This window comes from Calonectris borealis, chromosome 7 (assembly GCF_964195595.1).
Source record: "Calonectris borealis chromosome 7, bCalBor7.hap1.2, whole genome shotgun sequence".
NCBI lineage: Eukaryota > Metazoa > Chordata > Aves > Procellariiformes > Procellariidae > Calonectris > Calonectris borealis.
This window is the reverse complement of record NC_134318.1, coordinates 24,630,122-24,771,919: the sequence shown is the minus strand read 5'-3', so window position 1 is coordinate 24,771,919 and position 141,798 is coordinate 24,630,122. Positions and strand designations below refer to the sequence as shown.

The 141,798-nt window shown below is 42.8% G+C and overlaps 6 protein-coding genes across 13 annotated transcripts in view; 2 read left to right on the top strand and 4 right to left on the bottom strand.

The window, feature by feature from the left end:
* Window positions 1-33,390: 33,390 nt before the first annotated feature.
* FAS (Fas cell surface death receptor) lies at window positions 33,391-49,952 on the bottom strand. 6 transcript variants are annotated; one of them, XM_075154649.1, is made up of 10 exons: window positions 49,678-49,802; window positions 42,255-42,432; window positions 41,544-41,678; window positions 39,431-39,542; window positions 38,876-38,940; window positions 38,438-38,515; window positions 38,228-38,301; window positions 37,710-37,734; window positions 34,273-36,897; window positions 33,391-33,603 (listed from the first exon to the last, which is right to left on the bottom strand). In XM_075154649.1, the coding sequence occupies exons 1-9, from the start codon at window positions 49,705-49,707 to the stop codon at window positions 36,482-36,484; spliced, it is 1,113 nt and encodes a 370-aa protein (XP_075010750.1). In that variant the 5' UTR covers window positions 49,708-49,802; the 3' UTR covers window positions 33,391-33,603; window positions 34,273-36,481. The 6 variants fall into 6 exon arrangements, with proteins under 6 accessions (XP_075010750.1, XP_075010752.1, XP_075010754.1 ...); XM_075154651.1 differs by lacking the exon at window positions 33,391-33,603 and adding an exon at window positions 47,336-47,490 and having other exon boundaries at window positions 35,503-36,897; window positions 49,678-49,750; XM_075154653.1 differs by lacking the exons at window positions 33,391-33,603; window positions 49,678-49,802 and adding exons at window positions 47,336-47,490; window positions 49,482-49,496 and having other exon boundaries at window positions 35,503-36,897.
* Window positions 48,946-75,976, top strand: ACTA2 (actin alpha 2, smooth muscle). 2 transcript variants are annotated; one of them, XM_075154658.1, is made up of 9 exons: window positions 48,946-49,079; window positions 67,935-68,106; window positions 69,766-69,894; window positions 71,251-71,361; window positions 71,842-71,926; window positions 72,011-72,172; window positions 72,444-72,635; window positions 73,597-73,778; window positions 74,568-75,976. In XM_075154658.1, exons 2-9 carry the CDS (start codon window positions 67,978-67,980, stop codon window positions 74,709-74,711), a joined length of 1,134 nt encoding a protein of 377 aa, XP_075010759.1. In that variant the 5' UTR covers window positions 48,946-49,079; window positions 67,935-67,977; the 3' UTR covers window positions 74,712-75,976. The 2 variants fall into 2 exon arrangements, with proteins under 2 accessions (XP_075010759.1, XP_075010758.1); XM_075154657.1 differs by lacking the exon at window positions 48,946-49,079 and adding an exon at window positions 65,289-65,348.
* A 348-nt stretch (window positions 75,977-76,324) lies between these two features.
* STAMBPL1 (STAM binding protein like 1) lies at window positions 76,325-100,991 on the bottom strand. Of its 2 annotated transcripts, none has more exons than XM_075154647.1 (11): window positions 100,847-100,991; window positions 89,774-89,968; window positions 87,637-87,854; window positions 86,188-86,263; window positions 84,675-84,770; window positions 82,996-83,350; window positions 81,835-81,959; window positions 80,802-80,939; window positions 80,047-80,159; window positions 78,392-78,491; window positions 76,325-76,731 (listed from the first exon to the last, which is right to left on the bottom strand). In XM_075154647.1, exons 2-11 carry the CDS (start codon window positions 89,855-89,857, stop codon window positions 76,675-76,677), a joined length of 1,362 nt encoding a protein of 453 aa, XP_075010748.1. In that variant the 5' UTR covers window positions 89,858-89,968; window positions 100,847-100,991; the 3' UTR covers window positions 76,325-76,674. The 2 variants fall into 2 exon arrangements, with proteins under 2 accessions (XP_075010748.1, XP_075010749.1); XM_075154648.1 differs by lacking the exon at window positions 100,847-100,991 and adding an exon at window positions 100,462-100,514 and having other exon boundaries at window positions 76,441-76,731.
* Window positions 100,992-104,435: 3,444 nt separating this feature from the next.
* LOC142084603 (lysosomal acid lipase/cholesteryl ester hydrolase-like) lies at window positions 104,436-113,543 on the bottom strand. The gene is made up of 9 exons (XM_075155450.1): window positions 113,412-113,543; window positions 111,963-112,077; window positions 111,517-111,715; window positions 110,614-110,723; window positions 109,751-109,887; window positions 108,666-108,806; window positions 107,612-107,683; window positions 106,195-106,263; window positions 104,436-104,669 (listed from the first exon to the last, which is right to left on the bottom strand). Exons 1-9 carry the CDS (start codon window positions 113,541-113,543, stop codon window positions 104,436-104,438), a joined length of 1,209 nt encoding a protein of 402 aa, XP_075011551.1.
* A 10,736-nt stretch (window positions 113,544-124,279) lies between these two features.
* Window positions 124,280-132,448, bottom strand: LOC142084246 (lysosomal acid lipase/cholesteryl ester hydrolase-like). Its single transcript, XM_075154642.1, has 9 exons — window positions 132,317-132,448; window positions 130,866-130,980; window positions 130,424-130,622; window positions 129,521-129,630; window positions 128,658-128,794; window positions 127,572-127,712; window positions 126,916-126,987; window positions 125,505-125,573; window positions 124,280-124,513 (listed from the first exon to the last, which is right to left on the bottom strand). Exons 1-9 carry the CDS (start codon window positions 132,446-132,448, stop codon window positions 124,280-124,282), a joined length of 1,209 nt encoding a protein of 402 aa, XP_075010743.1.
* A 5,327-nt stretch (window positions 132,449-137,775) lies between these two features.
* ANKRD22 (ankyrin repeat domain 22) overlaps window positions 137,776-141,798 on the top strand; it is an 11,808-nt gene continuing 7,785 nt past the window's right edge. Inside the window, exon 1 of the mRNA XM_075154644.1 lies at window positions 137,776-138,090. Within this exon, the coding sequence (XP_075010745.1) occupies window positions 138,070-138,090 (21 nt within the window). The 5' untranslated portion in view covers window positions 137,776-138,069. The remainder of the gene's footprint in view (window positions 138,091-141,798) is intronic.

Below are 141,798 nucleotides of genomic sequence, written 5' to 3'. Positions count from 1 at the left end.
GGAGCTGGCGAAGGAGCTTGCCAAGCCACTCTCCATCATTTATCAGCAGTCCTGGTTAACAGGGGAGGTCCTGGATGACTGGAGGCTCGCCAATGTGACGCCCATCTACATCAGGAGGATCTGGGGAATTACAGGCCTGTGAGCCTGACCTCGGTGCCGGGGAAGATTATGGAGTGGTTCGTCTTGAGGGCGCTCACAAGCCATGTCCGGGACAACCAGGGGATCAGGCCCAGCCAGCACGGGTTCATGGAAGGCAGGTGCTGCTTGACCAACCTGATCTCCTTCTATGACCAGGTGACCTGCCTAGTGGATGAGGGCAAGGCAGTGGATGTGGCCTACCTGGACTTCAGTAAAGCCTTTGACACTATCTCTCACGGCATTCTCCTAGAGAAGCTGGCAGCTCATGGCTTAGACAGGTGCACTCTTCACTGGGTAAAAAACTGGCTGGACGGCCGAGCCCAGAGAGTTGTGGTGCATGGAGTGAAATCCAGTTGGCGGCCGGTCACGTGCGGTGTTCCCCAGGGCTCAGTTTTGGGGACGATCTTGTTCAATATCTTTATCAATGACCTGGATGAGGGGATCAAGTGCTCCCTCAGTAAGTTTGCAGATGACACCAAGTTGGGTGGGAGTGTTGATCTGCTGGAGGGTAGGAAGGCTCTGCAGAGGGACCTGGACAGGCTGGATCGATGGGCCGAGGCCAACTGCATGAGGTTCAACAAGGCCAAGTGCCGGGTCCTGCACTTCGGCCACAACAACCCCGGGCAACGCTACAGGCTTGGGGAAGAGTGGCTGGAAAGCTGCCCAGAGGGAAAGGACCTGGGGGTGCTGATTGACAGCTGGCTGAACATGAGCCGGCAGTGTGCCCAGGTGGCCAAGGCGGCCAATGGCATCCTGACCTGTATCAGAAATAGTGTGGCCAGCAGGAGCAGGGAGGTGATCGTGCCCCTGTACTCGGCACTGGTGAGGCCGCACCTCGAATCCTGTGTTCAGTTTTGGGCCCCTCACTACAAGAAGGACATTGAGGTGCTGGAGTGTGTCCAGTGAAGGGTCTGGAGAACAAGTCTTATGAGGAGCAGCTGAGGGAACTGGGACTGTTTAGCCTGGAGAAGAGGAGGCTGAGGGGAGACCTCATCGCGCTCTACAACTACCTGAAAGAAGGTTGTAGTGAGGTGGGTGTTGGTCTCTTCTCCCAAGTAACAAGTGATAGGACGAGAGGAAACGGCCTCAAGCTGCGCCAAGGGAGGTTTAGGCTGGACATTAGGAGAAATTTCTTTACTGAAAGAGTGGTCAGGCCTTGGAACAGGCTGCCCAGGGAAGTGGTGGAGTCACCATCCCTGGAAGTATTTAAAAGACGTGTAGATGAGGGCTTAGGGACATGGTGTAGTGGGCATGGTGTGTTGGGTTGATGGCTGGACTTGATGATCTTAGAGTTTTTTTCCCACCTTAATGATTCTATGATTCTATGATCCATCTGAGTCATTCTCTAACTGTTTAGAAGGCTAGTAAACTGAAGAGGAACAAGTTTCTTCCGATCTATTAGAGACTAAATATGTGCCTTTGGAAGAAGTAAAGCGAGCTTTACTGTACGCTGCCTGAAACTCGACCTGTTCATGTCTTCAGCAGAGGTCTGTACAACTTATGCCTGAGCATGTCCTTGCTAGGAAGGTGACCGTCTAACTACGGATCTGTTTTCCAGAAAGAGTTGGAAATTATTTCATTTGTTGTGTCAAAACTTGTGCCACTGGTAATAGGTGAATACTTCTTTCACGGAAGACTATTTCTTGAGCTAAATAGATTTTTGTGGAAAGCTCTACTTCCAAGGAATCCATGAATAGTGAGCAGGGTACATATCTTGGAAACGTTTCAGTTGCCTGCAAGGACAACTCAGGGCTTTCTTCAGAAAATACACAAGCATTCAGCCTCTAAAGTCCTTCTGAGGGTGAAACGAGTGAATTAGGTTGCCTGCTCTTGTAGAAGGACCGCAGCTAGCCCAAGCAAACAATTTCAAGCATTTCTTGAGACTTCTGAAATTTAGTTAATCATTAGATATGCCACACAAATGGCCCTCAAAATAGTGTTGAGAAGGCCGCTTCCAAAAAGCTCTTTGGGCAATGCTCCGTTCCAGCTGAAGTCACGTGATAAAATGCTCATTGACTTTAATGGGAACTCCTTTTTGCAGCCTCATCTCTCTGTAGAATACATAGCAACTATTCCACAGAAAATAATGGGGTAAGTCAAGTGTTGGGACTTTTTTTGTTTTGTTTGTTTTTGTTTTTTTTTTTTAAGCATTAGGGAGACCCGTCAGGCCAGAGCTTCTGAGCTGCTTTGTGGATCATTCAAGCAGTTAATCTTTCTGGTCCATCTCTTGGCGTCTCCTTTGGCCTCATGCTTCCATTCTGGAAGCCCACTGGGAGCAACATGTGAGAGGACAGGCACTAGTTCAGGGTATTTTAAGCCCCTTCCAACATGGGCAATGGAATCTACGGCAATTAACATCCAGTACAGTGATCTGACTGTTTAAGTGCTCTTCTCTGTTCCCACACAGGAGCAAGCACATCAGTTCAAGCCAGGCATGGATTAAGTTTCCTAGTGTCACTTATCCCTAAGATAATGGAGAAGCACTTTTGCAGTTGGATGCCAGTTTTAACTTGGTCTCTTGGTGGACGTGGTGTTTGTTGCCTTTCAGCTGGGACTCACAGGCTGACTCCTTCCTCAGTTGGACATAACAGTAATGGACCAAACAGCTTTGAGACGTCACCCTGTCCTTCGGCTTGTGCCAAACATGCAGTGGAAACCGGGTGGGTTGGAATGTGAGAGGTACTTCTGCTTCTCGGGGGGAAAAGCATGAGTTCAGTGACATGGTAGATCTTTCTCTTTTTCATGAATATGTTAAAGTAACCCATATGAGCTCGATTTAGAGGTATATTAGGCTGGGGATAACAGACAGGACAATACTATTGATTTATACTATGACTACATTTGGCACTATGTCATACAGATTGGTTCCTGCATTTTTAATGTTTTTATTCCTGGCTTTGAGAGAAGTGTAACAGATGTTCTCAACACCCTACTGCCATTAAAGTTTTCTACTTTGGGAGCTATTCAAAAGGCTATCCAAATCGTGTGTTTTTATGAAATAAAGGGTGAACAATGTTTTGTTAATATGTTCCTTTGAAAGGAAAGGCAAGGTGTAGTGAGGGCAGCGAGCTTTCTCCCCTCTTGTTTCTGGAGTAGCAATTTACTTCAAAATAATCGTCTGTGCAGAGAATAGTTTGTTAGGAAATCATCCTGGATGGTGAACTGTTCCTTAGTTTTGTGATTTCCTAGTGATGAATGTGTCACTACTATTGCTATCACTATTTTATTAGCAACCGCTTCCTGAAGACATTGTATTCATATGCTTAATCTCAGTTAAAATATTATTCATGTGTATTTGCTTCCTATAGAATCCCCTCTACCCTTAAACAAAGTTACCTCATGGACATAAGGACTCTGCAGATTGCATCGGTGGCCATCAGAATGGGCAAGAGTAAGTCTTGAGGAAAACTAAAAGCATAAGTACTGACAGCACATATTTATTCTTAAATTTTTAGCATGTCCCATTTTGTCCTACTTAGCAACGTCTAAAGCTTTTGGCATTGATAGTATTCAATTTAAGAGTCTCACAGTTGCAGATGACACGGCTGATGTCTTTATTTGACTTCCAGGTGACATTCTAGATATGATCACAAAAGCATGCTTTGTCAGAGTTCTACCTCGCTGTTCTGTTTCTTAAGGAAATTCCAGGGCTGCTGACACTTAGGATATATACAAGACTTATAGTTTTGGATCCAGGCTCATGGTCTCAAGTGTGTTTTAGTAGCATCCTTTCTTCTATTTGTTCTCCTCTGACAAAACATTGATGCAGCATGCCACTTTTTCTCAGAAATGTGTAGTGCCAGTCTATAATGTTGTCTGATTAACAAAGTCACATACAATGTTACTTAATTTTATTTGATGATGCAAAATCTTGTATTCATTTTCTTGTGGTCCTTGCAGACCCATTTTGGAAGCTTATTTTCTTTATGTTGACTCCCTGGTGATAGTGTTGTTGTAAGAACGATGAGCGTATGCAAGACTAATACATGATTTTTAAGTAGAAGATTTATGCTATTAATGGTTTCAGGCAAGCCAATAACAACAATAAGTCTCAGTGGACAGACTGTTATATAAATACAGGAAAAGCTAAACTTTATTTCGTTTTCCTATAACGCCAGTGTTTACTGACAAATTGGATGTTTTTATTTAAATTATAAAGTATATGGATTGTAAATGAACATAGTATTTTTGAGCAAGTCCTGCATGAAATAGTGACCTATGTTGTGACTAAACATTTTAACTTATTAAATACCATATAAGTTCCTCTTTCTATGATGAAGCTTTCCTCAAAGCACGGCAAGTGCTTGGGGAAGTTGTAGCCAACTCCACATATGAACTCCAGCTGTGTATTTCAAAGCTGCTTTTTCAGAAATGTTGTTCTTTTATTATACAGTACAATAACCCATAGTTTCCAACTCATTAGAACAGTTGCTTCATTTCCAGACTCATTTGAATATATGCCTCTCCACTGTATACAGTAGAAATGACCGGTTTCAAGTGGTCTTTTGAGTGGTTATGGTCCCTCTCAAAGCAAGTTGGGTAAAGGTCAGGAGTGAGAAGGGAGATCTAGGGAGGTATTTTAAGACAATAATTGTTTTACACTGGTATCAGCTTGCAGGGGCATCTGAGAATCGTCAGGCGTTCATTATGGTGTGCTGAAAATCCATGGTGCCATTCATTGAGCAAGTTGAGAGTAAGAATAAGGGTTTTTTTCTATTGTGATACTCATTGATATGACCAGAAAGGTAGTGCGTGTGCTCTCCTGATGTGCCAACCAGTTCCACTCTGACAGCAGTGGACATCTCCTGGTGCTCCGTGTCAGCAGGGACAACCAAAATCTTAAGATTCTTTTGTGAGAAATAGCAAAATAAGTGGGATCTAATCACAGAAAATACTTGCAGAGTGGTCAGCCTAGTATAAGCAACATTTGGGGACAGCTGTAGGTCAGTCCTGAATTAATTTCATTTGAGAAGTGAATACTATGAAGTCAGAGAAATTTGTGTGCATTTGCTTCATTTGTAGTCTTCAAAGATTCAGCATGCTCCCACCTGTTTCTTCCACCACTTATTAAATGTTACCAAGTCTGAGCTGAGACAGAGCAATTTGGCAATTAAGTCTTGAGATTTAGAAAATTAGATTAATTTGGTTTCGATTTTCACTATACAAACCCCAACACTCTTTGTTTTTAAGATTAAGTAATTCTGATAATGAAGAACAATAAAGAAGTTTCCCTGGCATATGTTTATCTCTGACGGATTCTCCATATCACTCACATATTGTAATATGTGTATTTATTTTCTTCACCAAATACAACTAAGCCAATACTTCTTGGGAAAATTAGTCTTCCACTAAGAAGACTTTTGTCTACTTACGGGAAGATGCTAGGCTTGGAAGATTATGTTTTTCAGAACCAAACAAGGTAAAAAGCCCTTGATCTGTCCAGATGTTTCCTCTAGGGACATGCCCTTCTCTTTGGGATCTCAACATGTTTGGTGAGTCATCAAGTTGTCTCTTTCAGTGTTCATGCCTTTGTTAAACTATTAAAGGTTTCCTTTTTGGTGAGAACTGAGTGACTGGAATGTACAAAGGAGAGTTATCTTTTGTAGTCAGGGTAAGTGTTTATTCTCATAAGGTTATTAATGAGATGTTTCCTCATGTGAAGTATTAGCAATCTAGCATTTCCTTAGTTGAAGTGTTCGCTATCTGCGCATCTGACACCTACTTTCAGGAGCTCAAACCACTTCTCAGGTGTCAGATTTTGTGTCTAGCATTAAGCCTTTAGGTCTTTCTCTATTCCTCTTCTCCCAATTTCTACAGCTAAAATGCATATAATCCTTACAAGTTTTATCCAGGAAACTAATACTATCGTTGTTTTTTTTTCCCCCTTAATCTGCTTTAACTGCTCTTCTATCCTTCCCTTCAGAGCAGTTTCCCAGAGAAACAGGATTTCTCCATTCCTTAGGTGGTCCCTATGGGCATCTTCCTTCAGTTGGGTAGGTCCAAATGGTCAAAGACTTTCTGCCCATGTCTGTGTTCTACCTGAGCTGGCCAGGCCCAGAGCAGCCAAAAAGTTTGGGTGATCTTGAGACTGATGCTTCATTTCCATATTGCTCCTTTAGGTAGTTTGCACTAAGCCCATTAGTCATGTTGCAAAACATGTATCTGTATGGCAGGCAATGCTGGGGCATTTTGAAGAAATTTGTAGGAATGATCCCGAACTCTCTTCTTTGGTAAGAAGAGTCACATATGTCAGTCACATAACATCACTTTAATAGTAGATAGATAAATGGGGGCCAAACAAGACCACTTGATGTAATTATATAAAATCTTTTCAGAAAAATTGAATTGCCCCAGAGCTAGCCTCAAGTCATATAACAGGAGTATAACTGTCACCTTGAGCTGGGCTTTGTTAGTTTTTGTATCTGTGGGTGATTGTCTGCAGCATTCACTGTGAACCAGTGCTGGCAAAAAATATGGAGTTCATTATGGGATAATTTTGGGGGTGGAGCGTCTACCTGCCATCTGAAATAACACTTTGATATTACAGAAAATGCCAGGGTTGCTGTTTCAGGAAGGGAATCTTTCTTTGGTACGTGATGGCAGTGAAATCATGGCACCAGGACAGTACCACTCTCCCACTGAACTTTAATAAATGGTAATCCCTTCTAAATGGAAAGCAATCCTCTCATATTCTCCCCCATGCTCTATGGTATGGAGGGAGCCATAAGGCTGAAAGCCTCTGTAGAGTCTGTCTTTCTGCAAATACAAACTGAGGAGTAACATGATTGCAACACTGGTAAGGATTATGCTATGAATGTGGAAAGAAGGGATATTTTGTCAGCCAGTAAGCACTGGCAAAGAGGGCGAGAGCTCAGTTCAAGGGTTCCAGTGCGCATCCATCTGACTGGGCTCCTGGGAACAGCGAGAGCAAAAGGCAGACACGGATGGCTGGAAGCAGGATTGGCCGGTTCATTTTACTCTTTAGAGGAAGCTGGGCCAAGGTAAGCCTAGCTGGGTGCTTCATTGCACTGCATAGATATATTTTTGGTTTCAGTAATGGCAGGGATGTTCAGTGGTGAGAAGATATCGATTTTTGGATATAAAAAGAAAAATTAACATGGCGGCAAGTAGGGATTGGACTAGCTGAAGCAGGCTGTAACTCTTCTTTTTCTCCCAGGAAACACTTCCACCAGATTATTTACTTTGTAGTAGATCACATGTTTTATTTTCAGGGTGTTTTTAAACTTGCGAAGTGGTAACAGAATCAAACAGGGATGAAATATATTAAGAATTGTTTCTCAAAGAATAGGATTGTTTCTCAAAGGAGTCTAAATTAAAATAATGGTTTTTGAATGTTGAAATCAGTTCTGCCATTTTCTTTCTATTTTATTTTATTTTATTTTAAGTGTTTCTTTTTTGCTATGAATCTGTAGTGGATAAAACAAGTTGGCTGAAAATAGTGGTAAGATTAGATGAAGTATGTTTCAATTAATAATTTTTTTTTTAAGAAACATGTACATAAAAGCTGTAAGTTTTCCTCACATGTCAGGTTCTCCCTCCAGCACAGGGATCAACAGAGAAGAGATAATTTAAACAAATTAAATCCAAGAGCTCTAAGCTTTATGCCAACCTGCATGCCCTAACACATAGGAAAGAATGTAGGAGCATTTATCTCAATTTACAAGGGATTCCCATATCCTGAAGCTGAATAGGTGAATGGAAATTTTGTTAATGAGAATAATCATCTACCCACACTTCCCTCCAGCAGTGCCACGGCCGGAAGACCTGCCTGTATTAGACTTGTTTCTACTAGCTGACGTCAGGTGGTTGAAACTGAAGTAGGCCTGTGGACTTTCACTAAGTGAAATATAGTTGTTTTGCACTCCTATGTGTACTTTTGTCAGCATTTGGAGGCATTCATACTTTCCATTCCACCAGTGAGATGCTCCAGAACTTATCCGTGCCCCCCGGGGACACCTTGAGTAGCTCTGTGCAGCATGGTTATTCAGCAGACAAATTCTCCTTTCTCATTATGAAAAATCGCAAAGCTTTTCACATAGCTTGCTGATGTCAAATCCTGCCTTCCTTGTTCTATATTAGTCCCCAAAAGGTTTCTTTCTTCAGTAAATAGTACCATAAATGTGTGTGGAATATGTAGTTCTAATACCGTTTGGAAGGTTTTTATAGGTGACTCCGTAAGATATTACGGAAGAAGAAACTCCTCAAATTAGTTGGTTGCTACTTAACCATTTCAGTTCATGTCATATATGCTGGCAGGACTTCTTTTAGGAGTGCCTATTTGAATAAAATATAAAAAGTACATGGTAAATAGAGTGCTGATGCTGCAGTCATTGACTTTGGCTGCATCTAGTGTGAGAGCACAAGGCTATATCACATGCAGTATGCATGGTAAAGCCAACTGACATGGCAAGCTGCAACAGCATTCCTCAAGAAAGGCTTTCGTGGTGGATAACTACTGGAATAATAACAATCCAGAGATTTTCAGAACTTGACCGGACAAGGCCCTGAGCAACTTGATTTGACTTCCAAGCTGTCTCTGCCCTGAGCAGGGAGTTGGAGTAGATGACCTCCAGAGGTCCTCTCCAACTTCACTGATTCTATCCCTACGTTAACTTATCTTTTAAGTGATTAACTTCTTCAATGATTTCATGAGATCTAATGGGTGAAAATGGAACTACTCCATTGTCATAATAGTAGGAAGCTACAGAAGGGTTGTGTGTGTGGAAAAAAACCCCTGTCATCAGCATACTTAAGTGTAATGACTGAAGCACTTTTATAGATATTTGAAAGAGATCCTATTCAGCCCATTAAAATCACTTTTCAAAACAGGCGTAATTAGCCAATAATTTTCTTGTTTAAGAAAGGCACTTGCTCCTTTTTCTTCTCAGAGTATCCACTCAGAATTTTCAGGCTATTTGAATTAAAAACAAGTTTGGAAATACGATTTTATTTTTTCTTGCCAGGAATATGTAAACAAGATAAAGTAGGCTTTTCTCTTTTCCTGGAAATGACAGGATGTCCTCCAATTGTTAAACTCACTTCTAGACTACAGTTTAGAAACATTTTTCACATTGTCCTAACAATTTTCATGCACTTTTGATGACGCTTTCTACCATTTCCTTTTGAACACTAGCTATTTACTGCTTACCTGTGAAGTCTCTGACCTTCCAGTAGATCCTGTGTTGCTGCAGTAAACTGATCATAGTGTTACATTTAATTATAGAATCATTTTTTTCCTAGTATCTCCTTGTATACTGCTGACTTCAGTGACTTCATCTGCAGAATTCTTTTCAGCTGAGCTGAGCTCAATAGACACTTGTATCCACTGCCCAGACCCTCCTTTTGTATTTTCTCCACATCAGTGGGAAGGAAAGTAGGAAAGAAGAACTGAAGACTAAGACTCATCAGCTTAAATTCAAGTCATAATAAACTATGAAACTATTTCTAAGCAAATCAGTCTATTTCCCTTCTAAGACTTTGTGTAACTGGCCTTGTAAGCATGGAGGAAGGAGTAGGTTTCAGATGTTTGTGATTTTACTGAGGCTTTTGATGCTGTTCAGATAAGCAAATCAGGGAAACATGATGTAGATTAATCTAATATAGGATGGATAAAGTAGAAGAATCAGGTGCTTCATGAGCATGTCTTGTGTCCGATAACATTTTCAGTAAATTGAAGGACAGTAGAATTCAAAATGATCTTGGCAAATTGAAGAAATGGTCTGACAAAAATAGGATGTGATTTTAAAACAAATCAAGCAGTCTGTCATAGGTTTTGGTGGGGAACAAGTAGTTAAGTGGCAGAAAAAGGATTGAGTGGGTGAAAACGTGAAAATGCATCAGCAGTGTTGCTACTCTGCAAATGACAAATCGTGGGTCATATAAACAAAGAGCTTAGCTTGCAGGATATACATCAAGGTTTTCCACTTGACATTAGCAAAACGTTAGCTACAGCACTATGTCTAGTTGGAGCAGTATGGCTTTAGAAGGATGTAGACAAATTGGAGATAATTCAGAGAAGAGGAACAGCAATAAGGAGTCTTTTAGGATACATGACCTATGAGGAAAGATGGAAAAAATTGGTGCTCTGGAGTTGCTTAATCAAAAAGGAAGACTAAGGGGGAGCATACTGGTCTTCAAATGCATAAAGAGCTTGTCCTGGTTTCTGCTGGGATGGAGTTGATTTTCTTTCTATTAACTGGTATAATGCTGTGTTTTGGACGTAGTATGAGAATAATGTTGATAACACACTGATGTTTTAGTTGTTCTAAGTAATGTTTACGCTAGTCAAGGACTTTTCATTTTTCCCGTGCCCTGCCAGGTGCGCGGGGGGCTGGGAGGGAGCATGGCCGGGACGGCTGGCCCAGCTGGCCAATGGACTGTTCCATACCATATGATGTCATGCTCAGTATATAAGGCTGGGCAGAGAAGAAGGAGGGGGAAAGTTCAGAGTGATGGCGTTTGTCTTCCCCAGTAACTGCTACGGGTGATGGAGTCCTGCTGTCCTGGCGATGGCTGAACACCTGCCTGCCGATGGGAAGGAGTGAATGAATTCCTTGTTTTGCTTTGCTTGTGCGCGCGGCTTTTGCTTTCCCTATTAAACTGTCTTTATCTCAACCCATGAGTTTTCTCACTTTTACCCTTCCGATTCTCTCCCCCATCCCACTGGGGGGGAGTGAGCGAGCGGCTATGGGGAGCTCAGTTGCCAGCTGGGGTTAAACCACGACGGAGCTGCTTCAAAGATAGAAGCAATAGCTTTTTTTTTTCCTCTATACCTACTGCAAGTAGGGTAGAAATAGTGAGTTTAAACTGCAATAAAGGAAGATTCAGTTAGACATTAGGGAAATGTAATAGGGAAATGTATGAGGGTAAGGATCATGAAAGGCTGGAAGTTGATTCTCAGGAGGGTTTTCAATCATCATCATCAGAAAGAGCAGTTCAGAGACATCCATTAGGATCCATAAGGATTCGTGATTCTGCCCTAAAACAGGGAGCGTTAACAGATATACGATAACAGGGTTCTCCTCTTGCTCAATTCTGTACAGTGCTGGGGAAAAACAGAAGCTCATGGCTGGTTGGGGCCAGCGGCACAGATCTGTTGTATGTTGTGTGGAGCATCTTTCTGCCCTGTCAGCAGCTCACTGCTAACCTCCACTGTGCTTGAACTCCCACTCCCTACTGTGTCCATATGTTTACCCCCTTCCTTTTATCCTCTGGGCACTTTCAGTTCAGTTCCTACTGAACTGCTCATTCTATGCCTCTATGTAAAAGGAAAACACGTGTAAACTATAAAAATTACTAGTAAACCAGGAGATTTACTAGTTCCATTTCAGATAAAGAAAGCCCGAGTGGGCTGGAACTGCAGTAAACTGATCATAGTGTTATGTTTAATTATAGAATAATTTTTTTCCTGGTATCTCCTTGTATACTGCTGACTTTAGTGACTTCATCTGCAAAATTCTTTTGAGCTGAGCTGAATAGACACTTGTATCCACTGCTTAGACCCTCCTTTTGTATTTTCTCCACATCAGTGGGAAGGAAAGTAGGAAAGAACTGAAGACCTACTTCAGTCTAGTAGGTGATCTAGGCAAATAGATTTGATATAACGTGGAAAGATTGAAACAATGGTCTCTTGTGAATTTAAGTTACTTTCTCTACTGGCTGGATTTTGCAGGTTTCTTGTGCTATTTCTCTGTATTTATAATCTCTTACTCAGTTGCTAGAAATGCGCTGCTGGCTAATGATATATATTATAACTGTCTCCCTTCTGTTAGGTAATGTGTATTTGCTTTTACATATGAACAAGGACATAGATAGACAATGAGTCCTAAAATCTTGGGCAATTCCCTGTTCTCTTTTGTGACTGTTTCTGAAACCTCATTTTCTTACCAATGTAATAAAGAAACGGGAATCTTTCAGCTGCTTTTTTTAAGTGACCTTTTTTCTTTTTTTTTTTTTTAAAACATCTGTCAGTTCCCAGCAGTGTCAAGTGTAGTCTGTCTGACCTTCCTCTTATTTAAATACTGTAAACTGTCTCAGCTGAAAGCTGGAAATGTCTTCAGATTTCTTTTGAGAAAATTATTAGGGGTTCTACACTTTGATGTCAAAAAGGACTGTGTAGTTGACCATTTACTGTCATAGTTGCTGTGTGAGATGAAGCTTTTACAGCTTGCCCTGAGGCCGAACTTCAACAGTTCATCTCTGCAGACCACACACCAAAAGCAATTATACTTCAGCAAGAATATATACATAGAATATACACATATCTGTGCAAACATGCATGACATACTATTAACTAAGGACAGGAAGAGCCTGGTCAGAAATGACATCCAAAATCCTGTACACTTTGCACACAGCTCTACATGGGATACACGATCTCTTGCCAAACTATGCAACACTGCAAAATGGACAGCTTTGCTTTTGGTATAAACCTTAAAAAGTAAAAATCCTGAGTCCTCATGAAAGTCATTGCACAAAATCTGCTCCAAATACTTTAATGTCAATCGTTCCTTAAGATTAGGAGGATAAAACTAAGAATAGTTAAAGACAGTGGATTAAGTCCTATAATAGACAAATAAAAGGGATAAGTTTACATTAGGGATTGAGAATGAGTTTGTTTGCAATGCTAAAACTATTCTGATGATATCTTCTTTCAGCTGATCTCTTGCCCAGGTCCTCAAATATCAGTAGGGGGTGACCTTTGAATCTGTAACAAGCATGTTGCTTTTCTAATGAAAAATGTCCCACATTTGGGCCACTGACAAGTAGCTCAGCACCGGCTTCTTAAACTAGAAGATCAAAATTTTGTGAAAGTTCTCATGGCCGAGCATGCTCGGTCCTTTCTGACTCATAAGGGCAAGGGACTGCGAGCCGGCTCCCCGCGCTTGATTTGAAAGAGTCAAGAGCCAGACCAGATGGTGAGGAGGGAAAAGAGACAGGAGTGAGATGCAGAGAGCTTACGGCTGTGGTCGGTGGGAAGAAGAGAAAACATGCCTTTCTTTTTCACTCTTTTTAACCCTCTCTGTCTCTGAAACGTGTCTCAGTGCGTCTGAGAGAGCCGGGGTGTTTTCCACTGGTCTGTGAAAAGTATGGTGTGGAGCTTATGTCATGAAACACACTCAGGGTGTGGTACAGCATGTTTTAAAGATTGTGGGGAACAGTCACACCAAACTAATGATCATCCTGAACTGGTTGGTCGCATCTGGTCTCAGTCAAGAGCAATGTACTTTAATCCCATCTAAAAAACAAATCACGCGGATATCAGAACAAGAATTTTCTGATTCCCTCAGTAATTTCTGTAAAATCTACAGATTTCTGTCTATCTTGGATGTGACGAACAAATGGTCTTTTATCTGCATTTTATCTTTAGTCTGACCTGAATTCAGTGTTGGTTTAATGTGACTCGGAGTTTAAGTGAGGGTATTTTGGATATTTTATGCTGATTCAACCTGCACTAACAGGCAGGAATTCCAAATTTCATTTTGTATTTTGTATTTTGTTTTTTATCCAACAGTGAGGCTTTTCTCATCCATCTATTTAGGGAATGATGGTGACCTGGGACACGGCCTTGTCACAATAACTACCTGCTTTCTCTAGTGCATTCTCCAGCCTACCCAAAGGGTAAGTGGTGCACCCTTGTTAGCCTTGTGGATAACTGGTGGCCTGGGATATCCTGGAAACTCCCCAGCATGCAACTCCGTGCTGGTGTGCGTGCTTGAACAGCAAGGATTGCAGAGCCCTTCCCACTGCCCACATGCAGATGGGCCAGACCGACAATTTCTGAAGTTTTAAGTTCTTGACTTAACAATCCCAATATTTCTTTTAGATCTATGTGTCACGTTCCAAGTCATCTTTCTTTGCTTGCATAAGAATACTTAGATATAAATTTTACCCTCTTTCTGCTCTCATTGCGTTTCCGTCTTGTTCTCCCCCATCACATAATTTTGTAGCCTTATTCTTCTACTTTTTGGTAAAATAGTAAGTTTGGTCTGTCTCAAAAAGCTTAACTGAGACACACAGAGGAACTTAGGCATCTAGACCTTCACTGAAATCACTTAGGTGTTTGGTAGCTAAATAGTAATTTGGTGTTTATTTAAGTATCTCTGTGGACTTGGCTCTTGAATGCCAAAGTGAAGCATAATAGGTGGAATACATATTCACTATCTCTGCTCACTATCTAGATTCTCTCATTGCCCCAAAATTATATAAAAATATAAAAGATTAATTTTGGGGCAACTACCACAAGTCACCATTCTCTGCATCGCAAAATGGGATTATGGCAGAAATCAGGTGAAGAGGCTGTGGTAATGCTCCAGTAACAAACCTAGGAGATATACTGACCAATTTATTAATTAAATACCATGGGTTCGGTCATCAATCTGCTTTGTTGTGTTGTATTAGAGAACTGAAACAACACAAATACCTTTCCAAAACTGGCTGAGGTAGAAGAACAAGCCCTTCTATTTGACCAAGAGAGGACATCAACCAGGAACATCCTGCTTGTGAAGCTCCATGGCTTCGAGAGGAACGTGTTGAAGGGCAGAATTGTCACAGTAGAAGTACAGTGACTGTTCTGATACCTATGGCAGCATTCCTGGCAAACCCAGGCATTCCCTTTTGGAATTCCTGCCTGTTAATGCCGGTTGAATCAGCATAAAATACCCAAGATCTGATCTGCAACTCAATTCCTGGAGGGATAAACAGAACAGTCACTGAATGGTTGATTGGCTTGCTGAAGTTGAAAAACGGTAGCTGGAAGAAGATGTGGCAGGATCTGCATACCATGTGGAAGTCCAGAGATCAGTGAGGATGTGCTCTTACAAGCGCTTACAACGTGTGCATGGCAGATCTGCCAGCTGAAAAGTTTTGAGACAGTTTAAGGTGTGGTTGTAGTTGGATCTGAGTCCCTTTGGCCCAGTAACTAAGATCATATGACAATGATGATTTTGTGCTGGCATGAGTTAGGGATATCTTGTATCATAGATTTCCTGGTGTACAGTCTGTTCCCTTGTGCGGATTTTGGGGCAGTTTTCTTGGTGGTTCAGCCATCTGTTTCTCAGATCAGTTACTGTCTCAGGAATTATTTGCATCTTCTGATGCATTCTGAAGTAGTGTCCTCTTTAGCCTCTTGCCAAGAACTGCCAAGGAATGCTGCAGCAACCCTTGCAGCATGGATCTTGGCTTGGCTAAGGTTCTGCCAGCCTCTCTGCACAGAGTGAAATATGTTGCTGGCCATTGGCTTCCTTTAGTGTTAGGCTGTATGCGATATGGAGAGATTGCAGAGCCACAGTGCTGGATTAAATCACAGATGGAGTCTCGCAGCCTGCTGTTGGTCCACCAGATCATGGATCCTGTTACGTTAGAGTGTGTGCTGGAGGGGTTGGGTCCATGGAGCAGAGATAAGTACAGGTCTTAAAGAGGTGAAGAGATGACTGCTCCAGGGGTCTTATTATCACTGCACTACATCTCACGCAGCCTTCAACATTGTCTTGCCCCGTGCTGCTCCCGTTCAATGCTTGTGTGCAAGACCTCAGGGTACTTGTCATATTGTTCTGATTCATGGCAGCCACAGAATGATTCAATCCACATCATGGTCCAAGAAGGTGGCTTCCAGTCAATTTTCTGTGCCTGGGCTCTGTGGCTGTAGATTAGCCACTAGTGGTCATCCAGCTTTGGCTGAGGATGTCAGTACTCCTGAAGTGAGAAAATAAACCCTGTCATTTACTCCCCATTATCTCTTCATTCTACTGATTTGCTCAAAGTGCTGCAGTTCTCTGCTTGGGCCATCTTTTGAGGTGGTCGGCACTTACTGAAGAGTCCTGAGCAGTGCTGACTCTGTGCAGAGTATGTCTGGGGGAAAGTAAATGCTGTTTTTCTGGAACATGCATGGTTTCATTGTGATCCTTGGCCTGGACCTCTTGTGTGAGAAGGATGGACTCATAAAATGGGATCCAAGGAGTAGGGGAGTCAGATGCAATGGAGAAAGAAGGTTTCACAAGTATCTTTTTGCAGGCTTGCTTAATACAGCACCCATCCATGTCAGGACCTGCCCAAGACAAGAGCAGATGAGTCCAGGCCACGTGAACAGGGAAAAGTGTCCCCAGAGGGTTAGTGAGGATGCCTGCTGTCCTGGTATATACTGGACCCTTGTCATAAACTACTACTCAGTGAGCTATTGCTGGGGCTGTGCCGGTGTTGTGTCTGCATCTCTTCTCAAAATAGGTAATCCAGCTGGCAGTGGAAGCCAGTAGCATGCAACTGGAGCAGTATGTGTGGCAGGGAAGAAGGTGGGAAGGCATGGTGAGAGGTATGGCTCTGGGACCTGATCCGAGGTGGGGCAGAAATGAAATCTGGGATCAGAGGGTGTTGCGAGGTCAGGCTGGGAGTTGTCGTGGAGGATGTGGCGCTGCTCCGGAGGCTGAGCAGGCACAGAGGCAAAGAGGCTCAGGCCAGAGCAGGCTACGAGAGGGGAGCAGCAGCACTCTCTGTGTGAGCTGTTTCTAGCTGTAAAGCTAGAAAGTAATGAGAAACATAAATAGGTGAGAAGGACAAGCTTTTTACCAGCCAGGCAGCAGCTTACACTGCCCTTCAGTTATCTCCTGGAGTTACTGGGGAACTGAGGTTATTCTGACTCCCAAAAGCCCTGTCTTTATCTATGAGGGATTTCTCCTTCCCTCCCTCCCAGTTCTTCCCCATAAATACTTCCCCCTCCTCCTAGGTAGACAAACTATCTCTTAGTGCAGGAAAGCCTTAGGATTCTCCCGTGAAGTCCTTGGGGCCTCTTCAGGACGAACAGTCCCACTCAGGATGTGGATAAGCTCCCAGCAGTATGGGCAAGACGCCTTCCCCTACCTGCAGCCATCCCTGGCATCCCATGCTGTTCTGAACCCTGACCCCACCTTGGGCTCTGCTCTCTGCCAGCCCCCTTTGGAGCACACGCTGAGCCACCTGTGTGACACTACATCTCGCTGAGGCCCCCAGCCACCCAGAGGTGTCCTGCCACAGTGCTAACAGGTCTGTTGGCTCCACTGGGTTCCCGTGCGCAGCTCGTGGTGTGGGATGAGATCCAGCAGAAGGATAAGCCTCTGCAGTGCAGAGGGAGAGATTCTGGCTTGGTGCCGATATTATGCTGTCACATGGCATGCTGGACACAAAACCAGGGACTGGAGACGGACTAAGGCAAGTAACTCATAAAGTCACAGTTGAAGAAGACATCTGAGGTCAAGATCTGGGTGTAAATGACTAGAAATTGGATGAAAATTTGAAATGGAAAACACAGTGCATAAACCTGTGTTTAAAGAAGAGCAGAAAGCACCAGAGGGAAAGAATGGGTTGATGGAAATACATGCAGGGTAGCCCCTGGTCACACGGGCAGCACTTGCTACCATAAATCCTGGGGGCTCAGCTGCAAACAGGCAAAACTTTTTGGAGATGTTGGGATGTTTCTAGAAAGGATCAACAGTTTGTTTGATCTGCCCGTGGTGTGCCCGATCTGGCAACAGAAGGCCACAGCTGGCTTTTGCATATAGTCGAGCCGGAGCCCGAGACTGTGGTTTTACAGCAGGAAGTCCCGAATGTCGTATCAGCAAAGATGTTCTTGCTCCAGCTCCAGACCCCAGGCACCTGTGGCGTGTTGTTGCTCTTTCAGGAGCACTGGTCCAAATGTTTGCCCAGCCATCCTGCGAGCCGCCTCAGGAAGTTGATCTGCCCTGGAAAAACAACTCTGGGGAAAAAAGAAAAAGGGTCATTTTTTTTAAAGTGAAATCTGTTCCTTGATATGGTCTGGCATGGTGGCAGGGGCCAGTGTGCCAGGAGTAAGTGGCTGACAGGCCTGAGCAGGACTCCTTAAGGCACTATGGCTACAAAAGCCTTGTGTTACAAAACCATAATATGAGTTTTCCTACAGATGCCAGAATGACCATGATGTGGTGGTGGATAACTACACTGCTTCTCTGTTTTTACTAAGCTGTTATAATAACCTTTCTCCTTCACATAGGCTTCCTTACAGGCACAAAAGAGCTGATTATATGTTTGATTAGTTACTGAATGGCAAAGCAGAAAACGCAGAGGAAGTCAGGAGCCTGACAAACAGAAAGAATTTTTCTACAGAGTGCAATCCAAGATTTTTCATACAATGTATGACTTCTCCCTAACGCTGTTTAAAACAGAGAACTCTTGAATAATCTTCTGCTTGCATAAGAAACTTGTACTGCCCTGAAAATTTCATGATCTTCATTATATTCAGGTTCTGAGAAAGCTCTGTGTTTACAGAAGCTGCTTCATAAGTAAACACTTTATAGAAGTAGTTTTACTTTTTACCAATTACTTTTGTTATATTTTGGTAATCTTTGTCTAAACAGAATTATGTTAGTGACTAACACAGTTGTCTGCTATCTACTCGCTCCCTTTTCCCAACAGTTTCCTGCCCAGCCTTTGGCCTCTTTCAAGCAAATCTGATGGTGGCATAATAATCTTAAAGAAGCAAGTTTCTCCAGGTGTGAAAACACCGTGCAGTTAATAACTGATTTTGACTTCCTGTACTGATGACGTACCCACTTTCCCCAGATAAATAATCAAAGCACTGAATGCTCCTGCGGGCATGACTGTCAAAGTGTTGCACAAGCAGCAGAGTTAATGGCATGCTGGTCTTGCGGAGTCATGGCTTGTGCCTGGATTCCGCAATGTCTAATCTAAGTGGCATCCACACTGTAGCCCCTTCTTCATTATAAAATCTCCCTTCTCGTTGTCTGCTTTTCTGTAACCCGGAGAATGTCTTTTCTTTGGCTGGTATCCTATTATCAGATTTGCTTGAAATTAGTCAGAGAGTGCAAAGCCATTGGGAAAAGGAGGCAACAGCATGAAAGACACACAAACTGCCATACACCGGCAGAGTGATCACATAAACCTTTGTGTTGAACGTGACAGTTTTACTGCCCTGTGATGGGAGGAAAGGGAGGCAGAGTGGAGCAGAGGAAGTGATGCAGGGGAATCCTCTAGTCCGTGCAAAGCCTGCTTTGGATAGCTTTCTCCACCGAAGTAGTCAGCGGCATTTGTGAGCTGCCTACCTGTGGCAATGGCTAAGTAGTCCTTGCCATAAACCTCTTGGGTAGGTCTCAGCTATGGGCTGCAGTGCAGCTGCCCCGGCTGTGCAAGTGGCACAGGGTATTCTGCCTTTCTGCTTCTGGGGAGGCCTCCCAGTACTGAGGAGCTCTCATCTGCAGAAGAGCAGGAACCCTTAGATATTTGTTGCTATAAAGAGGAGGGAACGTTGGTGTCAGAAGAGTCTGCTGACTTTTCCCTTTATCCCTTTCCAGGAATCAAGAAGCTAAAGGTCACTCCACAGAATTTCTCCATCCCCAGAAGCCCTTGCCCTGGGAATGCAGCCGCAGGATCGACCCCTTCGTGAGCAGTGTAAGCACGGTCATTCTGAACGTCTGTTCTCTCTTATCTCTTGATGTTTTCCTTTGAGATTAAAGAGCCTATTACTGGTATTTGGCTGGATTTAATTTGGGTAAAGTGGAAGAACCCAGACTTTTATATAACTCTAGCTTAGCCCTGTGGACAACTCTGAATCCATAGGGATTCTGCTGGCTTCTCTTCATAACTGGTTCCAATCCTCTGTGTTGCTTATTGTGCATGTGTGAGATTAGTAAAAATGAAACACTGATTAAAAGTATTCTGATGGTGGTAACTGAAAAGGCAATGTGATATGTAGAAATTATTTCCTATTCCACAATTTTTTTTCAGTAGTTTTTCTTAGTACCTGTTTGCTTCTCTGCCATATGATCTATAGCTCCTTGTCTTATAAATGTCCATTTATATGCACAGCAGATCCATGGAGATCTCCATGGACCAGGAACAGCACACAGAGCACCTGCCAAAACCACAGGCACACTCCCTTTGGAAACGCTGAATAGCAACTGAGGAGAAGTTTCACCATTTGGTGTCAGAACAATAGCTAATGCCTAATGAATTTGCAAATAGGCAGCTGTATCATCCTTACATAACATTACTGATGTTGTTGTCAGCTAAGTTAGACAGCATTAAGGGCATCTTTGAAGAAAAATACTTGCGGCTCTTTTTATAATTTGAATGGTATGTCCAGAGAGACTTGCTGAGACAAAATTTTGAAAAGTAAAGTATGCAAGATTAAAAATTAAGGAGCCTGCCAACTATGGGCACCCTGTTACCTGCACTAGCATTTGCAGACTCTTAAATGATCCTGGCTGCACAATAGCTTCAGGAAGGTCTAAAGGTAAAGTTCTGGGCTGTGCCTCTCAGGTATGCAATACAAAACTTCAGGCTCAGTGAGCTGTGGGCTGTGTAAGCCCCATTCATGTTCTTCTGGGAGCTGAAGGGGACTTGGGTGTAATTGAGTAGAATTGGGTGTTTATGTAAGTGGTGAATGATTTATGGTTCAGAATGAAACTTCATTGTATTGTCTGCTGTGCAAATGGACTTCCCTACCCCATGGCTATGCTCCAAGAAGCCAGCGCTGAGGGAATCCTCACCAATGCAAAACTGGGAATATTTTTTGCTTTTTGGCAAGGTAGGGGACATGAAAATTTCTCTTCCACAGGCTTTTGAATGTTTTGTGAAAATTGGAAAAATTTAAGGCATTCTATTAAAACAACGATTCTTCACTAAAAGGGTTTCATTTTTGTTTATAATTAGACAGGGTAGATTTGATCTATTTCTACTTCCTACTGGAATTATTCCCATTGAATTCAGTGTATACAAGATCAGACTCGCCTGGCTGTTTGTTTCAGTGTAGAATACTTTTTTTTCTGATGAGACTTCCTGGTCAGGTGATTTTATTTGAGATAGAAAACATATTTTCCAGTCACATTTCCATTTGGATCTATTAATTTGCTATGGCAAAGTTCCTAAGTAGCCACTGCTGCTTCCTGGCCTTTGACCAAATGTTCTAATAGTTTCCCTATTAACAGTAAGCAGACGCAGAATTTTAGATGGTACTAACTTTGCAACAAGGATTATGTTTGTTTTTTTTGTTGTTTGGTTGGTTTATTTTTTTCCCCCTCAGGGACTGTTCTTTCTTTATATGAATTTCATATGAGAGAAAAAAATAGCACAGGAGATGAATTGCTACATTAATCAACAAAGAAAAATCTTGATGTTAATGTGCCACCAAAAATTGTTCTTAAGAGAGTCTCTGAGATAGGAAAACATCTCTACAACGTGAAGACCCGAGCCCCCGTGACCGCTTATTGTAGCTTTTGTAGGGATCACTGGGTTTGATCTGTTTATCGTGGTGTTAAGAACTAGAATGTTCTCAGCAGTGGCTGGACAGAAATTTTACGTTTAGATTCTGATGATTTATATAGGTGCCAGCCCACAGGTTTAAGCAATATGGGCAGCAAGTTTTCTCGTGGAGCAGTGTGGATGTATTGAATTCAGCAGAGCTTCTCCCATTTAACCAGCTGGGAATTCAGATTCTTCGGAATTTTGAAATTGGTTTTGGGCTTAATTCTGCTCTTGATTGCTGGGAAAGTCTTAGTGATTTCACTGTGAGGTCAAACTACAAATAAGAGTAAAATTTGCATGTAATTAATTACTTTTGTAATTGCTAAGTATGATTTTTTTTTTTTTTCCAGTGATGTCTACATAGTTTTGTTCTTCCACATTCTATATGTACAGATATAGGTCCACTGCCCCACTGGCAGCCGCAGTGAGGGGAAAAGCTGTGCTTTGAGGCACACAGAGACTGTCTGTGATCCTCGGGGAGGTGTTGGAATCCCAGTTTCTGGTGGGAGGACAACTCCAGCCTGAACTGCAAGGAAAGCTAGAGGGACTTGGTGGAAATGGCGTCTGTGGTGCAGGGTTTTGTTGGCAGCTCCTTGCTGAGCCACTGAACCAGAGCTGTGTGGGTGCGGCAGTGCCAGGCTGGTGCCTGGCACCTTCACGATGAGCAGCCTTGTGCAGGGCTTGCCATGCCAAGGGCTCCGGCAGCACCTCTGGGTGCACGGCATCCAGGGGCAGGGAGCTGGCAAGCCCTGCAAGAAGATGAAAGCTTAGCATGTGGTGGGAGGAAATAAAGCAACTATTCCCTGATTTTGAATGGCCTTATGGAAGGTCAGTTTAAAACAAAACAAAACAAAACTTCCTGTAACGTTGAGATGACACTCTGCTGCAGTGTGTTAATGTTCGTATTTGCACCTGGCTTTAAGAGAGCTCAAACTAGGGAGGAAAGGGATGCAGTCTGTGCATGGTTTTATAGTGGTCAGAAATAGATCTGCACTGCAATAAAACTTTTGCTTAGGATGAGAATTTAGAGTGAAGAAAACAGACAAACAGCAAGCAAATGACAAGCAAGCAGACAGACAAAACCAAACCACTTCCATGTAAACACTCCTGGAAACTGTGGCCAGTACATCATGCCAAGTTCGGAGGAAGAGGCAGCACATGAGATCTTCACACGCTGATTCCATGCACGATGTCTTACTTCTCTTTCCTTTTCGGCCACATCAAGTAGAATATCTGGGGGCAGAAGAGCCTATACCACAAGGTCTGCGGAACATGGAGACAATTATAAAACCCTGCTCCGGAGGGGAAGTGCAAAGTGGTGGAGTGGGAAGATGGAAGGACTTATCTAGCACTGGTTAGAGTGACCAGATGTTTGGTTTTTAAGGGGCAGAGGGGGAAGATCCTTCTTGCATCTTTTTAAGGAAGAGGAAGATGTGCTGCTGGGTCAGATGAGCAGTGGAGGAGCTTGGGCTGAGATCCATATAATCCCCCACATATAATCCATCACAAAATAATGATGGAAGCAGGATAAACATGCCTGGCGCTACTGCTTATTGGGGAGGTTTAGACTGGACATTAGGAGAAAGTTCTTTACTGAAAGAGTGGTCAGGCCTTGGAACAGGCTGCCCAGGGAAGTGATGGAGTCACCATCCCTGGAAGTATTTAAAAGACGTGTAGATGAGGCCCTTAAGGACATGGTGTAGTGGGCATGGTGTGTTGGGTTGATGGTTGGACACGATGATCTTAGAGGTCTTTTCCAACCTTAATGATTCTATGATTCTATGCAGCATCCCAGAGCTTTTTGTCAGGACAGGAGAGCAGTCTACATACTCTAGAATTGCCCTAGTCAAGGGGTATAGCTGATCCTCCTTTTTGCAGTGGCCTATCCATTTCTACAGCATCTCTGTTAGCTACTGCCACAGAAACGTGACACAATCAGTCATCATCTTTTGCTGTTTACTCAACTCATTTTCTCCCAATCTCTGTTTCCAGCATGCTTGCTCTGTCCCTGTTTCACCTGATGCCATCAACTTCAGCTGCTCCACACACATGTCCTGTCTTTTATTTCATCTCACTGGTGTTAGCCTTGTTGCTCCCACTTAGTGCAGACCTCTTAAGACCGCTTAACTGAGAAGGCAGGAAACAAGATAGTTATGACACTGTGGAAACAGCCTATTGTTTCTTCTCCAGCAAACTCCCTCTGGACAACAGTGCTGGGAATCAGTTCTTTTTGTGGAGTGTTTTTTGGAAGATGCATTGGTGGTGTATGTCATGGTAAATTTGCCAGGCACAGAGAGTCTCTGTCTTTCCCTGGGAGGAGAGAGTAAAGAGGCACCCTAGGCTGTCCCAGCGGAAAAACAAACATCTAGAAATGTTCCACAAAGGTGCTCGAAATCTGGGCTTTTTCCCTTGGTAAGGGTGAATGCTATGGGAGGAACCAAGCGCTGGAAGCAATGTGTCCTGAAAGGAAGGACTTCTGATCCCTTCTGCTACCTAGGACTAGAAAATATACTTCTACCAAGCCCACAGCTTTTCCGTCCTAGTTACTGTCCTAGAATATACCTGTGACAGAGGCGAGAAAATGAAGAACCTCAAGGAAAGGCTGATAAAATTCCTCTTCTTCTAGGGGCAGTCTTGCAGGATCAGTGGAAAGTTTCTGTGCAGAACACGATCCTTGGCAACTGGACATGGTGGTTTCCAGGATAGAAAAAGATGGGCATATATTGGATAGGAGGGGCTGAGGAGCTCAAGGTGGCCTGGTTCAAGCTATTTCTGTTGCCAGAACAATTCTTTGGCTCAGTCCCTGTGTGCTCTCAGGTTACTCCTGAGGAAGAAGGTGGCTGGCAGTAGCTTGCACCAATTATTCTGGCAGTGGCAGCCTGTTCCTTGCTGGTGTCCTCCCCAAGCACGCACGTGCTTCACTGGGTGGCTGCACCATGCCTGAACAGTAGCTCTAGAGCTTTCAAGGAGCATCACGTTGACCTTGTGTGCACTGCACAGCCAGGCTGTGTGTGTGTGTGCAACAAATCCAGTCTTTTGCAACAGCAGCAGACCCGCTGTTTTTGCAGAAATAGGCTGTGCTGTTCCAAGTGCAGCCAACGTGTGACAAAGGAGAGCTGCATACGTGGCTTACCGGTGGGGGCTAAGGGCTATGCAGTGATGTACTGGGCCATCGATCCTGCTCCCCCAAGAGAGGTGTTGCAAAGAAACTGAGGACTAGACAGCTGCATCTTAGGGAAAAGGCACAAGGACAAGCATAGGACTTTGTGGGCTTTAAGGTACAACTGAATTGATGACCCCTAACTAACATCGACCAAAAGAGCTTAGATGTTCTGGTGTATTTCTGTCCTCAACACTGGGGATGATACAGGCCATGACAGAAATTTAAGTATAACCCAAGAAAAGAGAGAGCTTGAGGTTTAAGAATAGGTGGGTGAAGGATAGGGACAAAGATATGTGGCCATATATGCCGTTTGGCTATTATTTTTGACACCTTCATTTAACAGTGAAGGAGGAAAACCAAATTTTTGCAGCTGTAGCTTACGTGGAGCCACTGTCACATTGTTGTCATGCAAAAGTTTTATCTTCCACTTGAAGTGGTACGGCTGCAGCTGTTTAAACAGTCTAGCTTTCTGAAAGACAGTAAAGTCTTTATGCTGTTTCTTTTTTTTTTTTATAAACTTAAAAAATGGGAAAACTGAATAGTGGCATTTATCCAATTAATAAAAGCAAAACCCAACTACACCTTTCTATTTAAATTTAGGTCCTGGAATTATTTCGGGTCAACATCTCATTAAGTATCAAACTTGTATGTATTATATTTCTTTTTCATTTCTCCTTCTATATTAGGTAATAGGAAGTTCTCTTCCTGTGATTTACCATGGTGCAACACACTGTAGCCCTTGGTTTGGGCTTTTTCCTACACATCTCAAAACCAGAGTCTTCTTCAGTTCTCTATTTTTATTCTTTCCACATATGGATGGAACTGAAAGTTTCTGCAGCCATTGCATAATGTCGCGGGCAGCCATTAGGTGCTACCAGCTGCCTGGAAGATCTCGTTTGAGTCCTGTGTAAGGAGACATCATCCTATCACAATTCCACTCTAACTTACACTGGTAGAAATTAAAAGTAATTCTACTGAAATGAATGAGTTATACCAGCCACCTGAATGTGAGGAAAATTCAGTCTATTAATTTCCAAGGGCCTCTTCTTTCTAATAAGCTTTGGCTTGATTTAGTGCCTATTGTAAACAAAGAAGTACTTTCTTTGACTATAGCTAGATATCCAAAATTAGCTGCGTTTAGCTGCATTACCTACAGCAATGGCATGTGAAACACCTTATACTGACATTGGTTAGGCCAAGGCAGAAAAAATGTCAAACCATATGGTCTTATGGCAGCCATAAGACCTTTATCATACATACAGGATGCATATATGTATATGCATAGACAACTATCTAATTTAGATTAAGATTTTATTTTAGCAATAAGGTATTTTAAAAAGAGTTTTCCTCTGGCACTGAGCAGTATTCTCACTGGAGTTCCTATCTACACACATCCTGAAACCTGCTTTGAACGGCAGTGCCTGAATTTGTTTAGGGAAGGGGTTCTTTCCTAGGAGGCTGACCATTTGTTACTGATCTTCAAGAGAAAACTTTAATTTTGAATCTAAAGATATTTCTATTTATTTCATTTGTTCTTCTGTCTCATTTATTATTATTGTCTATAACTACTGTCGCTGTGCTGTTGCCAGCAAAGTAATAATACATGGTGGAGCATGGTGTGTTGGCTACCCTGTGGGGACAGCAGCTGAGGTAGGGCACACCAGGAGTTATGTCTTAAAAGAACAAGTCAGCACCTTTGTTGACTGTCTCTAATGTCCCAGCAGCGGAGAAGGAGTTGATTTATTATAATCGTTCAGAAAGTCATTACAATGATTCAGAAAGAGCTGCAATCACAAAAAGCGTAAAAGTTATGTTGAAATTAAATTTTAAAGACTAATTCCAGGAAAGGACGGATTTTAGACAAGTCACAATTACATTATTTTTTCTGGTAATGGTCTGGCTGTATCTTGTAACTAAATACTGAGAAAATGGGTAAAGCTGCAAAGCTGTGATGGCAAGGGGCAGGGGTTAAAGGATCCTGGTTAGCACAAAATGTTAATATGTCTTGTTCTTGTAATTTTGAAGACATAACTCCTAACATTTCCAGTGATTTAATGATTTCATAAAAGTTAAGAAATGCACTTAGGACCTGACACATAAAAGAAAAAAGCATCCATTTAAAGAAATAAACTGCATATTTGTGGCCTTGTTACAATAAGGATGAGGCAGGAAAGACAGGATTCCTCAGCAGACTCTTAGCATGACAGCAAAATAAAGGAAACAGATGCACAGAGCTCTTTTAGATCATATATCTAAACTAGGTGAATACAGACTTCATCCTGATGAAAGCAATGTTTCCCCTGGAAATGAAATCCAAAGCCTTGTAATACCCAATGATTTTGTACAGAGCTCAACTCCATGGGGCTTCTCACAGAGCAGTATTTAGAGGATATGTAAAAAAGAGCCAGAATAGGCTAAGGTCTGGTTGTGACAGCAAACTTGGGCATGTGTAAAATACCTTCACTTGCAAAAGGTGTCTGGTTAGGGGCCAAGGATATTCATTTCAGCCATTATATTTTTGCCACCTATTTGTGGAACTAAAGCACTAACTGCATAAATTCTGCTTCCTTTGCTGAGGTGGTAATGAAGACAGGAGATTTAGCAGAATTAGACTGAAATTTTTTGAGCATAAGATTTTCAAAAAGAATCCTGGATTAGACATTATATACCCCTAAGCATACACACTGCCACGTGAGGAAGAGTCAGAAGTCCCTATTTGTTTAATTCTGGATTGCAATGTACACAGAAATGTATGCAACTAAAAATACACTCCTACTTTGGGGACTAACTAGCAAGTTTAAAAGATAGATAACCAAGGGGAAATTCAAGGGTAACTGAATTAGCATGCTTAATCATGCTAATGCGATCATGCAGAAAAGCAGAAAAAAATGTTCTTTTAATTTTTGTCATTGTGCAGAAGATGTGCCCTTCAATGAAAGGCTGAACAAACTGGTGCTGTGTAGCCTAAAGGAGCAAAAAAGATGAGGCGGAAAGCATGATAATGACGTTCAAAAATGTAAAAGGCTGTTGTAAAAAGGAAGGGAACGATCTCTTCTCCATGTCATAGTGGGTATGGCAAGATGTAGAGGACTGAAAATATGCCAAGGGATCATTTTGATATTAAGACAAACTTTTTAAGAGTAGAGATTGTGAAACTTCAGTATGAATTACCTAGAGAGTTTTGGAGTCTCCATCTCTGAGATAGGACAAAAACATTTCAGTTAATCCTGCCTCAGGGCAAAGGACTGGAGTAAATGACCTTTCAAAGTCTCTTCTAGTCTTTTGAGTCTCAGAAAGTAACCGGTAGCTTTCAAAGCAGAAAGACTGTGTGCATCTATTTTAAGGTGTCTGGAATTTCCAGCTCTTTCTTTTTAAAGAGGAACTCTCGCTGGAGTCCGTTGTTCAACAGGAAAAATTCTTGGGTTTCACCTTAGCTAAGACTTAATTTCCTGTTTGATATCATAAACAGTACTGTATTCTCAAAGAAGAAAGTCCCAGATACCTTATTAGGAAAAAAGGACAAAACAAAACAAAAAATCCCAAAAGACAGTGTAGTGTGACAAAGTAAAAAACTTTATAGTGTAACACTGCCTTCACAGCATGTTATTTGCTCTTGCTGTCTCCTGCAATCTAACCCAAATTAGTCCCACAGAAGGACTTGGGTACCTAATACCTCAGTAGATGCCAGTGTCTACAAGTGAGGTCTCAGTGCTGAGCTCCTGAGCCCCTGTGCATTAGTTGGGTTCACAAACTGGACAATTCCTCGGCTGCCTTTCCTGTGGCATGCGGTCCACCAGATAACTAATGTGAATAACCTAATAGTTTAGGCATCCCGTGGAAGAGAGAATCAATTTCAAACTTACACAGCGATGAATATTTAATTACACACAGTGGAACAGCTTCCACAAGAGTAATCAGGAAAGAGATGTCCTCAAATCGTGCTTCTAGGAGGTGGGATACTTGCATGCAATTTTCTGCTCCAGAGCAGAGAAGGGGTTTCCAGCCAGGTTATGCCACATCTCATGTGAATGTTAACATCTACTACGCCAATTAGGATGGGGTTAGAGTGGAAGAAGGAGGAAGAACATCTGACTTGCATTTCTGTGTTTGATAGTGTGGCAAGATACCAAAGAAATAGGCATCATCCCATTTTAAGTCATGCCTTTAGCTCCAAGAAGGCTGTTCTAGTATTTTTAGATTTAAAAAGACTGCTTTGCTTTTTGGCTCTGTCATGGACTCCCCTATAGACTTATCTATACTAAGGTTGTAAGTCTGTCCAGATTTGTTAAGTAGTGAGTATAAGCTGATGACTGATTAGATCCTGAGGTGGAATGCTGCCTAGAAAACAAAAATTCTTCTTGCTTTCTAGTGACAATAGTTTGCCTCTTTGATCCCAATTGCTAACTTGAATCCAAGTAGAGCAGGATTTCACTTGAATTGAACTACTTACAGCTTCTAACGCTTTCTTTTCTTTGCTGAAATTTTCTGGACCTGGTTGCTGTCCAAACATAATGTATTGATTTAATTTGACCAACAACCTTTTCAGTCACATTTGAAAGAACCATTTCCTCCATTTAAGTAAAAAAATGAATACATGACTATCTTTCTTTGGAATAGGTCCACGGCTGAGAGAAGAAAGTAGGAAAATGGTATTTCTTTCTGAGAAATGCTTTTGCATGTTCTATTGGTAGTTGGTTTGGACTTGGATGAGTTAGGGGATGTTGAAAACTGCATTTCCTGGAGGATCTGTGCATTTTCATTGTGATGTATGCAGGAATGCCTTTGGATAAGGGATGAGGAAGCTGGTCTCTGAAAGACTGTTTGACTCCAACCCTCACACAGAACAGAGCTTTTATCTTGTGTCCAGCCCCCAAATTCCAGCTCATGAATTTACTCATCTGTTTTCATTTACAAATAAAAAGAGAGCCTAAAAAGTTGCACTGACAGCAGGTTAATAGAGTCTTACAGTTGTAAAGGCAAGCAATGATGAGAGGACAAATAAACCCACAAATTCTCTATGCATCTCCTTGGCTCTCCTCTACAGTGTATATTCCCTGGGTCACCAGGTAAATGTAACTCTGTCCTGCAGTCCATAGGCATTGAGCCCCAAGTGCCTTGCAGTAAGGCCACAGCTCAGGAATCCTTGGAAGCGCCAGTTAGTGTAACTGTTCAACAAACCATTTAAGCCAGGCTCCCTAAAGGGTGCCTAAGAGTACCTGCCCATGTAACCTATTATTATTTAAGTTGCACTGAGTAACATTGCTAATTACTTTCCTTATAGCATCTTTATGGGCTGCTCTTTGGAAATTCCTTACAGTGGCGTGCCTGACGTCAGGGAAAGACTATTGAGTACTGTAGGGAGAGCTGAATAAAGCTCCTACAATAAGACATTTTTTCAGGAAAGGTATCTCAGTAAAGGAGTTGTGTACCTTGCACAGCTACTTGCTGATCTGCTGTTTGCTAAAGATACATAAATAGAGCTTACAAAAAGCATAATACATGGAGTACTTTGCAAGCTCTGATGTCTCATGATACAGGCTTATATATTTTCAAGCACTTACAGTCATTCCAGTTTTTCTGATGGAAGCAACAGCCATAGATTTTGGAAGATTAAAAAAAATCTTGGCAGCAAGCTTCCTGAGGTGGTTATTCCCAACATTTCTATAGCTAGAACAGAAGTCAAAACTGCATTTAATGTGTAGTTATTTAAAATGATAGGCTAACTTACAAGCCTGGAAGAGAAAGAAGACAAGACCCTTTACAATAGCATGTTGTAGCAATTAAGGGTATTATCCATAAGCCAGTTCCTCCAGAAAGCCTCTAAGCTGTCACCACCCACCCCTTCTCTTCCCCCATCTTCACCAATTGCTTTTTCACTTGATTATGGTGACACAAACACTATCCTTCAGAAGGCCAAATTTCAGGACAGCCATCCTGCCTTTCCTAGGCTTTCTCAGCCTTTGCTAATGCCTAGCTTTGATTGGTATCTTGGCAGTTGCATAAGTAACGATCGAGTGAATGTCTAACTCTCAACTGTTTTGTCTTATATGTGAACGTTTATTAAGGCTTTACTGCAATGCACATTCATGTTGGCACAGGTAACGTTGCACGTATTCAGTAACAGTGCCAAGTCCAGATTTCAGAGTGCTCAGTTTGCAGCCCAAATGCTTTGTTATGACACAGTTTTTTCCATGTGGTATTCAACTTAAAACTGGCGATGCCAAGTCATGGGCGGTGCGGCAGCAGAGTTTGGCCTTGCAGTGTGGGACTTTCTTGAGCCACCTAATCCTGTGCTCATCCTCAAATCTGAGGAGCGTTACAAAAGCTGTCACACAACATTTTATGACACTGTAGGTGTGTAACATGACTTGAGGGATCGCATGTAAAATTGGAGTTGTAACTGGCTCAGCCTGATGGCAGGCTCAGCTCTACCAGAGCAAGGCTTCCTGCCCTTGTCATAGCCAGCCCGCTGCTTGCTTCATGTGCGAGCTCATTTATATAATGTCCTTTTCCCGTGAGAATAATTCATCCCCCAGAGAGCGAGCCAGCCGGGGAGCCTGGGAAGGAGCAGGGGGAGGCGGCGGCGGGGAGGGAGTTCTGGCAGGCTCTCCGTCCTTGCCAAGCCAGCCCGGGGGTGTGCACGGGGACCGGGAGGAGGGGACACGCGTGGGACTGCGTGGACACAGGCTGCCACCTGCTGAGCAGGGGCAGGGAAAGACAGTCTGCAGCGTTTGGTGCGTGCTTTCTGTGAACAGTGAGGCAGGCTCTGGCTGTTACCCCCCTTCTCCCTCCAAAACAACCACCACCACCCCCCAGGGTGGTTGTTTAAAGTTTAAAAAAGTTTAAAGGAATTTAAATCTGAAGAGATTTGATTAAGAGGTTCAAAAATACTGAATTATTTAGTGACCGCTATCCATTCTTGGATAAATGAGGGGGCACTGTCTGGTATAAACTTAGTTGCCCACCTGTCCCCCGAAGTACAGGAATAAGCCTTGTCCTCATGTCTTAGAGACAGACCTTGAACCTCAAGACCCTTTGAGATCAGCGCGGATCATGGCCATCCTTCCCCATGAACTGCAGTGACAACTGCGGTCCCCACCCAGAGGAGCGGAGGTGCCAGGGCACAACCAGCCCCAGCAGGGACGGAGGCCGGCTTGCCAGAGGCCTGACTATGCATCAGAGCAATTTGAGGAGTGTCGCAGAATGTTCCCTCCAGCTTCAGCTATCCCAGAGATATGTCTGGAGAGGGATCTTCATATAGTATGAAGGAAGGACCCGGAAAAGACCAAGAAAGAGAACATAAATCTTCAGATATTGATAATCTGGAAAATGTATTAATCCCTCTTGTGACTGTAGGATAACTATGTGGGAAGTGAAACTGGGTACTTCTGCCCTCATCATTTCTTGTTCATATCCCAACGGCACACATACAGGTACATTTACCCTCTCCTGTGGACAGCCAGTCGTGTGGACGCCACTGCCGGAAGAGGTATGGGAGGCAGGGTCAGCGACCTCCGTGTGCTGCATGCCCCCGGGGCGCGGGAGGCTGCGTGCTGTCCCTCCGAGGGCTGCACCTTTGGCTCTCTCCTGCCATTGCTTCCCGTCACTGACTCCTCCCCTGTGTTTGTTCAGGACCCTCTTTTCAGCATCCCTGCTATCAGAGACATTTTTTGCTGATTCCCCGCCTGCTATGAAAATAGCACGTTGTCCCAGTTGTTGGTTTATTGGGGGAGGGAGAGGCCTCTGTGTAAAGCTATGGGAAAGGGCCCTCTAGCACTGTCTGCCTTAAAAGTCTTGCTTTCAGTTTGGGAAGGAACTTGAACTAAAACCACCGAAAAGCTATCCAGAAAACACTGACTGTACATTAAGTTTTGTGCTTGTTCCCACATCCCTTGTAATTCTCAACCGCAGCTCCGTACTAGAGGCTAGATACACATGGTGGGCATTTTTCCTCTTGCTAGCAGTGGGATAGCAGGAATGCGAGCTTCCCTTTCAAGTCCAAAATCAAAGTATTGACAAACAGTAAGAGAGGAATGTGAGTTTTGAGGTTCTATCTTCCCTCAAAACAAGAAAACTGTCTAACTCCAAGGCTTTTCCCAGTACAGTTTTATTCTTCTCACGAATTTGTTTGTATTGTTTTCCTTTCTTCTCCTCCATGCAGGAAATAAGCCTACGGCTCTCTCATACTTTAATATGTTTGTCATGCTATCTGTGCAGAAACATTTCAGTCTGTACTCAGCACTTCATTTCTCAGATACGTCTTTTCAAGAACTGGCAGCCTGCAGGATAATTTTAAAAATAATTTATTTCATATTGCAGTAATCCTGTGTACTGGAGCAGTCTTGAACCTCTCCTGCTTTCTTCTGGTACCACACTGTCGTAGTGATCCTGTTTCTGTCTTCTCGCAGGTGTTTGGTTTGTTTGCAGGGCAGCAGGAACTGTTTGTTGTTTGGAGCGTGGGTGCCCCTGGAACTTGTGAACAGAGCCCTCGCTCATCTGCTTGCTTTCTATTTGCAGGAGACTGAAGTAAGATCATCCTTCTGGCCTTTTATTTCTATGTTCCTCTTCTTCTGTTGTTATTTTTAAATAACAATTGTTCTGGTTTTACTATTTAAATAACAAATGCAAGTGTTTTGCAAAGTTTTGGCTTCCTGAAGAGGGAGCTTCCCCTTTGTAATCTGCTTTTCAAAATGTGCCAAGTCATTCCCTGGGCAAGTTTCTGTTTCAGTTTCCGCTTGCTTTTCTGATGCTGGGTTTCCATAGAACAGGAGAGTTTCGTTTTTCAAAGTTATTTCTGTTGCTTTCAGTTTTTCCTTTTTATTTTTTTCCCCTAAAACTGAGAAGAGTTATTTCACACTGCTCATGGCAGAGCCTTGTCATTTGGGAGGAAGAGGCTGGTCATGGCAAGTGTGCAAAGTGCAGAGCATGGAGTGAAGATACCAGAACTATATTTCAGCAAGCAGCTAGGGCGGTGGCAGTCGTCTTGCTTATCAGTATGAGACTCTGCACGGACTTTCCTTCTGAGAATGAAAGGGGAGAGCGAAAGGTGAAACTGTGCTAACATAACCTGCTTGCTATGATTTTCCTGTGCAGCCCTAGTTTGAAAATGAGGCCAGAAGCAGGAGGCAATGGAAAGCTGGGTGTGTTACCGTGGGTCAGCAGAACTAAATCACTTTCGGTCCCCCGTCCAGGTACTTTAAGCTTGACCAGATAGCTCTACGCTGCACTGCTGACTACATAGACACATACGCACTCCTTTGGAAAAGCAACTGCACAGTATAATCAATTCTCTTATTTGATGCACAGCGTTCCAGTTAAGAAAAAAAATTATGATATATGCTAACCACTACAGTTAATGGCAGTCTGGCTTCAGCCTTGCAGACCTCTCCTAAGGAGAATATGACTCATTGCTCAGGGACTTTATTTTTTAAACCATCCTCATTATACTGAGGTTGGGGAATTCTGGTGTGATGAAAGAAAAATTTCTCATTTTATTTCACTGCCACAAATTTATGAGGTTTGGTGCCTGCATTTTAAGATCTGACTAGTTCAGATCAGTTATACTAACTGACCCACTGAAAACCTGAGTGGGGGACAACCTTAGTTTCTGGTGGCCAGATGCCTTACTCTGAGAGATAAAGCCAGAAGCCAAAAAAACCAAAGTTCAAGTCAAGCACCTGCCAACATACCTTTAAGCTACATTTATGCCTTCCTGGGTGGGACCTGGTGCAGGGAGCAGCCTGTCTACCAGGGCTTGTGAGAGCATGGAGCTTTTCTTCCTTCCTGTCTTCCTTCCTGTCTTGGCTGTGCTTCTACATAACTCCAACCTAGGAAAGACGGCACAGCCTACACCACTGCCATGCTGCTTTTCTGAAAGGCAGACATTTTATTCTTCTATATATGTTGAGCCTGGCCAAAACATGGCAATGAGCAACACACTGTTGCAGCATGTCAGATCTGTACACAGATAGCACAGACACAAGTCATTTATATAATGCTATGCCTTAATCAGTCCATAGGTGCACAAGTCTGGTGCAAGGCTATTAAACCATCCAGCTACAGCAGCCTGAAGGTTTTCCTTTGAAAAGCAGCACGGTGTGGGGATTTTGGCAGCATAGTAGTGGCAAGCTGATTGATTAGACACTTAGAAAATGCAAAAAGGTTAGAGGCAAGAGGCTCCAAAGTGGGGTGGAAGGTTTTCCCAAGCGCTTAGCATCTATGTGGTGCTTGAGACCTGGGGAAGAGCTGTACAACCTAAACTGGGTCTGGGCTTGGCAACAAAACATATTCTGTGTCCTCCATACCTTCGACAGGTCAAGTCTATGAAAGGCTTAAAGTTTTTGAAGCTAATCTAAGTCCTGCCTTTCCTTTCAGGCTCTTGCTTAATGCCATACGCAGGTTTCTAGCTGTTTTCAAGGCCCACGCACTGCCCTCCCAGGCACCTTGCTTCTAGCAACGTGTCCTTTTGGAGCAGCCCCACGCAGCTGTGGGCGGCCGGCGTTGCCCGGGGGTTGCCAGCACCTGGCACCCTGCTGCCAGACCCACCCTGCCCTTTCCGCACCCCTGGGGCAGGTGGCAGCAATTGGACCCTACCCCACGCACCGGCACACCCTGGCTGCCAGGTGGGAGCACACCCAGGCAGGTCTCCTCATGTTTTGGCTGAGTCTTAACACTGGCTGAAGATTCTCTCTATGGAACTGATGGCAGAGCCAAAGAAGAAAGTCATCCTGCTTACCGTGTGACCTGGAAAAATCAAACCTTTCCACCGAGGTCTCCTCTTCTGTTGAAGGATTTTGTGAGACTTTGCATGAACGGGTGTGTGAGTGGGAAAGGCCTCGCTGCAAAGCAGCCATCACTACTGGCCCTTTGAATTTAGGAGCCCAGCCCTCTGTGCTCTGTGATGGAAGAAAGGTAAGGTGTTTTTTTTCAGGAGTGATCTCCCTTTTTTACTAACCTGAGTAAAAGAAAACCTAAAAATGACGTCTATAGGTTGCACAAGAAGAAGGGAAGATGGAAGTCATGCACTATGTGGATTTTTTTTTTTTTTAATAACAATGATATTTTCATTGTATCATTTCCTGCATTAGAAAAGCTAGTGTTGCACACTTGCTTATGGAGACTTCATAGCTTCTGCAGGTTGCCTTCCAAAAATCATGGTTCTACTGTGCTGCTTCAGCTCCTGCTTCTTTGAAGGTTTTTAACATTAGAAAAGGCTTACAATTATTGCAGAGAACAAGGGGAATAATAATTATTACTTAGCACTGGGAGCTTTTGCATAGAAAACTTGCACGTATATACACACACAGAAATACACACTCATGTATACAAAACTCTGTATACACAGACACACACACAGGTGCTTTTATACAAGGGAGAAATCCCGTTTGCAACAAAGTAGAATTTAATTACACAGCAACACCTATATTGAAAATTAATCAGGTGTATATTATTTGGCTTTGTTCAAATATTCTTCCTGGTGCACTTCATAGACTCTTAACATCAGAGTTTTCACTTTGAAAAATGGAACATCCCACAATTTTAAGGTAAGCAAAACATTACATCAATTAGTCTTAATGTATGGTCCTACATTACTTAAACCTTTTCTTCAAATAATGACTACTCCTTTCTTCTTGTAGTGAATTCTATAGCTGGACTCTTATATTCTACCTTTTAGTAAACAAGCCATAAAACTTCTCTTCCCAGTTCTTAACAACAAAAAAAAAGCTAAAACTTTCTTTAAAGGAAAGATACTGTTACAAAAATCATAATTATTCCTTGTTCATATTATAACTTTGAATCAATCAGAACTGCCAATGAAAATGGCATTTAAAAGCTTTGTTATTTGTATTATTAGAAAAATACTAATTCAGTCAGGAATAATTTTCAAATGACTCTGTGCTATGTCTCTTCCAAACTACCAGAATAGGTTTTACTTAGCTCAGCACTATCACTGTAAGAGTTTCTACCTTCCTGAGTGTAGGTTTTACTTTGCTCAGTGTCACCATTATAACACTGTCCCCCTTCCTGACAGCTGGAAACAGCTGCCTTCAGTTTTTCCTCAATTTTATCAGCTGCAGCACACATTTTAAACTCTCTCAGGCTGCTTATCAGGGTTCCATAGGCTCCTTTTATCCCATGTCTTTGATACCAGTCTTGAAACAGCTTAATCTTCTGTTCAGATGTATCGCTAAAATTATCCCGAACAGTTTGATCTATGACAGGTTCTGGTACTTTGTGATTACGAACAAATGTCTTCACTTGTTGGAGTGTCATCTCCTCCACAATACCAGCAATGTGGCCGCTCAGGTCAACATCTATAAGCATAAAAGGAAATTAATGCTCTTGGCACTTATATCTTACTGTTTTTTATCACCTGCGCTCAAGAGTTGATACTTCTATCCAAAACAAATTAAGTTTCAGGTATCCATGACTCAGTATGTTTTATATGTGATTTTTTTACAATATATAGCAGGTCTGCTTTTACATGTTTCTACCAAATGCTAGATAATTCAAATATTTAGGGTTGCATCCATATTGCTTTCTACCACTTGAAATAGAATCTCAGTTCCCTCTGTAACCTATTCTGTCCTTCTCCATCGTTAAAGTCTGGTCATCCCTCATGTACCTGTTTAGCTCAAAATAGTGTTGGGAAAGGTCCTGGAACAGGTCTTTTGTTATGATACAGCCTTGGAGCTTATGTTCTTTTCCTATTGTGTGTTATTACTGTGGACTTGCCCTTGAACATAAGGTAGGTTTGTGTTTCTGCGATCCCACTGCTGGGTGTGGGACTACTCCATTATAATTATCTGTGATTCTAGAAATCCAGCTTGCTGCCTCCTAGTGTCTGTACCACATGCAGAACAGAAATTCACCTGTTGTCAATTAGTAATTGCTTCCTATACAACAGAAACTCCTCCTGAGGCAAAACTTTCATGATACCACTAAATGCCTTAATAAGCACAATATGAACCGGCATTTCTTTAGTAAGTGTTCACTATTGTGCTAGAATGAGAGCCCTAGGCAGTTGCAAAGTCTACACAAAAATACCCTTTTTTTTTAGTGTAAGATTTACATTTCTGTTTTTTTTTTTCTTCTATGGAATTTTGAGAAATTACTTGTCTTTTACCTGTGTATATGAGAGGTACATTCTCCTGAAAAGAGAAGCAAGAGAGAAATGAGTAGAAACAAGTTTTGTAAACACCAACCTTGTATAAGGCGATAAACACATTTCATGACACTTGACTTCTGTAATTTTCTTTTAGTTTTCTCCGTGATTCCCCTGTTTTATGAGTGAGGGAATCAGATCAGACAGACAGACCTCTCTTGACTTGGTTAAGCTTGGGGAATCGCCTCACAATTGCTGTTGCCTAAAAGTACGCATGGGGACAGGTACCCTGGGTCAGTGGAGGCCTGATGATTTATGAAGTTTTGATCTTGGTCACGTAACTTAGTAAGCATGTCAACAAATCCTGAAGAAATAATACAGGGTTTCTCTTACTTCTCCCAAAAGAGTCCTCATGGTGAAATTTACTTCATTAATATCATAGAAGAGAGGCATGCTTGGGGAGTCTCAGTGTAATTCAAATGGAACAAAGTTCCTTGCATGAACCTGAGGTTTTTTGTGATCTAAGCAACAATACTTACATAAGAAGCCTCTGGTTTGGGGACTACTTCACCTAGGTTCTCCTTGCTAGTGAGACCCTTCTGTTTTCTCTTGTCTGAAACAAAAAAGCATTTTTAAAATCCAGGACAGAGTATATCTCTCCTCTGGACTCCAAGAATATAAAATTACGTCTAAGTAGCTGAATATCTTATTCAGAGTATGATAGGAATAAGGAATAGGGAATCACTTACACAAGTATGTTCCTCCAGCTGCTAGTAGTAGAATCGCTAGTAATGCGATTCCCAAAGCAATGGCCCACCATGGCGTTCCTGTTGGAAACATTACCTGAAAGTTAAGTCAAGAAATGCAATACAGCAACACACTCTAAATTTTAAACAAGATTGTACCAGATTATAAAAGCCTTTCTGTTGTCTCCTAATGGCAGAAGTTACCTCTTTGTTAAAGTCTTACCTATCATGGGTTGCCCCTAAAAAAGGGCAATAGCTCCTACATCTGCACAGTGATCAAGGGAAAAAAGCAATCGTGCTTCGCAGGTCAGTACAGGGCCCAGTAGATATGATGCCCTTGGCTGTCAGGAATCACTATGGGCCATTGTGTAGAACAGTACAATTGCAATAGCCTCTCAAAATACAGCAGATGCTAGACCATGCTAGGTTTTAAAATGGTACCTTTCCTTCCGCACACAGTGTCTGAAGTTGAAGTACATTGATATTCAATTACGCCACTTTCACATCTGCAGAAAACATGAACAAAAATTATTATGAGATTTGTTTCTCTCTTTATAAACTCTGTAGGCAGAGCAAATTAAAATCTTCTAACACTTTTTATCAGCTAAATATTTCATATATCAAGATGCTGGAGTTTGGAATTTAATAGGTATGAAAATGGTATGGAAAGATATGGGAGTGGAAAAAGGTGTGGAAATTATTTTCTAGATGTAACAGTAGATCACACAAAGACAAAAGCTCAGATACTTCATTACATTTTTTTGAAAAGTATATACAGACTTGGTGGATGTATACAAGTTTTTCTGCGTGTCTTTGGAAAGCCTGCATGGATGCAAGATAAGTTGACTGAGCTAAGTCAGCTCAACAAGCTAAGTGCAAAGGAAAACTAGTATGTTCTCCTTGGGTTATACATTACGTTAGCCTCTGTCTTGAAGCTGGCTGGAAAAAAGTGTGATATTAACAATTTCATACTTAACAATGAAGGCATAAACTTACATGGTACATGGACCACAGTGGCTACATGGTACAGAAGAACTGCAAAAATGGTTCTTTGCACAGGTGCATTCTGTGTTCTGTGCTGGGGTACAGTTCTTTGCAACCTCCAAACCTAAAATAAATTTCTTAAAGTTTGTTAGTTTGAAAAAGTAGGCCTTAAAAGCAGGCCTCTGCTCACAAGCTCTCGTCCTCAGACTTAGGTGCTTTTAGCTCTACCACTGCTGGCACTGGTGAGGCTTAATTGTAAGAACAACATAGCTTTTATAAGGAGCCCTGCTGCTGGAATACTGGAAATATGGAGATGGCAAAGAGACCTCTGCTGGCCAAGAGCTCAAAAAACGGATCACATGATAAAGTACTTGCTCAAAAAGGACACATTTGGCACTGCCAAATGTTGTCAGCTTCTCTTCCCCATTCAGAAGTGTAAAGCCGGAAGAAAACTCAGAAGATCACGTAACCCATCTCCCTGCTTGATGTCAGAGACAAGTTCTTTACTCTCCTTGACAGACAAGTTTATCTCTTCTTGAGGACCTCCAATTCCTCCTTCTTGAGGAATTCCACTCTCTTTTAGCTAACGTATTCCCTGCTTAAGTATCAAAACAAGTGAATTAATTTTCTCCTATCTTCAGTGTATATGATGAAGCTATCTCCATCTATGAAAAATTATTTCTGCATTAAGAATTACTTTAAGTATCTACCTACTATGAAAGCTATTTTCATAGGCATATGGGAATAGAAGCGAATTTTTGAGTTATCACATTCAGTGCCCTGCTGTAATGGGAAAACATGTTATCCTTCAAAATTTGAGGAAGCTTTACTGTGAAACCAGTGCTGAAGCCATTCATGAAAATATCAAACGTGAATGATCCTAAGAATGGTTCTCATGGGACTTCAGTGGTAACTTTCCTCCTGCCTAATGTTTTCTACTGACTTCTCTTCAACTACATTATTGTCCATGGGATAATGCGACTAGTCATCCCATTACCCTTTCTTTCCCCTTCAGTTTAACTAATAGTTTCCTTTGTGGCACTGTACAAAATGCTGAATTGTTTTGTTGCATTCAACTTCATTACCCATCCAAAAGTGCTTATTATAGTACCTAATGAGAGGAAAATTTTCTACGCATAAGGAGGTATTGCAGGAAGGGGAAAGCACTAAAGATTGATATTCCAGCAGGTGATCCGAGTACAACCATATCGGAGTTAAGAGCTGTCTCTCCGCTCACCAAACTCGACTTTGGATATGAGGAATGCAGAACTATCATTCCCTAAATCCAGGTATACTAGAACTACAGGACACCTGGTGGAACTGGTAGGAGATCAGTTTAATGGATTTAAAAAAAAAAAAACCTATGATGAGTATTTATGCAACAGGTAGTAAATTTCTGGAACCTGGTGTCCTCCAGCAGGTTTGTGCACAAAGGGCTCATAAATGGATACTAAAATGACTAGGTAGGGATGGACCTTCTAACAGCCTTTCCTACAACTGTAATGTTGGTAGACTTTGCAGGGAACAGACCACAGAAAGTAGACACGTTGGTTTGTGTTTTCTCTAAATAACATCTCCTGCCTCCACTGCTGAACACACAATACTGGGGTAGGTGGACCACTGGTGTGACCCACTAGGGCATGCCTCATCGTCTCATAATTTGATCCTGTAACTCACACAGCATCTTGAATGTATAAAAGACATCACTCTATCAGCTCCAGCAATTTTAAGTGCATGAAAGACTATGAAATTAACCATTGGGAATTCTCCCATCCCTGCTTCTTGCAACACCCCTCTTCTTTCAGAGGGCGAAGAACAGAGTGAGCTTTTCTTCCTTGACTCTAACTAGTTTGTATAGGCTCTGTTTTGCAAGGACTGCTTTGGCTGAGCAAAGGCAGTATAAGGAAAATAATGGACCAACATAGCTTGTTCTTCTTCCCACTTTGTGCCTGACAAAAGGGAACTGGGGGATAAACTTACGACTTTGTCATAAATTCCTTCGTGTACTACTACTAAAACATTTTAATCTGCATGCTACACACTATTCAGGGATTGTGGAGACTTTTCAGTCAAATCCTGTATCAAAAAAGAGTCATGGCTGGAGTTGCTATTTCCATAGATGTACCGAATACGCTGTCACATGAAGAGCATCTCAAACACTTGTCCAAAGAATTGACATGATCTACGTATTCCTTTCCATTTTCACATGGAACACAGTGTTTGCCAGTATCTGTTGGGCAGTTAATGTTTTTAACAAAACCTGCAGAGACAGAAAAACAAGAATTAAGATTTGCAATACCTTTGGACAGAAGCCATCAGCTCTAAGACCTATGTAAGATTTTTTTTTAATGCCTAATACTTTTTGATTTACAAATATGGACAGAATCTATATTCTTTACGCATATATATATGCTCTTCAGGAACGTAGTATACATGAAATCTGATTATCCCCCCTCTTTCTCCAATTTAGGACTGAAGGAGAACACATCAAACAAAACTGTACATGCAAAATTGGAAAACCCATTAATATATGCAGTCTTGTAGGCAAAAGACTTTTTTAACCTCTCTCAAAGATGTGTATGTAATTCTTGGCTTTTTTGTGACAAGCACGTTATGTGAGAACTACTAGCTGTAGTGAAAAGTTATTGGTGCACTGAGCTCAATAAATACTTTTGAAGCATCTGATGTCCTGTAATAGAGAAAGATACAGCTAGAATGAAGCATTGCATCCAGAAAACCACAGCATGCCACTTAGCTATCCCAGCAGAAAGCAATTGTGCATGTCGTGGTTTCCACTCTTAATGACTTTTCAACACAGCCTTACAATGATACTCACCACGTTCACATTTCTTGCAACACTGACCATCTGAACTCATCTGATCTCTGTATTCATCCAGGTTACACTTAATTTCCCTCTTAGCAATGATCCTCCTTGTAATTAATTTATTGTACGCTATGTGTATTAGAGCTTCAGTATAATTTTTGCACTGTGTTTCAGTAATTAAGACAACCACCTAGGAGAGAAGAACAGCCAGTTACACAAAAAAACTGCCAAGGACTGTAGGTGTGTTTTACTACTAGCACAGAATTATATCAGCACCGTTACTCTATTGCTAAATGTATTGATATTCACCCCCTTATTAAAGTTGTTCATTAATTTAGAAGAGTTAATGGACAATGAGGACACATATTAGATTTAATGCTGTCCACCCTACCACTACAGGTACCGATCGTTTGAACATTAATGCTTGAGAACAGCCTCATACATCTGAGTTGTAACAGATGACCCTCATATGCTTAATTATAGTGCAAAGCAAAGGAACTCCCATTATTTTCTTGAAGAGCTTTCTCTTCCTCAGATCACTGTGCCTAAATCTGCCCTTTCTTAGCCAGTAATAATAATCTTCCATACAGAACATTCTTAATTCAAATGATATCTTTCTTAATTTCTTGCCATGCTACTGTTGCTTGCAAACTGAACAGTGTTAATGCATCTTTGAAGAAAAAAAAAATGGAATGTTTTAATCTTGGCTAAAAATACCTGATTTCTAAAATGATCTTGTTCTCACTTTGTTTTCCAATTTGATTATTTTTCTCCTTAATAGACAATGCCTATATATTCCTGAAAGAAGTATTACTCTCCTTTCAAATTAATTTATACCCTGATCCATTTCTTTGAATGCATTGTCAAGTTAAATTGCATAGTGCTTGATTTTTTTTTTTTTTTTTCTGTTACTAGTCAGTAACTTTACTAGCCGTCACTGTCCCGCCTCTTTTCATGATAATAAGAAAGCACTGTGAACCAGAGGCCAAACCATTCTTTTTTTCTATTTTGGGAGTAAGGCGGGAAAATGAGAAGGATAGATCTACTGTAGTTTGCCTTCCTTCTGGCAATGGTTTGTGAGGAATTCTGTATATACTTTGCATGCACTAAGTATGAGATGTCTATATAATGGAGCTATGTAATGCTTGTTGGCTGGAGAACTGGATTCCCTCCTAGAAATATTATTATGCAGGACAGCCTGAGGACAGCCTGCCTTTACTTAACCCAGTTTCTGCTGATAGTTTGGAGTGATTTGAACATTTTCACCATTTATTTTACTTGTGTGTTACTAACTATCTGTGTGGAGCTGTAACATAAAAAATTAAGACAGTCCTTGTCTTGAAGAGTTTGAAGTCTTAACATCTAAGCTGAGCTCTACATTCACTGTTCTTGCTCCTCTAATTAAAAAAATATTGTTTTGTATTTTACAAAAGACTTGGATATACACTGTGAGGGATACTGAGGAAGGGGGAAAAAATGATGTCTGGAAAGAAGTGGAGCAATTATCTTAAATATTAACTTAATGAAAAATGGGTTTGCATTTCAAACTGGGCTTTCAAGCGAAGGAAGCGTTATCTGTGGCTAATTAATTGAGGTATGACCACTGTCTGCTGACTTCTACAAGTAGCCACTTCTTTTGATCCTCTAGTCTATTCAGAGATGGGAAGGTGAAAAGCACTTTCTTTCCTTAGCAGCCATCTGTTTTAAAATTTATATAATATTAGTTACTAGACTGAAATTGAGAAGGCCTTTCTTTGCATCTGGAGGAGAAGCTTCAGCTGCTAAAAAAGCAGTTTGGCACTTGAGAAACTGTATGGACGCTCAGCCCGTCACTGCCCGTGTTCAGGGCTCTGACGCTCTTCCTTTGCTGCCAAAGCTTCGAGGGTGCTCTTCTCCGAATCCCCGCGTAATGATGTTAAAAGGTTAATGTAAGGCCTTAACAGAAGCTGTCAAATGGACATGTCAAGTGAGCGTGATTTGTTTTCCTTTTGCCTGGGAGAACCATCTTACTAAAAACTGGGATAGAAAGTCCGATTAAAAAATAATTACTAAAATCTAGTCAGTATGTCCAGTCTGGTTTGGCCTTCCCTGAAGCAGGGTGAAGCCCTGCGCCTCCATCGCTCCTCTGCCACGTGTCGGACTGGGCCGAGGCAGGGGACGGTCACAGGATAACACCGGGGGGACACGCGTTGCCCCGGCTCTCGGAGCTGGAGGTTCGTGACACCCTGACTGGCCTGCCTGCCATGAGGCCTCGGCCAGCAGAAGGGTCCAGAAGTGAGGCGGTTGCCGGGGCGGGGAAGCCCTGAGGCAGCGCGATGGCTCCTTGGCTGCCCCAGGAAAGCCGATGGCGCCAGAAGGCTTCCAGCCCTGGAGGCAGGCGGTGCAGCTGGGGCGCGTGGCGGGCCAACGCGAACGCCGCTCGGGCATGAGGAAGTTGGTGGGGAAATGACTGCTTCATCTCCCCATGCTGATGCGTGAACTGTGACTCAGCGGGGCGAGCGAGGAGCGCGGCGCTGGCCCCGCCGCCTGCTCCCTGCTGTGCTCAAACGCCACAGCCGACGCTCTGACGAAGCTGCCCCGGCTCGGTGGTGCTCACCCCGCTGCGAGGGCCTGGCTCCCTCCTCCTCGCCCGCCCTCACAGCCGCACCTGGCGAAGCTCTGCACCCACAGGGACACCCTGTGTCCTGCTTTCTGCACCCAGATCTCCCCTTTTTTAGGCCAGAGAGGTCAAGCCATTTGGGCGGGGCAGGGAAAGACCCTGGACAGCAGTAAAGAGGAGAGGGAGGGTGAAGATTACCACAGCCCTAATGCACCCACAAACAGTACCTGGGCACAGCAGAGAAACTGAACGGCACTGGCGAAGCACAGAGCGTGCACAAAGAAAGAAAACATCTAGAGTTGTGCAGAAAATGGCATATAACGAAAGAAGGGAACATCTTTCTAAATGGCTAATATCAGTAAAACTTAGCTGATTTTTTTGTTTGTTTACTGAACGCCTGCAATCACAGACACAGCCTTCCCTCATGCGAACAAACCTCTCCACCTCCTACTTATGCTTTTCTATAAATGAGCTACGCTGATGCAGAGAGAGGGGACAGAAATATAACACTTTTTGATGAAAGCCCTCCGCTGTCGCTCACGGAGATGAACTTCCTGGTACACTTACAAGAAGTGGGGATCACTTCTCAGAATTTGACATTTAAGCAGCACCAAACACCTACGTTGGTTCTGCTCGCAGGGACATCTTACACCGCCTTCCTGTACAAGGAATAATGAGAAAACTGCGGAGATTTTTTTCAAAGCAACACCCTGATTTTTTCAAACTTTTTTCTCCTCCTGGATTTGCACCTCTTAAAAGCAATCCATTTGCTATATGAAAATTTTGGTGTGTCTTATAGGAGAAAAAAGTCAATAGTCATTTAGCTTCCTGCACACACCTTAATTGCTCTCCTTGTCACTAAGCAGCGAGTGCTAATAGCGGAAAGGAAGCACTTTAGGGGCTTTTACGTAGGCAGGGGTGATAGGTGCTTTTTTTGTGATGTGTACATTCAAAGAGTGGCTGCACGTTTTCAGTCTAAAATGAGTCACAGAGGCTCTCCTCTACCTTTTTCATCTTAACCTGAAAAATAGTTGTCATATCTAAACTGAAGACTTAGATTGGACTAAGCAGTCAGTGGGAATAAAATCAATCAGGGATATCTAACCTTAGCAGAATCCACAAAAATTATCACATGAGCCCAAATTTTTTGGTTTCTCTCCTTTCTCTCCTTCTCTCTCCTGCCCAGGCATTCAAGAGAGCTTTCTAGCTTCTCCCTCTCCTTCACTCCTACAGAGTCCTCCAAAATGCTTTCACCAACAGGCATCTGCTAAGGAGACTTTATAAAACCTGTTTTCATCTGTGTTCCCAGGGCAGAGTGACAGGAACTTTAGTTTCTTTGAAAACTCGTGTCATTTTGGGATTCTTAGGCCTCCGATTCTTCCTGTATCAGAGTATTCTTCATAACAGGTCAACTTCCTTCAACTGAAAAGTTTCAGCAGACCTACCTTATGGGGATGTAATCTCAGGTTTGGAAGTGTGTGAACGTGTTATTTGCATACAGGACTTTCTAAAGCTTTACAACTTTTAACCCTGAGAAAAAAATTGTCTCTGCTTTCTCCTGTTATCTTTATAATACATTTTATTTTTAGCAAACCACTTCTCCCATTTCTAATCCATAGATGCCTATGGATGAGAAGGCTAATGCCTTCAGAACTTGGTGGCCTTTTTTTTCCACTCCACATTTGTTACATGGAACAATGTGCATGAGCTCATCAGGGGCTTTCTAAGTGTTAAAAAAAGGGGGAGGGGGGGATTTTTCTTGCTTTTTTGCCTAGTGGGAGCTGAGAAAAACTTTAACTCATTTTCTGAGTTTTGATTTGCTTCTGGTACTTTTGTCAAACGGTTGCTAGAGTTAGCTCCATTTTAATACAGTTTTCTATGTAATTAATTTTCTTGCATTAACTCCTTTTCAAAGAGTAAGTAATTTCACACTGCTTGTTAAGAGGATTCTCTACTCCAATTCTTTTACTACTATGAGTATTTTTTACTTCCAATATCTCCACTATAATTTTCCCTCCACCTTTTTTTTTCCCCCATCAAGGCAGAAGTTGATAGTTAGCACCAAAATAACCACTAAAAATAGTATTTCCTGTTCTAAATCTTTTACGAGAAGAAAAAGAATCCAGTTCCATTTTCTGAAGCCCAGCAATAGGAGTGGGTACTTCCCCACAACCAGAAGCATCCTGAGCTGCTTAAATTTCAAGTGAGATGCATGTATTCCGTGCCTGTGAGAGTAAGAAGCCTCAGTTACTGTCCAGTATCTTAAAATAGTCACTGTCCAAATTCAATCCATTACTATTTCACATCTCATCTGACTCACATGCAAATTACAGCAATATATCGGGGGGGGGGGCGGGGGCTGTATGGTTGGTCATTTTGTTGTTGTTGGTTGTTTTTTTCTTTTTAATTTTGATTTTTCGGAGTACTGTAGTAGTGAACACTTAATAAATACTATACAATTTGGGAGAGTTGAAGCAGTATTAACAGCTCCCACCTCATTTTGATGATGTTGTGGCTAAGGATGAATAAGAGCTGGACAGCGTAGAAATTCAGCAACTCTTCTCCCTTTTCCTTTTGTAACACAATACAGTTTTCTTGTTGGCACCTTCTCTTCGTTCAGTGAGTTGCCTCAAAGATAAAGGCAGTTAACTGTGGAAACATGAGCAGACTAATGTTTCCAGAATTAGGGCCCTTACACTCTTCACTTAAGTCTTGGGTCATCCCATGACTTTATGGCTGTTTATACGTATACGTTTAAATGCATGCATTAGTTGTCTGAGAAATAAAGAAGGGTCAGCACAGTAATGTAGGAGTCCTGTTTTCAAAGGTATGTCGTCTACATTTACAGAAATTTGTCTGTTCTGTAGTCATATCAGATAATTACAGAATATTTAGACAATACTTCACTCTCTTAGGATGGCCTATTCCTTTAGAGTGTGTCTGAGCAGTACGTGGTTTTGCGGCTTGTTTTACAGGGTAAAGTTAGATGTTTTCTAACTATGTAGGCCATTACTATTTTGCATGACTATCCCTGCAACTGCTTCTACTTTAGTGCAACATGGAGTTCCTTGCAAAATTGAGGTCTTATTCAACAAACTACTTTCATGTTCTGTTTTAATCAAATTAGTATGTCAAATGCTGCCAGGTTTACTGATTTATAAGTAGTGGAACAACATGCTAATAAAAAAAAAAAACCCAAAGTTTTTTAAAAATACAATGTATGTGGGAGTGCTACAGTCTTTCTAAGGGGTACTGAAATTTGGAAACAAGTGGAAAATAAGAATAGAAATTATATTTATTCTCTGGGAGCAGTGTGATAAGAGAAAGTATTTTTTAATCTTAATTTATATTCTGAATAGTTCCAAGATACTGAGCTAGACTGACACTTCTGCCAGTTGTTTGCTGCTCCTGTACAGGAATAGATAATACGCACTTCTGCCAGCAGATTAAAGTCCTTCTTTGTGTTTAACTATGCTCTGGTGCTTTGTGCAGGGGCATGGATATAACCCTCTGAATCACTTTGAATAGTTTACTACCTATATAGTTTATATAGTAAATCAGATCAGAATTTGAGTAGTTTTTACTGTAACACCTGATTTTAACCTGTCAAACCCCAAAGCAAACTGCATTCATTAGCAATGTAACCACGCTGTGAAGAGATTTTTGAATGTGAACTCCAGTGAGTTCTCTCTGATATAGGTGAGAATTGGGGTTGGGGAAGCAATGTGTATCGCATCCACACTTCCAGGCAGGTCACAGCTCTGCTATGCAGCAGGGCTTACTGCCACCTGCCTGATCCCCACTATCCTGCCTCTGGGCTCTCAGAGCAGGGCTGCCTTGGGGCAGAGCGCAGGCAGAGCCCGTGTATCTGCTCTTGCCCGAGCCTAGGTCTCCCGCCCAGGAGCTTGCTGCCACTACAGCTCTTTGGCCTAATGCACCTGTACCAGTGGAGATCCCAGTGCTGCAGACACTGAACCACTTCCTTACCTTCCTTGTTGACAGTAGCCCTTCAAAATGAGTGTTTGCGAAGGTAACTTTACTGACGGTGGTTGGACATGTGACCTAAGCTCTGAAGCTGCAGAGACTCATACTGTGCATAGGGGATGATTAAGGCAAGAAAGGAAGGCCCTGCCCTGCTACTTCCAGCAAACGCTGCACTTCATGCCACTGAATTTGGACTATTTCTCTAGCTTGTCCTGGGTCACTGTTGGCAGCGGTTCAAAACTCCTGCGCCACAGGTATTTGCTTTATGTTGCTTTACCAGATCACTTTGTTACGGATCCCTGAGGTGCAGTGCATGTCAACTTTCACTAACGCGGTCTTTGCCCGGGCAGATACCCAGCCACAGACCTAACCGTGCTGTCTATGCATGGATGCTGAACCTGCCTCGCCAGCCTCTCCGGCCGGGTCTGGGTGGCTGCAGGCCAAGGCCAGCTGTCCCTGGGTCCCCCGCGGCTATGGCACGCGAGCCGGTGTCCCTGACAGCCACCTGCATCCATCCCCCTTTTCTTTCCCTCCGCTTTTCCACTACGCCCACTTCCCTTCACCTGGCACCCTAAGAGGTTATCGTAAAATCATAAAGTGCCTGAACTTGAAGGTGGGTTTTTTAAAGAAAAAAAAAAATCGCCTAAACGAACTACCTGAAATCTCGGAAAAAAGTTTGTCACGGCCGGCGACGATCAGAAACCGGGCAGCGCTTCTGGCACCGCCGGGCCCCGCAGCACCCGGCCGCCCTGCTGCGGAGCGCCAACCCGGCCCGCCGCCGCCCGGGCTCCGCCGCCGCCCCGCCCGGCTCCCCGGCGCCCGTCCCGCTCACCCGCTCGCGCAGACACTTACGAGGAGCAGGGGAAGGAGTCCCCGGGGCATGCCGCCGCTGCCCGCAGCCTCCGGCAAAGCGAAACCGCCCCGGCAGCCTGCTGCTGCCCGCGCCCGGCTCCTCCCATGTTGGTAAACACGGGGCGGACCCGCCCCCGCGGAGGGGCCGGCGGCCGGTAGCGGGCAGAGCTGGCCCTTCCCCGCCCTCCCCGCAGGTGCCCGCGGCGTCGGGAGCCAGCCCTGGGCAGGGGCTGCCGCCCCCGACTGACCCCCGGGCATGGGACGGGCGGTTCCGCCCGCTCTCTGCGCTGAGCTCCCCGCTGTGAAAGGGAGGCAGGGGCACGGCGGCTCCTTTCGGGTGTCGCGGGCACCGCGCTCTCCGTGGGGATCTTAAGTGTTTGGGCTGCATGGGGTCGGGTGCACCGCTTGGCAGCTTGTGAATGCCAGGCATAGCCCTGAGGTCACAAAGCAAAATGCCAACTGAGTTTGGGCTGGGCATGAGGCATTTGCTTCATGTGCTTCAACTGCTGGGTAGAGCAATTGCCTCCCCACCAAGGGCAGAAACTCCCATTTTGCAATGTTGGTAAGCACAGGCGTGGGGCAGGGAGTCCTGAATCCGTAAGAGTGGAGCAGTCATTCAGGATAGGCTAAATTCACTGCAGCAGAATATACTGCCTTTTGCTGTCCTATTGAAAGGATTGCTCAAGCCTGTGACTTCTGTTTCATAGCTATTTCCAGTCACTCCTTGTGTTTTTCCTGCAAGCTTTCAGTGGTTTGAAATGCTGGCAGTCTGGCCTCCTTCACAGTATTAGAAATAACGTGATGGTGTCAGTTATTGATATGTGTTTTGATCTTTCAGGTTTTGACATGATGCTGTTGCCTTGGAAAGACCATGGTTGCAATTGAGCTGGCATTTTCATTTTAAACACCATTTTTCAGTGGTTTATGACTCAGATTTTCAGAAACCCTTCAGATTTTCTGCTGGTATGGCTCTTAGCTGCCATACAGATAAGCTGGGTTCATAACATCAAGAAAAAATAGCTGCTGTTTTAAATACTTCAGGCTTTTTAACCACTTCCGGATAAAACGGAATGTACTGCTGACACATTTTTAGAGATGTTGCCTTTGGAGTATCCTTTAACAATCAACTTTTTGCCTTCCCAGTGGCAGTACGGAGTATGACGAACGAGAGGCACCTCTCTTGGGTGCAGTGCCTGTGTTACACGTCTGTAGTTTCTACTGGGCAAACCCAAATCAGTCTGTACCTGAGACTGTTAATTTTAGTGGAAATTTGCATGCGGATAGGGGTGGAGTAGGGACTGCGAGCAACGTTGTCCAGATCTGGACGGCTGCTGCAGCAGAAAGCTCAGAAGAGTTCTTTCCAAATTCATCACTTGGCGGATTGTGGTTTGTCCTAAAAACAAAACCTGACGAGACTGGGCCCTCAGCAGGCATCACTTAGCATTCAGTAACACCTCGGTGTGCTTCTTGCCCTAATTATCCAATGTCTCCCTGTAATGTAGCTAATGTCTATTAGGCGCATGCAGTTTACACTCTTCCCCACCCGCCCGGAGGTGTGATGACTGCATGCATGTATCTGTTTTGCGGTGGAGTGTTTTTGTCTCGGTAGGGAGCTTTGAGAAACGTTTGAGAAGCCACCAGATTCTTGTCAAAACAATAGTGTCTGCGTATGACTTGGAGTCATACCTCATGTTGTTAATAACTGTAGCTGTTTGGGGTTTTTTTATATATATAATGGATACATACCAAGAGCCAGTATGTGTTTGGAGGATTTTTTGCTTGTTGTTTGACTATCCTGAGTTGATGTTGGTGAGCACTGTAAGGCCAGTGTTTCCATCTTTGCATTGTTCCTTGGGTTGCAGCAGCCTTTTTGGGCTGGGAAAAGTGGCAGCCTTGACTATTTTCTTTACTTGCCCTTCATCTAAAGCTTAATTCAGATGTCAGCTGAGGAGTGCTAAGCAGGAGTACAAGACACCGCACTATTTTTCTTACCAGCAGATGGCCTTGCACCTTTGCTAACATGCAAAGAGGGATCAGACTCTGCTGGGATCAAACTCCAGGAACAGTTAGCACACAGGAGACTGGCTTTTTAGTTCCTTTGCACTTCCACCTTTAAAAATGTAAGGTTTTGGAATTAAAGTGAAGTTTTTGATTTATTTTCTATGCTGTTTTGATTTTTGTGGTTTTTTTTCTTGTTATTGTTGTTCTACGTCCACGTATGTGCCCTGGTCATAGGAAATTCTGTTCAAGATAGCTGCAAAAACACCCGAGGAGTAATTTTAGACACACACAATCACAGTGTTCTGGCTTTGAGAGTCGCTGGGTTGGAATCTGTATTCATGCCTTAATGGCATCAAACCTTTTCTTCCCTCTCCAGAAGCCTACTTGCACCTAGAGAAACTGGCTCCATCAGGGTATTATGACCTTATGAATTGCTAAGTTTTTGAGAGGCTAACTTAGTTAGTCTCTCCAGGTGAAGAAAACTTTGTCAAGGTGAAATAAAACATGATTGAGGGCCCAGAGGCCTGTGCATTGTATTGGTCTCATCTCAAAATGTTGAATCCACATTTATATTCCAGAGAGAAAATAACGGGGCGGGGAGGGGGGTAAGATCTGGCTTGCTTTCTACTACTTCTTTCTTTGTTAAATTGTTACAGATTTTTTTTAATGTAAATATACTGGGTTTTTTAAAAATACTTGGTTTAGATTTGTTTTGGCATATTGGTAATTATTTAGCAGTTCTTTTGCACTAAGTTTGGGAAATTAGATTAATGTAGTGTAACTTGACCAAAGTAGTTCCATCAAACTTAAATTCTCCTTTGACCTACAATACACATTAGATTATTGTCACATGGAAGACTTACACTGGGATACCTTAATATAATAAATGCAGGAGGTGTTGAATTTGAGTTATGAACTCCTCACTACAATTGTCTTCCTGTTAGCTTTGCATTTTCTTGTGTTGTATATGTTGACTTATTCCCCTGTCTTTTAGTAGATAGTAAGTTTGCCTTAAACTGTGGATTTTCCTTAAACTGTAGATTAGGGGGCACAACTGTTGTATTTGGACAACTTGGTTTGGCTGAAAAGGGAGCAAAATAGGCGAGAATACAGAATATATGTTTTGGAGATACTTAAAATGAAATGTTTTGTTGTGTGATTCATGTTTTTTAAATAACCTGAAATTTAAAGGGAAGGGGGATAAAACTCAAACACTTAATAATCGGACCCAAAGTAGAGTCATTTTGTTTCACTTTCTGTCTGCATTTTGTTTTATTTTGCTTTTCTGTTTTGCCTCTCCCCTCCCTCATGTATGTTCAGAACAACCTAATTTTGACTTTTGGTTCAAGCACTAGACTGAGTAATCCATCACTCACGCAGCTCTATTGCATCTCCTTCATCCTTGGTTCAAACCTGTTCCGTTCTGTGACTCTCGTCACAAGCATCAGGTAACCCTATTGGGAAATGGTCGGAGTGGCATCAGTCCTTAAATCATCAGCTCTTACTGAGTACAGTTTTATGGTGGAATGCTTTGCCCTTTGTTTTTCCAATCTTCTGTGAAACATTAAAATGGTGACCTTGCTCCACCCACCTGCTGCACCCTTTGCTCTATGGTCCTGTGGATGAGAGAAGTTCTGTAACCGCTGTAACTATTGGCTATTTTGTTGCAGTGCGATATGGCCAGATTCTGACAATTCGAGGTTACCTTTCTTGCTTTATAAGATGCTACTTACAATCACCTGGGTTAGTGGTAGAGTGAAAGGTTCTTGGTCAGATGATGTGGTAGCAAAGCACTGTATTGGCCCAAACACCCCGTTCTGCGGGTGGAGAAGCTGCTACGACAGCACAGAAGTGGGAAAGCAGTGTGTGATCAGAGCAGTTCATGAACACCCTGTGGCTTTTTTTGTAAGGGTGCTGCATGGTGTTACATCAAATCAGATCAGGGAGTTCTGGTGTGCAGTATGGTCCTATTAAAAGTAATAGTGATCTGGTACACAGGCCTGTCGAGCCATAGATGTTAGTGTTTATCTAAAAAAACCCACACTAGCAACAAAACAGAGTGAAAACACAGCAAAACAGAGTGGGAAAGAACAGAGTGGAAACCGAAACTCGTAGCAGGTTACTTGTCCCCTCTAGCAGTTCTCCTCCGGAGAAGGTGATAAAGGAGAATTGGGAACAGTCTGTCACTCTAAAAGAAAGCTGAAACAGATCCGTGTCCTTTCTCTTGTAATTCAACTTCTTGACACAACCCTGGATCCGTGCTTTTGTTCAACAGACCCAGTTTGATGACGTCAATGCATTCTTCACAGCACGAAAAAAAATCATTTTTCAAACAAACCGAGCATTTCCTTAGACTGGAAAAGCAAATTGGCTGGATGCCTGGTGGCTCCTACAGCCAATCACTATAACCTTACCATAAATGTAGATGTGTTTCTATCTTAGGGTTGATTATTGACTTTATTTTAGCCATGGGACCATCCTGTCCCAGTCCTCTGTGTGTGCACTCTACCAGTGAGTTCTGAGATCCTGAATGCTGCATTATTTAGCAAATATTTTGCACATCACATGGGCTCACTTAAAATTTGACTTTGTGACTTGATATATTGTAAATGCATCTCTTTTAAATGTTTTGCAGGGCTCTGTCTCCATCCAGAACTTGTAGCAGGCAGCTTAGCTTCAGAGGTTGGCTGGTGCTGTTTCCTCTTTTTTTCAGGCTAGTTGCTTTTAGTTGTTTTTTCAGGATGGTATTACTAATACTAAGATTATGCTTTATACTTGCAAAGCTTAGTGTACAGCAAATGTTAACTGTCAAAGGTGCAACAGATGAACTGTAAAAGGTCTTGAGATAATGTGCTAGGGAGGCTAGATGTTCTCCAGAGGTGAGTGAGGAAGTGTTCAAACCTTTTCCCTTCAGGCACTACCTGCACAGAGCACAGCTGATTTAGTCTGTGAGTCGTGTTAGTTTCCTGCATTTGTGAGTTAAATCCAAGGCCGAATCCTTGTACTGAGGATAAGAGTGGAAAGATCTGTAGAGAAATGTCTGAGTTAAAAGGTAAATGTGAGTAAAAGGTCTTTAGTTCTGCTTTTAAGCTTTGATCTAAAGATGGCAGTAACAGGCACACCAGATGGCTTTATTTCTGATGTTGAGTAAGTGACACCCAAACAGCCACCCTTCAAGGAAAAAAGTATTCATAATGATTTTGAAGTTAACTAAAACAAATTTTATTAAAGGTGGTGGTGGGGAGGAGAAGCTGAAGAAAACATCTTAAAAGATCTTAGCATACTGCATTTGATCAGAATTTCTGAAACTGTAAGAAATATTGTGTCTTTTGGGATTTAGTTCCACTGGTTTGCTTTGCTCTGTTATGCTCCTCTTTCTGGGATATCATCTAACAAGTGAGACTAGCACGCTTAGATAAAGCAATGCCTTGTGGCTGAGACTCCACACGTTCTCTTCTTTTTTTTTTTTTTTTTTATATCACTTAACCTTTGAAATTCTTTGCGGGGGGGAAGGGATTGTGATGTGAAAAGTTTTATCCCTCCCACTAACATCTCAGATGCAGTTTGGCATCCTCTGCGACATCAAACGTTCTTCAGAGCGAGAACAGGATGCAGTGATCTCGCTCTGAATATTTGTCTCCTGGGCACTGCTGTGCGCTTTTAACCGGGGCTTGTGCTTCAAGTAGACGATCAAGAGCTAAATTCTGCTAGAGAGGGGCTGTTGTGGCAGGAGCAAGGTTTGGAGGTGGTGGGGCTGTCACTGTTCCCTGCCTTCACCTACTCACCCGCTTCTACCACACATCTGCACAAACAGACAAGAGGCCTGGGTAGCTCATGCAGCTACAGGAGTGAGTCATATCTTCTCTGTTCAGCTGCACAGCCCGCTGCATAGTCAAGCTTTTATGAGCATGAAGCAAATGAAATGAGTATGTGCTACAGAATAATTTATATTTCTATCAAAATGCAGTTGATTGTTTTCTGTCGGTGGTTCTCATCAGCAATTAAATGATGGGCTTAGAAAGCTGTGTGTCTCCAAGGGAGGTCATAACAAGAAGGGATATACTGATGTTTGCTATCTGAAGCAGTCTGTTAAGTTCCCAGATAAGATGTTAGTGATATTTTTCAGCTGAATCATTGCTCAGATACTTCTTGGAAGCCAAGTATTTCGGAAGCGGCATCCTTTCTGCACTGCATGGTAGCTGCCTCTCCTTCTGTCAGCCAGCTCACATGCAGGAATGAGAGACCGGATGGGGGACTGCAGAAGGATGAACAGCAGAACGTGCGTTTCTGGTTCCCTGGGATGGGCAGGAGAATCAGGTGCCAGTGCAGGCCACAGCTTTAACAGCCACAGGTTTTCCATGTGTTTCTCCCAGCTCGGGGGTGCTCAGAATCCCCCCTGTCTGGAGGTAGCCTGCTGAGAGGAGAGCAGTTCCTCAGTTTCACGTGAGAAATGAAGAGGGACTCGCATTCCTTTGCTGTAATAGTGTAAGGAAATTGTCTTACCTTCTTGAAGTAGAGGTTTTGGACCGGATTCTCAGCTCTCATTGAATCACTTCAGTGAGCCGCGATTTTACTTGAGATCAATGGTAATTTTGATGTTGTCTTGAGCGAAGCTAAGATTTCACTACACGTGCATAAAGCGGATGTAAAGATACGTTATATCAGTAACCAGGGACTTCCCTCCCTCTGGGAGGCAGGGCTGGCCGCCAGCCCCTTCTCCATCAGCTCCTTGAAGGGGTAGCCCGGTCTGCCCTGCACTTGCTGCATGGCAGAGCCTGGAGCATCTCGGCTTGGTGCTACATGGAACTTGTTCCTTGCTCTCCCAGCTACTGTTCCACTATTCCTAAGTGACCTGGTACAAAATCCATATCTTCTTTTCAGGGGGCCTATCTGAAAAACAGCATCTGACAAAAACAAGTCTGCAGAAGAATAACTATAGTTTATTAATATCAAGGTAATAGGGAAGGTTTAGCCCTCATGAAAACAGTAGCTTGTATTGTGAGTGGTTGTTCCCTGTTCCCCCCAGCCCATTTTTCTGAGAAGACCTGGCCATTTGCAGTGCAAGCGGCGCTGAGTTTTTAATTGTATAAAATACTACAGCAACACTTTTATTTAAATACAATTCAGAAAGGGGGACATGTTTATGCTGAAGACCTGCTAATTGCGTAATTTTCTCCTTTTATTAAACAATGTGTTCATGCTGTGTAACGCAGACTAATCAGAGTGCAGAGGAATGATTTATATTATGTTGAAGAGGTCTGAGCATTTGACCTTGTAAATGAATTCCTAGAGACAGCTAAATACAATGCAGCAAGTAACAGACTCTAATTAGGAAGCTGAAATAGTTGTATGTAGTTCTGGTATCCTGGTGTGGAAACTATCCAGGCATTTTAAAGATCCTTGGGCAACAGTGTTTTGCAGCAGTGAAAGGAGTTACTACGTCTATTCAAGAAGTTACTAGTGAGGAACTGAAAGAAAGAGAAACCTGGGAAGTACCTACAGGACTGACAAATGGTAGAAACCATAATTCTGAGACCGAGATATACAAACCCTTGTCTTTTATTTAGTGCTGTTACTGACTTGCAAGAAGAACAGAACATGAATCAGCAGCCTTTAGCATTTTCTGCCTGTAGGTTACTTGGGATGTTCTTGAAGTCCTGAAAACCGCAGTGAAACCAGGCAGATGTTAGCCTTCCGTCTATGGAATGGAGAGCTGTGTGCGGCGACAGCTGTGTCTGTATCCGTACCGCTCCCTATGGGCGCACTAAATGTGTGTGTGCGATACAGAGCAGCATCTGTGATCTTATCTTGGTTAAGAAATGGATCAAAAAGCAGTTGAAGTTGGAGAAATCTCCATCTGGGCTATTGGCAAATTAGACCTGAGTCCTAACAGTTTTCATCCCCCACGAGGCCACTGGTACAACAATTGGTCTTGAAATGGGCTGGATTAAGCTAAAGCTTTGCAGAATTCTGTGTTTTTCCTTATTTCCGAAGGATGGTTATGTTTGTTTCAGAAATGTGTGTCTAAGTCTCTCGTACAGTCATAAAAGGGAAAGAACAAAACATTGTTCTTTGGTCTGATAGTGAATTTGAGCAAACAAAAATTTGAGTTAGAGGTGGACATGTAAAACACATTTAGTGGAAGAGGGAAAAAACCCCTACATTTGACTGGAAAATGCTGGCACACTTTCAGAAAACCAACCAAATTATTAAGCAAAAATAACATGGTATCTGTACTTTTCTGTAATTCTTATGACTGTCTGCAAGAAAGAGGAAGAAGAAACTACCTTACGTAACTAAGATGCACCTGCAAAGCAAAGGCGAAAAACCTGCCTGCTCTAGTCTTCTTGTGAGACTTGAGCATTGTTTGGGGAGAGGTTTATAAACTGAATGTGCTAAAGCATGACTAATAGCTGTGTGCTAAGTTCCTCCTGGCTAAGTGACCAACCATCGTCAGCTGTCAGTCTCCTGGAGCACCACAGTAGATAACAGGAGGGTCTCCCAGGCCCAAGCAGCAGCCAGGATGTGTGCAGGAAGGTGCGACAGAGGCAGGTTGAGACACAGGGCAGAGGAGAGCACCAGTGAAGTCCTGTCCTTCCTGCAAGCTGCGGTGAGTTAGGCGCCACTTTGCCGGGTGTGTTTGCACCTTGTTTTCATCAACCAAAATGACATTCAGCAAAAGTGCGATGGGTGGGGGTAGGGATCCTTTTGCACGGGTCAGAGACGAAAAGAGTTTTCTCAGGGCTTCATATTGTAAACGGGATTCTGCTGGGCAGGACTCTGTTTTATCCTAGATCTATAATGTAGATTGTAACAAGCTATAAAAACACATGCACACACAGACACACACACACTTTATCTGTGACATTTATCTGTAACTTATGTTATTGTTCAGATCACTGATAAAGGCATTAAGGTGCCTAGCCAATGACGGGTAGGGAAGGTCCCACAGAATCGCACCCACTCGGCAGTGATTTCCCCACACTGCTATGCTGTGAGACTTCAGCTAGACAGTTCTCATGCTACTCTGCATAGGTCAATTCTGCATTCACATTATTTTTAATTATTTCATGTTTTAGAAAGTAAAAGGCTTTAGATGGCTTTTACAACCAAGTTTGTAATATTTCTCAAAAAAAGTTTGACAAGAAGTCATTTTTATAAAGCCTTATTCATCAGCATTTATTATATTACCTCCTTTTATTTTTTATTATTTGGATTCTACATTGGCAGCTGTGGTAGTTTGACTTAGAGTGGTGTGTTCATCTGGAAAGTTTGTAATTAGCTACTTCTTGCCATTACGTGCTTGAAATTTTTGTTAAACTGCCTTTCTTCCTGCTTCAGGAAAACCCCTTAAGCATTTTTAAGGACTAATGAAAATAAGTTAATTGTTCTGGAGGCACTTTGGCCTGTTCTCCGGAACACCTGGATGGATGCAGGCTATCCAAAGCTGCTGCACTGTGCATGCCCAACTTTGCTGCTGGCTCTTTTAGTACCCTCCTGCAGTGGAGTTGAAATAGAAAACCCCAAACTGTTTTGCAATCCTTTGAATCTGACTTTTTCCTGGTACAGAAAATGCACATGCATTAAATATGTTTGCATTTGCCACATTATTTTTGACAATTCCATTTAACAGCATATATTTCCTATAATAGCATGCTGATTCCAAAAGTACATTTTGTTTTTATCCTAAGGTATTTTTTAAAGTATGTGTTCACTTTAGTCATATAGGTTGTAGATTTCCCCTTGTATTTTTTGTACATTCTTCAGTTTATTGCCATATCATGCTCACTCCTTCACTGTGATAGTGGTTCTCACGGAGGTTTAAAGAAAGACTCAGCTGTGCTCTCAGGAGTTGTTTGTTTATCGGTTGTGCTGAGTGGCTCATTCAGAAGACAAATAAGTTGCAGCAGGGCCATGTCGCCTTGTCCTGCCCAGCAGCGACACCTAACTGCGCCGAGCTCAGGTGCCAGGAGAAAGGCCCTGGAGACCAGGGCTGGGCCATCTGGAGAGGTAGGTACCTGCTGGTTGACGTTTGTGGTGAGAGGGACTCCACAGTTTGTCCTCGACCAGAGCCCACGGGCAAAGAAGCTGTGTGTCGGTCACAAAAAGTGAAACTCTGGCATTACAGAAAATTATTAAATTTGGTAGTGAACGAAATTAATCTGTAGAGATCCTTTTCCTTCCTGTTTGCTGGAGGGCCAGCCAAATTGGCGGATACAGGCACTTGAGCTTGTGAAGCTGTGTGATATAACTAGGCACGCAGAGTCCGCAGGTTTAATCTGTGAGTAACAGCCTTATGAAACCTGCTTCCAGCAAATTTCTCTGATGGGAATGATCTGATTTCTCATAATGTGCAAGCTCACCTTGAAACCTTTCTTTTGGTGAGATAATAACAGGGCAACTACTTCCAAGAATGTGGTGGGAACTTGGTCTCGTTGTTGCTGTCAGTCTGGGAATACGTTGGTTGGGGAGCTTGGAAGTTATTGTGGAGGAAGAACCGCTGTGCTCTTCCTGCCCCACGTGCATGCCACGTAGGTCTGACTTCCTCGGGAATACAGGGCTTGTTTTTCACAGTGATAAGGTGGGACGATTTAATTTACATTTTGACAAATTTAGTTAGCATGTCACTGGAGTGGTTCTGATAATCATCTGGGGGAATCTGTTCACTCAGCTCTTGGGAGATGTGCCAGTGTAACATTATCGTGAAGCCTTGTCTACAATGTCATTTAGACAGGTACGTCTGCGTGAACTGTGAACCAGCTACTGAGGTGCTGCTAAGAGTTTACACACAGTGGGGCAGAGCTCAGCCTTGGCCAGTGGCCTGAGGGCTTATCCAGGATCTCTGGTGGATTTGCAGCTCTTTGTATAAAGATAGTGTTCCTTTGACTATGCTTCTGATATATTTGATGTTTTCTTCCTAACATTATGCATGTCTACACCAGCTGGAGTGTGAGCTATGGGTGCTGCCTTGCAGATAAAGTGTAGAGCTTATTTCCACAAAAAATCACGAAGGGCGCTCTATCTCCAAAATCTGTCCGCATCTATTACGCATGAAGATATAGGTACAAACTCCTGTCTCAAGAAATCCTTATGCTGCACATAAGGAAGCAGAAAGGATACAGGAAGAAAATTATCGCTGTAGGTGTCCCATTTCTTTCCTAAGCATCAGCTATCAGGAAATCTCAGAGACAGGATACTGAGCTAGATGGATATCAGCCTGACCCAGCAGGGCTAATTCTTATGTTGTATTTATTTATCTAAGAAGGATGGGGAGGGAGCCATTAGCTCATTTTTACTTTGAATACGTTCCTTTGATTTTGAATGAGGGATATCTTTACCACAATACCATGGAGGAAGATACCTTGTCAAGAAGATGAAGGAAGATTGTGAATTAACGTGCTTCATCACCCCGCTCAACAGGCCCAGGAGGCAAACGCTGTCCCCTCTAGCTCTTGAACAACATTGGCAAAACTATTTTCCAAACTTTGTAGGTTGAAAACTGCTATATTTGAGAATGCTTAGAGCCATTTTGTCTTAGTTGTTGGAGAGAGACCAGTGCAAGAGCCTGACAATCATAGAGAAAGCTAGTCTATGGGTCTGACAGCTTATGGTTGATCTGACACTTTACAGATGCATACTGTGTGACAGCTGCAATGAATCAGGTTATTAGAGGGACTTTCTGCTCCCTAAAGCTTATTTATTCCCGCCTTTCTCAAAAGGGGTGGGGTAGGGAAGTGTAAAGCCTATCAATGAGATAGAGGAGAGGGCCCAAAGCCAGACAAACCAAAACATTTAGAGATTCTGCTAATGCTACGAAGATGAAAGGAATCCCCAAATAAAAAGGAGCCAGAGACATATTTAGCAGAGCCTCATTCCTAAAGAGCCAATTGGATGTAGGCAGGAAGGTCTCCACGCACGTCTCAGAAGTTGTTTTCCCTTATAAAGTAATGGCTTGTAATGTTATGAGCGAAGGGGTTACTTTATTCTCAGTTTTCTATAGCAGTTGGGATAAGACTGCAGCTTCTGCCCTCCTTTGCCAAAAAAGTATGGCATCTACGAACTGGTGCGTGGCCTCTAAGCCGGCGCTCTGCAGGCCAGCTGAAGCCCATTTCCTAGGCCTGGTGGCTATACAGCTCCTGCTGCTGTGGAGTCCCAAGCACATTTCGTGTCCGTGTGACAATCTACACAAGTTACTGAAAAACAAAGAACTTGACTTAAGGAACATGTAGCTAAGAGTTTCCACTGATATCTTGAAAGATGCATGAAGTCAATGGGGAAGTACCCAATGTGCACAGGAGCTTTGCTAGTATCACTATAAAGAGAGCAGGAAAAGGGTATGGAAGAGGCAAAATTATTTTTTTCCATTTATTTTCCTTTCTCTGATCATACTCTGGACATGCTGCTGTGGAGACTGCAAATGGTTTAGCATGGACAAAGAGAGAAGTTCTCAGGGGAAGCCAATTAAAAACCGTAGTTTTTGGCTATGGATGCAATGAAAGAACCAGAACTTCGAGATATGGACACACCAGGCAAATTGCATGGTGGTGGTTTCCACACAAATGGGTGGGATAAGTACTGAAAGATAGGCAGCAGAAAGTGGTGATGGAATTGGCCTCCAGAGGGGAAGCTAAACTACTTTCAGAAATTGTATTGTATTCTTTTTCTGGCAAAAAAAAATTTTAATATATATATTTGGGCTAACCTGGTATGTGTCCGTAGCTACAAAGTAGGCTTTAGAGGTTTGATCCTCAGCATTTAGGCTTGATTCTCAGAAGACTTGTTCTGTTCAGTTCTCTTTAGGTTCTTCTTCCTGTGTCATGCTAAGTATATTCTCCCCTTCCTCCCACCACTCTGGCAATCACCTATGTTGCTGAGAAGAAAGGTATAAACTACCAATATCATTTTTTCCCATGTGTTTTTATGTATAGTAATATCTGTGTGATCATAACTCGAGCATGGAATCACTAAGAAGAAAAGAAATACCTATATTCTATAATGTCCCTCGAGCCGGACTGACCTAATTTCCTTGTATAGTTCACCTGTTTGCCTTCCTTCCTTCCTGCCCAGGGACCTTCCATAACGTAACGCCCCAGAGACGAGCTGCCTGCTGAGCGCTGGCTCTCCATTGTGTGCTGGAGGCACGGCTGTGCAGCATCTCTACATTTTTCCTGTGCTGTTCCTGTGTATCCATCACCGTTGCTCAATCAGCCTCTAGGCTTACTTCTCCCTTCTTTCTGTATAGCCCTGTCTCTAACAAATATCCTTCTTATGGTAGGTCCCTCCAAACAACTGGTGTTTCCTCTTTATCGCCGTATCAACAGCTGCCTGCTCTGAATGAGACTCTGTGTCACCTGTATCTTTTTCATGAGCACCCTGAAAGCTGGGATTCCCACATCTTTGGTGCCCATGACAGGCAAGGTGACGTGTAATCCCCACCCAAATAACCATTCCTCGTAGCAGCCAAGGGGCTGCTGCTGCCATCATTGCCACCACTGGTAATTGTGGTACACACCAGGCTAAGTTTACAGGAACTGTGAGGAAGCTTAACACAGGTACGAAGGTGTCTGTGGTATCTGCGTGGCCACTGCCTCCTATAATATCCACAGACCCTTTTGTAGAATACTGTTGCCTGTATTTCTAGCTATGCTGAGGTGCAGTGTGAATGGTTTACCAGTTCTGCTGAAGGATTGTTTACTTGGCTCTGCAGTCTCATATGTGCTGTATCCACTAGAGCATCCTCACCAGTAAGCTTTTTTGGGAGTGTGAACTTCTTCTTATTAAGGTGAAGAGTTTGGATTCTTTTGGATCTTTGTCCCAGTCTTGGTATTTCCAAGGAGAAGCAGTAGATGATGCTTCTGAAAACCTTGGATTATGTTTCCTCCAATCTAGGAGGTAACTGATGTTTGTATCAAAATCAGACATGATACTGCAGTGAAGGGTTCTGCTGTGTGAAATTCTCCTTCCCCTTGACCTGAGTTCCCTGATCTAATACCATACGTTCTATGCGAGGTACATAATTTTTCTCAGCTGTGTTTTTGAGTGTTGTTTGAAAGCAAAGAATTTGTTTTTTTGCTGTCCTTTGAGTGTCAGTTGGAGATATGCAAAAAAGGCTTGTTTATATCCTCTGTTGTAGGTTGCTTACCTTGGTGGGGCTTTTTCCTTTTTTTTTTTTTTTTTTAAATATACCTCTTATCTTTTGCCCCAATGCTGGAAGTGAAATAATAAATAGCTTTTGCGTGGCTCATGTTCCAACGTTTGTTAGCTTCTGTTTCTGACCCTCAAAGGCAGTTACATTCCTTAAAAGTTCCTTTCCTTAAAAGTTAAATTCCTTTTGGTCTTCAATCCATAATTCTGCCTATCTGCTATCTCTACTAGTGGCCTAATCCTCATAACCTCTACATCAGAAAAACTCCCACTGTGGTTATATGGGAGATTTTCTTGCATTAAGACTACTCAATTAGCAAACACTTTGTAAGCAAACACATGATGCCCCTCCCCATGGTAACAAGACTCACAAAGCAAGGATCTCACTTGGATTCTCACATCTTTCTTGGCTTGTATGCATAGAGCAGTTTTGAATTTGTAATGGTTTAATATTGGAGTTTAGAGATGCTGATTTCTGGTCTTTAGTACAAACTTAATGACAAAATATTGTTGACTACTGTTGACAGGGCTGCTTCGCTAGAATCAGCCTGTGCAGGGAACAGCTGGCTACAGCTGTAAAAATCCAGTCCTGTGCTGAAAATAACTTGTACAGTGAGAACCCTTGCTTTATTCATTAAAAACATGTTAAATGGAAAAGTTAGAAGGGCGTTATAAAATTTAACAACTTTGTTATGAACAATGTGAGATGAGTTTACCACAGTCCAGACTTGCAGCCATCAGTGGAGTAGCGGTAGGGGTGAAGAACCCAAGGGTCCTAGGGTTTTGAAAATAAGCTGACAGAGAAACAGAATGGATTCTAACCCATCGCAATCCAGAGGGGACCATAACAATCTTTTAACAGAACGTTTTCACAACCTTCAAAGACTTCACTGTGAACCCTATACAACAGCAGGTACTTTTTTCACTACCCTTAAGCCTATGGGCAATATTTAGCATACAAGCAAAACGCTGAGCATTTAAAGAGACTTTTAGCAAAATTCAGCAGCTGTTTAGCTTGCCAGAAATATTTTCATTGTTTTTGTCAAAATCTTTAATGAAAGCAAAGTGTTTCTTTAAAAATGCCTTCACTGTTATAAATGACTGCTCTTCCAATTTATCTCTCTGCCTCTTGGATGTTACTATGGAGGCCTGGATCTCTCTTGTTTGAACACATGCTCCTCCTGCCAGAGGGTGTCTATTGCAGGCACACTCCGTCTTTCTGTATTTTAGCAACTCTCCTGAAGTTTTGAAGTGTTTATCTTACACAGCTGAAAGTCTCCTCCTGTTTCATGAGCTCTACACTGGAATGCAGTGGAAGAGACCCAGGGCCTGTGGCCACCCAGATTAGAGGTTTTTGTAATAAGGTCCCTATATGGTTTTGTTAGAGACTTCAGCTCTGTCTCTGTCTGTCTCTGCTCCTTGTTTGGGAGGCTAGTGGGAGGAGAAGAGCTGAAGGGGCTATATAACTTCAGAGCTTTCAGAGTGCACCATCCCAGAGCAGCTATCCCCAGCCAAGCGCTGTCAGGGTAAGTGGCACTGAACCAATAGCATGATTTACAGATTGCTGGAGGACTTCAATTAAATAACGTCAAATGGAAGCTATTCAGGAGGATGTACTGCTGTGCTGTAGTTTGCTTAAGCAAACTTACTTACTTATTAGAATTGCATTGATAAAATGCTTGTAATATCTATACTGAGTTGTCTTTATTTTATAGCACTTCTAAAAGGGAAATAAAAGTTCTATCCGATGATTTTGCTATTCCACCAGTGCTCCAGCATAAAGACACAGTCTGTGTAATGCCATGGCTGGAATTATACCTATATTAATATTCACATGAACCCGTGTGACCCTGCAGTGTTAGGTTTGTGTAGAACAGAGTTCCTGAAGGGGGGAATTTGCCCACTGTGTAGTAGGGTTTCTCAGCAGGTTTGCTTCAGTGCTGTTAACTCAGTGTAAGGTGACGTGAGTGTTTTGGGAATGTGACTGTAAGAAGAGCTGGAAGTATGCAAAATAGCAGTGTCTAATAGGATACAATGAGGACGCGTGTGTATTTGTCCTTGTCTCTATGTATATGAAACTACTGTTCTGTAAAATACCAAACATTTCATTAAAGAACAGGCTACACACAGTATTTCTTGTGGGGCTGGAGTTCTCTTAGTATCTTGTTGTGGAGATTGGTGAGGTGATTGGTTATCTTTAGATATAAAGCAGGTAGAAGAAAGAGGCTAAATACTGTATTAATTACTTGGGAGAAAAATTTCCTTTTTTTCCACAGTGCTGAGTGATATTTGCTGCTGTAAGATGTTACTACTGCATGCCATGGCAGTCCTGAGCTGGCTGGCAGCAGAGCGCCCTGTCTGAAATCATTCAGCTTTGGTTTTTCAACTTTTTGTACTTTATTACTAAATATGGTTTTCATTTAGAGTCCACTAAGCTCAGAAATGTAGCCTTTCCTGCCCCCTTCTTTCCCCTCCCCCAAGTGATTTTTGGCATTGCATTAGCTGCATGGGTTTGAGCAAACCCCCTGACCCCGAACTCTGTTCCAAAAACAGACGGTTGAAAAGCCTATTTCCTAATTAGGAAATGGTTTGTCCAAACCAGTCTGTTCATTCATGTTAGATAACAATTGTACTCCATTCAGTAAATGTTTGAATATAAAGAGCCTGTTTTCCCAGGAGTTTAATAAACACAAAAATTGCAACCTACTTGCCTTTCCCAGTAACAATGATAAAATATCTGGAGTACATCAAGTTAGGATTTCCCTCTCCTTGTCTTCTCCTGGGAGCTATGCCCAAGCAGCCTGCAGGAGCGGGGCTGCAGCTGTGTCTCATGGCTGCCTGGCTGGGGAGAGTCGGAGGATCTCAAATGAGGGATTTGGGAGAACTGTCCCTGCTTGTTCTATGCGATGTAGAGGCTAAACAGGTTGTGGGCTCCTTTGCTCATCAGCCATGGCTTTCACTGACCCCATTCCCACTTCGTCCTACGCTTCCAGTATTCCTGTGGCAGAAGGTTTCGGAGCCTGCGTGCAGAGCCAGCTGGTCTGTGGATGACAGCTGTCTTCTTTAGCTGTTAACACTGCAATTTGTTGAACTCTGTATGGAAGCCCAGGCTCAGAGCTAGCCAAGTGATTCCCTACCACACTAAATTGCGAGCAAATAGTTCTTCTTGAGTCCCGGTATTCAGTCCTTGTTTCTGTAATTGACTTTAATACAAAGCCTTCAAAGCATTTTTATTGCTCATGTTATCTTCCTTCTGCCAGAGGAGGAAAACAGTTTCTTTTTACTGAGACAAGGAGCCAACATAAATTATTCTGACACTCTACAAATGCAGTTTATTAGCTCCTTTGAAATGATGATGGATCATATGCTATGGCCTGTTTTTAAAACACATATTGTCCCTGACTTCATTTTAAAGGTGGGTTATTTTTTCTGAGTGATTAAGGGAGGGCTGGAAAAGGCTTTTTTTTTTTCCTTTTTAATTAGGAACATTTCTTCTTTTTAAAAAAGTTAAATGTAAACTTAATTGGCCATCTTGACCCAATGGGTTAATATCTGCATCAGGAAAACAGCACTGGTGCATGCCTAGCATTTAATGTGGTTAGTCTTTGGGAAGCCCAAGACTGAAGTGCTCTTACCTTTGACATCTTTCCATATGTGTCAGGATTTTGTCAGAGTGATAGAAAAGTGGGGGAAGTTGTGCTGAATCCAATGCAAAGGGATCTTTGTTTTTGCAGCTGTCAGTCCAGCGTTCTCTTTTATCTCCCACCCACCCCCAGCCGTGGATTTCTGTAACCAAATTTAGATAAACATTTGCTGCTCCCTGATCTGTCTGCCCATGCTGCAGGACTAGAAGTCTCCTGTGGAATCCCCTGGATAACCTCTAGTGCACACAGCCCTCCGGCAGACGTGGTTGAAACCTCTCACCCTTTCAAAAGGAAGCCTATTCCCACGTACGGCCCTGCAAGTCTTGTGATTGCCAAACCGGTGCCACACCTCTCTTTGCTGGTGCTGGTTGCTTTCGTACAGCTGTCTCTGTCTTCAAGGATGGGTCTGCTACCTGAGTATGGGTTTTTTTTGTTTTTTTTTAAAATTCTTTCCTGCTGTTTTCATAGGGCCGTTTTCTGTCTGGAGGGCCTGAGGACATTGACGTAGAAGATGTGCGAGGAAGAGGACAGCACTGCCCTTGTTTGTGACAATGGGTCAGGGCTCTGTAAAGCCGGCTTTGCTGGGGACGATGCTCCAAGAGCAGTTTTCCCTTCCATTGTGGGTCGTCCCAGGCACCAGGTGATGAACTGCTTTGGTTATCCCATACTGTAGAAGGCTTTTCTGCCCTGTCCCCAGCCCTCCACCCCAGAGCCACCTAATCCTGTGTTTGGGACTAGCCCAGCCCTGGGTGATCTGTGTAACACAGCATTTCCAGGCAAAATGAGTCCAGCAGTGCACTCACCTGAGTCAAAGCAGGTCTCTTGCCTTGTGAGATGAGCCCGTACGTGCCCTCTTCTCCCTGTCCCTTAATTTTGGATTACCCAGAGAACTTGGTGAGTAAAGCTAGTTTAAAAAAACCACAAAAGCCCAACAAGAAGTATCTGGAAATTTTGACTGCCCTAAAAGCTGATGATAGGTGATGTGTGGAAAATTAAAGGAGGAAGGAGAAGTTTTCATCAGCTTCCTATTAACCTTCCTGACTTTATTCATTTAGCTGTATCACAACCCTGTCTAGGGTTGAGTGTCTTTAGCTTCAAGGTTTACATTTGAGTATATGATGCATTCCAGTCAATTTTCATAGTTTGCAAAATATATATATTATCTGAGCTATTAAATATAGAGAGTTTCTGAGCCAGATCATCATTAGCATGAACTAGAGCAGCTTGGCTAGGCCACGACAAACTAATCTTCCTAATTAGTAGATCCACCTAATTGCTTCTATGCCATCTAAGGACCTGGTGAAACGGGAAGAGGTTGTAAGACGCAGCACTTTATATACCCAGCAAATACATTTTAAGCTCTTCAGCAGGGCAGAAGAAATGTGTGCCTAATTGAGGCCGCTGGGCATTAACATAATTGAAAAAAAATATTCAAATGCCAGCTTCTGTAGATAGTATGAACAGTATTAATTGCTCAAAAGCAAGCCATACAGTCACAGTGGAAACAAATACAGCAGATTTCTAGAACCTTTCTTTCCTGATCACGTATCATGGATAGCATTAGTGCCCTGAAGGAAGGATCATCCCATCATAAATTGCAAATACAGCTTGCTTGTTTCTAAGACAGGGCAGTTAGAGATGCCCTAGTTTGGAGTGTGTAATGACTAAGTTTTGATACGAGTATCATGCACTCAAAGCATCCTACTATATACTATTTTTTCCAGTATTTCTAACTTTAACATAGAGATTACTGTATATCCAGAGTAGTTTCCAGCTTCTGGTCCATGGACGATTTCTACAGGATCCATAAAAAGAAGCCTGTATCAGTAGATTTAACTTGTCTGTCTCTAATGGCAATATTATAGTGTTCAAAAAGAAGATTAAAAAAATGTTGAAATTTAAGCTTTGGGAAATATAAAGCGTGTATTGCTCCGTCTTGATCCTTAGATGGCACAACATCACTTTCTGCTTTTACTCCACGTTATTATAGTTTAGCAGACAGTTCATCCCTAAATAATAACGAGCATTAAACCAACCCTATTTTTCCACTTTATCTTGATGAATTTAACATTGTACTTGTGCTGTGTACTTAAACTGTAGGGGAAACATGAACTCCAGAGGTTTAAGTGAACTGAACATTTAATTTTGGAAATTAAAAAGCAATGAGTAATTCTCCATTCATTAGTATTCGTAAAGTATTTTGTAACTAATATCACTGGCAACTAGATTTATTTCACAGCTAATGTCACTTTGTGACACCTCTCCTCGAGAGACTAACTCTATTTGTCTTATTTTATAGGGTGTGATGGTTGGTATGGGTCAAAAAGACAGCTACGTAGGTGACGAGGCTCAAAGCAAGAGGGGAATCCTGACCTTGAAATACCCCATAGAACATGGCATCATTACAAACTGGGATGACATGGAGAAGGTATTTCAGCTTTGAAAAGTTGATGTGTATCACTGGTAAACAGAAATACTTGAACCAAATGTTTACAGAATACCCACTAAATTTTAGATGAAAGCGTCATGCTATCAAGTATGGTTTGACAAGAAGATTGTTAACAACAAAGGTTAACTTGCATCTAAAGCTGAAGTATCACTAGGAGTACATTAAAATAGTTATTGGGAGTTCTTTTACTCCAGTATGATCTATAAATCTTTGCATTAGCAAAGGAGGGGGAAGAAAGGGAAAAAAAAAGGGAGGGGGGGCGGGGGGAAGAAAAGGAATATCCTCAATTTGCTAGTAAAGAAATGGAATTTTAAAAGTATCTGTTTCTGCAAAAATGCAAAGCATATATGTAATTTTGATGTGAAGGGCACTGTTTACACACATACTTTTTAAGGCTTGAAAGATTAGCAATATTGCAGTGCAATGCGTCCATTTCAGAGCCAGTACTTGAATGAAAGGCTTCCAGAACCATGTTTACAGTCGTAGTCTGTATGGTTGATACAATTTCTAAGATGGTATTTCTATTTAGTATTGTGCTGTGGAGGGCTATTTGGAACAGTCGGGACATCACAACACACTGCAAGTGTGTGGAGCCACACAGGACTATCATAGCATTGTATGTTTTACTTGGAAAGACTGCAAAACCTTTCAGATGCCTAACCTATCAACCAGTCTCTAATCACCACCACCTTGAAAACAAACTGAGAAAAAACTTTTTGGCCTTTAGAAAGTCTCTGACGGTTTTACTTCTTGTTGGTGTATTAACCTCCTCATTGCGGTCCACTTGGCCCTAGATTTTTATAGCTGGTAGGAATGAGCCATGAGGAGGTGATAAACACAAGGTGGCTTTCAGCCTCACAAACCATTTGCCTTCATTTCTTTTTATGAATTCTTGGGCTGACCTCTACAAACCAAAAGATGAAACTGTTTTCAAGAGACCCATTATCTATTGAGCTCTACTGCATAGGTCTGCGTATATTCTAGAGTTGTTCTGGAACTGTTTAACTTTCAATCATTATTGAAATAGTGTTGCTGGAACCGAGTCTGTCCTGCTCTGTCCCTTCTACTGTAAGAATAATATATTTATTCTCATTAACTTATGTATCCTTAAAAGAAGTCATATATTTCTAGCAGTAAAACCTGGGGATAGTGGTTTTCTTTCTCCAGTTGCTTTGGTAATCTCTGTGAAGGCAGTAAGAACAACTGCATGAGAAACATTACTAGCCTGTCTCTAGGGCTGTAAGCAGAGTGCTGGAGCACAATACCTGTCTGGAAGTGATTCTCAGCTGCTGGTTGATAGTGTTTCTGTCCTTTGGCTTCTCCCATTGTTCTCAGATCTGGCATCACTCTTTCTATAACGAGCTCCGTGTTGCACCTGAAGAACACCCGACTCTACTGACTGAAGCACCCCTGAATCCCAAAGCCAATCGAGAAAAAATGACCCAGGTAAGCTCACAGTGAGACTATGGAATAATTCCAACTTTGTGAATGTGAACTTCATCATTTCAGTTAGTCATGCGTAGTCTATCTTTCTTAGTTATGGAAGATGGAAAGTGCATAGTGACCACCTGTCATATTTGCATATTATTACATTTACTTTAGAAAGTCAGTGTATCAGCTTTGAATGTGAGTGCTTCAGTCTGTCCAAGCTTTATGTCATCTTAATCTGTTTTTATGCTCAGGCCTATTACAAAATTATCTTTGATATGTGCGTGTGTCTATATTCATATGTTAAAGATACAGGCCAGATACAGGGACACGTCTTACAGGACAAATATTTTTGGATTTAGATTTTGAATTTTCCCTCCTTGTTATTACCAACCATCAAGAAATATGAAAATCTTGTCTTCTCCCTCTCCTTCAGTATATTGCTTCAACTAAGCTAAAACCCCTAGTGTTAAGGCAATTATTTTAATTGCATTTCAGATTATGTTCGAGACTTTTAATGTGCCAGCCATGTATGTAGCTATTCAAGCCGTCCTGTCCCTCTATGCTTCTGGACGTACCACAGGTAGGGCAACATGACATAGACATTTGAAATAGTTAAGTGTGTTGATGTGCACCTGGGAACGAATCGTGTGTTATCTTCTCAAAGGGATTGTGCTTGACTCTGGAGATGGTGTCACCCACAATGTGCCAATTTATGAAGGCTATGCCTTGCCGCATGCCATCATGCGTCTGGACCTGGCTGGCCGTGACCTGACAGACTACCTCATGAAAATCTTGACGGAACGTGGCTACTCCTTTGTGACCACTGGTAAGGGCACGCTGCTGACTGAGGAGGAGAGTTCTTTAATGTGCAATGTTTCTAGCAGCCTTAGAAGGACAGCAGTGGTCCTGCAGTTGATTAGACACAAGAAGGAATCCAACAGGAAAGTGCCCTGCAAGGCTAGCAGAGGATTTGTTTAAAAAATGGGGGGGGTGGGGGGGTGGGGGGGTGGTGGGTGTTGGAGAATGAAAGGGAACAGCCTGTCAACATGTCTGGGTCCTTCCTGAATGCCATTCTAAAGATTGAATCCTCTTGACAGCGGAGCGTGAAATTGTCCGTGACATCAAGGAGAAGCTGTGTTACGTGGCCCTGGACTTTGAAAATGAGATGGCCACTGCTGCCTCTTCCTCCTCTCTGGAAAAAAGCTATGAGCTTCCTGATGGTCAGGTGATCACTATTGGAAATGAACGCTTCCGCTGCCCAGAGACCCTCTTCCAGCCGTCTTTCATTGGCAAGTTGAATGATTGTTCTGCACATAAATATCAAGTCCTTGTTTTCTTTTGATGGCATCCCATTGCTAACTCACTTAGATGCATACACGGATATGTCCTAGCACCCATTATATAATAATCTTTCAGAACAGCACTATAATATGGTGGAAATTCATGTCAAACAATAAGGCAAAATGCTTTTCCAAAATAAACCCTGAATATTTATTCCTGGCTTCTGGCATTGGGCCCATGCCATTTTGTATGTTGTGCAGTTGGCTACTACGAGAAGTATGGCTGCAAAGCCACTTTTCTAAGTAGTGTGAGGATTGTAGTTTGAAGTTGCTTGCAGGGAGGTGGTGTGTGGGGGGGAAGTGCTACTTTTATTTTTCAAGACGACTGCTCCAAGTCCTGAATCCATGGTTCATCACATTTGCAGAGCAAAGCCAACACAATGCATGCTAATCAACAGCCATGAAGGGAGACTTGCAACAAGGTCACACAGAAATCCAGTGTCGGTTCTGCCAGTCAGCAGAATTTCAGCTCGGAAATAGATGAAGTAGTCGCATACTTAGAGGTATTAGGACATATTTTGACTGTTCTGTCTCTGAGCTGGCTCAATTTAAAAAAAAAAAAAAAGACAAAAAAAAGACAAAAAGAAAACAAATGATTCCAAGACCATATAAGGAATTCTTAGGACATTTGAGATTGCCTGCAAAAGCCTAGTGGAAACTTTACTATTCCACACCCTCAGCTTTCTTTTTAAGGAGGAGTTGTGTGCGTAAGAGGGAGAGGAGGGCTGTACACCAAGGAACTCCTAAGCAAATAATTTAGGCAGCTGCAGAATGACTTTCCAGATTTCCATAGCTGTGAAGACTGATGTCTTCCAAAGAGACACTAAAGTCCATGTTGTCAGTTCTGTGTTAACAATTCTAAGTCTCTGTATGGAGTTGCTTCCTCAGTGTTCTTTCGTAACTTCCCCAGGCATGGAGTCTGCTGGCATTCATGAAACCACTTACAACAGCATCATGAAGTGCGATATAGACATCAGAAAGGATCTTTATGCCAACAACGTGTTGTCTGGAGGCACTACAATGTACCCGGGTATTGCAGACAGGATGCAGAAGGAAATAACTGCTCTGGCTCCCAGCACTATGAAGATCAAGGTATGATGCAATTATTTGTAGACTATTTGAGTTGGCATGTACAAACTCCTCAAAATCTAATGAAATATAGCAACACTTTACAAAGTAAGTGCTTTGTACATATTTTGAATCATGTCTGTACCTCCTAGCAAATAATCACCACCTGGTAACTTTGCTGCTGGAAGAGAGCCTTCTCTCATTTCTTTGTTCATGGTGAATTCTGCAAACTGCCCCAACATGGCCAAAGAAGACCCAGCAGCATAAATTTTCCTCTGGGGCTATATGTGAGCTTCTTCAGCCCCTTTTTGGCTGATGGAGATGGGAGAAAGGAAATGGTGGTTTCGTCCTTGGCCTACAAGTTCAGAAAAGAAAGAGTCTCTGACAAGTCAATCTTCCTTCTGCTGCTTCAAATCTTCTGTTCTTTGCTTTGCAAACATTTTATCAGCTCAACCAATAAGAGTGGTCCATAGGTCACTCGTTTTTCCAAGCCCTCCTGGGCTATCATTGTATGTTTCCAGAGCAATTATCTCCCCTTTTCTCATATGCAGTCATGAATACACAAATGCACCACTCCTGGGCAGACTGATTCAGGCAGAGAAATTGAGGATTTAGACTCAGACTTAAATAACAGCTTTTTAACTTTACTGCTTGCAGCAAACTGTAGTTGCTAACTGTAATGCCAGGGATACACTAGCCCATAGATACAGTGGTTTTGTTGATTTTGAATATCACTGCTTTAATATTTTTGTATAACAAACGTATTTTCTTCACAGTGGACAGTTGTACTTAATGCTTTTATTTCTTAAACAGATCATTGCTCCTCCTGAACGTAAGTACTCCGTCTGGATTGGAGGCTCTATTCTTGCCTCCCTGTCTACTTTCCAGCAGATGTGGATCAGCAAACAGGAATATGATGAGGCTGGCCCATCCATTGTTCACCGCAAATGCTTTTAAATTGCTTTATCTTTATATGTCTACGTATTACTGTGAATGTATTCAGGAAAATACATTCTTATAATTTCATTCCATAAAACCTTCGTCGTAATGACTCTAATTAATTGGATACTATGTATTTTTTTTGAAAAAATTTTAAATATGCTATGAAATTGCTGCTCCTATTTGAAAAACAAACCTACCCATGCATTTGTGGAGGTACCATTACAGCTGGTTTGAAGCTCCACCTTGTGACATGAGTTTGTTACTACACTATACTGGGCTTAACAGAAAACGTGGTACCTTTTGCTCAATTATACCAGTGCTAGAAAACACTCAGCTATCAGGCTGCACATTGTCAAAGTTTACCCTCAGTAAACATTTTATTCTGCAAACAGAACCAGTCTTGATTTTTCCAAAGTTCTGGGCAGTAGCAAAGGAGCATAGCATCTGTTCGATATCAGGATGAGCATGGGCACTCTGCTTTGTATCTGCTCTATCCAGAAATATTATCTATCCACATCACTTCTTAATTCACAGCTGCCATGCTGGAAAAGCTAATTTTTTACAGTGTGTGGCCCAGAGGTGTATGATGTGTACTACAACAATTCTGTGTGTTTTCTTTAAAGAAACAAAACCTGTTCCTTTGGGAGCATATCTAAACACTAATAGTATTAGATTGAACACATGACTTTCCTATCATATGCCCTCAGGAGGAGTGCAGTCTATTATTTTTATGTTGTGATTTCTGGCAAGGTCTAAAGGGTAATTAAGCTGGCTTAATACACTTTCTCTTCAGAACTGTTTTTTTTTTGGGGGGGGGGGGGGTGGTAATGTAATCAAAGTAGATAAAATACTTTAGACAACTGATATTCAACTAGAAGTATATGCATAGAAGCTGAAGCCAGTAATACTGTCTTAAAGCATATATATGAATAAAGAATTCACTGAGACAGACCTGGAAAAGGTCAGTTCTAAGGAACTTGCTGCAATCTGTGTTCATTAGAGTTCAGGATAAAGGATGCTATTTATTTTTTGTTATCTAGTCTCCTGTCTAAACTCAATTGTTTACCTCACATGCCTGTTACTCACTATCTTTCAAACTGTAAGCTCTTTGCAACAGCACCTGTTATTTACCATGTCTGCGTAAACCCTGGGTTCCAGATCTTGTCCAGCTTCTGACTGTTAGCACATGTTCCAAACTTTATTGTACTAACCTTATTATTTAAAGTATAGGTCATCTAGGTTCTTGGAACAGAACTAAATAAACTCTTGTTTAAACTTTGTGTGGTTCTTCCTTCTAACGCTATCTAGATCTTTTTATCTAACTCTAGATAGATCCAGGGAATCTCTTTCAGGATAAGAACTTGATTTCAAACAAAAATTTCTACGAGAGGTTGCTGGAGAAGACACATTTCTCCAAGGGATTCTGATGCAGATGTGATGAGGGTCAGCTCTCAGGTAAAGGAGTTGTGTTTTCCTAAGTGTTTTCTGCTTAATAACTTAGCTGAAACTTGAGCTATACAAGCATGGAATGGGGAAAAGGATGAAAAAAAAATCACCCAAACTGATGTACTACATATCATGTAAATTCACTGAAGCAGTGAAGGTACATAACTGTACATAAGAAGAAATGTACATAACTGGAAGTGACAAAAAGCCAACCACTTGAAAATCCCTAATTCTCGGAAAGCAATTGATGCCAACAAGAGACAAAAGAAACATTACTTGTTTCAACACACTGTTGTTTGAAGTTCATTTTATTGTTGTGTTTTATAGGTGAGATTTGTTTACAGATTCAGGGGTAATGCCACTGAACTCCATCTTGACAGAGCAACAAAATAACTCCAAAACAGGCTAGAGCAATAAATATCAAACCATTCAATCTAGAATGTATAAATATAAAAGTCATTTCTGAAAATGTAGGAAAAACAGGAATCCATTTTTCTGTTTTGGCCACTGACATCGCTATCATCCATCTGTATCACCTCAGATCCAGCACAATTATCTTTATGTCTTTCCCGACCACATGGGTACATGGCTGCGGAAGAAGTCAACCCATTACTCACAGAAACCAGTTTCAGCAAAATAGCATGAGGGCTATTGTTTCCTTTTAATTTTCTGAGCCTGCTTAATACTATGCCTATCTATCCAGCTTTGACTGTACCTATCACTGTGCCTGTTCACAGGCAAACCTGACCGTTACAGGTATAGACTGCTGAATAAAGCAAGGACTACAACATGCACTCAGAAATAAATTTCTAAAAAGGATATTGCTTTTCAGTGCTTGGCCTGTGAAACAGATTATAGTTCTATACTATCCTTTATGTATCACAGCATGGGATACCCGAAATGGAGGGGGAAGGTGTTGCGTGCTGCATTAGAACAGTGCGTGGGGAACAGCAGCAAGGAAAGCATGACCTCTGTTCTCTTCCTGCAGTAGCTTCAGATACATCTGCCCACACAATAGATTTTTAAAGCATTTAGGACTACATTGGGTCTTTAGACACAGTCATGACTAAGTAACAGCTTGTTTTGGGTCTGTGAAGAAGAGCGTTTACCAGAAACTAGAGAGTTGCAGATTAGGATTGTTCTAGTCAGGTTTCATGAAGCTTCCTGTATTATCACCCCTGATACCTTTCCTCCAGCAAATGAGGCTGTGATCTTACTGTTTGTATTAGAAGATCAATGTGTTCTGGGGATTGTACTTGAAAGGCTGGGTTTGATATGAGACCAGTAGTGTGTCTAATGATTATAACTGAGCTCATGTGGCCAGTAACAACTTCATTTGTGAACTAAGTCAGTCTGTAAAGGACCACTGAAAAAAAAACCACAACCCATCTGGAACAAAAGTCTTAAGACTTTTCAGAGTTGGACTACCTTCTCATTATCCCATTATCCCCATTACAGAATCAATGATAAAAGAACAAAACAAAATAAAGCAGCCCAACCTCTCCTTCTTTTGAGGAATACTGCCATTCTGAGAGTCCTACAACAAAGTAGTAAATTCCAATGTCTTTCAGTATTACTTCTCTGCATTTGATAGTTTTATTTTGAACTATACGAGATGCTCTGTATTTGATGTGAGCCCCATTTAAAAAAAAAATCTTAATTATTCAAAGGTAAAGATTCTTCTTTTCCAGACAACAGTGACACTTCTGATAATTCTGACTGACTACACTGTTCAGCCATACATATAGCATACTATGGTATTAAAACATCAAACAATATGGTAGTTACTGAGAAAGGCTTGCGAGAAGCCGGGAGAAAATTATGGGCAATGAAGGAAATGGGGCTTAATCTACTCATAGCTGCACTTTTTAGCAGCTGGGATGTTCTGTTGGGACACCACAGTTGGGGAGATGAACTGAATGCTTTTTTTAAAAACTGAAGAGCTCAGGAACAACTCCCACTTGAAACTGTGGCTTTTGCTTCTGAAAGTAGGTAAAAGTGGTGACTGATGGTAACTGCCTCTGCTTAGCCACCATTTGAATGATGTGTAACACTCATCTCATGGCTGCTATCGACTGCTTAAGTAGACTTCTGATGTCTACTGTGAAGTAGGGCCAGTGAAGCAAAGGTAATGAATTATTAAAATGAGGGGGAAAATATAAAGAAACCCAGTCCGAAACATTTCTGCTGACAGCAGAACCATGGGCAAGAATTTGAATAGTCAAAACCATGTTGGATTATATACTTACATTAAATAACCTAGGCTCCTTTGTATGTGGATGGAATCCCTTCTTTTTACAAGCAGAAACTTCTAGCATGCCAGCATTTGTAAGTCTGAAGATGCCAGTGCTGGAAAGCAAAAGATGAAACTGCTGTTACCTACTGCCCCCATAATACAAGTCCAAGGTTTCACATACAAATTGCTTGGCTTAACTCAGTAACCTTTGATACACAGGAGCTAAGGCTGGGTTGGATTCTTTTAAAGATATTTGAAATCAAGGGGAGCTGTTTTCCCGTAAAGAAAGAGATAATGAGGGGAAGGGGAGGAAAAACCACAGTATTGTTGCTATTCCCATCAGGTAGGTTAGCCTGCTAAGGGCCAAGGCTAGTTCATACAGGAGCAGATACAAAACAGAAACTTAGGTGTTCTGGATTGCATTTCACTCACTGAACTCTAGAGGAGCAAGTTAAAAGAGAACAGCCTTTAAGCTAGCTGTGTAAGTGACTGGTGAGAGTACACATCCTGCCCACTCTTTTAGGCAATCGAATAATACAAAACACCAGAAAACGCACTGCTGCATATGTATGACCTAACACTTTGAGTATTGAATAAAAAGTTAGAAGACTCACGCTTCTGTAAAGAACATTAATACCTAATAACTACAGGACAGCACCTGATCAATAAATGTTACGGATAAGAGTAACAGGTTAGAGTTGGTTACAGGGTATTAGCACAAACTATGAAAGAAGTTTGCGAGACTAGAGATTTGGAAAGGTATGCAGACATTGTGCTCTGGGTTACATAGCCTAGTGCTTGAGCACTTGCCACTCAACCTGTACTTACAGCTCTGCTACCTGTTAGCCCATACAGGAAGTTAGGCAACTAGACTGGGATTCATAGAAGTCATCTACACGGGCAGAAGGCCAGAAAGGAAGGCTGAAGAAATGCACAGTCTAAACAATGGAGTTAGCCCTGGGGCCTTGAAACTCCAAGCACAACAAAGTAGAGTCACAAAATTGAGGTTGGAAGGAACCTCTGATGATTGTCTAGTCCAACCCCCTGCTCCAGCTGAATCACCTTGAACAGGTTGCCCAGGACCATGTTCAGTCAGGTTTTGAGTATCTCCAAGGATGTAGACTTCACACCCTCTCTGGGCAACCTGTTCCATTATAACCTTCACATTAATACTTACAGTATAGTTCCAGGTTTTTCCAGATACTTACTGTTTGTATTTTATGAACTACAAAAATAGGACCTTATTATCCAAGAAGTGATCTTTATCCCTCTACTCCCCAAACTGCAATTTTCATATCATCCTACAGAAATACGTCTAACCCCTCCACTTCCTTCATCAGACAGAATGAAGATAGGTCTGTGGTAGGGCACTGGCAATGAGGTCTCCAGAAGAACAGCTCCCATTATTACTACTTGGTTGAGCAGAGTGTAAAAATAAATGAAATTTAAAACCTGGGGCTGGGAGGGTGGAGGAGAGAGAAGCCAGAAACAATACTGTGCATATAGACTGACTGGAATGTAAGTCTAAACAACTTAAAGAAAACAAACTCACAATACAATATTCCTGCCCTTCATCCCAGTTGACGTGTGCTGTTTGTATTTGATCAAATTTTAAGATAAAGAGCAGGGGAAAATATCTAAATATTACTTAGAAAAATCAGAACTCACTCATTATGCTTTGGTGAACAAACAATTGCAATGGCCTCTGGCAACATTAGCTGATAAGAACAATGAGTATGAAGATCAACACTGGATAAGAATGCAGTTTGAGTTGGATGTGTCTACAAAAAGAAAGGGAAAACGCAACATCATGAAATATTTCTTACAAATCAAGGTTGACATACATTCAAGAAGGAACAATAATTTGTAACAAGTGAAAGTGTCAGTACTTCTGCAGGTTGGTTTCTTAAGTTCCTATTAACCTAGATTCTACACTGTTAGGGTGGCTTTTCAGTATGAGGTTTATGGAGGCACATTCACAACCAGATGTACAAGCAATTTTCTGATCATGGGGGGAAAAGGGTGGAATGAAGAAGCACAAGACAAAGGGAAATGACTTGATTGTCCAAAATCCCTAAAAGTGAAATTAATGTAAAGTTTAAACAACACAATACCCTCCCCCCCCCCCCCGATTTTGAACATAGTAGAAAAATAAATTGCATTAGAAAGTAATAAAATACCCCTAAATCAGCATGAACAAAAGTTGCACTGGCAAAAGCAGGCCCATTGTGTCAATAGGGTGCCTCAACTTCTTTAACAAATACTCATCTGTGAAGAACATTAGTGTTAATTTACATCACTACAATTAGAATTAAGTGAATTGGGTTATTCCAGTTATTTCTTTAGTTTGTTATTTCCAGGGTTTCTTTCACATAGTATGCAGAGCTGATATAGAAAAGCCAGAATCTATGAATCATACGTACATGGATCCAACCCAAAGTGAGGAGATCATACTGATCCTGAATACCAAATAATTCTTCCACATTCTCCATGTCGCAGTAGTCTGGTCCTGCAGATTGCTTTGGCACTATTACATGAGTAATAGTAAATTCATTATGTGTCTGTAAAACAAACATTGACTTAGAGTGGAACAAATGAACTAATGAATAAATGCTAAATCAGAATCTGAAAGACGTCAGCCTACCAGCTAAAACAAAGCAGTATAGCTCCACTGATTCCAGTGCAGCTATACTGGCTTACTGCACCTGAAAATACGCCTTAGCTTTTTAGCACGAAAACATATAGGGTAGTATTAGTAACAACATGAGATTGTTAGATTGAAATGTTTGCAGAGACCAGTGTGAAAAGGATGTCCTTTAAAAAAAAGTAAAAACATGAAAAAAAGAGGTTTGAGAATACTATAATTATTTTCTGTGGAACTTGGAACATCACAACTCTTGCTATTCTTTCTCTTTATACAATTCAAATACACTTGGACATCATCTTTAAAATTCTTTGTATGCCAGCATCAGCCATGACATCTTTCCCTGCTCTGAAAGGGCATTTAGTGTTATCTAGGTCAAAGGAAAAAAAAACAGGCTGAAAATCAGATGTTCTACAGCTTGATAGGGGGGATTTTCTTCTTCTTTTTTGTTGTGCCATTATGAATTTGATGACTCTAGTAGATTCTAACAGTCTTTATATTTCATTGTCCTGTAACTAAACCTCACTTACCTTAGATGAATGCCAGAGAAAGTACTCGAAAAAGCCTGTATTGTACAGCGTGGTGAAAAACTTGCTACATTTTACAATGACAGCAGTGTAACTTTGATCAAATGTTTCCCCAACAAGGCCAGCCCACACTGCTGAAGTGACCACTCAGGTTGTAATATGAAGTTAATTACATTAAAGACTAATTGTTTAGATCTGCTTTTGCTCTGAAATCGATACATTACAGGAAAATACAGAACTATCGAATATGCCTTTCCCCATACAAATGCGAGGGTTATACTGTACCAGTTTTCCACAGAGAATTCCACATGTCTCTATTCCTCTTACTGTATTTGCCTCTGCTAGCAGCAGAAATTTGTGACAGAGATCCCTGGGCAAAATGACGCCTCTGAGTGCTTCAGCCAATTGAGCTAACAGAAAAAACCCAAACAAACAAACAAAAAAAAGGAGAGAGAGATAAAAAGGCCTTTGCAGCTTACACAGTGAAGTTCCCTAAAATAAGGAAATATACACAGTTACAGGAAATTATTAAAAGTGAAAGAATTGTACTTACCACATCACAGATTTCTACTGAGAATAGAATCATAGAATCATAGAATCATTAAGGTGGGAAAAGACCTCTAAGATCATCGGGTCCAACCGTCAACCCAACACCACCATGCCCACTACACCATGTCCCTAAGCGCCTCATCTACACGTCTCTCAAATACTTCCAGGGACGGTGGCTCCACCACTTCCCTGGGCAGCCTGTTCCAAGGCCTGACCACTCTTTCAGTAAAGAAATTTTTCCTAATGTCCAGTCTAAACCTCCCTTGGCGCAACTTGAGGCCATTTCCTCTCGTCCTATCGCTTGTTACTTGGGAGAAGAGACCAACCCCCACCTCGCTACAACCTCCCTTCAGGTAGTTGTAGAGCGCGATGAGTCTCCCGTCAGCCTCCTCTTCTCCAGGCTAAACAACCCCAGTTCCCTCAGCCGCTCCTCATAAGGCTTGTGCTCCAGGCCCAATAAATCTGTAGCACAAGCACTTCACCCTAAATTGAGGTCACCAGTCCATGAGATATGCTCGCTAGCCTGCCTCTGAGGTGACAGTGAGCTGATACCATTTCCCAGTCCAGGGTGAACCACCGCAGGTTCTGCTTCTGTTCCCTTGAAGTCCATGGCAAAATTCAGGCTTCATTCCACAGGAACACTAAGGCTCAATCTCTAGATCCACCTATTGGTACTCAACTGGAAAATGTGAAACTGTGCAACTAATCTCCTCTCTTAAAATGAAGAAACTATATGGAACTGTTGTGTGTACATTAACCTGTTCATGCTTATTTCACTATTGACATCCTCACGGTGAATAAATACATACGCATATGCAATATGTGGACTGCTATAAGCAGCAAAGAAGCAGATAAAATAAAAAAGTAAAAAAAAAAAAAAAAAATCTCGGCACTTACTCTGAACAGCACCTAAAGTAGCCGCTGGCTTTAAGACCCGGTTTACTGGAGGTGAATGTCCAGCACAGCCAGATGTGCCGCTCCTGTCTTTTTTCTCAAGCAGTGCAGTAGATAAGGAACTGTTCTCTGGTACGGAAATACAAGATAGCATACTTCCATCTATCTGTTCAGACATAACCACGCTCTCTTTGATTTTCTGATCTCGAGCCAACTCTTGCTTCTTAAGCTGATCCTCAAAGAATTGAAACTGTTCTGATTCAAGCTGCTGTTGCCGCATATGTGCGATTCGTTTCTTCTCTGCCTCTATTAGTTTTTGATGCTCTAGTTTCTTCAGAAATTCAGTTTTACATTTGTTCTGAAAGATATGCAAAATAGTGACATTCTCAGAACATTAAAAAAGCTATAAAAAATGAAGGGAAAGAAGCAAACTAATAGTTTAATAAAGCCAACAAATCCTGTAATTAAAAATTAAGTCTTTCGGAATCTGTTTGCTGAACTGGCAAATACAACTATATGCCCCACAGCAGCATGATATGGAGGGAAATACAGTAAGTAATGAATTTCCTAACACAAAGCTTCCAATCTGCATACCTGTGGTGCTTTGTGTTCTTACTTCAGTAGTGATAGCACTTGCCTCATTTACCCGTTATAATAAAGTCATTAAAAAAAGACTTTTCAGAGCAGTGATGGTGAAGAGACTAGACACAAGCGTAAGCCCTTGCGATTTTCAATGCAACAAGAGATCCAGGAGCACATGGGTTTTCTGGGTAGATTTCGTAATCCATTTTATTATCTGGTTTTGTTGCTTGTCGCTGCTGTTTGGATAGGTTTGTCGGCTTTCTCCTGCTACTTTCTTTCCTCAACTTTCCCTGGATTGCTTAACCTGGCTTTGGTGCATAGTCCCCCAGGCTCAGACACAGGAGGTGCCTGCTCCACTCCGGCCTATGCCCCCTCGTCCCCAAGCCACCTGCTCTTCCACGAACTGCACGGGAAGCTTCACGTTTCAACAGCCCTTCCTGCTCCCCGGTAAAAGTGAGCATCAAGCATCTCCAGAAGCAAATAAAAAACCAGGGCAAAGTCATTTCTTAAATGTCATGAACAAAATAGAGCAGGAAAGAAAGCCTCGAACCAATCGGTGACGGGAATATGGGGTGTGGGGGTTGGGTTTGGTTTTTTTCCCCCCTCTTAATTCTCTAGGTCCATTTCAAGTGAAGGAAAGAAGAGGTGTTTTTCCTCAGATGGTCTTTCCAAGACAAGGTTTCAATACACAAGGTGATTTCAATACACAAGATGCAAGTATTTACGGTTACTTCAAGACTCAAAAAGGAACAATTCAAACTTGAGCACATTCAGAGCCAAGGGACCTTTTCCACACGCTCACGTAAGTGTATCAGCAGTATCCTCTTTATAAAACAAAATCAGAGTGTACCCGAGATGTATTCAGATATTTGTACACTTATTATGTAAATATCACAGCACATTTATTTCAAGCACACGCTTGCATTACTTATTTTCAAATGACCAACCGATTAGATTCTGAGAAGTGAAAAGTCATTCTAAGCAGCCCGTGAAATGATTATGTTCTTGTAGAGCTGGCATTTTACTGCTTAATTTTTAAGAAGATTTATATGACAGAAAAAATATTCATACCAAAGATTTAATAACCATATAAAACTTACTTTGTTTTGCATGTATTCTTGATATTCCAAGTTATATTTTTTTAAAAGATCTCTCTTCAATTCATCTGTCCGTGGAAATGCAACCTCCTTCAATTTCTTTGGGGTGGGGGAGAAAGATAGATAAGTTTATTTTTCATTTTTTAAAAGAACCACCTGGAAAACAAACTCAGCTGTAATAGAGATTTCAAAAAATTTGAAATAAAAAAAATACGCTCTTCTCCCAGGAAAAAAAGGAATAAATACACACTAAACCATCAGCTTGTAAAACTTCTATAATACGCTACTTCAATAAAGCTCTATTAATTTATATCAGTGAAAGCTGTGACATGACTACTTCTTATCTCGAGGAAAGATTAGTCCTTTTTCTAGCAATCTGTGATCTCTGTTTTGTTTAATAGGTGCCTGATGACTAACATTTTTGATGTAGGTGTAATTTATAAAAAAGCTAAGTTGCACTTTCAATGTTTCAGGTAGGATCATCACATTTTTCTCTGGATAGAAATACGACTGCATATGCCCATTTGTAGGTGGGAAGAAAAATAGTTTATTTGCAGGGAGAGCTACACATGTAGCTTCCTGAAACAGCCCTGGCAGACAACACAATTTTGTTTTGTAAATGCCCAATGTTTTCTACTGATGCAGAAGCTACTACAAAATAATTTAGAAGCTGTAGGCAAGGGAGAGAAAGAGATCGTGTGCTTAATCCTACTGAGTGCCATAGGAGGGAGCATGTTAGATGCCCTTTCTCAACAGCGTTGTTTTCCTAGATTGTGGGCCACAGTCAAAATTTGGTATGAAGCATTTTGGCCTTGAATATTACATTATTCAGCTTTAACAGTAGAGAAAGCAAGCAAATATGGCAGCACAAAGCAAAAGAGACACTTATGCTACTCATTGGGTAATTCCAGACGTTTTAAGCTCAGTATAAGGCTGTATTTGAAATTTTTCTTTAAGGGAGGGGGGGAAAAAAAAAAAAGGAAAAAGAAGTGACAGTTTTGTACACAAGTGGAGGAAAAAATCTGGTAAAACCCCAAGTAAATACATATCTGGTAATAAAGAAAGCAAAAATATACTTTGATTATTTAGCAGGGTAGGCAAACACTGCACAGACACCAGTAATGCCACACATCTCTCTTTCCCTCCGTTTGCCATAGTCAGTTTGGACCATTAGCCACTTGCATAATTGGGATCAGAATCAAACTCTAAGTACTGTTAAATTAGCATAGTTTTAATACGTAAACTTTCAGAAATAGATGTACCTGGGTTTCCAACAATATACCAACTTATTCAGAGACTGTTCTTGTTTACTTTTAGAATGTTAATTTCATTTCCAGTAATGATCAAGTGATTAAACCAAAATAAAATGTGAATGACTAGCGTAGAAAGATATCAGAAATTCAAGCTGTGGTGGCTGCCGTGGGCTATGTGTGCACTGGGGAAAAAGGAGTGCTAGGAAAGAATGGACAGATTCTGGTGGAAACATTTCTTAAAGGCCAGGAAACCATAACCCTACCTTAATAATATCTTGTTTTTCTGGTACTGCACATTGGTGGTAGTCTCGGTGACTGGGCAGCTTTTCTACAAACAACCTAGAAAATTAAACAGAGGAATATCCACAATAGCTTTTATGTTGGCAGAAAAATCAGTTTCACATAACTCTTAAATACTGAATTCCAGATGACTTGGAGCAGGTTTCTACACATTCATTTGTTTAAAATAACACTTAAATTCTTGTATAGACTTGTATGGGACCCACAGGATAATGACAGGAGATTATTTTCTACATCTGAATATATTTTGGTTTTCATTAGTAGTTGGGTTGGGTTAAAAAAATGACTAGCAGCCAGCACCTAAAAATAGCCCTCAAAAGCACCCTCCACCCTAGCCAGTGTTAATAAATCCTTCTTCTACTGTCTTTATCTGTCCTTAGCTGAAATGCTGAATCTTGAATGGGAAGTCCAGTACCATTAAAGTAGTTATTTTTACCAGACCAAGCTGCACAGCTAACTGCAGTAGTATTAACCTACATCTAAATTATGGCAACACTCAGCTGCAAAGAGTTTGGAATACACAGCTGCTATCATTCTTTCAGCAATTTGTGCAATGTTCACCTCCAGACCCTCTTTTTATAGAGATACATACATTTAAAATTAAGTGGAATGAGAAAGATTTGGTCTAGTTTTCAGAGTATAAGAAAAATGGGGGGGGGGCAGGAAGGAGGTCTCCTATTATAAAAATTTAAAAATATGCATATATATAAAAAAACCTTTCAAAAGTAAGAAAACAAACCAATCAATCCTACAGCAAAACTAGGTAGTTAAAAAGTTTAAATCTGCCACTGATGTATTTTTCAGCTGGCTATTTTGAGAGTTGTAATGAAAGCTGTCTGGATTTGTTTTTTTCTGGGTGGGGAGAATAATCATACAATGAACATATATTGTGGATTTTGCATTTACTCCTGTAAGAAGCAATAAATTATACTTAATCCTTTTGGGAAAGAAAAGTAAAAAGAGGCAAAAAGCCATTTTTTCATGTTTTTTAAGTGCTATGCAACACTACCGGCAGAAGCTCATAGGGCGTAACTATTAAAGGCTCAGAAATCTTACTTAAACATTGCTTTTTAAGCCATGCACTGTATTTAACCAACATGCTGATAGATACAGAATAATCTGTTGGAAACAGTGCTCGTAGGATAGCCTGGTACAATAAACTTAAACGTCTGTATATTAGGTTAGTTCACGCCTGGCTGTTAATAGATGGATAGGACTACTATACTGACAGCTGAGATGAAATTATAACAAAGCCTGTGGTTAGAGTAAAGACCTCCGAAGAGCAAAGCTGTTCTGCAAGAACACACTAAACATTTTTCTCCTAATCTAAAGGGGTGCCCTGTTTTCACTGCAACTCTTCATTTCAGTTTACTCAGAATTATAAGGTGTAATGACTACAAATGGTTTCTTACGTTATGAACTTATTATAAAAAACAAAAGCATTCTCCAGGTTTCCCTCCTCCATATATACTGATGCCATTCGCTCCATCTCTACTCCAGATCTAAAGTAACGACGTGGAGTGATATCTTCATTGATTGTGATATTGCTGCCAAGTTTGCTTAAGGCACGTACTCTCTCTTCTGGGGTCACAGAGATGTCTGTATGGTCAGGAATAGCTACTAGCTTTTTCTGAAAAAGAACAGAGAGATTAGCAAAGAGAACCAGATACTATCTTTCACTTTCAGTAAGTGATCTCATTCAGGAAACTCAAGGGAAATCTTCAGCTTTTCTCTCAAAACAGGCATTGGTTTCCCCACCACCAGCCACAGCTGAAACATTCCAAAATGTTTCTCAATTGCAAATAAATTGTGATTGCAATTACAAATAAGAAGTAATCTTAACCCCTCCCCAAATCTTCGAACTACAAAAAAATCCAGAAAAAAAATTAAGATAAAATTAAGTAAACCTCTGTAGAAATTATCAAAGGCAACCCAAAGTGTGTCCTCTTTAGAATCCCCCACACATGAAATTCTATAAGGTTTTGCCTTAAGTTATTGAAATAATTTGGTGGACAGCCTGAATACTCAGACTCCTATTACATAGAATCATAAAATCATTAAGGTTGGAAAAGACCTCTAAGATCATTGAGTCCAACCGTCAACCCAACACCACCATGCCCACTACACCATGTCCCTAAGCGCCTCATCTACACGTCTCTCAAATACTTCCAGGGATAGTGACTCCACCACTTCCCTGGGCAGCCTGTTCCAAGGCCTGACCACTCTTTCAGTAAAGAAATTTTTCCTAATGTCCAGCCTAAACCTCCCCTGGCACAACTTGAGGCCATTTCCTCTCGTCCTATCGCTTGTTACTTGGGAGAAGAGACCAACACCCACCTCGCTACAACCTCCTTTCAGGTAGTTGTAGAGCGCGATGAGGTCTCCCCTCAGCCTCCTCTTCTCCAGGCTAAACAGTCCCAGTTCCCTCAGCCGCTCCTCATAAGACTTGTGCTCCAGGCCCTTCACCAGCTTCGTTGCCCTTCTCTGGACACACTCCAGCACCTCCATGTCCTTCTTGTAGTGAGGGGCCCAAAACTGAACACAGGATTCGAGGTGCGGCCTCACCAGTGCCGAGTACAGGGGCACGATCACCTCCCTGCTCCTGCTGGCCACACCATTTCTGATACAGGCCAGGATGCCATTGGCCGCCTTGGCCACCTGGGCACACTGCCGGCTCATGTTCAGCCGGCTGTCACCAGCACCCCCAGGTCCTTTTCCTCTGGGCAGCTTTCCAGCCACTCTTCCCCAAGCCTGTAGTGTTGCCTGGGGTTGTTGTGGCCGAAGTGCAGGACCCGGCACTTGGCCTTGTTGAACCTCATGCAGTTGGCCTCAGCCCATCGATCCAGCCTGTCCAGGTCCCTCTGCAGAGCCTTCCTACCCTCCAGCAGATCAACACTCCCACCCAACTTGGTGTCATCTGCAAACTTACTGAAGGAGCACTCGATCCCCTCGTCCAGATCGTTGATAAAGATACTGAACAAGACCGGCCCCAGTACTGAGCCCTGGGGAACACCGCTCGTGACCGGTCACCAACTGGATTTAACAACATGATGTACAGGGTATGACTGCTGGGTATAGTTCAGCTACCAAAGACCAGTAAGTTTCCCTGGTCAGCCAGCAGTTCACTTCAAATGTTCATTTCCAGTTTCAAACGAGGCAGTTAAAGCCTAAGAAGTTAGAACTAACTCTACTGAAGAAGCAGCATAGCTGCTTATTATAATCATTACTTTCCTGTTAAGTGGCTAAATAAGTGGTACTGCAAGTTGTTTCCTCTTACTGTGATAAAAATTTTTACTCTTTCTATTCAAAATGTTCACTTCAACTTCTTAAAAACCTGATCTCTGAAACAAGCTAAAACCCCATAAACCACATATAAAGAAATAAAATAAATTCCAACAAAACCATCAGGCAGAACGTGCAAGGAACTGGCAACATGCCAGAAAAGACCCTTGCAGCTGACAGCCAACACTGCTAAACAGCTCTCTTGAATTGCTTCCCATTTGAAAAAGAGGGTGCTAAGCCGTTAAAGCATTTATTTGCAATACGTACCAACGAGCTAACAGTGAATGGTTGTTCCATGTTGTTCTCTGCCTGCAAACCACGGAGATCGCTCTTTTCCTCCAAAGTCTCCATCTGACTGCAAAGGGCAGTATCAATCCAGCGCTCAATATTTGCAGCCAGCTGTCTCAGGATTTATTAGCCCAAGGGAAACTTGAACATAGATACGTTGATCGTGGTCATGTGCTGGAAAAAAATATGATAAGTCATTCAGATTAGAAATACATTCAAATGTCATGTAAGTTTGCATGCCCGCACCCACTCATTACTTTGGTATCACAGTACATACATATTTAATAATAATCTAAAATTTACCAGGCATCTAGAATTTAAAATAGGAATGCATGGGGGCTTACAGGACAGTTGTGGACTCGCTGACTAGTTCTAATGTTATTACTGTGGATCAGAACACAATATAACAAATTTTTACAGCAACTTCAAAAAAAATAAAACAACTTTCAAGCATTAAGTGAAAAACTCAAAGGTCAAAGATTAGTCATAGAATCTGTGTTTCCTTGAGCATATGTTTTGACAAACATATTTATAAACAGTGTGAATCTGGCATCTTTTTTCCTGCTAAGCCTATAATTAAAAATAAAACTTAGCACACAAACTCATATCAGTAATATAAAGCAGAGAAAATATTTCAGGCACCACATGTTCCACCTGCACAACTTGCTGACTTCAACACTCAAAATACAATGAACTCTGATGAATCAACTGATAGTAATTGCTCCTTGCACAGCTCTGAACAAGTAAAGACAAATATTTAGACATGTTGTGGTCATCAGCAAAAAAAACCCCAACAAACCCCTGAAAGGGAAATGAATTATTTAAATTACACTGGAAATATGAAAAAGAAGCTCCTAATATGGTTTTTCACTTCTATGCCCTCAATCTAAACAGATTTGATCCTGAAAGTCGTAGGCACTTCGCATATTGCAATAAATATGCTTTACGCTTTTGTAAAAGCATAAAGAGTGGGTTCAGCAAAGATATTTTCTCAGCACACCTCTCTCTAGAGGCCAGAGGACTCTGGGTTAGAGAAAAACAACCCTAATGTGTTTTTAGCTGGCTGCATTTCTCACGTATTGATTTCTGTATTTGGGTCTTGCTCATTTTTTTCCCAAAACTAACAGTATCTATTAGATCAGTCTTTAATTTTAACAATTAGTGCAAGTATTACAGGAGACACCAAATTCATTTAAGTAATACACTTTCTTTAAAATAATCAGAATCATCCTGTTTTACTTGTAAAAGCCCTTACTGGTATACTCATTCTATCTTATTAATTCAGTCTTACTCTGGTTTTACGTGTGACCTCCCAATCTCAATAAATATGTTCTTGCTTGACTTTATACCCATGTTTTCCATTTTCAAGATTTTTATTCTCATCATCAGGTATGTCATGGGTCTGTGAATTCAATTTCAAGACCTGCTTTTTTCAAATTAAGGTATTCAAAATGCTTGCACAATTTGTGACAAAAAAAATGGAGCATGGCTTATATACCCAAGACATCAACATTAGTTGTGGTTGCAGCACTAATGGAAACAGTTCTCTAAACAATTTAATTTTACATACATGGAGCGCTGGTGTAAATGATCAGCTTGGCAGAGAGCCTATTCGTTGCCCATTCACGGAGTGCAGAAAGGACCCCAGGGGACCACAATAATGAAATATTTTTGCTTTAGCCTACGCCAAGAAATATACTGCCTTATGGCTAGTTCCACCTGAAACCCTTCTTCAGCTGGACCACTATAGGTGTGGTAGACTGCGAAAGGAGAGGGCTGAAAGCTTGGCCAGCACAGAGCTCACGTCAGTCTTCTGCCCTGCAGCTCAGATTCTAAGCAGAAATAAAATCTTCAATAAAAGACTCTGCATTCATAAGCTCTGTGTGGCTCAGGAATAACAATTAGAAAAAATACCTGAGAGCTAAAAAGCATATGTTTAAAAACCATTTATTCAATGACTTATCCATCACTCGTGGATTTTTTTTTTATTTCCTCTAGAAGCAACTGGGAGATCTACGATAGCTGAATGGAAGACTGGTTTTGGTCTAAAGTATGCATCCAAGTATGACAAACTGCAAAGTATTCTAGTCATTCAGTTTATAAAAAAAAAATATTGTTCAAAAGTAAAGGGTGCAGAAATGTATTTCTATTCGATTCCCTATTTCAACTAGCAGCTTTTGAGCAAGAAAACTGTTTTTCAAGCAATTTCTCCCTTACAGACTTTTTCCAAAATCTAGTGAGGAAGTGGACACTTAAGAGAATGCTCTTGAGATGCTTCCCTAAGGAGGACATGGGATATGGATCATGTGCTTCTTTCAACTATTACCACACCTTGAAGACCTTTCAGCCTAGCTTGTAGGCAAGTGGAAAAATGTCAGTGCAGCAAGTGGGAAACACAAAAGCCACTAACTGGTGTTTTGTTTTTTGTTTTTGTTTTTTTTAGAGGGCAGTATTCCCAAAGAGGTCTTTGTTAAAGAAGCCTATGGTATCCCCAGCCAAAAGCTCTTTGGAACTGGCAGAGGGAGACATCATGGAACTGTTTCTTGCAAACACTTCTCATCTTGGTTGCCTCTAAAAATATTAAAAATTATATTTATAAGTTATTTCAGTGATTTTTTAACCCAAAGAAGCATTAAAAAGAAGAAAAAAGAAGTTTAATAGGAGGTATTTTAAAGAGGAGACATCTGGTAACAGCAGAAGCTCACACTTCCTCAAAATTGTGTCAGAGCTTTGAAAGGATGCAGCAGCTCTGCAGGGAGCACAAGTCAAGCCACAGTGCAGAGCTTAGCAGAAGAATCGCTGCAAATGAAAGAGGAAACTGACTTTTTAAATTTGGTTTCAGGAGCACATTAAAAACCGGAGACTGTAAATAAAGAAGAACTACTAAGATGAATTTGTATCACTTTTACAAAAACGTCAAATAAGACTCAAATATATTAGCTATTATAGGTGGCAGCGTAATTAAAAAAAAAAAAAATCCTAAAAAGAACGTGGACTGTCTTATGACTGCACTCCAATATATTGTCCTTAACACGTGGGTACGCTGGCCAGAATTATAAACAATTAAAATGCAGAAAGTTAAGCTTTACTAAAAACAGCACCACAGGCACGTCTGCCGGTTCCCTGGAATGCCTCTGTGGATAATGTTCCTCTTGGCGCAGCTTCGCAATCACCTTCAGCTGGTCGAAGGCCGTGATGCTGCCAAGGGGCTCCCCCCACCCCACCGTACTTCTTTGTACTTCCACTTTGTTGACACCAGTGACTTCAAGGCAAGTTGTAGCTGATCCAAATTAAACTAAAATAGACTTTCTAAATTAATTACTTCCTTCTCAAACTCAGAACGCAAGGAAGAAGGCAGAAACATGAGGCCAGCAAAACAGAGAGACTTGCCCCTTTCCGAGGCAGTGCTGTCCTAGATTGGTGTGAGCTGGCTTTGAAAATGCACCCTAGAGCTTGTACAGTGTCTACGAGAATTGCCCAGTCCTGATGAGTGACTCTTTGTCTTCTAGAAATACACTTATATTTCACTCTGCATAAGCAAAGAGAAATTCAAATATCAAAGCTCTCTGTGTAACTGAAATTAATTATATTCAAATATAGAAAACAGTTATGCTAATACAGTGAACTACTCTCCAACCCCAACCACAGGGGATAAGTAGCAATGCTAGCTTGCAGCTGTCTTAGTCTATTAAAGTGCTTGAAATTCTAAGAGTAAAGATGCAATTTACAATTAAATTTACGATTTCAGGCATTCCAACTAACTTAGATGGACTTAGGTGATGTTTGATTAAGAAGAAATATCTTTAGCATGCAAATCAAGCTTTTCCTAATGATGAATTTTCTGAGAGTCTTTATCAGAATACAAGAATTTAGCACCCATTCAACAGTTAAGAAACTTTTCTTGATTTCATTGGTAATGGCACTCCTCACCAAATCCCATTTCCTCCTCAAAAACCACTTGTTTTGCTATGTGATCCAGCTTATTATAATATGCATTAATCCTTTGCAAAATCCAGCTTTATTAAATCAAAGGCCTTCAGCCACAGGAAATAGAGCAAAGTGAGAAAATCAGCATTTTAAATGACATTGAAAGTCATTCTTTCTGTTCAGGCTAATAAGCATGATACCAAGTACCAGGGAAGTGAAAAGCAGAGAGAGAGCAATTTTAACTTAAAAGTATATGCAAATAGTAGTACATGAAGTTAGAATAAGCCTATCAAGACGTATAAAGTACCTCAAGAGTAGGCTAATAAGACAGAGGTGGTGTGAGAAGATCTGGAGAATGCATACAGAGACTCTCACGGTTTTCTGAGAGGTATAATATCATAATTCATCACAAATTCTCCAATGCCCTCACAGTTTGCTGCATGCTGGCATGTTTCAAACAACTGCCAGGGCGGATGGATGTAGACAAGCACGAGCCCCTCTGCCTGTGCTCAGAGCCCGAGAGGCACGACCCAGCTAACCTTGCAAGCTATGTAACTGTGCTCTGTGACAGCGGAAGGTGGTACTCGTGGCCGCGCAGCAAGGCTTATTAGCTCAAGTGCAGTATGAACTATTTAAGTTACACAGTTTGTGTTTGCAACGCCTTGTGTGGAGCCAGCTCGCCGTTTGGGCAGAAAGAGCTTGTATCAGTCTTCATGCATCCCTATGACAGGCTCTGAAATGTCTATTTAGTATGACACACCCTTCACCGACAGAACCTGACTGTGAGCTGACCGTACCAGCAAAGCCAACGAAGCCACGCAGGACCGTGCTCTGCCGAGGGACGCACACAGCGACTGGCGGTGCCCCGGCGCGAGCTGCGCTGCTCGCGCTTTCTGGAGAAAACACAGCCACAAAGAGGAGCTCAGGGTACCAGCACCTCCCAGAAACTAGCTGACAGCAGAGCACGTGGACTGAATTTCTACTCCTTATTATCATCTTGAGGCTGCTTTTCCTTCTTCACTTCTTCAGAAGAGGTTTTTAAATGTTGAATAAGCTTTTTGGATTTGTAAACAAGTAACTGCCTAACTTCAGTATTAGTTTAATCATTAGTTACCACTTTGTAACATTAGTTACTTTGAAACATTGTTATTAGTTACTTTGAAACGTTACTTTCCCCTTTGTAACATATTTTTAAATTCCAAGGGAATTAGTCATAACACACTTCACTGCTGACAGCGAGATTTGTCAATATTTTTACTATTGGTCTTACTAAAAAGCTGCATTAAGGAGATCGCCGGTAAAATTTTCCAAAGCACCTTTTTCATTCAAAGCTTAGGTTTTGTTAAGAACAACAGGGACTTGGGGCATTAGCAATGATTTATTCTTTGTATATTTTTTAATAGTGGATTATTTCAGAAATACTCATTTCTGTTTGATATTTTGGTGGAATGTACAGCCCAGATGTGGTTCCCATCAAAATAATTCACTTCAGTTCATTGGGATCAGGTTCCTTACAGTATATCTAAAAATATTTGCTAATACAGATGTTAAAATGTGGCATAGTTCTATTTACAAATTACTCTTGAGAGCACTGTTCTGCGTTCATCCCGTGGTAAGAAAAAGCTTACTGTAATATTGTCATGAGAAGTTAAAACAGTAATACTCTGTTTTACTATACTAGGAAATGTGATGATTATAGAAATCTGGAACAAAGATGCATCTCAAACCATAAAGGGGTCAGTTCTCATTAAAATAGCCAAATTAGCAAGTGCAAAAAACACCTTTTAATTACCCATAATGGAACTAAATTGTCTCAGCAAACTTGAAATAGGGCACATCCAGTGATTGCCAGATGAAGATAAAGGACTGTTTCGTGCCAATAAGTCACCCATGATGCAGATACTTGTACTTCTGTACTTTGAAGTGGATGTTCAAGTGAATTTGGTGAAAAATAGGTTAGAAATACAGGCACCTAACTCATTCAGCTCTTTTTGAAATGCCAGGCCATGTATTGGCACAGCACATAATCATTTATACACACACTTGGCTTTGATATAAAATATGCTAAAAACCAGCCTAAATAGCAAACTGCCTTCTGTTGTTTCTCTCCAAAAAGAAACAGGATGTTCATCTGTTAACATGTTTTTTGAAACAACCGTTCACCATTACAGCAAGTGATGCAGCTAGTATAGTAAGTAGTCTCTTCTGGAAAAAAACAACAAAGCACTGAATGTCATGGCAAGATCATTCTCTTGTGCAGAGAAAAAACCCAATCAACCAAAAACAACAGAATGGCCTTTCAGTGAAAAGAAGCACCACAAGGAGCCACTTGCCGAGAACCCTGCGTCTTTCAATGCTCTTCATAGTAGGAGCTACTAAGCTTGGCTCTAGAAAAGCCTGTCTCAGTTCATAATTTAACACTGCTCCTTAGCTCCATGGCTCCATGTAAACAGCATTGCCAAGACCTCCTCCCAGGCTCCGCTGGCTCCCAGAGGCAGCTGTTGAGCTATACAATCATCTCTCTTAGAAGTGGGTCAAGGTTATATCCTCTTTTTCACCTACTGTGAAGGACCAGTCCCACCCACCTCGCAGCACACTGCCTGGAGGTCTCTCTGCAGGCTGTCAGTGGCGTACAGACAGTAGCATCTTCACCTGCTTGGGTACTGAGAGGGAGAAGTCATGTGCAGAGGAGATCCTCCGTGCACAGATCTGCCAGACCCAAGTCTTGCCTACGTGGTTACGCCACTCAGTGCTGTATCTTACATCACAAAACTGAGCTTTATTTTCATGTAAAGAAAACGTGGGTGACACAAGGGTCTGTTTTCCCACAGTTAAAAAAGTTAGAACAATTATTTGAAGACTTTTAAAGCTGTTCTGCAAATATTTGGATGACTGCAGTTAGTTAACGTAGCTACTTGAATATCATTGACTGGCTGTTTTCTAGGGACAGTTTTCCTTTTGGAACAGATACAAACATTACTGCGTTAAGCTACGTCAATAAAATTAGATTGCTACTGGGTCTGATAAGACTCTGATAAACCACTACAATATGTAGATAACGTCCAACATGACACATGCAAAAACCTGACTCTTGCTCCCTACAGAGAATATGAATGTAGAACCTACAGGCTTTTCCCATTGCTTCAGAGCACAGAGAAGAACACTGACCTTCACCTATTTTCTCATTCATTTTTATGCAGACTATTTTGAAGTCAAAATCTAGTATGTCCATGCTACTACAACATAACCCTATGCATTTGAGCTGTATACATAAGTATCACCAATGTTAGAATGTCTTCTATTACAAGCAATAGCCTTCTTAGGCAGTCATTAAAATATACTTATGCAACACAGAACAGCATCCTTCCAGTGACCCACTAAAAGGATGTTCCAGACATGGTGTAGAAAAACAGTGCCATTTCCTTCCTTTAGGAAATCCACAGCAATCCCCCATCAAAATCCGTGTACCAGGGCACATTAAGCCAGAAGAGAGCAGAAACAAAAGAAATAGATGTTGTTATATAATTTGTTCTTTGATGATGCAGCTGAAATACTGAAAAAAGAAATACCTGCAATACATAACATCACCAATAAAACTAACTTCCACCATGAAGACAAGAAGCTGTGTTGCTAAGGGAAACAAATGAGAGGCTAAAATCAGCATAGAGGTCTGCAACACTTCATAGACTTCCAAGAAACAAAGAAAGCATGATTCCTTGCAAATCCTCAGGTTTCACCGATTTTTCTCCCTGTAGCCCTATTTCCCTCAGAGGCAAAGTCCCACTAGGGTAGAAGGGCTAAGAACCTTCCTGTTCTTTCTATAAAAAGTAATGATTTTTCTGGCAATACTTGCTACATAATTTTATAATACTTTCAGACTCCATAACCTCTAATATGGACATTTGTTAATTGGGTAAATAACCGGTTGCAACAATCAATTTCTGTTTCTACCTGATGACAAATCCTATTCTGTCTTACTTCTTATGGTTCATAATGTAGGTAACAAAAAAAAGGAGAATTATATTTAATTGACATTTCTGACATACAAATTCACAGTTCATCTGAAGTCTATTAAATTACTTATAAAGAATGAAGCTTGTCTTGTGACCTTAAATCTAGAAAAAACAATTTGGGGCATTAGTTCAATGGATTCTGACTATTTTGTACACTAATGGTTAAGTAAGCAAAATGCAGATAAAAAACTGACAGTGATATTACCTACAGGATGGAGTGTGGTCAACAAGTACAAATAACTACCAGTTAATCTGGCATGTTTCTGCAGTAGGATGCTTATATTAAGCTAATACAGTTAGTTGATTTCATAATGAAGTATTTGACCTCCTGCCCTATCCTAGGTGATTCAGGACATCTCATGCTATGAGATGGGAAAAAAAACAGGAATGTCTGGCTCGACAAGAAGAATTCAGTGTGCTTTACACCATTTTTTCTACTTGGGTAGTTAAAATATTTAACTTCTCTTTTGTAAGTTTGCTGAGATTGACAATGGCAAGCACATGTTTTATAGCAGCACTGACTGTAACACAGTCAGCTCACAGGGCTGCTTGAAAGTCAGCTGAATTATCCGGAATATCAAAGCCGAGCACAATGATTTGTGGCTAACATTTTATACACTTGCAGGCCAACAGGCTATTCATCCCAGGGAAGCTATACACAGACTACCTTTAAGCCTGTTTCCAAATTATTTGCTTTTCCCTTCAGGATGAGTCCAATGATCTTTGCAGCCTATCCAAGCTCCTTGCCATATCAATGGAGAGAGCTAGACATCTCTGAAGGCCTCTTGACAGTGGTTCGGAGATGCTAAAAGAGGAAGATACTTTCTGCGTTGATTATGTAGTGAGCCCACAGCTTCCCTAACGCAATTCCGTATGTTGTGTGCTGAACTGTGAGTCATCTAGAGCTGCCAGTAGGAAGTGGTAGGCAATGGGTTGTGTCTGAGCAGGTGCCTGACTCACAGCATTACCAGGAGGTATCATCATCCATGTAAGATTGAAAATGCTGGATTTTTATAAAAGGGATGCCTATGAAACAACAGTACTAAGCCACTACATACAGATCATTCAGGACCTGTACAAGCAAGATCATTTGCTTTCATGGACTGATACTTCTACTTATAATGGAAACAATGACCAGAAAATATGTTTTCTGGCATGGCAATCTAAATGTTAAATATTTATTAAAATGAAATAGACAAAGACTTTCATTACACGGCAGAAAACTAAGTTTCAGAACACAAACTGGAAACGTAACCTTTGATACAGAAATAAAATCTCAGGAGTCAGATAAGAACAGAAAAAACCCACTATGCATACAAGTCCAGCAAACAGAGACCAAATATTTATTTTTATACAGCATTTGCTCAGTGTCTTCATGCATAAGTCACCTTGCCACTCCCTCAGCAGTTGAAGATTTCACAACACTCCTCACCTTGAGCTACACTCTTCCTCAGCTTGGTGATTAACTTCCAGGAAATGCCTTAAGGCCTGACCTTGAGCATACTTCATGCACATAAAGAAAACCACATGAGAAATGCCTTCACAGTATCCCCATAGCAATATTAGCAATACATGTGATTGCAGGATTGATCAAGACACTGAACCCTATTTTTAAACATAATACTACAAAATAACCCCCCTGCACTTACAGCCACTCAAAATACTATTAAAAAAATGTAACTATGAAATTCGCACCTACAGAATTACACAGGATTTGGGAGGAATGCTTCCTATATGCTCCTGTGATCTATGAAACTCTGGACTTGTCAACACTGGCCTTTGGTTTAGTAATTCACACCTTTAGCACTCAGACATGGAATATACCAGGCAGAAACACATTTAGCATCTCAGAAAATCAAGCTGTTACAGAGGAACACAATATATTGCCTCAGCAACACCCACAACAACAAACCAGGACTCCATTTTCCTAGGAATATTTGATAAAGTTCTGAGTCTGTATCCTATTTTCTAGGACCTGATGGTCTAAGGCAATTTATCAAATATATGCTAACTGCAGCTTTGGACAGTCAACCACTTTAGCCTGCAATGAGGAGAAAACCCAATTCTGTGAAGACAGGACTTTCCCAAAGCCAGTCTTCGCCTGAGGAATGAACTCCCTGGGAACTACAGTCCATCCAAGACCTCACAATCTCACCACTTTCCATTCTCAGTAAAAGGTGGTTTTTTTCCTGCCCATGACTTCTCAGACAAGCATTCAGAACCATGTGCGTATTAAATAAAAAGAATTCCAAACCAAGAGGAATTCCCCCAGAAGAGACTTTTTGCCACCCTTCTGAAACAGCAGAGCGCATCCATGTGTGAGAGAAGTGAATTACGTTCCTCGGTGCGCTTTGGAGGGACACCTTAGATCCTACCGAGGTCGGAACGAGGTAGGTACAAAATGAGGTACACGAGCAGGAACAGCTTATGAGAGAGTTACAGATGCCCAGCGAACACAATTTCTTCTTTTTTTACATTCTTTCATTTTCTGTTCCGATGATAATCTTTCACATGCACATGGAAATTATTTAAAAATACAGTACTGTTATAAGTTTCATTTCTCTCTGAAACACGGTAAGGTTCTGAGCTCTGCTCCCCACCACACTATAACCGCCTATTTTTGCAGACGCGGTGAAATCAGCAGCTTTACCCAGCCCAGGCTCGCTGCTCCCCGCCGCCCCGCACACCCAGAAGTGACCCCGCGGTGCCCACGCTGCATCCACGCACCGACAGCTGCTCCCTCGCTCCTCCTTGCCCCAGCGCGCAGCCCGCCTGGGGCTGTCCATAGCCCGAGTTCCGCCCTGCCCGGGGGAGGGCGGTTTCCGACCGGCCTCCTGGGATCGCGGCACCTGACACCCGGGGCGGGGACGGGACGGGCCGACCGCGCACCGGGGACGTTGGCCGGGGCAGTGGAGCTGATGGAGCTCGTACCGGCCACGGCTCCCACCGCTCCCCGGCCCCAGAAGGGACACGGCGCGGCGCGGCGCCACCTCTTTCTCCCTCTGCCCGCAGGGACCGTTGGCGCAAAGCAGCGGGATGGAGGCGGGGAGGCAGCGCCCCGCCAGCTCCCTGCCCCGCGCTCCCCAGACCGGGGAAGGCGGCGGCTGCTTACCGGCTCTCAGTGTGAGCGGCCCCGGCGGCCGGTGCTGGAGACAAGGCGAAAGGCGCCCGCCCCGCCGCGGGGAGGTGGGAGCAGGAGCGGCGGGGCGGCCTGGGCCTCCGCGCCCGGCCTCGCCCCGCCGGGACTCCGGTGCCCTGGGCGCCCTGCGCAGGAGCGGCGGGCGGGGCGGGGCGGCAGGTGCCGGCGGAGCCGCGGAGAGGAGCCGAGCCGAGCGCCCTGCGCCGCCGCAGCCGGCCCAGGTTGCGGTGCGGGGCGAAGGGAGGCGCCTGCGCGGCGCACGGGGCCGCCGTTGCAGCCCAGCGGGAGGGCGAGGGGAAGCGGCGGCGAGCGCGGGAGGTGCCTTGCGTGAGCGGAGGCGGGCGAGGGCTGAAGGGCCCCAAGGGGGATTTCCGCAGCGTGGCCCGTGCTCACCTGGCGTGTGTCCCCTCCACGTTTCCCACGTTCCTGGTGTCAGTCCAGCTATCGCTTAAGTAAGTCCGTACCTGCGTGGGTTCTGGTAGGCACGCACGCCTCACCTGGGCTCATCTGCACCGGGGATGCGGCTCACTGAGGGGAAACACGGTTAGCACTGTCGCTGAGGAAGGTGTCTATGGGTGAGGAGGAAGAGGAGGAAGGTTTAAATGAAGTGCAGTGGTCAGTATGGGACTGTGATACCTGGGAAGAGGGATCGCTGGAGAGGAGGGAATTTTCTCCCCTGAGACGGAGGAGGTAGGGGGTTGCAGTAGGAAGAGAGGCTGTCACCTGGGTTTCTGAGGAGGCTATGCAGTGCAGTGCTGTCGGCTGGCCCAGACCTCTGCTAGCCATGTCTAGCCAACACAGCAGTCGCTCCATGGTAAGTTTGGATGACCTCCGTGGCGGCCTTCTGCTGAACTCATTCAGCAGATGTTGATGTATCTCCTTGGGCCCAACCTGGACACCGAAGTCTAGGTATGGTCTAAGAGACTTGTATTTAGCTCACCCTGCCTTTCCCCAGGCACGGTAAGGGCATTTCCTTTCCTTCCTTTCATTGTGTGCATGGCTGTTCTGCCTGCTTGGCATCGCAGCCTTGAAGTACCACTCTTGGTGCTGATGGCTGGGGTATGGGGCACCAGGTCTTAGTCCTGGCTTTAAGAACAGGACGGGCTGATTTGGCCAAGCAATGAAAATCCTGTTTGTATGAGCATTCATTCGACACTGGCAGTTCACTGAGTTTGGCTGAAAGTGTTACAAAAAACAGGCTCTGGTCCGTGCCATGGAGGGTTTCTTTGTGCTCGGTGGGACTGTTGACTCAAGCCCAACCTGAAGCAGAGGTGCAAGGGGACCCTTACAGCGCTACAAGGATGTTGCCCAAGTCTAACAGTCTTCCGAGGGGAAGTGTAAGGGATGGGTGTTTCTCTTGTCCAGACACTGGCCATTCCAGGACTCATTCCTGATGGATGGCAATGAGAAGATAACGTTTGGTTGCTGGAATCTCTAGCAAGTGGAGAGCCTATCTGATGAGTATTTGGAAATTGTTGTATTCCATTAGAGAATTTGGCAATCCTTTGTAAAACTTTGTAACTGTGATGTTAGATTGAACCTTAGGCTGATTTAGGTGTTCAGAATGGAAGACACTGCATGTTGTGTTCTTTCCCAAGCAGTGTTGGTCACTGACCTGAATGCCTCCCTGTAACCTCTTGCAGGGTGTGCCTGTGGCTGGTATGGCACAGGAAGGCCCTCTAGAGAAATTTGAACTTGATGTCCTGGAGTGCCCCTTGGTGGCTGCTTCCAAGCTGAAGTGAGCTTAATCTCAGACCTGTGTCCTCACAACTAGGTTTTGAGGAACTGCTAGGTCCCCCTTCATTCATCTCCCAGAAAGGGCAGCCTCCAGTGTCTGCCCTTTGCTTTCTTCAGTCGGGCAGAGGCATGTGCTCTGGTTCATGGAGAATCTGAGTTAGGTCATGGTTGGCCCTGATGCTGCGGCAGGGAAAAGGCACCACTGGTGAGGGTTAGGAGGAGTTTGGTGTTGCAATTCTTTATTTTCCTTCTCTTCCATCCTATGTTTTGTGCAGCGTCACGCTGTCAGGTTCATCACGTGCATCTTGCCTAAATGTTAGGTGGTGCTGCGGAAGTGTGAGTGAGAGCAGAGTGAAGGGCTTTGCTGCCAGACAGTTCAAAGAGGTGCTCGCTTCCTCTTTACCTAAGCTGGAATTCTTGGTCCTGCTCCCCCTCCCTTCCGACCTAGAGCTCGTGTTTTATTGGGTGTAATGTTTGCTGTGCCCATGCCAGGTCTGCCCTGCTATGTTGTGGAGGTGGGCTGGGTCTGTTTTGAGTTCTCTGGGGCGGTCAGGACCCTGGGGTTTTTAAATAATGTGGTGTAAGTGAGAGTAGCCACTTCGCAATCTCTGTGTCTTGGACTGCGAACCTCTCCAGAAGTTGTGAGCTCAGTTCCCAGTGGTACCACAGGCTGCTAGAGAATCATAGAATCATAGAATTGTTTAGGTTGGAAAAAGATCATCAAGTCCAGCCATTGAAGGTGTGTCATCTCCTTAGCCCGTGTTTTCTCTATTGCATGAGACAAACATGTCTTACTTATATATTGATGTCTATCTCGCAGATTATCATCAAATGGGTTTCATTTGCCACAGGTCTTGATTGAGGAATGTGGGCTTAAGTCCCCACCCAGAAACACCCACGGTGCCTGAGCTACCCTGTCTTGGCCTGTAATGATGAACGTTTGATGTGATCTTTCACCTCCTGGAATAATCTTGTAGGTGAGCAAGTGGGACACACTAACAGGGTGAACTAAGAAGCTACAAGAACTTGAAACAACTTCTTTATTGGCAGCTCCAGGAACATTTCTTGAGATGGATGCTGTCGCCCTTTGTGTGCAGGCTGCTGCTGTGTCTGCATCTCCTCAATCCTCAGTTGCCAGGTTATGAGCATGAAGACAGTTGTGCTCTTTGTAGTAAGGGGGTTAACAAACCATTAGTTAGTGTGAGGGTAAGGGAGTATCTGCACCTGTCCAACTATCAAGTGATTTCTCTCTGACATAGGTTTTCTGGTTTTGGATTCCTTGGCATTTGGGCCATTAAAGCCAACTACTGTCTGCTTAGATGCCGGGGTAGTCTTAGAACTGAAGGTCCTTTGGGTCTGGCTTGCTGCTGTTGGTAATGTGAGGAGAGGAAAACAGGCAAAACACTCTATCAAGAGGGTAGATGGTTTATTTAAACAAAGATCCGTAATACTTCAACGGAGAAATTAGTATCTCCCATTTTTGGGTTTTCATGGGATAACACTTCTGTCTCAGGTGGAATGTGTGGTATTGATCTACAAGGGAAGTGAAAATGAAATCTTAGTTGTAGGAAAATCAGTCCTATAAAAGCTAAAATCTTCCAAAATAAGTGATCCCTGAAGCATTCCTTCTAATATGTTTGTGTTTTCAGCGGTCATCCCCATGTACCTCAACTTCCTCAGACAGACTGCAGTTTTACATGGAAAACAATGTAAAAAAAATTGCAAACCAATCAGTTTGTAAACCCCTATGACAATCCCTGTACTCATATTCTAGTGCTAAAACTTTTGGGTTTTTACTGGATGAATGAATTGTCTGTGTGAAGCTTTAAGGGTGTTTTGTTATTATTTCAATGATTTTCCAATACATTTTCTCAGCTGCATCAAGGCCCCAGACGAAATCAAGATGTCCCCAAGCAGGAAAATGCTCATGGTAAATGAGATTAGTGATCCGAGGAAGTAGCTTTGCCATGTCTTTTGGATCTGCAAATTTGTCAAGTCCACCGCTCCAAACAGCAATTGGTGTGCTTATCTTCTCTATCTTGTACGCAGGAGGGTTAGGCTGTAAGAAAGGGAGGAGACCTGAGTGACTGCTGTTTTATCAGAAGTGGTGTTTAGGGAAAGGATTCTGTGCAAGCCCCTCTCTTTCCCTCCTGCACTCCCTACAGTAAAACAGTAAGGATGAAGGGCACCCTCTTAGTGTTTATTGCCCTAACCCCATTCCCTGTTGACCACGAAAGGGAACGATCCATCCTATTCCTGTGTCTTTCTGTAATGCATGGCTATGAGTTGTCCTGCAGTTTGACACCTGCTTGTGCCCTTTGGAGGTGGGGACATGGAAAGAGCAGTGTCTGTGTTTATCAGGCAAGGACTGTGGAGTTGTTGTTTGTGTGTGTCCCATTTTTGGCTGATGTAGGGTCCTCTTCATGCTTTTATGGCACATGGAGTGAAAGACTTTTAGTTGTATTTTTCCAGACTTCACTTGACGCTTCTCTAGGTCACAGTGTTGCTACTGATGGAGTAATAGCCCGTGAGCATACTTGCCTTGTCTATCATCACAGAGGATATCAAAGATACACGGAAGAGTAGAATGGAGATCTGTTGAGACCTGAGCCAAATGCCTTAATGCAGGATGGTTATTTGTCTATGGGGTGGTGAGGGACCATGCATAAGATGCTTTTAAATTGACCCCTATTATCTAAGGGTGGTTCTATTTTTTTTCTCGTTGACTGCTTTTTTGGGCAGTTTCCTAACCAGCCGAAGTATTGAGAATAGAACATTGCCTATTCCAAAATCTAAACTTCAGTATTTAAAGACCATATGTGTGGATGGAAGTTGTCTGAGAAATCTTTGGAGTCTTTCTCCACCTGTAAAATAATGTGCCACCCATAAAATAACCTGCCCTGACTCAGAAAAGCTCACTGCAAGTCAACTGATCTGATCAAATCTCAGAAAATTGTCAGGCAAGTTATCAGTGTTGCAGGAGGAGCACAGCATTTCTGAGTGTAGACTAGGCAGTAACCAAAGTGACCCAGTGACCAAGTTTCGTCCGTTTCCTTTTTTCTGTACAGGATACATTAATTCACCCCAGCAGTATTCTCCACTGGGCTGTACTGAATCATCCCTTCTGTTTTATTTTTGCGGTAAGTAGCTTCCCAAAACCAAGGTATGCATTTCCAATTTTCTTCCTCTCCGCCCCCCCGCCCCCCCCCCAGTCTAGTGTTCAGCTGAAGGGCAGACCTTGAGGATTTTGGGGGAGTGAAGAGCTCCATACTCATGCAGTCCTAGGACCTGGGTGTGGCTCTTAGCTTTTTGGGAATGGCAGGTAAATTGACATGTCGTTGGACACATCCCTGCATCAGTAGGGGAGGCAAAACGAACTTCTGTTAGCTGTCTGCAAGGAACTGTCTATGCCTTGTCTGTGAATAGACTTTTACATGTATGAGTATTAGATTCAGGTGAAACATGATCTCAGACCACTCTCTCCCTCTTTGTGTAGCACTCGCAGGTGCTAAAATCTGAATTTTTCTGTTCTTAGTTTTGCCAGAACCCAAGGATGAGTTCTCAGAGAAACCGTATTGCCTTACCTGGTTGTATTTCTTCATGTTTTCCTTAGAGCCGTAGTCATAAGCTTGAAATTGGTCTGCACGTGTTAGCTGTTAATATTGTAACAGGGACAGGTAAAATGAAAGTGTTAACAGACAAAGCAGAGCGCAGGAGGTGTTTTCCTGCCTGTGATTGAAGCCAAGGCTCAGGCAGTGGACTGTGAGTTACTCCCACCCCTTCCTCTGGTTGCAGGCTTCCAGGGGTACTGAGGATGGATGGTAGGGTGAGAGGCTTCATTGCCTTTCCTCTTGCTAACATTCTCTCCTGATCCTCAGCCGCCACCCTTGGTATGTTTTGTTATCAAAATTTTGCTCGACTATCTTAGTTAGCTAAAGTTGGGGTCCCTGTTTGTGGCACCGAGGTGTGTCAGGGCTATTACTAGTCTAGTGTAACATATGACACCGATACCTCGTCACACACCTCGACTTTTGTGTGTCAGTTTTGTCTGGTCTGCTCACAGTAGTGGAGGCATTTCCAGAGGCTCTGTGCTTCTTACGAGAGTTTGGCTATGGGGAGCAGGGTGTGATTAGCTTAACACTAGACTGTTCCCTTCTTGAATGTGCTTTGTCTGAAAGGAAAAAGAAATAATAAAAGGTGAATCTGTCTTACTGCAAACCTGTGTGCATTTTTTTATGCAAGCCTTAAACTAACTGAGGATATGCTAGAGATCTGCTCGCTTGTCCCTGTTTTCTGGCTCTGGGTGGTGGTGGTCTGGATCCTGGGAATTTTAGTCAGGGGTGTGTGCAGGAGCATGCATATATTCAAGCGTTGGCAGAAGTGGCCACAGTTCTGTGCACGTACAGTGACGTGTTTCTGAGCCGACGCTCTCTTGCCCTGCTCTGATTTGGAGCATAGGCAGAACAAGCTTAGGTCTGAGAGTGGCGTAAGATGCCAGCAGAAGAGGCAGTTCCCCACTTTGCCGTCGTGCCAGCAGAAGTGTTTTGTGGTGAACTGGCTTTGGGAGGTGATCCAGGCTGCAATTAACCCTCTGGGAGAAAAGCTTTAACCTGCGTTACTTCTTTGTCTGGCTCATCCTCTGGCCGCTCAAGTTTCCACTATCCTCCTACTGCCTGCCAAGTGCCTAGACCGTGCTTGCGTTCACTTCTGCAGCTCTCAAGGCAAATGTCTTCATAAATAAAGATGAAGGCTGGAAGCCATTAGAGCCCAACGTGCAGAGGGGTCTGATGTGCCCTGGGGAAATCTCGGTGCCTGATACCAAAGGGGCAACTTGGGTGATGGTCTGGTGAGCCATGGGAAACAGTGCTCCCTCTGTGGCAGCATGTGAGAAGATGTGATGGGCAGTTTCCCAGATCCACCACCTCTGGACTTCCCTGGAGGCTGTTGGTTGCATAAAAAACAGGAGTAAGGGTCCGTTTATACGTCAATGCGCAATTATACCTGATGCCAATGGATAATGTTCTGTACTGATGTTCCAGCAGGGTAATGTGCTACGAATGCATCTATTCGACTCTGGAGAGAAAGCAGAAGTGTTATAAAGGCAGGGATCCAGTGTTGTGACAGAATAAAGCGGTGAAGGACCTGAGCAACGTACTGCTGCTGTGTTAAAACCCGTTTTTAATAGGATATTCTTCAAATATCAAAAAGAAAGTTGAGGAGAGGCTCAGAAATATGTGAGTTTACAGTGGGAATGAGTATGTAGAATTTTATCCCTTTGGGAGAGTATTTGTCACGTTAGTGCTTAGTCACATGGAAAACATCATTTGGGGAGTGTGTATGGCCTTTGTTTTTCCCAGTTTCTACAGTTTGTGTGATGCTTTTAAATAGTGCTGTGCTTAATCGGTAGAGGAGGATTATTAATAGGCTGTCTGCTTGTGCATAATGAGGCTACATGTGTGGGAGCTTTTTATGGGAACACTTGTTAAATAGTCTGAGTATGAGAGTTCAAAGGCCACTGGAGAACGGACATGTGGAAGGTCTGCAAGAAAAAAGGTAGCAGCCAGAGTAAAGGAATGAGATCTTGCTGTTGAGAAAAGTGTGAAGGAACAGCTTTGAGTTTTGGCTGGAAATGCTGTGATGTGTAGTGGCCAAAAGGAAACAATCTCTTAGGTTCAGATGGTCTGGATGTCTTCCTATTTAGGAAGGAAAATATGAATTGTGCAAAAGAAAAAATCTCTTTCTCCATCCATTTGTCCATTTTATAAAGCTTTGGTATCTGTCCAACTGTTCTTTGGCTTAGCCTCAGAAGAGGGGACACTGAGGGACATCATTGCAAGATGGGACCATTCTGAATTCAGCCTTTCTTCCTTGTGTGATTTGAATGTGTCAGGTGGCACATCTCATCATTAGCTGAGGTCCTAGTTGGCATTACTTGAAAACCCCAACACGTTTCTCTATATCCATGCAACTGTAAGTAGACATAAGGCAGAAAAATTGTTTTCCTTCAAAATTACTTTATCTGTACTTGTATTAAGTTGTTCTTGGGCATGCTTACCGTGTTCAGACTTTGTATCCTGTCCCCAGCTATGTAGGAGAAGATACTGCCACAAACTTTTCCCAGACATCTGCAGATCCATGTTAGAGGCCCCTTCAGCAGTTCATTCTGGTGAAAAGCTCCTTTGCAGCCAAGTAGTAACTGAGGGGGGGAAAAGTGCAACACTTTTTTTTTTCCTTATTGCAGGATTCTTTCATGCAGAAAACGGTCATTCCACCTTCTCTAATAGCTTTGCCTCTTAACCAAGATTGCTGAAACTACTTGTCATCCCAGTATCCTTTAAAGTGTGTTCTTCCCAAGAGCTTCTTATTATTAGGCATGAGTTCTGGAGGTCACTGTCCATCTGGTTTTAGAGCACTGAACCTCAGTGAGAAAGAGCAGTTGGCTGCACTCACGACTGCAGAGTATAGGAAGTCCCTTTTTGCCCTAAAATTTCTTCCAGACAGGTGCACAAACTGTACTGTGAGTATTGCTACTAAGTAAAGAGGGAGCAGACAAATGAGAAGGGTGTAGAGCTGGATGCTCTATAGTCACCTAATGGGTACAGCTTGGGCAGAAAGAGCATGTGCTCCTGCAGTTTGTCGTAAAGTATAGCATGCAGGATTTCCACCATTCCCAGCAGATTCTATTAAATTGGCAAGTTCTGGTGTGAAATAGGTATTTCCCTTTAAGTTTCCTTATCATTTCACAAGTAAGTATTTCACAAGCGTAATTGAACTGCATGTCTAATAAAGTGAAGATGTGCAATATCCTATTTGTGGTTTTCTACTAGTGCTTAAGGCTAGATTTAGTAGACTATGTTAGACTCCTTTTATTCTGGTATTTCTGAGCTTCCTTCAAAAATATTTGATTTAAACAAATAATGGTGAAAATATACCTGTTATGTTAAAGAAGTTGCAAAAGAGATACCGTGTCAAGCCTTGCAGCGTAGCTCTGTGGAAAGCCTGAAGCCTACCAGCACTGTCAGCAGTCTGATACATTGAGTTATTTCATACCTCATCACCCCCTTAAAATCAGTTCAGGTTGAGAGAATCCAGTAGAGACAAAGCAGACAATTACGTCTTTTGGAAAGAGGAATGACATACCCTGATCAGTGATTGGGGAAGACGTGTAAATGTTACCAGAGGACTGGTAGCATGTGTGATTGTGGCTACTGGTCCCAAAGCAAAGAACACTTTAACCCTTTGAGCCAACTCAGGATAAGTAGAAAATGCTACGAAGCCTGCAAACACAGAAGACACAAGTCCAGTTAGTGCAGAGATCTCTAGAGACCAAGTAAATAAAAAGGCAGTAGGCAGCTCATTGTTTGTGCTGCAGACCTAAGGAAAATGTTTTTTTCTTGAAACTTTTATTTGGGAGACAGAGTTCATTCTAAAGATAGAGGTTCATTAGAGCGTGTACAGGTGTCGATTTTCTAAGAACTGATAATTTTGCATTAAGGCCATTTTTGTTGGAGAAGATGCATTAATCAGATTTTCTTAATACAGGTTCCCTCTAAAGTTTCCTAAACTGTAATAAAATAATGAGTTTTTCAGCTTGCAGTCTCTAAAAGACTGTATATGTTTATGCTGGCATGCAGTAACGCAATAATTATCTGAAGGTTGGTAGGTTAAGAGCAGAATTTTTTACTTGTAACTAAGCATAAACCCGTGTAAGAGTGAATGCACACATAAAGGAAGCATATGGGGAGGGAAGGAAGGAAGGAAGGAAAACCGAAAAGGGTGCATCCCGTCTTGTTTTCTGAACATGTCCAAATCTCTTTGCTGATGGATTTGGTGAGAACTTTAACTGGTTGCCTAAACCAGAGGTGTCTAAAGACAAACAAGGTGATGTCTTGGCCTGAATGATTTGTTCTGCCAAAAGACCCTTAGAATGCACTTAGAAGAGAGACATACTCCAATCAGGTAGTGACGTTAACTGTTTTGTACCCAGGCAGTCCTAATATTACCTGCAGTTGAAGCCTCTGAGTGACCAACATAATACACGTGCTTCTGTCCAGTTTTATTCATGATGAAGTACAGCTCTGCTGGAATATCGTATTTACCTATCTCATCGAAGCTAAAGGGGAGAAACACAAAAAAGCTAGCAGAGAATTCGACTATCACAGTGTGAGCTACTGAATGTCAGTTTTGTTCGTTGCACCAAGCAGAACCCATTGACAGATGAGGTTGCACGCTTTGTCTGCATTCTTGCTTGAATTAGGGAAGAGGGTAGAGGGATGCAGCTGTACTGCCAGGCTGCCTGATGCCTTGGGCTCTCTGTGGAGGAGGTGCCAGTCTCACCTGTCAGCAGCCCTTGGGGAACTGAATTTAATCATTGCTCTCACCAGGATGGGTTACAAAAAATACTTCTCTCTCAGTTAACATCAGGTGTGATAGGTCAGATTTCTAGACTGAGCTGAGCAGCCTCCTCTCCTGGCTGCACTTGGGACAATGGTATCTGGTGGGAGACTTCAAGATTACAGATGCCTCACAGTTTTGGAAGTCTTTTCCCCAAAGAAAGCAGCACTGCGTATGGACAAAGGTGACCTGTTTACTTCCAGCTTTGCTTCTGTATGTGCTGATTCCAGAAGGGCCTGTCCAGGTCACGTAGCCAAGCCCTTCTTATGACCTTCCCAATGTGCCCAGAAGTGGCTGCATCTGGGGAAAAGAGTTGGTCCAGTCTCCTTAGATGTTGCATGTCCCACTTGAAGTCAGATTATATGAAAAACCAGTAGGGTTTTCATATAATCCAGAACGGGATTATTTCATATAACCAGAAGGAGAAAAGTTCTGCATCTCAATATTAACTACCCAAGCTTGCTAGTCCCCTGGAAGTTGCTTTCTTCAGCAATTCTTTCTCCATGGAATACCTGAACTGCCAGAACTCTTTCTGGCAGGTCTTAAGGGTCTTGTGTTTTAAAGACCAGGTGTCTCCTCGGCTGTTTCCCATCCAGACATCATAGCCAGCATCTGCGAGGATAAAGCCCAGGCTGTTGTTGGGCAGGTTAGAAATCCAGTAGGTAGCATCTGCTACAGTACCGTGGTGTAGCAAGACTGCAGGCTTTTTCCCTGTAAAAGAAGAGGGTTTTCTTATGCTGTAGTAGTAAGTACTGTGTAGTTAAAACTGGGGTGCAGAGTCTGGTTTTGCAGGAGTCTTTTAACCTATAGACAGAATTCAGGCCCCGTTCCTGACTAGGCGCTCTTGCAGAGATGGAAAGGTGTGGAACATGCCATTGCATGTGCAAAGGGGAAAGATGGGGGACCCATGTAAGAGTTGGCTCTCAGACCTTCCTTATGTCCTATAACTGTGTCACACCTGTATTTTGGCTGTTCCTCCCAGCGGGAATTCTGAAAACACCAAGAATGTATCCATCCTCCGTGGGAACTTGATATTCCTCACTGGGGTATCCATGATATCTGATAATTTCACTCTGTGGGAAGCCAAAGGAGAGTTTGTTAACATCCAAGTTGTCCTGTTTTGGAGGGTAACCAAGCTGAGCAGTGTGGATGTGGGCTGTTCTGTGGTGGCAGTGCAAGGCCCCTGGCCACAGGGAGCATGGCTGAGAATAAATATTACAGGTCTTGTAAAAAGATGCATCAAAAGTCTTCAGGCCTGCTTAGGTGGCAGTTGTCTGGCATTTGTTGCCATGTTATGGGACAAAGCCAAACTGTATGGAGTGACTAACCTTTTGGGAGATAGTTTGCAAAGCTGATACAGATCATGCCTTCCTACAGATTAAATACATAGCAGTATCTGTATAAGACAATGCCAGAAGATGTGGGGTTTGGTCCATAATGAACCGTTTCTTGCCAAAGCGTGATTAGGCAAGCCATGCAGGCAAGGCAAACAAAGGTGGAGCTCTTGTCACTAAGGAACTCATGAGACCGCCTACACCTCATTTTGCATGTACTGTGAGGAAATCTGTAGTGATTCAGAGCAAGGGGTCTTGGATTACTTTGTGTTGCGAGAATCTGCTGTCTGAAGAAGGGGTTCAAGCTCCCTTGCCACCGTACTGAGCAAACAGGTTGTTACAGAAGGGGAGGACTTTGCTTCCCTCGAGACTAGAAACCAGCCTTTGCCTCCACTGCAAAGGAATTCTTCTCCCTGGCAGCTCAGACCGTTTGGATAGGAGCATGAAGGTTTCTTCTAGGCCGGTGCTCCCTATCACAGTGCTGGAGGGATCTTTGTTCTCTTGCCAGGATCGCACTTTTCCCTTCTTTGTGCGGTAGCCCGAAATACCAACCTGTGTTGAGAAAGGTGACTGCAAACAAGCGCCATGAGGCATGGCCCAGCCCTGCCTCCATCGTATTTCTGCTGGGGTTCACCCTAAATGCAGGCAGCGGAGGTCTGTTGTTCGGTTTGGTATGGACTGGGGCGAGTAGTCTGTGCTCTGGTCACAGTCCGGGGCTGAGTCCTGTTGCTGGGGTCAAAATTCAGTAGCCTGGATCTCAGTGCCCCCCGGGAGGTTCTGGGGAGTTGCCTGGCCTTGGAGCCAAAAGTAGCAGCCGGCAGCCTCCGTTGCAGTGCTACGTGTCTGTCCTCATGCAATGTGCAAGAGTCCCATCTGTCCCTGGCACATTCAGAGCCGGCCGCTGTTGCAGCGGTGACTACTGCAGTGGTTTTGGAAAAGGCAGGTTGGGAAAATGGGAGATGTGGAAGGGGCCCTTCTTAGCCTCCTGACAGGGACTGTTAGTGATGGGGCAGTGGTAGTGGTACTTGGCGAGACGCTTTAGAAAGAAAGGGAGAGAAAGTGACCCAACTTACCACGTTCATAAAACACTCGGGGTTGCGAGTCTTCCTGTACTGGCTTTTGTCTGAATTCAGAGTGGAGGGTGTTGTGAATCCTGCTGAAAGGGCAATTCCTTGGGAGCAGAGCAGCAGGAGGAGGCACCACATCTTGAAGCTGTGTGAGAGAGCGCGTGCGGAGGTGTTTGCGTTAGGAAGAGTCTGGTGTGGAATTCCACATGAAGACCCAAGTGGGGACTCTCCTGAAGGTTGCCCAGGGTCTGTTCCCCAGGGTGCTGCCACCTGTGTGAGGAGGGACTCTCCACAGCTCGCGCCATGTAGTGGGGGCCAGGAGTGAGTCAAGGGCTCCAGGAAGATGGGGAACAAACCTGGGGGAATGTGTTTGTATGATATCGGTGCCAGTTTGTGCCATGAGTTCATTCCTTTCTCTCTCACGTATGGTCCTTCCTATGTAAATCTGTGTCTTGGCCACCTGGAGGAAAGACTGCATTTTGATGGGGTTTTGGAGTTGACTGATGGTCCCGGGGAAGCTTTTCTGAATAGAAATTGTAGGGTGCATTCTATCTAGTTAGTGCCCTGCTTTTTGGCTGTAGCCACCTTTGTAATCAGCATGGAGGAGAGAGGTCATAAAACCAGAGTATATTTTCTGACATATCGTGGGGAAGATTTTTAAGGTTTGGAGAACCTGGAAAGGATAGCCAAGAGATTTGTTCTCTCTGAACTTCTTCGTGAGGGAGGGAGTGCTCAATTATTTTCATTTTTTATTAAATCTGTCATACCCCTTGAGTCACTAGAACATTTGGATTAAACCAAAACTGGGATATACTCTTGATTTTAGTACTGGCATCCAAACTCACTCTAGCCCATCCACTTTGTAGGAGAATACTTCCATTCTTCTGTCAATAGAACAGAAATCCCCCCACCTGTGTGCTCTAGAAGCATGGCTTTGTAGTAGATACTCCACTGCTTTCTGCTCTTTTATTCAGTTCAAACAGAAGTAAAACCTGTTCCTCTATTTCTGCATGTGGAACATCGTTTGGGAACACAACTGAAAAGTTCAGCTAAAGTCCAGTTTGGTTCTGTACTAATAGGTGAGGCAACGGGGTAGCTAAATTGTTGCTCTTTTTAGGGTATACTTTTTTCTATATACTATATGGTCACCTGGCTTAGCTGGCATGTTTTAAGGCACTTCCAGATGAATGCTTCGTAAATCAGAGAGAGTGCGCCAACTAACTCCAAGGCTTGGCACGCATGGTCTCATTAATTTCAGTGGCAAAGTCTTGATGGTAGGAGCCTTGAACAGCCATCTACTCTTTTTATCTAATGAAACACCACCAAAGAGCAGCATTTACCATGGCAAACTGGAATTCATGGAAATATTTAATTAAAAAAAGAAGTAGAGGAAGAGACCACTTGAAAGATACATTGAAAAGGCCATTTCTGGAGACTTCTGATATTTCATGAAAATAAGCTTTAAACCTTCTAGAAATTGATCAATGTACTCTTGAGAGAGTCATAATATTTTTTTCACATACGCTGTAAATGAGACAGAAAGGCACCAGGGCAGTTAATGTGGCTAGCAGGTGCCAGAATCTCCTGGTTAACTTACAAGGAAAGCTTAAATGCATTTGAAACTGTGGAAGCAAAATGTCCGATTTATGCACAAGCTTTCAATACCAAGATTTTCATGCATCCACAGTGACATCCTTAGGAAAAAACCCAACACAGGTAGAACAAAATGAAGCCGTCAGTTACTCCTTTTTCCCATTTGCGCAGGTCGAAGACTTCCTCCTCTCCTCAACTTTAGCAAACACGCGCTTTGATGCATAATAACAGCCTTGCAGATCAGAAAGGATGCAGGCGGTCTAGTCTGACAAGCAACTGCACCAAAGCAAGACTGCACATCTTTATGGAGTCAGGCAACAGAGAGAGAGACCATGAACACATATGTACAAGCAACTTACCTCTGCTTTGACTGCCTTGCTTGTGGCCTCTGCCGCAGTTCCTAGTCTGTCTCCACCAGCAGATTGATTCACTGGCAGAAACCTTTGCCAATAAAAGGAAATGAACATTCACTTAGGAGCAGCACTAGAGTACTGTGTGATGTCTGCACATATAGGAGAGCATGTTTAAGCGCGGCTTTGGCAGTATTTAAGGGGTGGAGTTATTTTATGATAAACAGCACTATTGCATGACATTCTGAAAGACCAAACTGCACCATGGGGCAGGAGAGGTAAAGAGGCGTCTAACCTGTGGTTAGGATATTTAGCAGGGACCTGGAGGATTCTTGCCCCCCGAGACTGTGACAGATCTTGATCTGTACTGCTGCCTGTCTCGGGGGGTGCTATGACCCGATTATTTTGGGATGAAGAGGAGGAAGGGTCCAGTTTTCTCAACACTTTCTACCTAAGAACACGGTCTCTGCTGCTGTGGTTTGTACAGAAGCTGGCGTGGTCACTGGTTCCACACCTGTCACTTGTTTTCTGAACCGCTGTTTGCAGATTGCTTAGGGACAATTCTTCTTTTGTAGGTAATCCTAGAGTAAAAATGCAAGTGGTTTGAAAGGTGTTTATTTAGCATCACGCACACATTCCTAAATCTGTTGTTCAGTGAACATCACAACATGCAATGACCGGTCTGCTCTGAATTAGCCTGCTCCTGCAGGGATTCTCAAGTATTGAATTAAGTTGGAGAACATCATGTAAACGTTGTCTCAGAGAGGATGCTAACAAGATTTCTTGCTTCTTCCAAGCGATTTCCATGAACTCCATGAAAACATAGTGTCTTTGGAGGCCTCTGCCTAACCACTGAATTAGTTGTAGTCAGCCCGTGGGCTCAGTCCTCACTGAAATTGGCCTGATGCAGCAAATTCTCTGGAATGTGGGTGCTAATCGTCTGCTGTCCTGTGTAGGCAAACGGAGTGAAGTAAGTCTGTGTTAGTATCAGAACCTGAGAGTAACCACAGAAACAATTTGCTTTATAAAGTAGCGCGCTGTCTGTGGAAAGACCAAAAAAGTGATTTCTCAATGAAAAACATTACAGCTTGGCAAGTCTGATATCCCTGCTTAGTGAGAGATACAGAAGACCTTTCTCTGCTGTATTTCCAGCTAACACCATAGTACATTTTTTTGTTTTATAGAATTGTCAGCCTGGAAAGATCTGCAAGATTTTACTTAGTTTTATCTCATGCCGGCATATGGGATGTATGATATTGTTTCTGATACTGTTAGTAGGAGTGAAGAGGAAAAGATAGGGAAACCCACCTGCATAGGGAAAACAGACAATGAAAGTAATGCATATAAAAAGAGCATAGGATACACAAAACCTAAAAGGTATACAGAAACTTCCGAGGAAGTTGCTATGTTGCTATGCTGCCCTTACTTAGAGAACCATGCCAGCTGAGGTAGTAAGTATTCTGCTTTGAAAATGCTGAGGCAAAATTTTGATGCCCAGGCGGTCTGGCCTACAGCTGGACCTAGCGTGAGATGCCCAAGTATGTCTTAAGCCCCAGTCTCAGCCAACCCTTTCTCAGGTACCCCCTGGTCAACCTGTACCTCTAAACATCCCTGGTGATCCACAGGCTTAGAGGGAGAGGACAAAGGGGAATACGTGTGTTCCTTTATAGAATCGTAGAATCATAGAATGCTTTGGGTTGGAAGGGACCTCTAAAGGTCATCTAGTCCAACCCCCCTGCAATGAGCAGGGACATCTTCAACTAGATCAGGTTGCTCAGAGCCTCGTCCAACCTGACCGTGAATGTGTCCAGGGATGGAGCATTTACCACCTCTCTGGGCAACCTGTTTCAGTGTTTCACTGCCCTCATTGTAAAAAATTTCTTGCTTCTATCTGGTCTAAATCTACCCTCTTTTAGTTTAAAACCACTCCCCCTTGTCCTGTCGCAACAGGCCCTGCTAAGAAGTTTGTCGCCATGTTTCTTATAAGCGCCCTTTAAGAACGGAAAGGCCGCAATAAGGTCTCCCCGGAGCCTTCTCTCTCCAGGCTGAACAACCCCAACTCTCTCAGCCTTTCCGCACAGGAGAGGCGTTCCATCCTCCTGATCGTTTTCATGGCCCTCCTCTGGACCTGCTCCAACAGGTCCATGTCTTTCTTGCGCTGAGGACTCCAGAGCTGGACGCAGTACTCCAGGTGGGGTCTCACCAGAGCAGAGTAGAGGGGCAGAATGACCTCCCTCGACCTGCTGGCCACGCTTCTTTTGATGCAGCCCAGGATACGGTTGGCCTTCTGGGTGGCGAGCGCGCATTGTTGGCCCATGTCCAGCTTTTCATCCGCCGGTACCCCCAAGTCCTCCTCGGCAGGGCTGCTCTCAATTCCTTCATCCCCCAGCCTGTATTCATGCCGGGGGTGGCCCCGACCCAGGTGCAGGACCCTGCACTTGGCCTTGTTGAACCTCATGAGGTTTGCATGGGCCCACTTCTCGAGCTTGTCCAGGTCCCTCTGGATGGCATCCCGTCCCTCGGGCATGTCAACCGCGCCGCTCAGCTTGGTCTCTCTACTCTGAGAGTAGTGTAACTCATGCCATTTGGCATCACCTATAGTGCTTGGATATTAAAAAGATAAGTGATCTTCCATGCCTTTTTTTGAACACGGTGTTTTGAAGTGTAATTGATATTTAGTTTAAAAAATGAGTCGCCCTTATTCTTTCTCTGGTGAAGGCCCTTCTGATAAACTCTCGGTACGCTTCTGGCTCATGTGGAACTTTTAAAGTGTTGTTAAATTCTTCCAGGAAGTAAGAATCACGTTTCCTACACAGACTGAGTAGGTGACAGTTTGCCCATGCGCTGAGACTTGGCACCTTTTGGAGAAACAAGACTTATTCAGCAAACAAACATTAAAACTTTCTGGATTCGAATCCTCGCTTACAAGCATGGTAAAGAACACTAAAGCAATATGTGAAGCAGAAGTGAACCTGTGACTACATAAATTTGCATGAGTCTCACCGTGGTTGGGTTGCTTATCTGTTCTCCAGCTAAAGCGCTGCCTGCAGTAATCACTTAAGTGATTTTCAAGAGGGCCAGAGATGGGATGCTGGATGCAGTGGTAATTTACACTGTCTTGGGAGAGGTGGTGCCTGAAGCTATCACTGTGCTTTGTGGAGGATTTTGGGGGTTTTTCTTTGTTGTTGCTGCTGTTTTTTTTTTTTTTTTAATACCTTTCCTTGTTACCATGCATTTGAATATTGGTGTTAGGAGAGGATTAAGTAAACTACTAAGTTGTTATATGGAACAGCTGAGCGATTTGAGGTCTTTGAACGGGTTGTAGTTTATAAATTCTAACAACCTAGCCATTTGATGTAGGAAGACGTCCATTCCTTAGGATCTGGGTGTGAAGAAACACTGGCAAGGAATACCTTTTCACCTTCGAGGTGTTACTCCCTCCTCCGTGTCTTTAGGCCGACAGAATATTCACCGCTTGCTGAAAGATCAATCTATTGGGAGAATCCTAGTGAGGTTTGTCACAGGTAGGTGTAGTGTACGTTTCTGTTACAAGCCAACTTAGTTTTCTTCTGGTAAACAGCCGTTGAAAAGTTAGAACTGTTGCCGACAAACTAACGCTACAGTCAATGGAGCTATGCTACTTTAACCAGAAAAGGATAGAGACAGTGTGAGTCATTTTATATGGCCTCCCACCTCAGTGGAGAATAAATATGAAACTTGCATGGAAATAAAAGTTCTTAAATGTAAGGTAGAGGGCTTGGACTTAAGATGGACAGTTACCTGCGTATGTTTTAAAACTTGTTTAAAAACATGCTTGAAATGTAGGAAACGTGGTTTTAAACTATAAAGGGAAAAGAGATTTTGGGGTGTCTGCAGACACGCCTTTCTTGGAAAGACTGTCCGAGTGTAGTGCAGAGATGCCGTCAGCATCTTGTCTTCGGAGCCATGAACACTCAAAGGGGATGGTGACATCAACGATAATTCTCTTCCCAAGGAAGCTCTGTTGCAGTTAACATATGACATTAGCAGGTGTCGTGGTTTAACCTGGCAGCAGCCAAATACCACGCAGCCGCTCACTCACTCCCCCCACCCCCAGCGGGACGGGGAGTGAATCGGAAGGGTAAAAGTAAGAAAAACTCGTGGGCTGAGATAAAGACAGTTTAATAGGGAAAGCAAAAGCCGCGCACGCAAGCAAAGCAAAACAAGGAATTCATTCACCACTTCCCATCGGCAGGCAGGTGTTCAGCCATCGCCAGGAAAGCAGGGCTCCATCACGCGTAACGGTTACTTGGGAAGACACACGCCATCACTCCGAATGCCCCCCCTCCTTCTTCTTCACCCAGCCTTATATGCTGAGCATGACGTCATATGGTATGGAATAGCCCATTGGCCAGCTGGGCCAGCTGCCCTGGCCACACTCCCTCCCAGCCCCCTGCACATCTGGCAGGGCATGGGAAGATGAAAAGTCCTTGACTAGCGTAAACAATACCTAGCAACAACCAAAACATCAGCGTGTCATCAACATTATTCTCACACTACATCCAAAACACAGCACTATACCAGTTAATAGGAAGAAAATCAACTCCATCCCAGCCAAAACCAGGACAGCAGGTTAAACATGAACCATATTCATTGTTTGGGCTGGGCTAGGACGAGAAGACTGAGCAAAAGGTGATGAAAGCGGCTGGCCTACCTAATAAGAGACTGAAGCTAATTATACCGGGAACTCTCGTTAGAGGTGTGGTATCTAGTTGCTTCCCTTTTCCTGGTAGGCGTCTGAGGTGTTCTTGCAGAGGGTTTGGGATGTGTTTTGGTCAGAAGTAGCTTGGGTGGCAAACTAGCTACCGTTCTGAGTTACTTGTTTTAAGTTTTAGGTTTCGTGCTTTTATTTCTTTTTCCCCCTCCCTTTCGTCACTTGTGAAATTTTCTTCCTCTCTCTCTCCCTCCTCCTCCCCTCAGCCTGTTTTACTACTTTCCTTTTTAGGCAACTGGAGGCTGTTGTTGCAAAAACGACAAAGGAAAATGCTTCTCTGTTGTAACTTGTCCTGTCAGTCTCCTGTAAGCTGCTGTTCTCATGTTTATCTTGCTGGGTTGGATTTCTGAAGACAATTGTTTCATGCTACCAAGTAGAAATCACTTAAAGGAAATGTAGCTTAAGAAAGAGTGATACTTTTGAGTTAAATATTAACCAGAATCAAACAAGCTCAAGAGCATTTCAAGTGAGGTTAACTTGTTGGGCTGGTGAACAAGAACGAACTCCAGCAGTGAAGAATAGGCATGGGGCTACTCTATTCAGAGGTACGTGACCATTTTCTGCGCAGTAACTGAAGCTATTGAAGATACGATATTCGCTGGGTTTGGTTTGTTCCCTTCTCAGCCTCCCATACACGGGCTGATACAGACCTGGAAGTTCTTTTCGTTTGGAAATGCTGTACTTCGGCTATTACAAATTGGCAGAAGTGCTGTTTGTAGGAGTAAAGAAAATGCAATAACCAGCGTAATTATTGTGACTTCACAGAGAAAGTATGTGTTCAACATTTTTTGTTGTTCTGTGTTGAGATCAGAATGATTCTGAGCACGGTGCAAACAACAAACAACTTTGCAAGCTGCAAACAACTCTGTGGCTTATGCTGAATATAGATAATAAAGCTAATGCCCAAGGAAACACTCCCCCCCACCCCACGATTGTTTTAGGAATGTGATTTTTTTTTTAGCTCTTATCTTTATGGGTTTGTCCCCAGACCATGGTCCATTTAGCATACCCCTGGATTTTAGCATAAGTGCTACCTAAACATATTCATTATTTTATAAGTTTTCCATTTGTGCCCTTGGGAACAAAGGAGGATTTTGGTCCTTTTTGGCTGCGAATACAGTGGATTGCACTGCTGTTTCTTTTTCTGGAGATAGCATTACATAGCTGTTCCTTTAAAAGGTTACATTTCTATGCTGCAAGCCACCCTTTTATTTTTAAAAGGCTATTCAATGAAATCAAGTATCTTCTTTCAGTATTATAGGGAGCTTGAATCTGTGCATTCATAAGGTGATGGGCGGGGTAGACTGCACCTTATTCTGGAGGGGTTTGTTGCCTCTCTCCAGATCTACTACTCTGAGACAGTATTGTACAAGAAACCAGTGTCATCTAGCTTAATTAAAGTGATGTTTAGAGAATGTTCAAATGCTGTCCGTATCTTCCATGCTTATTAGTTGATATTTTCATATACATTAGTTCTCTTCCTTTAAAAATTTTGAGCGAGATATAGTTTTCTGGGTGAAGTGTGGTTCCTTTGTACAGGATAGAAATCTAGAGAAGTGCAAATAAGAAAGTGTAAGTTGCCTTTCCTGAGGAGTATGGATTGGATACTAGTGCATTCCTCAGCATCACAAACAAGATTTAGACTTCCCTGTTTAGTTTGTAGCATGCCTCTGGACGAATCTTAGTGCACAAGAGAGACTGTGGATTGGTTCAGAATATCTGGACGTTATGCAGTGACTCCTTTTTGTCTAAACAACAGCAAAGTGTTGATGTAACTTAGGCAATCTCCTGCAGCTCTCAAAAGAGGAAGCAATTACAATCTGAAATTGCTCTCCCAGTTGCAAGACCGGCTTTACCTGAGCCTCCTCTCTGTTGGCTGAATGCTTCGTCTTAGTGCCATGCCTTTAACCTTTATTTCATGTGTGGTAGAACTTGCTGAATAGCTCGTGGTTTATCACTACCTCAACAAAGCTAAGCAGAGGGAGACGCAAGAAGCTCTGAAAACAAGTAGACAAATTCAGATGTGGCAGTTCATCTGGATCTGAGTAAATTACCAGGTCCTGATTTCAATCACATGGCCCACAGCTGATTAAAAAAAAATGTAAAAAAATCAGTTGTGTAGAGGTATTATCCTTCTTCCTGACAGTGAAAGTTTTTTTACTTTTCTTGCACCCGTTGTCTGGTGATCTTGTACTGAGTGATCTCAGCCATGAAAACCCTTGCCTGTCCTATGACTACTTCTCACCTTTCCTGAAGCCTCAGATACTGAACAATGAAAACCTCTTCTGAAGGGCTTGTAGAAGAAGAAGTATTGTAGAAAAAGAGATTCTAATCTAACTATAGAGGTTTTGCTTTAAAACTGCGTATTCAATTTTCCTTTGAACACCTGACTTCGGTGGGCATCACTCAGCCATTGGCATATCTCATGTTCAGATTTCCAGTCCCCAGTGTCTGCCCTTTGCTTTCTTCAGTCGGGCAGAGGCATGTGCTCTGGTTCATGGAGAATCTGAGTTAGGTCATGGTTGGCCCTGATGCTGCGGCAGGGAAAAGGCACCACTGGTGAGGGTAGGAGGAGTTTGGTGTTGCAATTCTTTATTTTCCTTCTCTTCCATCCTATGTTTTGTGCAGCGTCACGCTGTCAGGTTCATCACGTGCATCTTGCCTAAATGTTAGGTGGTGCTGCGGAAGTGTGAGTGAGAGCAGAGTGAAGGGCTTTGCTGCCAGACAGTTCAAAGAGGTGCTCGCTTCCTCTTTACCTAAGCTGGAATTCTTGGTCCTGCTCCCCCTCCCTTCCGACCTAGAGCTCGTGTTTTATTGGGTGTAATGTTTGCTGTGCCCATGCCAGGTCTGCCCTGCTACGTTGTGGAGGTGGGCTGGGTCTGTTTTGAGTTCTCTGGGGCGGTCAGGACCCTGGGGTTTTTAAATAATGTGGTGTAAGTGAGAGTAGCCACTTCGCAATCTCTGTGTCTTGGACTGCGAACCTCTCCAGAAGTTGTGAGCTCAGTTCCCAGTGGTACCACAGGCTGCTAGAGAATCATAGAATCATAGAATTGTTTAGGTTGGAAAAAGATCATCGAGTCCAGCCATTGAAGGTGTGTCATCTCCTTAGCCCGTGTTTTCTCTATTGCATGAGACAAACATGTCTTACTTATATATTGATGTCTATCTCGCAGATTATCATCAAATGGGTTTCATTTGCCACAGGTCTTGATTGAGGAATGTGGGCTTAAGTCCCCACCCAGAAACACCCACGGTGCCTGAGCTACCCTGTCTTGGCCTGTAATGATGAACGTTTGATGTGATCTTTCACCTCCTGGAATAATCTTGTAGGTGAGCAAGTGGGACACACTAACAGGGTGAACTAAGAAGCTACAAGAACTTGAAACAACTTCTTTATTGGCAGCTCCAGGAACATTTCTTGAGATGGATGCTGTCGCCCTTTGTGTGCAGGCTGCTGCTGTGTCTGCATCTCCTCAATCCTCAGTTGCCAGGTTATGAGCATGAAGACAGTTGTGCTCTTTGTAGTAAGGGGGTTAACAAACCATTAGTTAGTGTGAGGGTAAGGGAGTATCTGCACCTGTCCAACTATCAAGTGATTTCTCTCTGACATAGGTTTTCTGGTTTTGGATTCCTTGGCATTTGGGCCATTAAAGCCAACTACTGTCTGCTTAGATGCCGGGGTAGTCTTAGAACTGAAGGTCCTTTGGGTCTGGCTTGCTGCTGTTGGTAATGTGAGGAGAGGAAAACAGGCAAAACACTCTATCAAGAGGGTAGATGGTTTATTTAAACAAAGATCCGTAATACTTCAACGGAGAAATTAGTATCTCCCATTTTTGGGTTTTCATGGGATAACACTTCTGTCTCAGGTGGAATGTGTGGTATTGATCTACACGGGAAGTGCAAATGAAATCTTAGTTGTAGGAAAATCAGTCCTATAAAAGCTAAAATCTTCCAAAATAAGTGATCCCTGAAGCATTCCTTCTAATATGTTTGTGTTTTCAGCGGTCATCCCCATGTACCTCAACTTCCTCAGACAGACTGCAGTTTTACATGGAAAACAATGTAAAAAAAATTGCAAACCAATCAGTTTGTAAACCCCTATGACAATCCCTGTACTCATATTCTAGTGCTAAAACTTTTGGGTTTTTACTGGATGAATGAATTGTCTGTGTGAAGCTTTAAGGGTGTTTTGTTATTATTTCAATGATTTTCCAATACATTTTCTCAGCTGCATCAAGGCCCCAGACGAAATCAAGATGTCCCCAAGCAGGAAAATGCTCATGGTAAATGAGATTAGTAATCCGAGGAAGTAGCTTTGCCATGTCTTTTGGATCTGCAAATTTGTCACGTCCACTGCTCCAAACAGCAATTGGTGTGCTTATCTTCTCTATCTTGTACGCAGGAGGGTTAGGCTGTAAGAAAGGGAGGAGACCTGAGTGACTGCTGTTTTATCAGAAGTGGTGTTTAGGGAAAGGATTCTGTGCAAGCCCCTCTCTTTCCCTCCTGCACTCCCTACAGTAAAACAGTAAGGATGAAGGGCACCCTCTTAGTGTTTATTGCCCTAACCCCATTCCCTGTTGACCACGAAAGGGAACGATCCATCCTATTCCTGTGTCTTTCTGTAATGCATGGCTATGAGTTGTCCTGCAGTTTGACACCTGCTTGTGCCCTTTGGAGGTGGGGACATGGAAAGAGCTGTGTCTGCGTTTATCAGGCAAGGCCTGTGGAGTTAATTCATGTGTATATTCAGGCTGGGAGGATCGTTAAGTTTTGTTGGGGCATGGAGGGCAACTGTTGGTCTCAGTTGTTACGTTTGCGACTTAAGTGGCAAGGAAATACTTTGGCCATTTATAATTTCACCCTAGAAAATTTCTGAGACGGTGTGCATGGATAAAAGTGACTCTGGAACCTTTCTGTCTGTGAAAAGCAGCCTGCCCTGGTACACCACAGGACACTGCAAGTCAAATGTGCTGGTTGAAAGTCAAATGATTGTCAGCCAATTGGAGAGGTCACCATCACTGTGAGATTAGTTTCCTCCCTTAACTGAAAGGCAGACCTTGAGGATTTTGGGGGAGTGAAGAGCTCCATACTCATGCAGTCCTAGGACCTGGGTGTGGCTCTTAGCTTTTTGGGAATGGCAGGTAAATTGACATGTCGTTGGACACATCCCTGCATCAGTAGGGGAGGCAAAACGAACTTCTGTTAGCTGTCTGCAAGGAACTGTCTATGCCTTGTCTGTGATTAGACTTTTACATGTATGAGTATTAGATTCAGGTGAAACATGAGCTCAGACCACTCTCTCCCTCTTTGTGTAGCACTCGCAGGTGCTAAAATCTGAATTTTTCTGTTCTTAGTTTTGCCAGAACCCAAGGATGAGTTCTCAGAGAAACCGTATTGCCTTACCTGGTTGTATTTCTTCATGTTTTCCTTAGAGCCGTAGTCATAAGCTTGAAATTGGTCTGCATGTGTTAGCTGTTAAAAGAACAGATAAAAGGTAAGTGTTGAGAGACCAAGAAGCAGAGCGCAGGAGGTGTTTTCCTGCCTGTGATTGAAGCCAAGGCTCAGGCAGTGGACTGTGAGTTACTCCCACCCCTTCCTCTGGTTGCAGGCTTCCAGGGGTACTGAGGATGGATGGTAGGGTGAGAGGCTTCATTGCCTTTCCTCTTGCTAACATTCTCTCCTGATCCTCAGCCGCCACCCTTGGTATGTTTTGTTATCAAAATTTTGCTCGACTATCTTAGTTAGCTAAAGTTGGGGTCCCTGTTTGTGGCACCGAGGTGTGTCAGGGCTATTACTAGTCTAGTGTAACATATGACACCGATACCTCGTCACACACCTCGACTTTTGTGTGTCAGTTTTGTCTGGTCTGCTCACAGTAGTGGAGGCATTTCCAGAGGCTCTGTGCTTCTTACGAGAGTTTGGCTATGGGGAGCAGGGTGTGATTAGCTTAACACTAGACTGTTCCCTTCTTGAATGTGCTTTGTCTGAAAGGAAAAAGAAATAATAAAAGGTGAATCTGTCTTACTGCAAACCTGTGTGCATTTTTTTATGCAAGCCTTAAACTAACTGAGGATATGCTAGAGATCTGCTCGCTTGTCCCTGTTTTCTGGCTCTGGGTGGTGGTGGTCTGGATCCTGGGAATTTTAGTCAGGGGTGTGTGCAGGAGCATGCATATATTCAAGCGTTGGCAGAAGTGGCCACAGTTCTGTGCACGTACAGTGACGTGTTTCTGAGCCGACGCTCTCTTGCCCTGCTCTGATTTGGAGCATAGGCAGAACAAGCTTAGGTCTGAGAGTGGCGTAAGATGCCAGCAGAAGAGGCAGTTCCCCACTTTGCCGTCGTGCCAGCAGAAGCGTTTTGTGGTGAACTGGCTTTGGGAGGTGATCCAGGCTGCAATTAACCCTCTGGGAGAAAAGCTTTAACCTGCGTTACTTCTTTGTCTGGCTCATCCTCTGGCCGCTCAAGTTTCCACTATCCTCCTACTGCCTGCCAAGTGCCTAGACCGTGCTTGCGTTCACTTCTGCAGCTCTCAAGGCAAATGTCTTCATAAATAAAGATGAAGGCTGGAAGCCATTAGAGCCCAACGTGCAGAGGGGTCTGATGTGCCCTGGGGAAATCTCGGTGCCTGATACCAAAGGGGCAACTTGGGTGATGGTCTGGTGAGCCATGGGAAACAGTGCTCCCTCTGTGGCAGCATGTGAGAAGATGTGATGGGCAGTTTCCCAGATCCACCACCTCTGGACTTCCCTGGAGGCTGTCGGTTGCATAAAAAACAGGAGTAAGGGTCCGTTTATACGTCAATGTGCAATTATACCTGATGCCAATGGATAATGTTCTGTACTGATGTTCCAGCAGGGGAATGTCCTACGTATGCATCTATTCGACTCTGGAGAGAAAGCAGAAGTGTTATAAAGGCAGGGATCCAGTGTTGTGACAGAATAAAGCTGTGAAGGACTGCAAGAAAAAAGGTAGCAGCCAGAGTAAAGGAATGAGATCTTGCTGTTGAGAAAAGTGTGAAGGAACAGCTTTGAGTTTTGGCTGGAAATGCTGTGATGTGTAGCGGCCAAAAGGAAACAATCTCTTATGTTCAGATGGTCTGGATGCCTTCCTATTTAGGAAGGAAAATATGAATTGTGCAAAAGAAAAAATCTCTTTCTCCATCCATTTGTCCATTTTAAAAAGCTTTGGTATCTGTCCAACTGTTCTTTGGCTTAGCCTCAGAAGAGGGGACACTGAGGGACATCATTGCAAGATGGGACCATTCTGAATTCAGCCTTTCTTCCTTGTGTGATTTGAATGTGTCAGGTGGCACATCTCATCATTAGTTGAGGTCCTAGTTGGCATTACTTGAAAACCCCAACACGTTTCTCTATATCCATGCAACTGTAAGTAGACATAAGGCAGAAAAATTGTTTTCCTTCAAAATTACTTTATCTGTACTTGTATTAAGTTGTTCTTGGGCATGCTTACCGTGTTCAGACTTTGTATCCTGTCCCCAGCTATGTAGGAGAAGATACTGCCACAAACTTTTCCCAGACATCTGCAGATCCATGTTAGAGGCCCCTTCAGCAGTTCATTCTGGTGAAAAGCTCCTTTGCAGCCAAGTAGTAACTGAGGGGGGGAAAAGTGCAACACTTTTTTTTTTCCTTATTGCAGGATTCTTTCATGCAGAAAACGGTCATTCCACCTTCTCTAATAGCTTTGCCTCTTAACCAAGATTGCTGAAACTACTTGTCATCCCAGTATCCTTTAAAGTGTGTTCTTCCCAAGAGCTTCTTATTATTAGGCATGAGTTCTGGAGGTCACTGTCCATCTGGTTTTAGAGCACTGAACCTCAGTGAGAAAGAGCAGTTGGCTGCACTCACGACTGCAGAGTATAGGAAGTCCCTTTTTGCCCTAAAATTTCTTCCAGACAGGTGCACAAACTGTACTGTGAGTATTGCTACTAAGTAAAGAGGGAGCAGACAAATGAGAAGGGTGTAGAGCTGGATGCTCTATAGTCACCTAATGGGTACAGCTTGGGCAGAAAGAGCATGTGCTCCTGCAGTTTGTCGTAAAGTATAGCATGCAGGATTTCCACCATTCCCAGCAGATTCTATTAAATTGGCAAGTTCTGGTGTGAAATAGGTATTTCCCTTTAAGTTTCCTTTATCATTTCACAAGTAAGTATTTCACAAGCGTAATTGAACTGCATGTCTAATAAAGTGAAGATGTGCAATATCCTATTTGTGGTTTTCTACTAGTGCTTAAGGCTAGATTTAGTAGACTATGTTAGACTCCTTTTATTCTGGTATTTCTGAGCTTCCTTCAAAAATATTTGATTTAAACAAATAATGGTGAAAATATACCTGTTATGTTAAAGAAGTTGCAAAAGAGATACCGTGTCAAGCCTTGCAGTGTAGCTCTGTGGAAAGCCGGAAGCCTACCAGCACTGTCAGCAGTCTGATACATTGAGTTATTTCATACCTCATCACCCCCTTAAAATCAGTTCAGGTTGAGAGAATCCAGTAGAGACAAAGCAGACAATTACGTCTTTTGGAAAGAGGAATGACATACCCTGATCAGTGATTGGGGAAGACGTGTAAATGTTACCAGAGGACTGGTAGCATGTGTGATTGTGGCTACTGGTCCCAAAGCAAAGAACACTTTAACCCTTTGAGCCAACTCAGGATAAGTAGAAAATGCTACGAAGCCTGCAAACACAGAAGACACAAGTCCAGTTAGTGCAGAGATCTCTAGAGACCAAGTAAATAAAAAGGCAGTAGGCAGCTCATTGTTTGTGCTGCAGACCTAAGGAAAATGTTTTTTTCTTGAAACTTTTATTTGGGAGACAGAGTTCATTCTAAAGATAGAGGTTCATTAGAGCGTGTACAGGTGTCGATTTTCTAAGAACTGATAATTTTGCATTAAGGCCATTTTTGTTGGAGAAGATGCATTAATCAGATTTTCTTAATACAGGTTCCCTCTAAAGTTTCCTAAACTGTAATAAAATAATGAGTTTTTCAGCTTGCAGTCTCTAAAAGACTGTATATGTTTATGCTGGCATGCAGTAACGCAATAATTATCTGAAGGTTGGTAGGTTAAGAGCAGAATTTTTTACTTGTAACTAAGCATAAACCCGTGTAAGAGTGAATGCACACATAAAGGAAGCATATGGGGAGGGAAGGAAGGAAGGAAGGAAAACCGAAAAGGGTGCATCCCGTCTTGTTTTCTGAACATGTCCAAATCTCTTTGCTGATGGATTTGGTGAGAACTTTAACTGGTTGCCTAAACCAGAGGTGTCTAAAGACAAACAAGGTGATGTCTTGGCCTGAATGATTTGTTCTGCCAAAAGACCCTTAGAATGCACTTAGAAGAGAGACATACTCCAATCAGGTAGTGACGTTAACTGTTTTGTACCCAGGCAGTCCTAATATTACCTGCAGTTGAAGCCTCTGAGTGACCAACATAATACACGTGCTTCTGTCCAGTTTTATTCATGATGAAGTACAGCTCTGCTGGAATATCGTATTTACCTATCTCATCGAAGCTAAAGGGGAGAAACACAAAAAAGCTAGCAGAGAATTCGACTATCACAGTGTGAGCTACTGAATGTCAGTTTTGTTCGTTGCACCAAGCAGAACCCATTGACAGATGAGGTTGCACGCTTTGTCTGCATTCTTGCTTGAATTAGGGAAGAGGGTAGAGGGATGCAGCTGTACTGCCAGGCTGCCTGATGCCTTGGGCTCTCTGTGGAGGAGGTGCCAGTCTCACCTGTCAGCAGCCCTTGGGGAACTGAATTTAATCATTGCTCTCACCAGGATGGGTTACAAAAAATACTTCTCTCTCAGTTAACATCAGGTGTGATAGGTCAGATTTCTAGACTGAGCTGAGCAGCCTCCTCTCCTGGCTGCACTTGGGACAATGGTATCTGGTGGGAGACTTCAAGATTACAGATGCCTCACAGTTTTGGAAGTCTTTTCCCCAAAGAAAGCAGCACTGCGTATGGACAAAGGTGACCTGTTTACTTCCAGCTTTGCTTCTGTATGTGCTGATTCCAGAAGGGCCTGTCCAGGTCACGTAGCCAAGCCCTTCTTATGACCTTCCCAATGTGCCCAGAAGTGGCTGCATCTGGGGAAAAGAGTTGGTCCAGTCTCCTTAGATGTTGCATGTCCCACTTGAAGTCAGATTATATGAAAAACCAGTAGGGTTTTCATATAATCCAGAACGGGATTATTTCATATAACCAGAAGGAGAAAAGTTCTGCATCTCAGTATTAACTACCCAAGCTTGCTAGTCCCCTGGAAGTTGCTTTCTTCAGCAATTCTTTCTCCATGGAATACCTGAACTGCCAGAACTCTTTCTGGCAGGTCTTAAGGGTCTTGTGTTTTAAAGACCAGGTGTCTCCTCGGCTGTTTCCCATCCAGACATCATAGCCAGCATCTGCGAGGATAAAGCCCAGGCTGTTGTTGGGCAGGTTAGAAATCCACTGAATAGAATCTCCTAAAGTACCGTGGTGTAGCAAGACTGCAGGCTTTTTCCCTGTAAAAGAAGAGGGTTTTCTTATGCTGTAGTAGTAAGTACTGCGTAAAACTGGGGTGCAGAGTCTGGTTTTGCAGGAGTCTTTTAACCTATATACAGAATTCAGGCCACGTTCCTGACTAGGCGCTCTTGCAGAGATGGAAAGGTGTGGAACATGCCATTGCATGTGCAAAGGGGAAAGATGGGGGACCCATGTAAGAGTTGGCTCTCAGACCTTCCTTATGTCCTATAACTGTGTCACACCTGTATTTTGGCTGTTCCTCCCAGCGGGAATTCTGAAAACACCAAGAATGTATCCATCCTCTGTGGGAACTTGATATTCCTCACTGGGGTATCCATGATATCTGATAATTTCACTCTGTGGGAAGCCAAAGGAGAGTTTGTTAACATCCAAGTTGTCCTGTTTTGGAGGGTAACCAAGCTGAGCAGTGTGGATGTGGGCTGTTCTGTGGTGGCAGTGCAAGGCCCCTGGCCACAGGGAGCATGGCTGAGAATAAATATTACAGGTCTTGTAAAAAGATGCATCAAAAGTCTTCAGGCCTGCTTAGGTGGCAGTTGTCTGGCATTTGTTGCCATGTTATGGGACAAAGCCAAACTGTATGGAGTGACTAACCTTTTGGGAGATAGTTTGCAAAGCTGATACAGATCATGCCTTCCTACAGATTAAATACGTAGCAGTATCTGTATAAAACAATGCCAGAAGATGTGGGGTTTGGTCCATAATGAACCGTTTCTTGCCAAAGCGTGATTAGGCAAGCCATGCAGGCAAGGCAAACAAAGGTGGAGCTCTTGTCACTAAGGAACTCATGAGACCGCCTACACCTCATTTTGCATGTACTGTGAGGAAATCTGTAGTGATTCAGAGCAAGGGGTCTTGGATTACTTTGTGTTGCGAGAATCTGCTGTCTGAAGAAGGGGTTCAAGCTCCCTTGCCACCGTACTGAGCAAACAGGTTGTTACAGAAGGGGAGGACTTTGCTTCCCTCGAGACTAGAAACCAGCCTTTGCCTCCACTGCAAAGGAATTCTTCTCCCTGGCAGCTCAGACCGTTTGGATAGGAGCATGAAGGTTTCTTCTAGGCCGGTGCTCCCTATCACAGTGCTGGAGGGATCTTTGTTCTCTTGCCAGGATCGCACTTTTCCCTTCTTTGTGCGGTAGCCCGAAATACCAACCTGTGTTGAGAAAGGTGACTGCAAACAAGCGCCATGAGGCATGGCCCAGCCCTGCCTCCATCGTATTTCTGCTGGGGTTCACCCTAAATGCAGGCAGCGGAGGTCTGTTGTTCGGTTTGGTATGGACTGGGGCGAGTAGTCTGTGCTCTGGTCACAGTCCGGGGCTGAGTCCTGTTGCTGGGGTCAAAATTCAGTAGCCTGGATCTCAGTGCCCCCCGGGAGGTTCTGGGGAGTTGCCTGGCCTTGGAGCCAAAAGTAGCAGCCGGCAGCCTCCGTTGCAGTGCTACGTGTCTGTCCTCATGCAATGTGCAAGAGTCCCATCTGTCCCTGGCACATTCAGAGCCGGCCGCTGTTGCAGCGGTGACTCTACTGCAGTGGTTTTGGAAAAGGCAGGTTGGGAAAATGGGAGATGTGGAAGGGGCCCTTCTTAGCCTCCTGACAGGGACTGTTAGTGATGGGGCAGTGGTAGTGGTACTTGGCGAGACGCTTTAGAAAGAAAGGGAGAGAAAGTGACCCAACTTACCACGTTCATAAAACACTCGGGGTTGCGAGTCTTCCTGTACTGGCTTTTGTCTGAATTCAGAGTGGAGGGTGTTGTGAATCCTGCTGAAAGGGCAATTCCTTGGGAGCAGAGCAGCAGGAGGAGGCACCACATCTTGAAGCTGTGTGAAAGAGCGCGTGCAGAGGTGTTTGCGTTAGGAAGAGTCTGGTGTGGAATTCCACATGAAGATCCAAGTGGGGACTCTCCTGAAGGTTGCCCAGGGTCTGTTCCCCAGGGTGCTGCCACCTGTGTGAGGAGGGACTCTCCACAGCTCGCGCCATGTAGTGGGGGCCAGGAGTGAGTCAAGGGCTCCAGGAAGATGGGGAACAAACCTGGGGGAATGTGTTTGTATGATATCGGTGCCAGTTTGTGCCATGAGTTCATTCCTTTCTCTCTCACGTATGGTCCTTCCTATGTAAATCTGTGTCTTGGCCACCTGGAGGAAAGACTGCATTTTGATGGGGTTTTGGAGTTGACTGATGGTCCCGGGGAAGCTTTTCTGAATAGAAATTGTAGGGTGCATTCCATCTAGTTAGTGCCCTGCTTTTTGGCTGTAGCCACCTTTGTAATCAGCATGGAGGAGAGAGGTCATAAAACCAGAGTATATTTTCTGACATATCGTGGGGAAGATTTTTAAGGTTTGGAGAACCTGGAAAGGATAGCCAAGAGATTTGTTCTCTCTGAACTTCTTCGTGAGGGAGGGAGTGCTCAATTATTTTCATTTTTTATTAAATCTGTCATACCCCTTGAGTCACTAGAACATTTGGATTAAACCAAAACTGGGATATACTCTTGATTTTAGTACTGGCATCCAAACTCACTCTAGTCCATCCACTTTGTAGGAGAATACTTCCATTCTTCTGTCAATAGAACAGAAATCCCCCCACCTGTGTGCTCTAGAAGCATGGCTTTGTAGTAGATACTCCACTGCTTTCTGCTCTTTTATTCAGTTCAAACAGAAGTAAAACCTGTTCCTCTATTTCTGCATGTGGAACATCGTTTGGGAATACAACTGAAAAGTTCAGCTAAAGTCCAGTTTGGTTCTGTACTAATAGGTGAGGCAACGGGGTAGCTAAATTGTTGCCCTTTTTAGGGTATACTTTTTTCTATATACTATATGGTCACTTGGCTTAGCTGGCATGTTTTAAGGCACTTCCAGATGAATGCTTCGTAAATCAGAGAGAGCGCGCCAACTAACTCCAAGGCTTGGCACGCATGGTCTCATTAATTTCAGTGGCAAAGTCTTGATGGTAGGAGCCTTGAACAGCCATCTACTCTTTTTATCTAACGAAACACCACCAAAGAGCAGCATTTACCATGGCAAACTGGAATTCATGGAAATATTTAATTAAAAAAAGAAGTAGAGGAAGAGACCACTTGAAAGATACATTGAAAAGGCCATTTCTGGAGACTTCTGATATTTCATGAAAATAAGCTTTAAACCTGCTAGAAATTGATCAATGTACTCTTGAGAGAGTCATAATATTTTTTTCACATACGCTGTAAATGAGACAGAAAGGCACCAGGGCAGTTAATGTGGCTAGCAGGTGCCAGAATCTCCTGGTTAACTTACAAGGAAAGCTTAAATGCGTTTGAAACTGTGGAAGCAAAATGTCCGATTTATGCACAAGCTTTCAATACCAAGATTTTCATGCATCCACAGTGACATCCTTAGGAAAAAACCCAACACAGGTAGAACAAAATGAAGCCGTCAGTTACTCCTTTTTCCCATTTGAGCAGGTCGAAGACTTCCTCCTCTCCTCAACTTTAGCAAACACGCGCTTTGATGCATAATAACAGCCTTGCAGATCAGAAAGGATGCAGGCTGTCTAGTCTGACAAGCAACTGCACCAAAGCAAGACTGCACATCTTTATGGAGTCAGGCAACAGAGAGAGAGACCATGAACACATGTACAAGCAACTTACCTCTGCTTTGACTGCCTTGCTTGTGGCCTCTGCCGCAGTTCCTAGTCTGTCTCCACCAGCAGATTGATTCACTGGCAGAAACCTTTGCCAATAAAAGGAAATGAACATTCACTTAGGAGCAGCACTAGAGTACTGTGTGATGTCTGCACATATAGGAGAGCATGTTTAAGCGCGGCTTTGGCAGTATTTAAGGGGTGGAGTTATTTTATGATAAACAGCACTATTGCATGACATTCTGAAAGACCAAACTGCACCATGGGGCAGGAGAGGTAAAGAGACGTCTAACCTGTGGTTAGGATATTTAGCAGGGACCTGGAGGATTCTTGCCCCCCGAGACTGTGACAGATCTTGATCTGTACTGCTGCCTGTCTCGGGGGGTGCTATGACCCGATTATTTTGGGATGAAGAGGAGGAAGGGTCCAGTTTTCTCAACACTTTCTACCTAAGAACGCGGTCTCTGCTGCTGTGGTTTGTACAGAAGCTGGCGTGGTCACTGGTTCCACACCTGTCACTTGTTTTCTGAACCGCTGTTTGCAGATTGCTTGGGGACAATTCTTCTTTTGTAGGTAATCCTAGAGTAAAAATGCAAGTGGTTTGAAAGGTGTTTATTTAGCGTCACGCACACATTCCTAAATCTGTTGTTCAGTGAACATCACAACATGCAATGACCGGTCTGCTCTGAATTAGCCTGCTCCTGCAGGGATTCTCAAGTATTGAATTAAGTTGGAGAACATCATGTAAACGTTGTCTCAGAGAGGATGCTAACAAGATTTCTTGCTTCTTCCAAGCGATTTCCATGAACTCCATGAAAACATAGTGTCTTTGGAGGCCTCTGCCTAACCACTGAATTAGTTGTAGTCAGCCCGTGGGCTCAGTCCTCACTGAAATTGGCCTGATGCAGCAAATTCTCTGGAATGTGGGTGCTAATCGTCTGCTGTCCTGTGTAGGCAAACGGAGTGAAGTAAGTCTGTGTTAGTATCAGAACCTGAGAGTAACCACAGAAACAATTTGCTTTATAAAGTAGCGTGCTGTCTGTGGAAAGACCAAAAAAGTGACCATTACAGCTTGGCAAGTCTGATATCCCTGCTTAGTGAGAGATACAGAAGACCTTTCTCTGCTGTATTTCCAGCTAACACCATAGTACATTTTTTTGTTTTATAGAATTGTCAGCCTGGAAAGATCTGCAAGATTTTACTTAGTTTTATCTCACGCCGGCATATGGGATGTATGATATTGTTTCTGATACTGTTAGTAGGAGTGAAGAGGAAAAGATAGGGAAACCCACCTGCATAGGGAAAACAGACAATGAAAGTAATGCATATAAAAAGAGCATAGGATACACAAAACCTAAAAGGTATACAGAAACTTCCGAGGAAGTTGCTATGTTGCTATACGGTTGGCCTTCTGGGTGGCGAGCGCGCATTGTTGGCCCATGTCCAGCTTTTCATCCGCCGGTACCCCCAAGTCCTCCTCGGCAGGGCTGCTCTCAATCCCTCCATCCCCCAGCCTGTATTCATGCCGGGGGTGGCCCCGACCCAGGTGCAGGACCCTGCACTTGGCCTTGTTGAACCTCATGAGGTTTGCACGGGCCCACTTCTCGAGCTTGTCCAGGTCCCTCTGGATGGCATCCCGTCCCTCGGGCATGTCAACCGCGCCGCTCAGCTTGGTCTCTCTACTCTGAGAGTAGTGTAACTCATGCCATTTGGCATCACCTATAGTGCTTGGATATTAAAAAGATAAGTGATCTTCCATGCCTTTTTTTGAACACGGTGTTTTGAAGTGTAATTGATATTTAGTTTAAAAAATGAGTCGCCCTTATTCTTTCTCTGGTGAAGGCCCTTCTGATAAACTCTCGGTACGCTTCTGGCTCATGTGGAACTTTTAAAGTGTTGTTAAATTCTTCCAGGAAGTAAGAATCACGTTTCCTACACAGACTGAGTAGGTGACAGTTTGCCCATGTGCTGAGACTTGGCACCTTTTGGAGAAACAAGACTTATTCAGCAAACAAACATTAAAACTTTCTGGATTCGAATCCTCGCTTACAAGCATGGTAAAGAACACTAAAGCAATATGTGAAGCAGAAGTGAACCTGTGACTACATAAATTTGCATGAGTCTCACCGCGGTTGGGTTGCTTATCTGTTCTCCAGCTAAAGCTCTGCCTGCAGTAATCACTTAAGTGATTTTCAAGAGGGCCAGAGATGGGATGCTGGATGCAGTGGTAATTTACACTGTCTTGGGAGAGGTGGTGCCTGAAGCTATCACTGTGCTTTGTGGAGGATTTTGGGGGTTTTTCTTTGTTGTTGCTGCTGGTTTTTTTTTTTTTAATACCTTTCCTTGTTACCATGCATTTGAATATTGGTGTTAGGAGAGGATTAAGTAAACTACTAAGTTGTTATATGGAACAGCTGAGCGATTTGAGGTCTTTGAACGAGTTGTAGTTTATAAATTCTAACAACCTAGCCATTTGATGTAGGAAGACGTCCATTCCTTAGGATCTGGATGTGAAGAAACACTGGCAAGGAATAACTTTTCACCTTCGAGGTGTTACTCCCTCCTCCGTGTCTTTAGGCCGACAGAATATTCACCGCTTGCTGAAAGATCAATCTATTGGGAGAATCCTAGTGAGGTTTGTCACAGGTAGGTGTAGTGTACGTTTCTGTTACAAGCCAACTTAGTTTTCTTCTGGTAAACAGCCGTTGAAAAGTTAGAACTGTTGCCGACAAACTAACGCTACAGTCAATGGAGCTATGCTACTTTAACCAGAAAAGGATAGAGACAGTGTGAGTCATTTTATATGGCCTCCCACCTCAGTGGAGAATAAATATGAAACTTGCATGGAAATAAAAGTTCTTAAATGTAAGGTAGAGGGCTTGGACTTAAGATGGACAGTTACCTGCATATGTTTTAAAACTTGTTTAAAAGCATGCTTGAAATGTAGGAAACGTGGATTTAAACTATAAAGGGAAAAGAGATTTTGGGGTGTCTGCAGACACGCCTTTCTTGGAAAGACTGTCCGAGTGTAGTGCAGAGATGCCGTCAGCATCTTGTCTTCGGAGCCATGAACACTCAAAGGGGATGGTGAATCAACGATAATTCTCTTCCCAAGGAAGCTCTGTTGCAGTTAACATATGACATTAGCAGGTTAAACATGAACCATATTCATTGTTTGGGCTGGGCTAGGACGAGAAGACTGAGCAAAAGGTGATGAAAGCGGCTGGCCTACCTAATAAGAGACTGAAGCTAATTATACCGGGAACTCTCGTTAGAGGTGTGGTATCTAGTTGCTTCCCTTTTCCTGGTAGGCGTCTGAGGTGTTCTTGCAGAGGGTTTGGGATGTGTTTTGGTCAGAAGTAGCTTGGGTGGCAAACTAGCTACCGTTCTGAGTTACTTGTTTTAAGTTTTAGGTTTCGTGCTTTTATTTCTTTTTCCCCCTCCCTTTCGTCACTTGTGAAATTTTCTTCCTCTCTCTCTCCCTCCTCCTCCCCTCAGCCTGTTTTACTACTTTCCTTTTTAGGCAACTGGAGGCTGTTGTTGCAAAAACGACAAAGGAAAATGCTTCTCTGTTGTAACTTGTCCTGTCAGTCTCCTGTAAGCTGCTGTTCTCATGTTTATCTCGCTGGGTTGGATTTCTGAAGACAATTGTTTCATGCTACCAAGTAGAAATCACTTAAAGGAAATGTAGCCTAAGAAAGAGTGATACTTTTGAGTTAAATATTAACCAGAATCAAACAAGCTCAAGAGCATTTCAAGTGAGGTTAACTTGTTGGGCTGGTGAACAAGAACGAACTCCAGCAGTGAAGAATAGGCATGGGGCTACTCTATTCAGAGGTACGTGACCATTTTCTGCGCAGTAACTGAAGCTATTGAAGATACGATATTCGCTGGGTTTGGTTTGTTCCCTTCTCAGCCTCCCATACACGGGCTGATACAGACCTGGAAGTTCTTTTCGTTTGGAAATGCTGTACTTCGGCTATTACAAATTGGCAGAAGTGCTGTTTGTAGGAGTAAAGAAAATGCAATAACCAGCGTAATTATTGTGACTTCACAGAGAAAGTATGTGTTCAACATTTTTTGTTGTTCTGTGTTGAGATCAGAATGATTCTGAGCACGGTGCAAACAACAAACAACTTTGCAAGCTGCAAACAACTCTGTGGCTTATGCTGAATATAGATAATAAAGCTAATGCCCAAGGAAACACTCCCCCCCACCCCACGATTGTTTTAGGAATGTGATTTTTTTTTTAGCTCTTATCTTTATGGGTTTGTCCCCAGACCATGGTCCATTTAGCATACCCCTGGATTTTAGCATAAGTGCTACCTAAACATATTCATTATTTTATAAGTTTTCCATTTGTGCCCTTGGGAACAAAGGAGGATTTTGGTCCTTTTTGGCTGCGAATACAGTGGATTGCACTGCTGTTTCTTTTTCTGGAGATAGCATTACATAGCTGTTCCTTTAAAAGGTTACATTTCTATGCTGCAAGCCACCCTTTTATTTTTAAAAGGCTATTCAATGAAATCAAGTATCTTCTTTCAGTATTATAGGGAGCTTGAATCTGTGCATTCATAAGGTGATGGGCGGGGTAGACTGCACCTTATTCTGGAGGGGTTTGTTGCCTCTCTCCAGATCTACTACTCTGAGACAGTATTGTACAAGAAACCAGTGTCATCTAGCTTAATTAAAGTGATGTTTAGAGAATGTTCAAATGCTGTCCGTATCTTCCATGCTTATTAGTTGATATTTTCATATACATTAGTTCTCTTCCTTTAAAAATTTTGAGCGAGATATAGTTTTCTGGGTGAAGTGTGGTTCCTTTGTACAGGATAGAAATCTAGAGAAGTGCAAATAAGAAAGTGTAAGTTGCCTTTCCTGAGGAGTATGGATTGGATACTAGTGCATTCCTCAGCATCACAAACAAGATTTAGACTTCCCTGTTTAGTTTGTAGCATGCCTCTGGACGAATCTTAGTGCACAAGAGAGACTGTGGATTGGTTCAGAATATCTGGATGTTATGCAGTGACTCCTTTTTGTCTAAACAACAGCAAAGTGTTGATGTAACTTAGGCAATCTCCTGCAGCTCTCAAAAGAGGAAGCAATTACAATCTGAAATTGCTCTCCCAGTTGCAAGACCGGCTTTACCTGAGCCTCCTCTCTGTTGGCTGAATGCTTCGTCTTAGTGCCATGCCTTTAACCTTTATTTCATGTGTGGTAGAACTTGCTGAATAGCTCGTGGTTTATCACTACCTCAACAAAGCTAAGCAGAGGGAGACGCAAGAAGCTCTGAAAACAAGTAGACAAATTCAGATGTGGCAGTTCATCTGGATCTGAGTAAATTACCAGGTCCTGATTTCAATCACATGGCCCACAGCTGATTAAAAAAAAATGTAAAAAAATCAGTTGTGTAGAGGTATTATCCTTCTTCCTGACAGTGAAAGTTTTTTTACTTTTCTTGCACCCGTTGTCTGGTGATCTTGTACTGAGTGATCTCAGCCATGAAAACCCTTGCCTGTCCTATGACTACTTCTCACCTTTCCTGAAGCCTCAGATACTGAACAATGAAAACCTCTTCTGAAGGGCTTGTAGAAGAAGAAGTATTGTAGAAAAAGAGATTCTAATCTAACTATAGAGGTTTTGCTTTAAAACTGCGTATTCAATTTTCCTTTGAACACCTGACTTCGGTGGGCATCACTCAGCCATTGGCATATCTCATGTTCAGATTTCCAGTCCCCAGTGTCTGCCCTTTGCTTTCTTCAGTCGGGCAGAGGCATGTGCTCTGGTTCATGGAGAATCTGAGTTAGGTCATGGTTGGCCCTGATGCTGCGGCAGGGAAAAGGCACCACTGGTGAGGGTAGGAGGAGTTTGGTGTTGCAATTCTTTATTTTCCTTCTCTTCCATCCTATGTTTTGTGCAGCGTCACGCTGTCAGGTTCATCACGTGCATCTTGCCTAAATGTTAGGTGGTGCTGCGGAAGTGTGAGTGAGAGCAGAGTGAAGGGCTTTGCTGCCAGACAGTTCAAAGAGGTGCTCGCTTCCTCTTTACCTAAGCTGGAATTCTTGGTCCTGCTCCCCCTCCCTTCCGACCTAGAGCTCGTGTTTTATTGGGTGTAATGTTTGCTGTGCCCATGCCAGGTCTGCCCTGCTACGTTGTGGAGGTGGGCTGGGTCTGTTTTGAGTTCTCTGGGGCGGTCAGGACCCTGGGGTTTTTAAATAATGTGGTGTAAGTGAGAGTAGCCACTTCGCAATCTCTGTGTCTTGGACTGCGAACCTCTCCAGAAGTTGTGAGCTCAGTTCCCTCTGATGCTTTCTTCAGGGTTTTTTGTTGTGGCAGTGTTGGTCTTTGATTCTCACATGTACCTAAAGGAGATGCCACAGACTTTATATCTGTGTTCCAGCTACCAGCGCTTCTCTAACAAGGGAAGCTACAGGTGTTCTGGCCGACATATGCTGCCATGAGACTTCTGCACTCATAGTCCTGCTCCTCTCCACAGCTGAGCCCAAGTCTGAGATGTGAACTTTGGCTTCTTCTGATACTGCTTCCATCTTGCATGTGAAGCCCAGTTATTCTGAATACGTGTCTCGTAGGTTTATTTCCCTCTTGTGTATGATGGGTGGATAACAATAATGCAATAACCATAACATGAATCAGAAGCTACATCTTTGCTGAGGCGGTCTTCTAAAACTGTAGAAAACTGAGTGGGGCTTTCCAGACTTTTAGCCTCCATGCTTTTCTGTAGACATAAAGGAAATGTGTTTTCTTGGGTTTTGGATGGAATCTACTGCCTGTACATAACATTGTCCTAACTCTATAATTGGCCTCACTGCTGATATTCCAGACAGGTGCTGTCTAACTGTGTATATATAAGAAACTCTATTAATTGTCTTCTGAGCAAAGTTTGGAGAATTGTTTAAAACAGTCTTAAGCACAGTTAGTCCTAATTTAGATAGAGCTACCCCAGCGGCAACCGAAAAAAGTGGAGGGTGGAAGAGGGGTTCGTGGCAGAGGCTTCACAAGCACAGAAATCCTTGCACACTTCTCAAGCGCTAGCCTAGAGCCAGTCAGGTTTTGTGTCCATTCTGCTGCTACTGGAAGCCTGTTTTGGAGCTTTACTCCGCACATGCCTAGAAATCTCTTTCTAATTTTCATGCTAAACTTCTTGGCCAGATATATGACCTTTTTTACCTTGTTCCTTGAAATTAATTGGCTCCTCTTCTCTAATACTTACCCTTTAATTTATTTCGGAACACTTACAGCCCTGTCTCTTTTCTTCCTAGCCAAGCTAAGCAAGTCAGTCTTTCTTCAGGCTCTTCATATTCCTCAGCTGTGTAGAGGTTTTACATTCCTGCCATAGTCTGATCTCATTTTTGGATGCAGATGACAGGAACTGTATCCACTATCCCAGTTAAGTGCCTTCTGTAACAGCTCTTTCCTCTTTCTGTGAGAAGGGCTGCCTAATATAACGTTTGCCATTGGTTGCTGTTTCTGATGCCTTTCTTGCACAAGTGACTGATTGCCACCTATTTGTAATTTTTCTTATCT

Coding starts and splice junctions, on each gene's coding strand:
- FAS (XM_075154649.1), bottom strand. CDS start 49,707: ATGCCCCGGGGACTCCTTCCCCTGCTCCTC. Junction 38,941..39,430: donor CACTGTGGTCCATGTACCAT/GTAAGTTTATGC, acceptor TGTTTTCTGCAG/ATGTGAAAGTGGCGTAATTG. Junction 37,735..38,227: donor CCAAACCAGAGGCTTCTTAT/GTAAGTATTGTT, acceptor TTCTCTTTTCAG/GAGAATGTACCTCTCATATA.
- ACTA2 (XM_075154658.1), top strand. CDS start 67,978: ATGTGCGAGGAAGAGGACAGCACTGCCCTTGTTTGTGACAATGGGTCA. Junction 68,107..69,765: donor TGGGTCGTCCCAGGCACCAG/GTGATGAACTGC, acceptor CTTATTTTATAG/GGTGTGATGGTTGGTATGGG. Junction 71,362..71,841: donor ATCGAGAAAAAATGACCCAG/GTAAGCTCACAG, acceptor ATTGCATTTCAG/ATTATGTTCGAGACTTTTAA.
- STAMBPL1 (XM_075154647.1), bottom strand. CDS start 89,857: ATGGAGACTTTGGAGGAAAAGAGCGATCTCCGTGGTTTGCAGGCAGAG. Junction 86,264..87,636: donor TTTTATAATAAGTTCATAAC/GTAAGAAACCAT, acceptor TTAATTTTCTAG/GTTGTTTGTAGAAAAGCTGC. Junction 81,960..82,995: donor TACTTTAGGTGCTGTTCAGA/GTAAGTGCCGAG, acceptor TTTTTCTGTTAG/CTCAATTGGCTGAAGCACTC.
- LOC142084603 (XM_075155450.1), bottom strand. CDS start 113,543: ATGTGGTGCCTCCTCCTGCTGCTCTGCTCCCAAGGAATTGCCCTTTCA. Junction 111,716..111,962: donor GAGGAACAGCCAAAATACAG/GTGTGACACAGT, acceptor CTTCTTTTACAG/GGAAAAAGCCTGCAGTCTTG. Junction 107,684..108,665: donor GGATACAAAGTCTGAACACG/GTAAGCATGCCC, acceptor CTTTCTCTCCAG/AGTCGAATAGATGCATTCGT.
- LOC142084246 (XM_075154642.1), bottom strand. CDS start 132,448: ATGTGGTGCCTCCTCCTGCTGCTCTGCTCCCAAGGAATTGCCCTTTCA. Junction 129,631..130,423: donor AAAGAGTTCTGGCAGTTCAG/GTATTCCATGGA, acceptor TCTCCCCTTTAG/CTTCGATGAGATAGGTAAAT. Junction 124,514..125,504: donor ACATGAAGAAATACAACCAG/GTAAGGCAATAC, acceptor CCTTTCTTACAG/CCTAACCCTCCTGCGTACAA.